Below are 128065 nucleotides of genomic sequence, written 5' to 3'. Positions count from 1 at the left end.
AGTTCCACAGGGAAATGTCAGTCTGCTCTCCAGAGCATGTGGCTGCCCCGCAGAGCCTGGAAGGATGCAGCTGGGCTTCATTACCAGCCCCACCACTGGGGCCAAGTGACCCTGCTTCCTCTAACAAGCCTTTTAACACGAACTATAAAAGATGCCTGTCCTTCTATAAGAGGAGGGAAGATAAGAATAAGTTGTTAAGGGTGGGTGGAGTAGTTTGTTTTTCCCTTTTTAAGTTGGTTTTTAAGTAAAAGGAGATTTTTCACATCTGTAGTGCTTTGGTTTTGTTTTTTAGCTCTGCCAGGGAGACTTCTTTTTTTTTGTATTGTGATACTAGAATTTCAGCCAGTTGTTTGTGAGTGATTTGTAAATGTGGCCCTATTAAATAAAATATTTTCCTCTTCTCTCCTGTCTGAAAAGTGCATGTACTTACCTGTATTAGGTCTCCTGAGCCAGCTAACCTCATGCATAAGAGGTTTAATACAAACTATGATGTCTTTTTACTTTACAAAACCAAAGAATTCTGGAAGTTGTTCTCTGAGTAAACAATTAATAAGTACTTTATATCATAAATGTGTGTTGAAAATATAATGGCAAAGCTGGTAAAAGGCTGATACAGAGGAAATAATTAATTGCTGGGTTTTGGGGGTATCAATGCTGTGTTCATACACATACTAATTCTTACAACATGTTCTGTCCACCCCTGCTATGCCTGTATTTTTAATGCTGGGTTCAGATGGTAGTTCAGACTTTTCTTATGTGGCAGTTAGGGTAGGCTCCAGGCTGTTTAAGGCTATAGGTATTAAGAGGCTTAATTTGTTTTGATATGAATAGGAACTAAACATATCTGTACATCTATTTGTATTGCTTGGTTGTTTAATTACAATGCTAGCTATGTACTTAGTGCTTGAAATAAGATAGAAAAATATGAAGTAAACTTTCTTAAAAATATAAAATTTTTCTTAGCTTTTGCTGTATCAGGCAGAGGTGTGAGCATTTTCTCTGACGTTATTACAGCCTGTAAGTATTACTGGGAAAAAAGCTCTTACTCCAGACAGCTGAAATGAAGCCTTCAGCCTTTTGAAGTCAATGAATTTCTTTATTGACAATGTCAGTCTTGTACTTCTATAAATGGTTTCAGTGCAGGCAATCTAAAAAGGCCATATTCTAGATTCAGCAGATGCTAATGCATCTTCCCACTAGAGGAAATCACTTTTGGTATGTGTGGACTAGTTTTATGTGAGGCTTTTCCAAAAGATATTAGTTCTCATCAAACTTACTCCTACTAATTTTGGTGATAGGAGGGCCCAGCCATCACTAAACATTTTTCAAAAACCTGCCCTGGGTAGTCTGGATGCCAAGTAAGTGATGGCAGATGCAGAATTTGACAGAGTGGTTTTGACAGCAGAGGTTACACGCTATTTGTGTTATGTTGCAAATGAAACCTCTCAGTTAGTAGTAGTAGTAGTATGTAGTATAACACCTGCTAGAAGTAAGCAGGCATGTGCCTAGTTGTTTCACTTTATTAAGAGAAATGTGCTTTCGTAGCAACAGGCAGCTGAAATAACTGTAAAATTCTGCTCTAATGGCTTAACTTAAATAAATGTTGACAGGATTATTAACTATTAATCTTGTAATACATACCTTCCTAAAGGACCTGAATTTTCATTTTAATGGTGTCAAAATTATTTTTCTAAGTCTAGTAAGTCTGGTAGTGAAGGGTCTGACTGACCATGTGAAATTTGGTTGTAAGAGGGGAGTACGACTGCTTCTTCATTAAATCATCAATGGGAAACACTGCTTTAGCTTGATTTTACTTCTAGAATGAGAGAGAAATGATCCTGCTTATTCTTAAAGTATGGGTTTTTTGGATGGGGGGAAAAGATCAGGGAGTCTGGGTTAGAAAATGACCTGATGTCTGGTGCTCAGTGGTTTAATTCCTAATTCATAGCCATTTTATTACCTGTGCTGTTCCACACCTAAGATTGCACACTATTTCAGGTGAAACGGAGGATATAGAACAAAAACTGAGATGAAATGTTTTGTAAAGTAAAAGATTTCAATTCTCTCTTTTTCCCCGATTTCTTTAAGTTTACAGCACACTCATTTCTACTCAACTTCCCCACCCCCTTGCCTTTTCAAGCTGCTGTTTTACAAATGTTGCATTTTCTTGTTGAGCTGCAGCAGCTGTTTCTGGCTGTGTAATTTAAACCTATATGTAGAGGAGAAGCTGGGCTTTTTCACATCATTTCCATATTAAACCTTTTCCCCAGTAGCTCCATGTTACTGAGGAGAGCCTTTCATTTGTTGTCTTTAGGTACTCTATGGATTTTAGAGTCTGTTTAGAATTTCAGTGAGTATGTGGGAGGCTATGATAGCAACTGATACAACTCAGAGATGGTTTAGTCCTCTAAATAAGTGTCTAGACTGGCTTATAAACTTGTGGTATTAATCCTGTCGGAGATGCAAGTTCTTACTTCATTTCATCTGTTCAATGGTTCCAAAGCCTACTTTGGAAGAATGCTTTGATTGCTTCTTTAAAGTCCACATAACTGGTTATAATAATCATAATGCTCAGCCTGCCTGAACAGCCACTGCTGATACCAGGGTGTGTGGGACATGCTTCCCTCCCTCTTTTTTTAAGCCATTTCTTTTAAAGAGAAATGTTTATAAGTGCAAGTTTAAGTGACCCGGTAACACTGATGGGTTTTTGGATGCAGCTTGTTATTACTTTCCAGCACAACTTGCTCTTTAGTAGTAGGTATCTGCCTGTTTAACAAAAAAGGGGCTTATCTATCTCATAATAGGCATGAGTGAATAATGAATGTATAGTTGGCATTCTGATCTTGCAGCCATTGTATATTTTGGCAAGTCCACTGATTTACAATTTGATTTTTGCCTGCTGAAAAGTATAGAGTTGAGGTACCTTTTGATGAACTGTTAGATAAACATTTATCATTCACTTCAAAAAGATACCGTCTCCTCGTCTGAAGACCTTCCTTACTGATCCTATCTACTGTGTGGAAAACTGAAAAAGAACAGGTGGAAATGTTATTACTTGAATACTTGCTGTTTATAAACACAAAATAGTGTGACTATTAAAGGATGTTACATCTCAAAGCCAGATAACTTATCATCGGGGAGGGATGATGGTGGTGGGAGGGTGTTTCCTTTCAGGCAGTTAGGAATGGTTCTTATTTTGCTCCTTGGTGGAATTAGGACTTAATTCCCCAGGACACAGGATGAGTAATTAATTATTTGAGGACACAAGGATGAAGACCCTGCTGAGTGTAGGCAGGGCTTGCACATAGGCTGTGAGCACTCTTGGTATTTTTCCTCCCACACAACCATGCACATGCCAGCTGCAATCTGGCCCCATTATTATTACTGTGTTTATTCTCCTTAATTTCCCATCACACAACTGGGAAGTTGAATGCGAAATAAACACAAATACATTTACTTCAAGTTGTTTTGCACAGCGTTATAATTAGAAGCTGGAGACAACTCTCTCCCTTTGTCGTTCAATGGTGAGGCATTGTTTGTCCTCTTGGTTTTGATTTTCCCAAGTGCCGTCTCTTCACAGCCGTTCTTTCACAGACCAAAAGTTTAGGTTTTTTTAATGTTTGACATGTTTAAAACTAATGGGCAGGTACACTAAGCTAATGCATATATTGTGCTGTTCTAGAGAACTGGTTTAGTCTGTCTTGAGAGCAGGAGCAGCTGCAGGCTGCCTGCAGATGTTGACTGGATGGGTAGTTGTTCATGAGTGGTTCCATTATGTTTCCTCAGACCCCTTTTTGAGTCATGTTGGGCAACTGCTCCTAACCTCTAATGGCTTCCTTATGTTATCTCACCCTCTCTTGTTCAAACTGTGCAGCTGGCTGCCAGGGAGGACAGCACAGTGACAATGTCTGGTGCAACACAGTTTGCAGGCAGATGATGTGTGACAGTGTATAGCCAATACAGTGGTTCCGATTCCTCTGTGATTGGTGACTCCTGCATGCTGGCTAGTTCATCTCATGCCCTCTCCAGAGAGGGTGCAGCAGACCTAAAGGACATGGAGAAAACGCAGTACAGGTTAAAGCAAGTTACAACTGGTTTTGGGTCCTGTTTAGTTATAGGATTCCTGTTGGTATTGACAAAGCCTCTTTTCTCATTGTGATTTGGAGATGTTTGATCACATTCCTCTGACTTTGCTCAAGTGGCTTTACAGCTGATTGTATAATAACTCAGTCTAGCATTTATAGCATGCTTTGCAGGAGGCTCTGCCCAGAGGTTTTGATCAGCAGTTCCTAGTTCTGATGAAGTATGGGAGAAGTAGAGGAAGACTGGAAAGTTATGAAATCCTTTTTACCAGAGCCTTATGCTGACTTTCTATCCAAGTGTGAAGGAATTGTTTCTCAGATTATCGCTGTTTCTGAGTTCAGATATTGTCCTTGCACATAGCTTGTGATGCTGTCACTTGCTCACCCTTTTTAGAGAAGGTATGGCTTAGAAGAGGTATGGCTTGACAAAGCCACTACTTATATGCTTCACATAGTAGCTAAGTATTTGTCATCATTAATTAATTAAATGAAACGCCAAAATACCTCTGTCATAAAAAGAAAAAAAAATTAAAATCTCTGACGAGAGCTTTGAGGTAGGTCTGTCCAGACCTCTTCCCTCAAAGAGCTTTTAAACTCAAACCTCAGGTTTTCTTTGAACAAAGCCTACATCAGACAAACCTCTCACAACAGAGACAAGAGAGAGAGAAAAGACAGACTAGGCATGGGGAAGGGTTTATAAACAAATCTCCTGCTGCTCACTTTGTCCTCGCTTCCAGTCTTGGTTTCAGTTAGCTCTGTGGCTTTTGGGGGTGAAGCAGACTGTGAGTTCACCCTGGTCCCTAGCGAGTTTTTTTTTTTTTTTTTTTTTTTCCATTGTCACTGGGGCTTGTTTCTAGCTTCTCCTGCTGCTCTTGGCTATCTCCTGAGCCTGAACTGTATGCTCATGCCTCCTTACTATTTGCTTTTCCCCCCTTAAGCATACCCAGTAGCTCTCAAATGAAGATACTGCGTCCTTTCCCCTGCAGAGGGGCCCACTTGGCACCATTACTCTCTTTAAGGGAAGATAATATACCAAGAGAAACAAATAAATTGGATACTGTCTGTCCTAGCCCCTAACAGAGACATTTTTCTGGAAAAAGAAGGGTATGTTGTGATAAATGTGAAATGTTCAATATAAATATTTAGCTACTGTTAACTCATCTGTTAATGTTTTCTGGCTATCTTTTCAAAGTTGTGTGCTGCTTTGTATGATTTCTCTAATATTCTTTTCCATCTCAAAACACTAAAGGCAGGTTTTTGAGTTTTCATATAATGGAGTAAATGTACAGTTTCTCACATCTCCAGTTTGTGCAAAGGTTAACTGGGAGATCTCTTTGTCTGTGTCTTGGCTGGAATTTGTGTTTTCAAGTGTAACTGCTGCTTTTTTGTCATCTAGGCTGCTTATTTCTGCTAGTTCAGCGGAGGTGTTCATAATGAAGCATGGAGGTTCAGTATTTGGTGTATTTTCTGCATGGGATGAATAATTTTGCTCACATTTGGTACTATTGTAGTAGGCCTCCTGTGTGAATGCAAGTGTAGGTGTCTGCTCAGTGTAGATGCTTAGGTCAGATTAAGAGGAAAGATCTGATGAGCAGTTCCTGAGAAATACAACAAGTCTCGTCTGCTAAAGTAATGCAGCTCCCACACTACTTTGTACAATGACTATGGTTGCTTTTATCCTACTCCAGTCTAAAACTTCCTAAGGAGTTCAGGGAAGTTGTTGCAGTGGAAGCATACCCATCTGTAAATAAACCACGAGAGTATTGAAAAGTTATACAAATCTATAACATCTAACCAGTTCCATGACAACTAGAGGAACAGCAAGATACTTCATAATATGATGACAAACAATGTTATTGAGGAGGAAGAATGTACACAAAAGAAACAATCAAACGACAATGACAAGAATAGAGGCACATTTTCATTAAATGAAAACATCTTAAACAATGACCTTTCTGAAACCACAGAAATAGCAAACATGCAGCCTTTTTAACAGCGGTTTCATACTGGAGTTTTGCACACATACCCCCTGGAAACTTAATGCAGTCCAAATGTCTATCTTTTGGACAAGGCCCGTGGGTATATGCTCTTTGATGGCTGAATGAACAAGTGGAAAGCTTGCAGGTTACTCAAACCTTCAAGAAATCCAAGTTCCCAACTATCCTTCTCTCCATTTGAATGTGAATTTTTCTCATTTGTTGTTTTCTTCATCCTTGTCATTGTTTTTATGGGAGGTAAGTGAGGGGGAGAGGGGGAACAAAATTGTTAGTAAATGATCTGTCATAAAAGGTATGCTTAGTCTATGAAAAATTACTTGTCTTTGAATTTAGTGCAAGCCAGCTCTATTTCCTAATGATGTTGGGCTGCTGTAGCACTCACCAATGTCACACTGAATTTGAAATGGTTAAATGTCTTGATTTATATGATGACAGGGTTAACAAATTTTCAAAAGCCAATTCAAGAGGATTAGAGATCAATTGCATTAACTAAGTGTAGTCTACTAAGAGTTAAAATCCCTGCAATGCACAAATGATTCACCTATGTCTATTTAATGTTTTGCTCCTAACCTTTTTCCTATCTTTTATCATAGTTCAATGTTATAAACATTCTCCAACCTTCAAAATTCCATTAGAAGTAATGGTTATGCATACTGCCTACAAGTCTGTAAAGATGCAAAACACATGAGATGAAAATAAACTACTGCCGTTCTTATTTGATGGTGTTTTATCGGAATTAAAATGTATGGTATATAACCCAGTAACTCTTACTGCAATTTGTAAACTAATTGGAAGTAAGTAATGCAGTGTCAAGAACTATTGCACAAATTATAAAATTCAGCAACTCCAAACAGAAAAAAATGGTTTCTTTCTAAGAAAGTGTGAGAAGCGAAATGGAGACTCTGCTCTGTTCTTTGCTGGGGGCTCTGTGTGAATAGATGTGTGCCTGTGCCTACATGAGGAGCAGGCTGGGAGGGTTCAAAAATCCACTGGTTAGACAGGCAGGACTGTAGCAGCAGCTGCATATTGAGTGCTCTGCATCCACTGTGCTTCCTTTTCTCCCACTTCTCTCTTAGGCTCCCTTCCTGGTGTAAGAATAACCTCACTTAGGCACAGATCAGGCAAAACTCATGTTAGTTGTGTTGTATTCTGTGACTCTGTGCAGGTTAATACTTTTCATCCACCCTAACAGAACAATGAAGCGTGTTCGGCATGCAGGTTGGCCACAGCCATTTTGCACAACAAGGGCTAACTATGGCTACTTTCTTGAGTGTAGACAGGGTTCAGCCTTTCTGTGATGAATTATTATAGTTTGGTCAGACTTTCATATAGTTTCAGAAAGGACATGTTGATGTCTTCTACCTCTTGAAAGACACTTAAATAAGATGCAGCTGCATTGTATTTTCAGTCCTTGCTGCTTTATGAGAAAAGATGACTAACTCATTTATGGCAATACTGAGCAGTAATAACTTTAAATTTATGGGGCATCCAGTGTCTACATGCTTTAGGGCGCCTGACAGGCTATAACTTAAAATGTAACTTTAAAAAAAGCAGTGCGATTTAAGACAATAGAACCGATGGAGAAACAGAAACCCTATTGTGTGATAAATAGAATAGCGTCCCACAAACAATATCAAACCCAAACTCTCTGCTGCCTGACCCAGAAGGGTGCCATTGTTTTCTCTGAAATGTCAAGAGAGGAGTACACACTTGAGCAAGGAGAAAGCATTTATACAGGCAGGCTTCACACATGGTAAAACAGAACCACTACAGCTTTATACTGATCAGAAGGATTTGTTGGTCTTCTTAACCAAGGCTGAATACTTCAGAAAGGAGGCTACATAGTGGCAGACACCTTTCAAATGTCTTTGTACAGCTATCGCTTTTCTTTGAAAAGCGTGCTTTTCAAAGTACACCTGTCCTCTTATTAATCATTAGATTAATCTAGACATATACACGTACATTTTTCTGTTGGTCTCTCTTCTCTACTAAGTTCAGATAGTTACAGAGCTCCTTCTTGGCTTTAATCTGCTCTCAAAATCAATTTCTGCCCCAAAGTGTAGGTTTAACAGGCTTGTATCAAGCTTTTGTATTGGCTTCTATTTCTGGTGAACGGTGAAAGTAGTTCCCGAGAGGGTGGCACGTGACATCCTCTCCCCCAATTATTTTGGAGTCCCCAGAAATCTCTGCTCTGTGAAGCTAAGTACATCTGTAAAGTTTAAATAGCAGGCTTCGTCTGAAAGTGAACATGTTTGAATCACTCTACCATTGCTTGTAAGGAAGAACATATTTGTTAATTCTGTCTCAATGTCAAAATATAAAAATAATGAAGGGAGTAAAGAAAAATTCTATTCTTGTCTTTAATCCTTTTAGTGCTTTCAAACTGAGTAACTTCAATAAGCGATGTTAAGCTGCACAAAATATTTGTAATAACACAACTTAATATTTGAAATAACTATTGATTTTCTTCATTTTTCTTTTACTGTTTGCTTGTTTTTCTTATGTACATGTCGTTTTACAGTTGATTCTTACAGAGCTTGGCAACAATATCCAAAAATCATTTGAGCCGGAGTTGTATACTTGATGATTGCTGCTTCTAACATTTTTCAGTCTAGTCTGACATCTTATTTAATACAGACTTGGAAGTAAGACTCCTACAGTTAAATAAATTGTACTATTAAGTATTGTGAAAAACCATCATGTGTAACTTTTCTTTCTAATAACAACAGAAGTACTATGTTTGTAGTTTTCTTATTTGATATTGTGACTGTATCTGGGAGGTGGGAGAGTGGAATTAGGCAGTCTCTAGAGTCTGGCATACAATTTCCAAAAAAATCCATTTCACAATCTTGTATCTACCTCATGGCACCCCAGTTAAATAATGTTAACAAGAAATGCAGTGCCCCAAGAAGTGCAGCAGCCAGAAGCTTGCACGTTATGGCATCAAAAAATATTTCTATTTGTCTGATGTATAGTGAAATTTTAGATAGTTGCAATCTAAAAATAAGTGTTATTTACAAATATTAATAGAGGATATGAGTGGGCACAACTTAATTTTATAGAAATTGATGCTATTCAGTGGGTGGTTGTAAATCAGAACAATTGTTATTGAAATCAGTTCTTCAGAATGTTATGACATTGTGTATTGGTGATATTTAAGAAACAAATCTCATTTTTTAAGATGATTCTTCTCTGTTTATTTGAAGCTCTGCAAAACTATAGGCTATATGGCTGGATGTGTTGCTTTAAAAACAAAACAAACCCCACAAGCGTATACAGCACATACCAACAGGTAACTTGCAGCTGACTTGACTTTGAATTCTGAACGTTTGGGACAGAGTTGCTGAGTACTCATGGTGTCAGATGGAATATAATGAGGATTAGAGTATTCAAATGGAAGCATTCAACAGAAAAAACATCTTCAAATATTCATCCTGCATGGTTTAATGAAAACCAAATTCTTGACAAATGTTGGTGGTTTGTTTTTTTTGTTGATTCGTTTGGTTTTTGTTAGGCTTAGTTCATTCTAAACACAAATCATAGACTGGTTTGTGTTGGATGGGACCTTAAAGATCATCCAGTTTCAACCCCCCTGCCATGGGCAGGGACACCTTCCACTAGACCAGGTTGCTCAAAGCCCCGTCCAACCTGGCCTTGAACACTTACTTCCAGGGAGGGGGCAGCCTCAACCTCTCTCGGCAACCTGTGCCAGTGTCTCACCACCCTCACAGGAAAGAATTTCTTCCTTATATCTAATCTAAATCTACCTTTTTCAGTTTAAAACCATTACCCCTTGTCCTATCCCTACACCACCTGATACAGAGTCCCTCCCCAGCTTTCCTGTAGCCCCCTTTAAGTACTGGAAGGCCGCTATAAGGTGCCCCTGGAGCCTTCTCTTCTCCAGGCTGGACAGCCCCAACTCTCTCAGCCTGTCCTCATAAGGGAGGTGCTCCAGCCCCTGATCATCTTCGTGGCCTCTTCTGGACCTGCTCGAGCAGGTCCATGTCCTTCTTCTGTTGGGGGCCCCAGAGCTGGACACAGCACTGCAGGTGGGATCTCACAAGAGCGGAGTAGAGGGGGAGAATCCCCTCCCTTGACCTGCTGGCCACACTTCTCTTGATGCAGCCCAGAATACAGTTGGCAATGCATATGATACCCCTGATTATGCAGGCCCTTAAGTCATATAAAGCATCTCATGACCATGGGTGTTAGGGAAGCTGGTTCTGCTGAGGCCTGTAGGTGGAAAACTGTCAGATTTGTTTCAAACTTTCATATGCACGACTGGCTTTTGGCTTCTCTTTTGGAATACAACATATATTTGGATGGAGTGAAGCAAAAGGGGTCGGGGGCACAAATTGTGTTCTCCTCCGTCCCTTCAGTTGGGGGGATGGATGAAAAAGAATCCAGGAGAACTCAACAGATGAACTTGTGGCTCCAAGACTGGTGTTACCATCAGGGCTTTGGATTTTTCAATCACGGGTTGGTATACAGGGCACCAGACCTTTTGGCATTAGATGGAATGCACCTGTCCCAGAGGGGGAAGAGGATCTTGGGGCAGGAGTTAGCTGGGCTAATTGACAGAGCTTTAAACTAGATTGGAAGGGGGAAGGGGGGAAAACATCAGCCCATCTGCAGTGCATGTATACCAATGCACACAGCATGGGTAACAAACAGGAGGAGCTTGAAACCGTGATGAAACAGGAAAATTATGATGTTGTGGCTATTACAGAAACATGGTGGGATGTCTCCCATGACTGGAGCACGCCAGTTGATGGCTACAAGCTCTTTAGAAGGGACAGACAAGGAAGGAGAGGTGGTGGGGTGGCGCTGTATGTTAGGGACTGTTATGATTGCCTTGAGCACAAGTGTAGTGAAGACAGGGTAGAGTGTCTTTGCGTTAGAATCAGGGGGAAGGCCAACAGGGCAGATGTTGTAGTAGGAGTCTACTATAGGCCACCCACCCAGGACAGAGAAGTGGAAGAAATATTCTATAGGTATTTAGGAGAAATTTCACGATTGCTTGCCCTTGTTCTTGTGGGAGACTTTAACTTCCCAGACATCTGCTGGAAATACAGCACAGCAGAGCGAGACCAGTCCCGGAGATTCCTGGAATGTGTGGGAGACAACTTCCTGATGCAGCTGGTGAGAGAACCGACCAGAGAAGGTGCCCTGCTGGATCTCCTCTTTGTGAACAGGGAAGGACTGGTGGATGATGTGGCGGTCAGAGGACAACTAGGGCACAGCGATCATGAAATAATAGAGTTCTCTATTCTTAGAGAGGCCAGGAGAGGGCTAAGCAGAACTGACATCCTGGACTTCAAAAGGGCTGACTTTGTCTTGTTTAGGCACCTGCTTGAAAGGATCCCTTGGGAGACGATCCTGAAGGGTACAGGGGTCCAGGAATGCTGGGCACTCTTTAAGAAGGAAGTGTTAATGGCTCAGGAACAGGCAGTCCCCAGGTGCTGTAAGAGAAGACGGCGATAGAGAAGACCCCCCTGGCTGAACAGGGAGCTTTGGTTGCAACTCAGGGAGAAAAGGAAAGTTTACAGCCTTTGGAAGAAGGGACTATCCACTCACAGTGATTACAAAGAGGCTGTGAGGCTATGCAGGGCAGAAATCAGGAGGTCCAAAGCCCAGCTGGAAATTACCCTGGCTTCAGCAATCAAGGATAACAAGAAATGTTTCTATAAGTATGTCAACAGCAAAAGAAAGACCAGGGAGAGTATCCATCCCCTGCTGGATGCGGGAGGAAACATGGTAACAAGTGATGAGGAGAAGGCTGAGGGGCTTAATGCCTTCTTTGCCTCAGTCTTTAATAAAAGACTAGTTGTATTGAGGGAATCCAGCCCCCTCAGCCAGAGGACAGAGACTGGGAGAACGACCTCCCCGCAATCCAGGAGACAGTCAGTGACCTACTGCATCACGTAGACACACACAAGTCTATGGGACCTGATGGGATACACCCAAGGGTGCTGAAGGAGCTGGCTGGGGTGCTCACCAAGCCGCTCTCCATCATTTACCAGCAGTCTTGGCTGACCGGGGAGGTCCCGACAGATTGGAAACTGGCCAATGTGACGCCCATCTATAAGAAGGGTCGGAAGGATGATCCAGGAAATTACAGGCCTGTCAGCTTGACTTCGATACCCGGGAAGCTGATGGAGCAGCTCATCCAGAGTACCATCACACAGCACATGCGGGACAACCAGATGATCAGGCCTAGTCAGCATGGGTTTATGAAAGGCAGGTCCTGCTTGACAAACCTGATCTCCTTCTACGACAGGGTGACCCACTTATTGGATGAGGGAAAGGCTGTGGATGTAGTTTACTTCGACTTCAGTAAGGCCTTTGACACCGTTTCCCACAGCATTCTCCTGGCGAAACTGGCTGCTCGAGGCTTGGATGATCGCACGCTTTGCTGGGTAAAAAACTGGCTGAATGGCCGGGCCCAGAGAGTTGTGGTGAATGGAGTTAAATCCAGTTGGCGGCCGGTCACGAGTGGTGTCCCCCAGGGCTCGGTTTTGGGGCCACTCCTGTTTAACATCTTTATTGATGACCTAGACGAGGGGATCGAGTGCACCCTCAGTAAGTTTGCAGATGACACCAAGTTGGGTGGGAGTGTTGATCGGCTCGAGGGTAGGGAGGCTCTGCAGAGAGACCTGGACAGGCTGGAGCAATGGGCTAAGGCCAACTGTAGGAGCTTCAATAAGGCCAAATGCCGGGTGCTGCACTTGGGCCACAATAACCTCCAGCAGCGCTACAGGCTTGGGGAGGAGTGGCTGGAGAGCTGCCAGTCAGAGAGGGACCTGGGGGTGTTGATTGACAGCCGGCTGAACATGAGCCAGCAGTGTGCCCAGGTGGCCAAGAAGGCCAATGCTATCCTGGCTTGTATCAGAAATAGCGTGGCCAGCAGGGACAGGGAGGTGATCTTACCCCTGTACTTGGCACTGGCGAGGCCGCACCTCGATTCCTGTGTTCAGTTTTGGGCCCCTCGCTACAAAAAGGACATTGAATTACTCGAGCGTGTCCAGAGAAGGGCAACGAAGCTGGTGAGGGGTCTGGAGCACATGTCGTACAAGGAGCGGCTGAGGGAACTGGGGTTGTGTAGTCTGGAGAAGAGGAGGCTGAGGGGAGACCTCATCACCCTCTACAACTACCTGAAAGGAGGTTGCAGAGAGCTGGGGATGAGTCTCTTTAACCAAGTAACAAGCAATAGGACAAGAGGGAATGGCCTCAAGTTGCACCAGGGAAGGTTTAGACTGGATATTAGGAAGTATTTCTTTACAGAATGGGTTGTTAGGCGTTGGAATGGGCTGCCCAGGGAGGTGGTGGAGTCCCCATCCCTGGAGGTGTTTAAGAGTAGGGTTGACATAGCGCTGAGGGATCTGGTGTAGTTGGAAACTGCCAATGCTACGTTAACGGTTGGACTAGATGATCTTCAAGGTCCTTGCCAACCTAGATGATTCTGTGATTCTGTGAAAAATCCACAGAAGAATTCAAGTGTCTGTCCTCTCTGTGTTAAAGCAAGATTTTCCCATTCTTTCAGAGGAATTTGTTACAGCACTAGAAGTATTTCTTGGGGAAATATGTCATCAAGTGAGAAACTGACTTAGTGGAGGACAGGCAGGTAGGAGACTGAAAACCAAGGAAAGCACTAAGGTGCATTTAGGATAGTTCTTGCCCATTCTTTAGTTAGTAGCTCTCATTTTGGTGTGTGCTCTAAGGAAATGTTCTTTGAAGAGTTAACATAACAGTTCCAAAAAGGTTTGGAGCAATATTTAATTTTTATATTTGGATTTTAAAAATCTTCACATAGTTTTTGTTTGTCAAGAAAAAAAAAAAAAATCTCTATTCTTAAAATTGACTAGAAGATAGATTCCTGGACATGTTGATGTAACTTTACCAAATCTCTTATAACCTTGCAATTTATAAATGGCACAGAATTACCAGAAATCTAACATAATTTAAAATAATAATAAAGAAAGATGATAACTACGGAACAGTATAGGAATGCATTACAGCTTAGAGTCACAGCAGAGCTCAATACAAAATAATTCCTTTTTAAAGAAGTAGTCACAGGACACAGTCCTCCTTGCGACACTGTATTGTGCATAGGATTCAAAACCCAAAAGAAACCTTCCATTTATGGGGCTGAATGTTGTATTGCCTCTTATGAGATACACCTCAAATTATGCAGTGTGCTGATTTAGCTGTTCTAAAAATAACCAAAACTGAGAAAAGTATCCAACAGACTTATAAATAGTCCTCCCAGATACTAGACCCCTGAAGTCAATGAGAATTCTCCTTGCAGTTTAAAGCTACTGCCTCCACCTCTAATGGTTTGGCCACCTGGGTTTTGGTCTAATATCTTAGGTCAAATACTATTGATAGCTGTGAATTCATAAAAGGGGGGGGGGGGGGGGTGTGGGGGTGTGGAAATCAGGGTCTGTAAATACTGGAGACATGTGCTGGTCCTTGAAACATGTGATCTCTTTGAATTCGATGTCTATAAGATAGACTGAAGTGGTGCTGATGGTGAGACCAGTGGTGCATTGAGGAGGACTCATGAAAAGAGAGTTTTAAATTCTTTGAAGGGGAGTGGGGGGGAAGTAGTTGGTGGCTAAAAGTTGAGGGTGTTTTTCCAGCAGAAAGGAATACCAGAAATGCCAAAATGAAGCAGGAATGAAGGCAAGATATGAGTGAAGAGGCTGGAAAGGGATCAGAAAGGAAAGTAGTAGGTATGCAGGCTGCAGTGCAAGAAGGTAATACTTGAACATGGGTACTGGCCGAAGGTGATTAAGGCTATGTGAGTATTGCCTCTGAGGTGGACCTGGGAATTAGGTTTAGCTCCCCAACTAAGTGATGTGGATCTCCTTGTGTTCCCATTTCCTGTAGGCTCTAAGCAAACTGTTCTCTTCTGTGACCTGGATTCCTGACCAGGGGAATTAAATTGCTCCAGCTCACAGTTCAGGAAGAAACTAACAAGGATGTAGTGTGGATAATCAGGGGGTTTAAGCCTTCCACTGGTGGTTGACACAGCTGAAGAGAATACTGAAAGGTAGAAGGTAGTGGACATTCATGCTGTTGAAAAGAGGGTAACTCAAGTGCTGTTTTTCTGAGAATGGGAGGAAGACAATGAGGCCAAAGAGCATAATAATTATGTGATAGATGAACTGCGAGCTCTCTGAGCAAAGGACAGGACAGATTTTGAAAATGTGCTTAGAGTGTCAGAATGAATTTTCCGTAGCTGGCAGTTCTGAGAAATATCTTCTGTGTGTATGTAGTTGTTCTCCGAGGGTTTAAAAATATTCTGTGTAGCAGCTTTATGATACCCTATGTAGTGGAGTGCTGAAGATTCATGGAGAAAATACAAATATCCAACACCATGTGGCAGACATGAAAGGTAAAGCACAGTAATGAGAGTTGTCATCCATCTGCTATAATAATATTAACAAACCACTCTAAGTTCATAGCACAGTAGTCAGCTGTCTTCCTGCTACAGGAAAACCCAAGACGGTGTTCCAGCTTCCATGTCCTGTTCAGGAATGGTGGAAAAATACTTCACATCATTAAAGCTCTTCCAAGGTTTTATAAAGAATTTATTGTGTGGTTGGACTGCCAAATATGATGAGTTAAATGATAGGCACAGAGCAGGTACTGAAAGGAAGCCTAATTTCTATATTTTTTCAACAAATAAAAATAGTTGCACAGAGTAGGAATCAGCTTGGTGACAAAGCTCATGTTACATGAAGATCCCTTTCAAGATTAGGGAGGAAGTAGGTAAGTTTAAGACTTATTGCTCCCAGAAGGAGCATATGATCAACTCAATGCATTGGAAATGGGGCCTGGGAAGGTATGACCTTTATGCAATGGGGCATGTATGTGAATGGTTAGGATTGAAGGAACGAGCTCACCAGGGAGAAGCTGGATCTGGAAAGTCATTTTCCATTAATAAAGGAAAAAAAGGGTGAGTTGATCCTGAAGGGGCTGACAGAAAAAACAGGGTGGGTGACATCAGTTTAGGAAATCATCCTCGAGCTGAAATAGGGTATCACTGAGCTGAAGAAGACACTTTTAGACTGCGTAAGGATGTGGCCCAGGAGTTCATTTAATACTGCATAAAGTAATTCTGTCCGTTCCTGTCACTGAAGAAAATAATGACATACATGACTTACACTAAATGTTTTAAAATAAGTATTTTGGAGTTTTGTGCTCTAATTTCTGAATTTGCAAGATTCCCCAACTTCATGTTTTTCTGGGTTCTTTTATATTGGAGCGTAACATGAGTATACCAGAGGTCACTCCATGGCAGTGTCCAATAGCAGGTGTCTAGGAGAAATTAGATGACTGGGTCAGGAGTGCACAGTGTTGCCGCTAGGTACTTGTCCAGCCTCCAAGTATTTGAGGCATGGAGAATTTCTTAGCTAGACACACCTTCTATCAGTGTAATAACCCTCAACAGGCTTTTCTTACATCAGCCTGTTGAGTAGCTCTTTGAACCTGAGCAAACTGCCAGAGCTATGAAGGCTGGAGAGTTTTCTATTTTTTCCAGTTAAAGCTGACCTACTGACACCAACCACAGGGGAGGGGTTAGAAAAAGCAATAATGTCAAATCAGAAAAGGTAGAAAGCTGGGGTCTGAGGTCCTTGTTGGGTATCAGAAAGCTGCCTCAAATTTTTTCTCTATGTAGTGTGTCTGCCTGCCATTACTTTTCATGCATCTTGCTTTAAACTCATACAATCACAAGAAACAGGACTAGAAAAAGAGTTCAGGAAATAATCTGATTATTTCCTGGATGTGCTTGTGTCACTTTATATGCTTGCCTAGCCTATTCTCAAAGACCCCCGCTGATGAAAGCCCAGTGACCTTGCTAGGCAGTCTATGCAAGTACTTTACTCATTCAGGAAGTATTTTCAGTGTCCAAATTCTGACTTGCTTCAAGCTGTTTATTCCTTCTTCTCGTGTCTATAGTGGTCACTAAAAGAAAAAAAAATTCTAGTTTTCTTTAAAGTAGTTTTAATGTATTTGAAGATTATCATTACGTATCCAGAAGACTTCAGTTCTCTGGACTAAACACTTGCATGTCTTCAATCTTTCTTCTGAGACCATATCTATTAGACTTTTTATCAATGTCTAGGGTTATCATCTGGACTTCTTTGTCTACAAAGCCTGTAGCTGCTATAGAAAGAAATAGGATATACTTGACATGATTCTTCTTAACAAAAACATGATGTAACTTTGCTGTTTCACTTTTTTCTAGAAATGTGATGCCTCAAAATTAATCCAGTTCTCTAGCTGAGGCTGAACCAATACTGCAGATGATTTTTATCTTGCAGTCTTTCATGCTGGGGTGTATAAATAAGAGTATATATTTTATTTTTCACACCAGCATAACAACTTTGACTCAAGTTCAGCTTAAGTCCCACTATTGCTTCCAGGACTTTTCCTAAAGAGTTGCTACCTATGCGATTGTATTCTCTGTCCCTTTTGCTTGTTTTGTAGCTATGAGATCTTTTCACTATTGAACTGCAACCTGTTTTATCAGATCACACCTTCAGTTTGTCAATATAAAAATGTAACTGCTACAGGGCTCAGGGCAGAGCCAGCTATCTGAAAGTGAGTTATTGCTATTCAGTATTTTTAACTACTTCCTACTAGCTCTTTAGACTTCTTTCCTATATTGCTTACGTGAAGTTGTCATGTGAGATAGATAGCAGCAAAAATCTACTACAGTCAAATTTGATTGTGCTTATTTTAGGTCCATATGATGTGGATTAGTTAAGTGGTCATTACTTAACACATCACTATGAAATCTGAATTACTACCTTAATCTGGTACTTATTACCTTAAAATTTGTCTTAAGAATGTTTTTTTAAACCCTATTTTAAAAACCTCTGAAACAATAGGAGTAAACACTTGATATGCAGTCAGCTTGGGAATGGAAATGCAAACACATGTATGTATTTTAACATTTTCAAAGAGAAAGGAGAAAATACTTAATTCTGAAATTCTGGAGCTAACTTCCAGGACTTCAAATATCTGAGAAAGAAACTTTAACAATAACTACTCTGTATGTGTAAACAAAGAAAGAGATGTAAGTTAAAAACTAATCTTACCATTTACTGCTTTCCATGACCTTGAGTATTGCAACACAAGAAGTCTGTATTGGTTTACAGAAAACCCAAAAAGCCAACTGTGCATTGATTAGAAGAGAGATTTGGTGGGGAAATAACTTTTTAGGTTAGAATGTTTACCGAGTTCAAAAAGCTCTGAAAAAATCAGTGCAGAAAAAACAACAAGCCACAAAAAAAGAAAGCAGTCCTTAAAAATAGCTCTGAAAGCAATTTTCCTTAGCAAATCAAAGTGCATTAGGGAAAGAATAACTTAAGTTTTTCAGATCACCAGAAAATACAGACAAAACACTGTTCAAACTGGAAAAAAATGAGACACTGAGTGTATGGGCCTTATTGTCATATTTATGAAAGGCACATATAATTGTTTAGGAAAATAGATTGTCTTATATCTAAGAGATTGAGTTTTTAGTTGGTAGTATAACATATGGTTTAAGTTGACTCCGTGTCAACACAATTTGTTCCAGGTACTAAGAGTCACTGTGCCTGGTGATTACCAGTAGCAAGGGTGCCAATGTCCCCAAAGCAGGGCAGACTTTAAAGACATACACAGCTCTTATGAAGCCCTACTACTTAATTCGCTGCTTCTGTTTCTAAATCTTTCATTTGAGAGTATTACACTTATATTTGTTTTCAGAAACAGTAGAAGAGTCATTGTGTCTGCCTGCACTGGCATGTTGCATGGACTACAGCAATATGGTTTCATATTTAGCTTGTCAGCATTGGATACCATAGTTGCTGCTGTTGGCTTTAAAGAAGGGGAAGATTTTTCCCATGTACCTTAGTTGGCTTCCTTGGGGAAATTTTTTTTAGGTTGAACTCTGTACAACAGAGAAGAACAAAACCCCCTGAAATCTGTACGCTATTCCTCTTCCTATCTTCCCCTCAGATTCTGTCATTAGACAAGCTGAAACCTTTGCTTCCTGAAAACGTCAATGGAAAATGAGAAAGTGCAAAGCCCCTTCTCCATCCTGGTCCAGATTCTGCAGAAGGTTTGGGAATTCATTTACAATGAAAAAAGAACAATGTTCCCATACAAAGTTAATGACCTTGTACCTAGTCACAGAAATGGGCTTGGCAAATTCCAGGGAAGTATCTGACTGAAATCTTTGCATGCCTGGCCAAAGCTAAACATTATTTGCACACTGGAAACATGCAGATATACATGGACAAAGAGGAAATAGTCTGCCAATATTGTAAGCATCCTGCAAATGAGATACAATGCAGGTAAGTCAAAGACTGTTTTTAAAGTGCTGCTCCCGATCTCACCAGGCTAAGAGGAAGTTGATAGTGTTGGAAAAGAGATACATAGATCCAGAAAAGAAGTTTTCAAAACAGTAGCTGCAAACTTGATTCATCTGCAGTGCAGAAATGTTTTGTGGACCAGTGAATGCACAACCTGGGAAGGGGGAGCCGTTATCATGAACAACAGCCTTTCTCAGATCTGTCAGCTGCCGGAATCAAATGCTGGTATTCTAATACTTAAGGATGCAAGAGTTCTTAAAAGGATAAAAAATTTCTGCCTCTCTGATTTCAGTCCAATTGCCTGAGGGGCAGGAGAAGGGAGGAAAGAAATGTCAAGTCCCTGAAAACCTTTAGGGATGATACTACACCATCTAAACAAGGGATTAGCTATGAAGAGCCATCCTTTCTTCTGGAGCACACATTTTCCTTCTAAGCTGCTGGATACTTCAGTGGCTGGCATGTTTACTTCTGGAATCTTGAAGACCATTTTTGTCTTAAATCTTTTTGTTTCTTAGAATGTGACATGTGAACTTATTAAGTATGACCCTTAATTAACTGTTCCTTGGGTGGAGGGAGTATCATACCATGCTTCTGGTATGATGTTGCAACAAGTATTGTAACTTCAGACAAGCGACTCTTGTAATTATTTTGTTTGTCACCACATGTGGATTCCTGCCATGGAATTCATTTGGGGCACAGCAGCTTCCATGACTACATAAGAGCTTTCTTCTGAAAATACCTTTCTCTTTCCAAGGAAGTTATGTAAATATTTTTTGACACCACTAGGCTTCAAATCTGAAGGCTGGTGGATGCCCTTGTGTTTCTCCTTAGCGTTCCATGTAGTTCTTAACAAGCAACTACAGAACAACATAGAAACAGTGGGTCAGTGTGTTCAGTTTCTCTGTGCCAGGCTTCAAATGAGTTATAGCTCAATGTCTGCTGTTTGAGGAGAGGTGAGATTTTTCAACTGCTATGCCAGCAAACCCTCATGTATCTGCAGTGATTGTAACCCAAGTGTGTGTTCACTGGTTCGTTTGGTAAAATTCAGAGACGACAGCTGTGTCAGCAAGAAAATTCCTTTCATTGGTGTATGCAGCATCCTCAGCTGAAGGTGATGTTGGCACTGGCATGTTTTGCAATCAATTTTGTTCATGACAAACAGGACTACAGTAGGCTATATGCACCTATGCTATGTATGTACCAAATACAAAACATAGTTGAAACTTACAGGGCTCCATGCTTGCCACGGTCTAGTGATCAAAATACATTCAGCATCATGTTATGTCTTTCATCTTTGTTCTGTCCAATTTGATTCATTTGGACCTTTCAGACCTCACCCTCCTTGCACCTGTAACTACGACAAAATAGAACAGAGCTGCAACATACATGTCTGCTTGTGGAGCAGTGGTCAGCTTTATGCTCAACAAGGCTGACTTTATTCCCCCCAGTGGCCCTTGTATGAACCAGAAAGGACAAATACCAACACCTGACAGTGCATGAAGCCCATGTATAAGACCTTATGGTCAATGGCTGATTAATTTTTAAAAAAATAAAACGCTGGTACAGGTGGCCAGGCAGTTGTGAGTATCAGTTTAATGTCACAACACCCATTACACTACAAAAAGAGAGACTGGTGTCTGTTTTGTCCAGTGCTATGGCATCTTTCCTGTTTTGCTTAAACTGAATGACATACAGGTAACTGCATTTCATGTTGGAATAATAATGGATGAAGTTTATAAATGAAAATAATTAGTCTTGTGTACTTAAAGAGCTTAAAACCAAAACATGTAAACGCATTGCAAATTATGCTGTACTATTTCTTTTATGTGAAGTTAAATGTAATCTTTAAAGGTTCAAAATGAAGCACTCCCAAGTTTTTTTTTCTTAAGAGAAAAATACTGAGGCCTTCATAAAGTGGAAAATGATTTTAAAATATTCATAGCCCTTGGAAAAGGTCAGAGACAGGGAAAATGATGCCAACATTTTAATCTGGTATATATTAAGACAGATTGCCCTCCATTTAAGAAAGTATTCTAGTCTACAAAAATATCAAGTATGTTCAATTATGCACATAGAAGCTTTGGAGTTGGATCTTAATTAAAAGAATAGTTAAATTTTGTTCTTTCTCTTAAAACTGAAGCAGTCACCCCAGGCAACTTAATTCCTCTCTGTTCAATATATTTGTTTTTGAGGCATTAAAATTATTACTTCCATAGATTTAGATACTCTTTTAATTAATTTTATTTTTTACTAAATCAACAGTCAGTGTCCAGGCTACCACCCTAGGTCTAAAACTTGTGTGTCTGATTGTTTTCATTCTTAAAGTCATTCTTCCAACCGTGTTGTTGGATTCTTTCTTCCTTTTGTTTTCCTTGTCAAAGTGAAGGCCTCATCTAATTTACTAGAGCAGTTCCTCATATATTGAATGGTATCATGCAGCTCAATATACATATTTGTGTATATACGTGTGTGTTGGCGTTTGTTTTTTTTTTTTTCTTTTTTTCCTAGATGTCTGCCTACAGACTGGAGAAATCCAACTAATCCAAAACAATGCACACACCTTTATGATGATCTGTTCGCTGTCATGTTGTAACTAAAGTCCTGGACGTTTCTTCATTCCTTACAACTGACACCAATACAAAATTTTCCTAATACTTTGGTGGAAACTAGATGCTTTTAATACTTCTACTATTTATACTTCTGTTAATGTCTCTGGAAGACTAAGAGGAAGAGGTTGTTACAGTCCAGTGGTCTAATTATTAATGCTAGCAGCACAATTTTAAGATGTCTATAAATAGAGCATTTTTTCCCTTTTTTTCCTTTTCCCTCTGCTTGCCTTACATGCCTTCCTACTTGCTTTTAACTGCATAATCACATGTAACCAAATCCCTTTTCTAACTACACTACTTCAGTTTAGAGGGCAACAGTATGTATGATGTGGGCTGAAACCTCAACTGAAATTTATCAGCTTTCCAGAAAAAGTTCAGTGTTGGATATTGCAGCTTTATGAAAAACAGTACTTGTGTAATGTCAGCAACCTGCTAAAGTGTAACTTCTTTCTCCATGTTCAAACTAGATTGTGTGCAGTACTAGAATATGATGCCCCTGCTGAGTACATTGTAAGAACATACAGGATGGTACTCTTTGGACAAAAACACCATTATGTTTGGGTTCCTTTAGGGTTGCTAAACTTCTGGCATTCCATTCCAGCTCCCTCATAAACGGTCCCCAAAACTGAAGGATTATGTGGTTTCAAGAGTGTATCTAAATATGGACTCACCCATTCCTGCAATACAAAAATAACGAAGATAAATCTGAGTGATGTTTGAGAAAACGTAGTGCTCATGGAAAGTGTTATGTAGCGTTAAAATGTGTTTGGGTATTGTTTCTGGTAAGAATACCCCTGTTCTCTTAAGCAGTCATATCTGTAAGTAGAAGAAATGTAGATTTCAGATGTAGAGGTCTCTTTTAAAAAAAAAAATTAAAAAAATTTGGATTTCTGTGACAGGTTGAAGCCAATCTGCCTCTGTCAGGCTTCACAATCAACTCCATCTTTCAAATTTGGGTCCCAGCGCTGCCTGCTCACCTCTCTCCTCTTACATCTGCCTTCAGATTACTCCACTGCAGAAACCTGAGTGAAAAGCCATCCTGTTGATGAAAGCTGATCATCGGAACGGGGCCGGGCTCCAAGGCCATGTCTGGGTGCTGAAGTGCCATTTTCTCTGGCAGCGAAGGCCAGGCTCCAGGTGAGGCCCGCGCTCCGACGCCTCTCTGCAGTGCACGCTGCTCATGCGTTAGCCTGTGGCGCCATGTTCGGAAGCCGTGGCCTGTGCCGAGGCATGTCGTTGGGGCACACACTTTGCTGGGTAAAAAACTGGCTGGATGGCCGGGCCCAAAGAGTGGTGGTGAACGGAGTTAAATCCAGTTGGTGGCTGGTCACGAGTGGTGTCCCTCAGGCTTGGTTTTGGGGCCACTCCTGTTTAACATCTTTATTGATGACCTAGACGAGGGGATCGAGTGCACCCTCAGTAAGTTTGCAGATGACACCAAGCTGGGTGGGAGTGTTGATCTGCTCGAGGGTAGGGAGGCTCTGCAGAGAGATCTGGACAGGCTGGAGCGATGGGCTAAGGCCAACTGTAGGAGCTTCAATAAGGCCAAATGCCGGGTGCTGCACTTGGGCCACAACAACCCCCAGCAGCGCTACAGGCTTGGGGAGGAGTGGCTGGAGAGCTGCCAGTCAGAGAGGGACCTGGGGGTGTTGATTGACAGCCGGCTGAACATGAGCCAGCAGTGTGCCCAGGTGGCCAAGAAGGCCAATGCTATCCTGGCTTGTATCAGAAATAGCGTGGCCAGCAGGGACAGGGAGGTGATCTTACCCCTGTACTTGGCACTGGCGAGGCCGCACCTCGATTCCTGTGTTCAGTTTTGGGCCCCTCGCTACAAAAAGGACATTGAATTACTCGAGCGTGTCCAGAGAAGGGCAACGAAGCTGGTGAAGGGTCTGGAGCACATGTCGTACGAGGAGCGGCTGAGGGAACTGGGGTTGTTTAGTCTGGAGAAGAGGAGGCTGAGGGGAGACCTCATCGCCCTCTACAACTACCTGAAAGGAGGTTGCAGAGAGCTGGGGATGAGCCTCTTTAACCAAGTAACAAGCGATAGGACAAGAGGGAATGGCCTCAAGTTGCGCCAGGGAAGGTTTAGACTAGGTATTAGGAAGCATTTCTTTCCAGAACGGGTTGTTAGGCGTTGGAATGGGCTGCCCAGGGAGGTGGTGGAGTCCCCATCCCTGGAGGTGTTTAAGAGTAGGGTTGACATAGCGCTGAGGGATATGGCGTAGTTGGGAACTGTCAATGTTGGGTTGATGGTTGGACTGGATGATCTTCATGGTCTTTTCCAACCTAGACAATTCTGTGATTCTGGGGCCAGGCCTCAGCGGCCGGCACTGTTGGAAACTCGAAGGCCTCGGATTTCCTGTCACGACACTCACGCCACCGCGACCGAACACGACCCGCACACGCAGCGGCCGGGCGCCCTTCGACGGCGCGAAGCCCCCGAGCGCGCGCGGCCGGGCTCTGCCCCCGCCCCCTGCCCCGCCGGGCGCGCGCGCCCCCTGCAGCCGCCCCGCCCCGCCCCGTCCCCGCTGCCCCGCCGCGGCGGGGGCCCCGCCGGCCGCCCTGGCTCCTCCCCTCCGCCGCCGGGGCCGGGGAAGCCCCGCAACCAGCCCCTCTTCCTGCCCCCTCCCCCGGTCTCTCTCTCTCTCTTTCTCTCTCCCGGTGGGATGGAAGTCCCCGGTAATCCTCCTCCCCGGTAGCAGGCGGCGGCCCGAGTCGATGCAAAATGCTGGGCATGTACGTGCCGGATAGGTTTGCCCTGAAGTCGTCCAAAGTGCAGGACGGGATGGGGCTCTACACGGCCCGCAGAGTCAAAAAGGTGGGTGATGGCCGGGCGAGCGGGGTAACGGCCCGGCCCGGCGGGGAGCGGCTGCCACGTATCAGAGGAGAGCGGGGCGGCTCCTCCGCCCCTCGCCGCCGGCCGGGCCGCCGCGCTCGAACTTTACCTCAGCCCCGCGCTGTCGGCGCTGCCTCCGCTTCCGTTCGCCCGGGCTCCCTCTCCTCAGGGGAGGCACCGCCCGCTGCTCCCCCCCCCCGATCAAAGGGACCCTCCCGGTGCCCGCGGTGCTGCCGCTTGAGGCGGGGAAGGGGCGCGGGGGCCGGCCGGGCCGGGCCGCCGACTACCCTGCGGGGCCGGCGGAGGGTTTTCTCTGTGCGTTTTTGTTCCCCCCGTTTGTTTTAACTTCGTTTATGTTTCTGGCACTGTGCTGGGGGCAGGGCTCCTCCGGCCGGCACGGCCTCCCTGGCTGTCGCCCGGCCTCAGGCCGCGGTGCGCCTCTGAGGTGGAGGTGCCGGCCCGTCGGTCGCAGGCTGCCGGCGCCTCCCGGCTCTTAGAGCTCGGTGGGATGGAGGGTTTACTTCATCGTTACGGGATGATAAAGCCCGGCCTGTGAAAGATGTGATACAGCTGAACTGCATGTCTCTCATACCCCAGCGAGGTCACGGCCCTTGACACCTCGTAATTGAATCAAAATCTCTCGATTATGTGAAATCCCAATTATAACTGTCCGGATGGCTTGTTAGAACAGATAAAGGCATGCCTAAATTATGAAGCCCACATTAGTGTACACTTGTATCTATCTTGTATGTTTCGCTTTCCATCTTTGTCCTGATTTTGGCTCTGAGTGGGTCGGCAGGGCTGCCTAATTTTTCAGTGGTTTCATCAACAAGGCTTAGACACCATGGGGTAGGGGTGTCTCATTTTTAAGGTGTCCCTGAGTGTTAATGGGGGGTGGAAGGGGAACAATTTTGTATCACTTGCCTTAAATATTTTACCACTGAGGTTCTGAACTTTCATTTGAAAACTTTGGGAGTTCACACAGCAAGGAAGGCTGTACACTACTAGCATATGTTAATCCCTGGCCTCTGAAATAGAGCAAGCCATAGAGTGAAGCTAATGGAAATCATCATCCACATGTCAATATCAATTCTGAATTTTGGTTTAGAGGTCAGCATCTGAACCCCCTTCCTTTGCACTGTTGTAAATTGAACCATTAGAGCTGCATGCTACGAAAATAGAGCATTTTCTTGACTGAATTACTCCATGTTGCTGTTGAACTCTACACAGGCAAAGTATATGCTGTTAGAGCTCTGCCTGCATGGCTCTGCCAGTTGTGAGCATGTCATACAGGACATCTAAGCAAAACTGAAATGTTGCAAGTATGACATGTCTCATGTGTGGAATGCAGAAGGTAAAGGCAGAGGCAGTTGTAGTAAGATCTATTTGTATTAGGAGTGTCTGGTGACAGTGTAACAGGCTTGTTTGTCCTCTGGCAGTGAATCCTTTGTGCTGGTAGCACAGACAATTGTGCTATGCAAAGCCCTGATCAGAAGTATGTATGTGACAGGCAGACTTTGCTCTTTGATAGGCTGAGGAACCAGCTCCTGAGTTGCTCTGTGGACAGTGATTGAAATGGGTGTTCCTAAAGATGGTTGGAGACTTAAGCACTGCATGTCACCACGGCTGTTCAGAAAAGGGTGGATGTGTAAATAACACAGATGATATGTTGGGTATAGCCAGGCTGTGTGTTACTCATTTCCATGGAAAGAAAAATGACATCTGAAATGCTCTCAGCATGTTCTCCTGGCCAGTAATGAGACAGCAGTACTACACTTCGTGGGTACGATACAGAGTAGCTAAGAGCTGTTAAATTCATTTCTTGGACTTTTGGTATTGGGATGAGGTGTCGAATATGACACTTAATTGTGAAGTAAGATCTGTGTTGCTGAGGAGGAAATACTGCACCATTTTATCTCATTGCCATCACACAACTGCAGTTATCTTAACTGAAAGTAACATACATTTCAGATGATCTTATAATCAGAAATTGCAGTACTAACTCTCCAAGTGCTAAGTAAACATGAAGTAGGCCTCTGAAAATTCTGCTATTAGCGAAGATTTGGTAATAATTCATTTTGAACTGCTGTTGTCTGCCATCTGCTTTTGCGCCTTCAGGCATTATGCTATGCTTTCAAGATTTTGTCTGTAATCATAAAAGGTGGAAACTTTTGTTTTGTTACTTTAACAAAAGCTGTGATTATCTTGTAATTTCTTTTCTTCAACAGCTGGCCTTTGGTTACGGCACCAGTATCACCAGGCCCTTGGTATCTCATCAGAGAGCCGCTACATTTCTCAATGTTTTGCTGTGACTGGAAGAAGATTAGTTACTGCTGCTTTCTTGAAAGCAACTGTTGAAAGTAGCTTTTTTAACATTTGAATGATGTGCCTTTCATATCTTGAATCATTTCTGTGGTTAACTTTTGACTGTGTTGTATGCCTTGCTTTTATTGATCAGAGAGGAAGTTGAAGTCTTAGTATGTTTTGGATCAATATATACTGCATATGACAGCATGTTTATTATATTAACTAGGACTAATAAATATATATATGAAGAAAATGCTCTGAAAGGCTAAATGAATAATTACACTTACCCCCATGGACCTCTGTGTTCCAAGACAACAGGTTTTGCTGTCTCTAATTTCTTTCTCTCAAATTTGAGAAGCTATAAGAAGTGCTTAGAAGTCTGAATCACCTACTGTTCATGTTACATTTATTTTACATTTAGAGCTGGACATCTTGCCTTTCGCTTTTGCTTTTGTTTTGAGCTTCTAGAAGGTCTTAAACATATTGCAGTAGAGGTTTATTGGTTTGGAGTAGCTGAGATAGGAATGATGCATGGTGTTTCTTGTTTTGAGTCAGTATGCAGTATTATGCTGTTGCTGTGCTTCATCCCAGAGGTGATGTGTACTTCAGTGATGGGTAAAATTAACACTGTAGGTGCTTTGTAAGGTATCCAGGGATCCTTTGAATTGCAGGGTGAAAATATTACTGAGGTGAGGGTTGTGGAAGCTTCCAAAGTATTTAATTAAGGAAGGAATGAATTTCTTTATGCTGTCTTAAAAAGTGTTATTCTGCTGAAGTGAGTGTGGGAGACTAGGTTTTTCAGTTTTCTTATTCATTAAGTATTCAAATAGTTTCCATGTTAAATATATGGAGTTTTTTTCTTTTTTTTTTTCCTATAGATCTAATCTAGACTATAGTCCAGTAAACTTCTTTTCATCTTGATAATTGCTGTGAGTAATGAGAGATTCTGCAGGTATAATTATGCCCTCTCTTAGAGCTCAGCAATTGTAATGAGCTGCTTTCCTTGTTGCACCAAAACTCCTTGTTGCTTTCTAAGTGAACAGGGAAAGCCAGTTCAGCCTGGCAGGAGGTGTCTGCTCCAGAAAGAGCCCACCTTATCTGTAGTGAGCTAGATAGGACCATACATTTCCTGAACAGATTTCCTCTGCCACCACCTTGACTCTTCCTCCTGCTTAATCCAAGCAAACAATGCAATCTAAGCACATTGCCTGCCATGTAATACCTGCACGGCCCCTGTTAGACAGCAGTATGTTTGCTGAGGTGGCACTCAGCATAAACTGAGAACGTTGATGGCTGCACACATGAAACTGTTAACCTATTTTCACCTTCACTGCTGATGAGGTAAAAGAAGGAAATTTCAGACTGAGTATTAAATCCCAGGATTTGTAAAGCTGGCAGGGGAGGAACTCAGGCCTCATTTGATTAGCAAAACAATGAAGAGTGGTATGGAGATCAGTGAGAAATGAAGGAGATGAAGCCCCACGGTGCTGGTTTTTGCTGTCACTGCTCATGTTTGTGTCTCAGTTACTGCTCTGGGCTCCAGTTGTTTTCTGCTGTTCTTGTCTTTTTACCTTCTGGTATGCTGTTTTTTCTAATTGTATCTTTGTTGTGCGCATTTAAAAATACTGCCTCTCTGTTCTGTTGCCTTGTTACACTGATTTTCTTTTCCTTGTTTATTACCTCTTCGGGTTTAACTTTAAATACCAGGATTTTTTTTTTTTATTTGGTTGATTGCCTCCAAGAGGAATGATCCTAGAAGTTTTCCATTCCGCTTCTTCCTCTGCACTCTACCTGTAGGCAGTCTGTAAAAACTAAGCAAGAGGGAAAATATGTAGCAGGCTGTTTCTGTGATCACATAATGTGCCTGGGGGAAGGGACATGATCGATACTTTTGATAGCCAAAATACTTGTTATTTTTAAAGACACACAAAAGTTGTTTTCATTATATAGTTCTAATCTCTAATGCTTAAAAGTATCTAGAGTTTTTCGATCTGAATACTGGCTAAAGGAACATAGCAGTCTGCATTCTGGTTTGTAGGGCTTGTCACTGCAAATAAGGGTGGGGGGGGGAGAGTTAGGACTGTGCAAGAAGAAAGTCCTATTTAAATGACTTAGCCTGCTGCTAGCGTGACGTCTGTGAAGGAAAACACCACCGATACCCAGAACTTTTAGAAGAACCTATCAATGGATGCTTTCACAGCATGTGTTATGACTAGCAGGTGGTATAACATTTTAATTTTGTTTATGAAGGCTTGAATTAATTCACAGACACGTGCATACTTCCTACATTTTTAAACGAATCTCTCTGTATGATCAAAACCTCAGTTATTCAGTGTTTTGATTTGTGGCGCTTCAGAAACTACTGTTGCAAATAATCTTGCTAATAAATCTAATGTAAACTTTGTTCTTGCCAAATACTTTACATTTTAGTTGGATGTCTGTTGCAAGGTGCTTCCTGAAAATCTCATAAGAAATGTAGGCAATTTGACTTGTAAATTTCAGCCTTATTTAAATAAAGAAAAATGCTGTTTCCAAAGAGGAAGTAAGCATGTAGAGGAAAGATATGGTTTTAAGAGATTCTCCAAGCTATGAAAAGAATGGGAATGAGCTTGAAGTTGAACCCTCAAGGATGTGCACCTTCTTGGCATATGGTAGGATGACAAAGGAAACTGTCCTTTTCCATTTGAAGCTAAAAATGATACCTCAGCTGGAGTTTGGTAATTCACTTGCCTTTTTTTTTTTTTCCACTGATTCTCTTTTATAATTATTCTTTAGGGTGAAAAATTTGGCCCCTTTGCAGGGGAGAAGCGAATGCCGCAGGAACTGGATGAGAACACAGACTGCAGGCTCATGTGGGAAGTGAGTAGTCTAGAGCGACATCATCACACCTAGCAAAAAGTGTTCTCAGAATTAAGTTTTTACTGTAACAAATACTTCTTGTTTTTTCTTAGCTTAAAGATACTGTAGTGAGATTTTGTACTTATGCTTTTAATATATGCTTTTTGGGTGGCGGGGGATTGACTTCTTTATAAAGAAATAGCAAATGATAGTTTCTGATCAATGAAGTGCGAAAAATATCAAGTCAAGCAAAACAAAAATATAACAACATTGTGAAAAATTATTGAAAAATGTGAAAATAAAAAAATAAAATAATTTGAATAGGGGAAGATGATTGTAAGTTACTGAGATACTGATTCATGCTGATCAACAGGTGTCAGCTCAGCTTCCTCCAACTGTAATATAAAACACTTCCTGCTGTGACACTTCTGTAGGGTTTGGCAATTGTGTAAGTGAAGTTTTTAAATTTTAGCAACTTTGTAACGCCATGTGTGGTTGTGAGATCTTTAGTAAAATAAAAACCTGGTGCTGTGGGCAGATGATGGCATAATGAGTTTCAGGGCTCTTGTAGGCTTTTTTTATATGTATTAGGAGCAACAGTAGCTTATACACTAGATCTTCTAATTAGGTCCTTAACCCATCCTAGTTTCTGTCATAGCTGTGTTTCCCTGTAGCAAAAATCTGTCTGAGTTTACCAGTTGAAGAGATTACACTAACTGAAAAATACCTGCAATGCCAACATTTCCAACTTGTTATAAACACCTGCTTTTTGGTGCTTCTGTTCCGTCTTTGTAATCTTTCTTTGCTGCTGTAGTTCATTGAGCAGAAGTCCTTTCCTTTTTTCCTTCCCCACCCCAGCCAAGCTGTTTCTATTGAATGCATGTTTATTCCTGGTTTACACTGAGAAGGATTCATTTCCTACTTTTTCACCTTTCTACGTTATTTTTATGTTGTGTACAAGAAAAGCTTATGTTAGACATCTGGCTTAAAGCACTATCTGTGCATTTATTACAAAATGTTTATTTGAAAAAAACCTCTAGCATTAACATTGCTGAGTGGCTTAATAAAGAGAGCATAGTATTGATACAGTCTTAGCAGAGCTATAAATAGATTCTACACACTGGAACAATGAGTGAGAGAATTCTGAAAGCCCATCTTATTAAACCCAAACTCAATATAAATACAGTGACTGGCAAAATGTTCCTAGATGAGTGTTAAGTCTGTGAATCCCTGTGTGTTTCTTCTCCCTTTTTTTTTTTCTTTAATCTAGGGGTGTGCCCAAAGTATCTTTTCCCAGAGAGATGAGGTGTGGATAATTCATTCCCCTCTCTCCTTTGGTTATGTATTCAGAGCAACTGGTTTCATCATCTTTGTTTTCAGCTGAAAACAAAACAATACAGTGTGCTTTTATTACAAATGTTTGCTAAATACAGTACACATTAAAGTGCCCTGGCTCACTTCTGTTTTCATGATGTTTCTGCAGGTTATGTTAAATCAGTAAAATACTGGAGGTTTTCAGAAGGGATGGTGGGTGGATTATAGATAGCAATGAGAAGGTTTTTAAGTTTGTTGGAAAGCCATATGATTTTTCCAGATTCCTCACTGGTGACGATTAAATGAGATTTATCTGTTTCTGTAAGACAGAAAATAGAAGGCAGATACATGTATTTACTGATGACACTAATATGACCCCATTGACAGCAAATCAGAAAATGATATTTTTATGAGCTGTGCTGAAACCATTTCATAATATCTTATTATAACCTAGTTTTGAGAGCCTTGAAAAGATTCCTGCATACCAGATTTTATGACTTCCTGAATGTTTGAACCCAAGTTGTTCGTGTTTACTGAAGTTGATCTGAGTGTGAGCTTTATAATACAATTTAAATCACCCTGAGAGTAGTCTAAAGTTGAAAATAGAGACCAGGAATGCAGAAAGTAAAAAGTTGAACAGTCCATAGATGGTTATTCCAGATACTGTGGGAGGCAGTCACAGCAACTAGCCAGGTTTGTGCATAGTCAGCTCTACCACAGATATTAAAAATAATTAATTTGAAGACTCTTGGATAAAGGCATACTAGAGCCTGACCTCACAGTCTGATGGCAGTCAAAAAAATGTGTTTTTCAGAGAGGACACCTTTAGAAAGAAGGCTAAGTAATAGAGGCTTTTTATAAGTCAAGTAAAAATTAACATTAGTGGAACACTTCTTTTCTTGGTATGTGATGCCTGGGATCTGAGCTTCAATTTTGTGGAATAGTTTTCCATGAGGAAGTTTACCACATACATTTCTAGTTGTATAGAGTCCTGGTCTGTGATGTGGTCTATTTTGATCAAGCTATTCCTTTTTCTGCAATACCAGCATTGTGAGTTCTCATCTTTAAGACATCACGTTGAGACAGAATTGTACACGTTATGCTTTCTTTTGGTCTTCAGGAAAACATGGAACCGAAAAAATTTATTGGGTCCAGTGATTTTGTTAAATAAAGTTCTGAGGATGTTAGAGTATAGCAGAATGCCATTAGAGTTTTGTTTTTATTCTTAGCATCCCACTAACACCTTGACTAAATATTGCTTCGTTGGTCTGTATTAGTACACTTGGCATAGCAATTTTAAATTACATGAGAGCAAGTGCTTTAAGGCAACAACAGAATAATTTTAGGCATTAAAGTTCACAGAAGTTTTTGCCTGTGGAGGCTCAGATGTCCCTTTGCAAAGGGAAGATATCTGTTCAGTTTATTTTCTTTATTGTCCCTAACCGAGAAAGTGGCATTCATTTCACTACTATTGGATTGTGGCAAGCATATACTTTTGGTGATGACTTTGGCAAATGTTAAAACAGGGAGGGCTGGAAAGATTTAGTCCTTCTTCAGATACTCTGATATACCATGAATAAATGTTGGTCAGGATTGGATGGCACATAATACACCGTGTAATGCTGAATGTTGCATATTTCAGGTTTGGTTTCTGTCTATCTGCCAAGATTATGTTTTCTTCATTGTTATATTAAAACCAAGAAGAACAGAAACATGCTAGAAATCAGTCTTTCAATGGAAGCTAATGTTCATGTTTATTTATATGGGAAAATGAAATGAACTGACGTTTCTACTATTTAACTCTCATCACTTTTGCAGCGACAATTGTTTTCAGTTAAATAAGCCTGCCTGAAAACTAGTGAAGGCAACAGAAAATCTGCTATTGGCTACAACCAGCTTTAGATCAGAGCTTTAATGTTTAGGACTGAGGGATGAGAAGTCAAGCTCTTTAAGCTAAGGGTGTGGGTGTGTGGTTTTTTGTTTTTTTTTTTTTTTTCCTTTGATACCTTGCCTGTAAAATGTGGTTCAGGTGTAGGAAAGCTTTTACATACAACACATTAAGTTGAATTATGTTCTGAGTTTCATGATAAAATAAATCTTAATTAGAAGAATTTTGTCTTTGCTCTTAAGATGAATGTAATACTAGAAATCTAGTTCTGAGCAACGTAGGCTTTATTTTTTCTATATGAAGACTACCTTCCCAGTCATTACTCCTCAGATAGTATTTACATCTAACATTGTTTGCTTTTAATGTTTTTGTGTGAATCTTTTGTTTAATTTTCAGAAATTATTTTGTTTTTCTCATTTCTTAGACAAATGTATCTGGATGTATTTTTACGCAAGTTGCATTTAAAATAACTTTTGCCACACAAGTCAGACACCGATGCCCTATCTCAGTTGTGAGTTTGCATCCTAGATTTTAAATTTTGTTAAATTGATGCCACTGGGATAGATAGGTGCCTAAAGTAGTTAATATTCTTACCAGTTTGTTTATTTAGCTAAGTTTCATTAATCAGCTCCTCTAAAGCTTGATTTAGTAATCTTTATTCATGTCAAGTGTATAACTTTGTATTAATTTTAGTGACTTTTAGAACCATGCACCTTAATGATCTTCTGGTTTTGGTGATAAGAATCTATTCCTGAAAGCGATGAGAATGTTAGCCTCACATCTTCAGTTATGGGATTTATTTAAGATGTTAGAAAGCAGGTGTTGATAGGCTGAGGTGCTAGCGTTCTAATCTGAGCTTGTTACAGAAGATCACACACAATTTGCATAAGGAGATTTGGGTATCCTTCCAGTGAACATGAAGTTCAACCTTGATTGTGAAAGCTCTGCGAAACATTAACAGAAGTCTAGGAATGAGCTTTCTGAACCGTTCTTTCTGATGTCAGATAACTTCATTGCACCACAAGGAGCTTCATTAACATGAAAAACCATTGCTATATATTTTGACTGAAGAAAAATGTCACACTCTGTCTATGTCCCAATACTTCTTAGTGAGTAAGCAAATCAACAGTTGCTGCCTTAAGCTTCCCTTGCAAGTGTTGTTTTAATACTTCCTACAGCGATGTTAAAATGTGAGTTTCTACTCTGCAGTGAACTCTGTGATGGCGGTCTGAAACTGAGGATGCAGAAGTATTGCATCTAGCTGTTTTATACTATAAACAATAAAAAACATGTTTTCAGCTAATCAAAAAATTGCAGCACAGAAAACAGTACTTTACATGATTCTTTGAAAGAACATGGATTTTTAGATTTATAAATGTTTAGAAAATGGTTTCCAGAAAGCAGGCAGTGTGTTTACTGCCTTCAGCAAAGATAACCATCTGCTTATTTTCAGTGAAGACTTTTTTCTTCTTCTCTTGCCAGGTGTGCATGGTAGAGTGTTTGCAATTGCACTCATGAGCATTTTGAAGCAGCATACATGACAACTTTGGATGTATTTTGAAAATCTGGAGATAATTTCATTGCAGCATGAAAGACTAGCAGATGGAGCAGTGCATGTTGTTGTGGGCATTACAAGCAGCTTGGACATCGTTTAAGCCTGTGTAGGGTTTCATATGGTAGTTTATACAATGACTAGGGTCACATTTTTTTCCAAATCCTTGTATAGTGACATGGTGATTGTTAATGTGGCATAATTCAATGGTGTCCTGATTGATCTTGAGGTAAACCCCCCCATGCGGTAACAGTGAATGTTGGGTATTTCATCTTACTGTGAAGACATTTGGCTGAATTCGTTCAGTGACACCTTTTGGATTGATTCTCAAGAAGATAATTCTTAGGCATCTCAGTTTGAGGTGCCCTTGTGTCTGTTGCATGCTTTGGATATGGGTATGCATTTTAGGTGTTTGATTGTAGTGAGTGAGCAAATATTGAGCGCATTGTAGTAAAATGGCAAGGTATTTTGCCATGGGTTATCAGGCATGAATTTGAATCAGCCTTGTTCTAGTCTTATGCCAAAGTCTGCATATACTTAAATATGAAACAAATTGCTACTTTATTATTTAGCTTGGGAAATCAAAGGTGACTGCATGTGTCTGGTCACATCACTCACTGGTAATAGAAACTCCAAGTTATCACCATTGGTTACAGAAACTACAGGAACATCTTGGTCTCAGAGGTTGAAAGGGCCTCAGCAATAAATGGGTCCTAGACCAAGATGGTCTATTCAACTATAGCAGGCAGCCTCAACTTTTGTGGATTTACCCCTTTATTTAGAGGAAATAGGGATAAGGTTCTGTTTCCTGTTTTGAAACAAAACATTATAGGATGACATCATCTACTGGTGGCTAGGCTTTTGAGGTGTATTTCTAGCTCTCTCACTGACTCTCCATGTTGATCATAGGTATATCATACAATCCCTCTAGGTCTCTGACCTATGAAGATGACTGAATCCTTTATAATTTAGCAGTGGTCTCATGTCATAAGAGTATTTTTAGTTTGGTGGCCTTAGAAAATCAATTAGAAATACTTTTGTACTTCAGATCCTGTTAAAATAGTTTTTACAATTCTGTTTGGATTAACCACTGCAGTTTAAGGATTTTAAGGACCACACCTCAAGCTAACGGGATGATTTTGCTTAGTTTGGGTAATACCAACTGTATAGAAACTGAGAAAATAAAGTTCAAGCATGGAATTATTCGTGTAGACAGATGACAGCTTCATATGTCACAATTTCTAAATACAAATATGTTCACTAGCACTGAGAAATTGACACTACTTCATCAAATTATCAGGGAACCTCAGTCCTGTAAAAATCTTTTGCCTCTTAAGTACCTTATAACTATAAAAGATTGTAACAGTTCAGATACGTGGGGGAAATGCAGTAGTTTTCTTGCAGATACATTAAGAAAATCTTCCTTTCATTTGTGTTATACAAAAGTATTTTTCATTTCCTCTCCCCAAAAGACACCCTCAGTTTTCCAACAATTTCCTGCCAGCAATAGTTGTGTTAGGCAGGTCATCCTGAAGATTCTTGGAGTGCTTGGGTGATTGGAAAGGAGTCCCTTGGGAGCAGACTGGAAGCTTTGTTGCAGAATGAATCCTGTTTAGTTCTCCCGATCTCATATGGATTAAGTGGTAAAGATATGTGTGGGAATATTTGTAAAAGAAGGTTTGCAGTATCTTTAAGTTCTTGACGAGCACATAAGCAGCTTGACACCGTTATCCCATTTTCTTCCCTTGCTGTTATAACTGGTGCAACTGCCAGGCTTGCATGGAGATACTGATGCTACACAGTACATCTCTCATTCTTTCCAGTGTCTCTGATGGAGGGGTGCAGGAGGGAAAATTCCCTGTTGCTGTGGCTAGCAGAATTGTGTGGGCCTACGGTGCAACATCTGTCTTAGTGACAGCCATCTCTGGTCCTGTCTCTGTGGATATGAATACAGGCAGACCTAGGTGTAAGTGTTTTAGCTTGTATTTGTTGATGTATCTTCTAATTAAACTGAATTTCTTGTTTGGTGATCATGCCACAAAGCAGAAGGAGGACTGAGGAATTTAGTGGACTGTTGTTGGGGGGAGCACCCTTTGGGACATATTCCAAACTTTGTTTTGATTCATTAATAATTCAATATGGATGATATATAGGTGCACTTACTTTAAACTGAAAACGTAAAGTCTATCTGTTTATTTCATTTAACTACCATGATTAGTTTGTGCTGGCTTTGAGTGTGAGAAATACATTTGCAAAGCAAGAGCTGGTCTTTTTGTTTGTTTGTTTTAAATATTGATTAAGTTTGGGATTCACTGCCATGGTGTCCAAAGCTTCGTTGTTCATTTAGGAAACTCACCTATCCATGCAACCAGTGAGAAAAGGAGTGGTAAATGTCACCAGTCTAGTTCATGTTAAGTACAGTGTTTTGATTGTTTTTCTTTATTTTTCTTCCTCACAACTGTGTATTTCATGCAGCGTTACTTCTTTGCAAGGTGAAAAAAGCAATAGAAAGTATAGTGTGTATTTAAGGGATTTATTCTTTTATCAACAGTTTCCTTATGTGTTAAATCTTTGCTTTGTGTTTGATATCTCTTTATGGATTGGCAGAGACTGAGAAAACACAACTGAGATGATAGTGTATAATTGAAGTGAATAGAAATTATTCTTATATAATTTAAGCATCAGGCAAATGAAGAAGAATAATAGATGAAAAGGTAGATAGTGTAACATATGGTTTTTATAATAGCATCTCTATTGCTTCTCTTTCCAACTCAAGTCAAGATCTGATGGAAACCTTTATGGGACCTACATGGTGGGCTTCTATGACCCATACTTTGCTAGCTAAATCACAAAGCCATTAGCTTGACTTTAATGACTCAAATATGTTAATCTTCAATGTTAACCATTCTCACTCAAAGTGAGGTTCTGCTCTTTGGATTACATATTTAGAACTGGATGATTACTACAATATAATCAAGGCAGCACTTCTGCTTGGCAGATGGCTTTTCAGGAGATGAATACACTGTTAGCATGTATTTTTGTGCAAGTTTGGCAGCTTGCTTTTATGGTTTGATTGCACTCATTCTGCCCATGTTCCTAATGAAAACAATGGTTCCAGTAATGAGCAGGCATTACTTCCCAAGGTGGTAGTCACAGAATGACAGAATGGTTGAGGTTAGAAGCACCTCTGGAGGTCATCTGGTCCAACCCCACTGCTTGAGTAAAGCCACCTAGTGCCAGCTGCCCAGGACAGCTTTTGAGTATCTTCAAGGATGGAGACTACACAACCTCTCTGGGAAACCCATTGCAGTGCTTAGTGATAGATAATATTGTTTCCAGGTGTATTTAAATATGTAGGTTTCACACTTTTCACCGTGGTTAATCTGTTTGAAAGTAAAACAACTTTTAAAGTTTGAAATATTGGTAGTTTTTCATGATGTGTCCTTCTTAAGATACCATGTCTTCCTTTTGAAAAACAGTAATAAATTTTGAAGACTATTTGCAGAACTACAGTAGGGTTTTTTTTTGTTTTAATCTGAGAACAACATGCTGTCACCAGCTATTATTGTAATGGAATACAGTTTTTTCTTTCCAATGATATCCTAAATGTTTAGGTAATTTAAGCAGTCATACTGAAGAAATATGATATTGCATCTATTGGAAACAAATATAGCAAGAATGTGAGCAATTTAAAATACAAAGTCATGAAGACAATCTAATTTTGATCTCACATAGCTGAAATCCCTAGCTCTTCGGAAATACCTGCTCTGTAGACTTCTTGTTGACAGATGAAAAAGAAAATATGTTCATTATATAAATAAATCCCATGGAACAATAGTGTGGCTGTATGACCTTTCTGCATGGCTCTCTATCTTCTGTATCAGTGGAGATTCAAGTGATCTATTACTTAAAACAAACAAAGCCATTTTTTATGCTGCAGTGGCAGCTGTATTTTTTCAGCAGTATGTCTGTATTTTGAGGGGGAAGCCCTTCACCTAAATAGTATCCTAATCTGTTTACTGAAATAATCTCCCATGCTGATAAAATTTCAGCCAAGCGTAGTTTAAGACTGACTGCTATTCATTGAGGCTACATATTTAAATTTTCTTCAGAGAGGCATATATAAAAGATGTTCAAGTGAACTGTAAAATAGGATATACAGAATGAATAACTGCAATTATGTTGGTCCTTGATCTGAAGACAGATCTCCATCCAAGTGCAACATGGATTTTGCCCTTGCTAAAGGAAAAAAAATCACAAAACAAAACCAAAAAACCAAACCCAGAGAAGACTTGAGAGGGAAGTGAGAAATACGGTTTTCAGTAAGTGTTTTATACAAAAGTTTCTGGGATATTTAGGATTGGCATGGAACAGTAAGAGTTAACAATAATGAAAGCATATCTGCTGGATTTGGAATTTGTATAAAGAACAAAAGTTGTATTTGGTGATAAAGAAGCAAAAAGAATGGAGGCAGAAGTGATAATTCAGGTTGGAAGTTGGTTGAGCAACTAGTAAGGTTACAGAAGAGGAAAGTGGCAAAGATAGTGGAAAAGTTGAATTCAGATATGGACATACTCTGTAATGGTTGCCAGTTAAGGTTGAGATGCTTCTGGAAGTGTGAAAGTAGGCAGAAATAGATGGATTTAGGAATTGGCCATAGAGGGTGAATAAGATCTGCTAGAACATAATGAGCAAGGGACAAGTGAGTCTATATCAGGTATGAAAAAAGAAAGTGAAGGGTGAGGCACTATCAAGGCAAAGATCACTGAATGGACATGGGTGATTGCAGGAATACAGAAACTCATGAACAAGAGCCTGAACTCAGTGGTGTTGGAACCAAATAGTGGTTGGAATAGCACAAGATTAGAGAATGTCCTGTCCCTTTTGTCCAAAAGAAAGTTACTGTTGGCCTTTTCTGTAGTGTCAGCAGAAGAGAAACATTGCAAAGTGATTTAAGGAGTGAGGTCGAGGACATGTATAGGATACAGAAGAAAATGGTCCATTCTTGGACAGTGTGTTTGAGAAGGCAGGTAGGACAATAAGAGCAAGTTGTGAGGAAAGGAAAAGGAATTGGAGACAGGAGACTTTGCAACTTTAATTTGAAGAAAGTTGAGAGACAGACTGAATGACAAAAGATAAGAAGGTATAAGAAGAATTGGGTAGACTGTAGGAGTAAAATGTTGACATCTGAACACATGAAGGAGGAGAACTCAGAAAGGAAAACTGGAGAAGGGATGATAGGGTTGGAATGGGAAGGGACCTCTGAGGTTACATCAGATTCTGGCAAGATCATAAAGAAAAAGAGGACTTGAAGGAAGAAAGAGGAAAGAACATGAGCACCAGTGACCATAATGTCAGATTAGGGAGACCCAGCAGTCAGTCATAATGCTTGTTTACTAAAGGAAAGGCCAAGAAAAGAGAGGGGCAGCTCAATAAATGAAGTTGACACCAGCTGCTGCATTTGAGTTGTGCCCCCCCGCCCCGGTATTCTGAGGTGAATAAATGTGCTTATAAAAAAGGTGAATATGCACCACAGCTGTGAGTACCCGTTGAATGCAAGATTCACTTGCTGAACACAAGCATGCTTTAATGTTTTATATGTTTGTGTGTGTTTGGTAAAAAATTTTAACTTTGCTTGATTTTTTTTTTTTTTGAATGTTTCAGGTTCGTGGGAGTAAAGGTGAGGTCCTTTATATCCTGGATGCAAGCAATCCGCGGCATTCTAATTGGCTGCGTTTTGTCCATGAGGCTCCATCACAGGAGCAGAAGAACCTGGCAGCCATCCAGGTAAATTTCGTGTATTCCTACCATTTGCTTCCTGCTATTGATTTACTAATTTGATCTCCTCTTTGGTCTTTATCTCTTGCAATAAAATTGCAAGATCTGAGACAAGTAGCAAACTGCTTTCCTTTTCCTACCTTTCTTTTTAGAAGTGGGCTCTTGTGCTTAAATATAATATCATAAATAAGATTGATTGGATGAAAGACCAAAGAGGTCCTTAGTTAGACTCTGATATTCTTTGCAAGGTTTGTATTAATCCACTGTGATGGAATTGCACTGAATCACTTACATGAACTATTTCTACTGGCTTAAAGTGAACAGTTTACATTAAAAAAAAATAATTTCCAGAGTAGTTAACTCACTATTGTAACAACAGTTTAATTTTCTCACGACAGCCTTATTCAGTAAGGTTAAGCTTTTGCCTGAATGTAGTTGTTTTCTTGTCGTTGTGGAAATTGAAAAAGATAAGTAGGTAACTATATACCTGGCTGAATTGGGACTAATGATGTGGAGCCCTAGTTGTGTTTCATGCCAAACTCAGCCATGGGTTTAGGTGTGTGGAAAGCAGAATCATGCATTTGCTTTATAGTTTAAAATTTAATATAAAAGTGTGAAAGGTTTGAAAGCGAGTGTGGTGCTTAAAATATTCCAGTAGGAAACAAAGAAGGATCTAATTATCTGATAGGATGATCAGGCAGTGTTTGAGGGTAAGTTAATAATAAAAGATCATTTTCTTTTCTAGTCTTGGCCGTGGATCTGAATTTATCCAGCTTATTTTTACATTTTTGTCATTTGCAGCATTCTGTGGTAATGAGTTCCACTGTTGTAATTACACATTATGTTGAAACATGCTTCTGTGTTTTTTCTAGAAACTTCTTAATTTCACTTAATTCCCTAGTCCTTGTATAACAGTGAATAGTTACTTCATGTTCATTTTTCTATGCCACCCTTGATTTTGTAGAACCCTATTATATCCTTTCCCTCTTATTTGACAGTTCTTTTCTCAAGCTGAAGAGTCTTACTCTCTTTAATCTCTCATTTTTGGAAGCATTCTGTGACTGCAGAATGCAACAAAGACAGTGATATTTTTCTAGTCACAGCTATTGTCCTTTTGGAGGTTATGAAAGAAATGAACTGTGCATTTTTTTTCCAACAGCTCATTTTACAGTAAAATAATTTTGAATCCTACATAAGTATGAATTACATAGCTGTGTTAAATTTTTTGCTCCAAATGTATACTTTCCAAAATGTTGTTTCAGGCTAACCCAAGCTATTTGCTGATGTAATACAAACTTGCAAAAAATCAGGAAAAGGAGAATTATTTATCAGCATTTCTTAACATTACTATTCTGCCTTTTCATCATGAAATGACCTTTTTTCTAGCATATGCCTACAGATCCTTGACAAAAGAATTAAAAAACATAGTTTATTTTGAGGCCAAACAAAAAAAAATTTCCTTTTCAAGAAAACAAAGTTCATTTCTGATGAAATAAAACAGTAAAAAAAATTGGTTTAAAACTACTGAGTAAAAAAAGAATGCTAGTAAAGACCTAGCATGCAGTTCTGTGAAAGATACATTACTGCTGTTAGCCCCCCTGCCTCCTCTGTTTGTACTCAGTGGCACTCAACACTAGTAATTTTGATTTCTGTGTTTTCCTTAATTTCCTTAATTCCTTAAATCTTCTACTCACCAGAGGGACTGTTTGCTTATTTGGATTTTAAGCAAGCACTGCCCAGGGAGATTGCTCCTGCCAGTTCCCCTGAAGACCTGGTATCAGTCTCCGTCTTCCTGTCCTGGTTGTGAGCTTTTCTGTGATTTCCATGCCACTGTCGTATCTCCTACCACGTCTCTTCTACCTGGCTTTTCTTCCATTATGACAGTAGTTGAATGCTACTATTAGCAGTGTACTGCATTGGGAAACCTAACTGGTTATCTGCCAGCCTTCACCTGATTTGTGCCTCCTACTTTCCAAAGCTCTAGTTTTACTGAATGTCAGCCTGCGACATTCCATCACATATTGCTGGCTGAACATGACTGCAGTTTTGCTGCAGATACTGGTTCCTTGGACCTTGTTGCTGTTCCTGTTTTAGGTCACTGGTCTGTTTCGTCACTTACTTTTACTCTGGGCCCGTACTCTAGGTTGACATCTTTGGTTCAGACCTCTTTAGGTCTTAACATCCAGTCTACAATTGAATTTTGAGTAATGGATAAGAAAGAGTGTCCACTATTCATCCATTCAGCAAAAACTCTTGTCAGCACTGATGAATGATTCCTTTATTATGCTTTTCCTGATGTCTGTGACAAGGCAGTGGTTAGTTTAGTATGACCACTGCATATGCAATTATTTCTGTTTTCCTTCTGTCTTTGTCTCTGTTATACCGAGATCTATCAAAAGATTTGTTGTCCTGCTTATAGTACCAAATATGGAAGGTCCTCAGACGTGAGGAATCCTAGGCATTAGTCAGTGATGAGCACGGCATCAGTGCATAGGCAGTGTGGTTGCAAATGGCAGTCAATGTTAGCAAATGCAAAGTAAGGTTCACAAGAGGGAGCAGTGTGAACAATTAATGTTCATTATTATTTTTTAAATAAAACGCTCAGTAAAATGACCTGAACTTATGAATAGAAGTTTTAATGGAATATTCAGTGTGTACCAGTGGGTTTTTTGGTAATGAAAATGATTATTTAGATAAGGAAATGGAAATAAACTGTTACGCTGTATTGTATAATGTTATACCTTAGAGTGTACTTAGTGCTTTTTGCATGCCTTTTTAAAGGATCATACTGGACGTAAAGGATGGTTTAAAAAGAAACATTTGGAAAAAATGCAGGGAAAAATAGAATAAACATGATCAGCATGTACAAAATGATGAAAAGTGTAGGGAAAGAAAACTTACAGAAACAGACACAAATTTACTAAATTATCTCATGGGTTTTTTTAGTATCAGCAGTAATCAACTGCCAGAGTAACGTGTATTCTATGTGAGTGATCTTGAAGCTGTGTAGATATGTATATATGTATAAATATTTAATTGCATATAGCATGAGTAGGTACTACTCATGTTGAAGAAAGCTCAGTATGCACATATTTCTTTGCAGAGTTTGATCTCACATTAGTCGACGGAGATACAAATCCCAAAGCTCTGCTATTCCTTTAGGGGGAAAAAAACAAACCAACAACACAGCCCACAAATCCTTCAGTATTTTAATTCCACAATCTTTGCCTTTAATGATAGTCAGATTTAAGGCCACTTGGTGCAATAGCACTTTGTTTTATGAAATCAGCGGGCAAAACATTGGTGGAATGTTTCCGCTAACGATACCCTTTAATTTGAATTGAGAGTTGCCTGCTTGCCACCAAGATGATAAAATGATGTTTTACAAATAGGAAGAAGTTATGAATTACATTGGTAAAGTTGTCCTAAGCCTGTTCTACAAATGCTTAAGAACTTAACATTGGCTGTGTGCTTCCCCTCTGCAATTTTCTAGGAGACTTTGTGTGAACTAACAAAAATGTGAACAGAAAATAATTATTTTCTTGTTTATACCCAGTAATGTTAATTTCCACTAATTATCTTTTCCACTAGTTTTCTTTCCAGTCTCCAAATACTCCAATAGGAGCTTTTTGGTCTATTCTGAGAACATTTCCAATCCTGATGGTGTCACTCTAGTAGTGATAGATGTTATAATCTCATATCCAAAATAATGATTGATAATCAGTTTACTGTCTGCTGCCTAGTGCTCAGTATTCAGTTTAAAGAAGTATGTCCCTGTATACAAATAAAATAAACCACATTCTGGGTTGACTGCAAAATATGATTAGTTCATCATAGCTTAATTGTACCCAATGATCATGTTTAGACTGTGCAAAATGCTTCCTGTGGTGAAAAAGCGACTTAGAGGGCATGTGATTTTTTTGTTTTTTTTAAAGTAAGTTCGGTGGTGGTTTTTTTTAAATTTGGATTTTTTTGGGATGGGGTGGTGAGGGTGTGGGTTCGTGTTTGATTTTGGGGGCTTTTTTATTTATTTTTAAATTTTTTTTTCTTCTCCCTGTAACGCTATGTATTTTGTAAAACCCTGGTTCTGGTGGGAGCTCTTGGTGGTGTTGTGGGGAGAGTTCTGGGCACCGGGTTCTGCCTCCACTCCCAGGGGGGCCTGTAGCATTTGCATCGTCTTTGGGAAAACACTGGAAATATTTTTAACAGCTGTGCGGTGAGTAATACCACTGGGTGACTGCTAGAGATGGACAGAAAGGTTGGAGGGTACCTGTGTATGGACCAATTGCTTTTCTGAGTATTTTGCACAGTTGAATTGCTGGAGGCTTCTCTACCTTACTGCAAGTAGTAATTGAATGAGTTAATCCTCTACTATATTTAAAGTGGCTTTAGAATTACAGTTTTTGCATTAGCAGAAACTGTATGAATTGTGATCTCTTTTGCCCTGGGCTATTCCTAGCTATTTACTTACAACTATGACTTCTGATATGTAGCAAAAATGCAGTGTAATTTTCATAATCAAAAGGAAATGGTTCCTATCAAAAATACCACAGTTTTGTTTTTTCAGTTTTTAGACTGGTAGAATATTATCTTTTCAATATTCCTTTATCCAGAATGGATATGTTTATCTGTTTGTCAGTTGTAATTTTATTAAACACTCTCTGCTGGAGATTACAGGACAGTTTTCAAGACTACCTGAAACTTACTGGTGGCTTGAGTGCTACAAAGGAAAGATTAATTTGTTATGCAGTGTAAGAAGGAACATGAACACAGTTGTTGGCTTCCTGCATGCTCAGAGGGGAGAACTAGAAATCTGTTTGATTCTTGAATTTTTTTGTAGGAAAAAGGAGAATTTTTTAATTCCAGGGTCATATGCATTTATCTGTTGTTGAATACATACTAGTGCTGTTCAGGTATTCTATTATTGAAGAATTCAAAATGAGAAGTTTCTGAAGAGTGAAACAAGTGTTTTTCTCCATGTGATTCCTTAAACTACACTAGTTAGGTTTTTGATTTTTGCAATGGGAACCGCAGTAATAGCAAGTAACAAAATCATTTAGACCCTTTTCAGCACTGAGGTTACTTTTTTTTTTTTTTTTTTTTTAATTTAGATGTAACTCATTTCTGATTTTAGGCACTCTTAATTCTAAGCTGGTGCACAGAGTAGTGATATTAAGGTTCAAAAAGAGCTACCATTCTTATCTCTCTGTGGATTTCTCAGGTCCTCTTTTCCCAAGTTTTCCTATCACTAAGTGCTTTTGCTTGCTGAGATACCATGTTACAAGGTAGAAATTTGGAATATGGCATTTGTTATTAGCACTACAATTTTTTCTTATATGTTTGGGAAGAAAAAAAGTGTTTTAGCATTATATGATAAATAGTAACTTTTAAAGTAAATGTAGTTGGCATCTACTTGTATTATTTAAATGGGGAGCAGGGTGGGAGAGAGGAAAGAAATCCCTGCAGGAATCAAATTCTTGTTACTTCAGGTGTGTCTGGGAACATAGGCAATTGTAAAAAAAACAGCAATAAGGAAGATGAACATGTTCAAATATGTGCAGGAAGATGTGTGCTCATGTTATCTGCCAAGACATAAGAATCTTACATTTTATCCAAAGAAGCCAGGGCCTTTAAGAGGCTGGGTAATTGGTCATCCAAAGCATCCTGGTGATTAGATCCTCCTTGTGCTTGCTAATTACTCTAGCCCTGCTAATTATGTTTGTAGCTTCAAATATTCCTGTTCACTGTGGGGAGTGATCTCATTACATTTGATATTGATGGAAGCCTTTTCATTGCATTTGGAAGTCTTTAAATCTAAGTTGCTCAGTCAAAAACATGTTAAAGAGCTCCTGGAGGTGTTGAGCAGCATCAGGTGCTTGGACTTTAACAGAGATTGCTTCGCATGTCTTATAGTGTATGGTGGTTCCTTGCTGTTGAAAGCTTGTTCAGTTGCTCAATTCAGTGGTTACTTGTGGCAGTGAAAGTCACATATGTGAACTTCTGTTTGTTTTACATGGTTGTAAGTTTTACTAAGCCAGCATTTCTTAAAACCGTGAAATGCCACTTTAGTTAAAGATAGATTTGGAGTGGAACACTAAGTCTGAACATCTGTAAACTTTGGGGAAAATTGGGATTTAGATCCAAAGTTGAAGCTAATGCTTATGGCTTTGGCTTTCTCCATTTTTGAGTTAAGAAAGGGAAAGAAATTAAAAATTGAGTTTTTTCAAAAAGCATAAAAAATGCAGGGCCACTCCTGTGATGCTTTGGAACTAGTGGAATGGGAACTGATATTACTGCTAGACTGATTAACATCCCCTGCAACAGATGCATGCTGAAAGCAGTATTCCCTAACTAGATTTGTACAAGGATGTAATGGAATAGTTGAAGAGAGCATGTATCAGAAGAGAAATGTTCTGGATGATGGGGAAGGGTGTATCCTCATCAAGTTTGTTGATGACACAAAACTTGAGAGGAGTGGCTGATAAATTAGAGGGTTGTGGTGCCGTCCAGAGGGACCCCAACAAGAAATGGGGAGAAATGGTCTGACAGGAACCTCATGCAGCTCATCAAAGGGAAGTGCAAAGTCCTTCACCCCCATGCACCTTTACATGCTGGGCCCCAAGCAGCTGGAAAGCAGCTTTGCAGAAAGGGATCTGGGGTTTTTGGTGACTAGTGCCAGGACAAGGGGCAGTGGGCACAAACTGAAACTCAGGAGGTTCCCTCTGATCATCAAGAAAAACTTTTTTTAACTGTGGGGGTGACTGACCACTGGCACACGTTCCCCACAGAGATTGTGGAGTCTCCCTCTTTAGAAATATTCAGAAGCTGTCTGGATATGTTCCTGGACAGTGTGCTCTAGGTGATCCTGCTTGAGGGGGTTAGATGAAATGACCTCCAGAGGTACCTTCATTTTGTGATTCTGAGAGAAGATATAACTGAGGTTGGGAAACCTGTATATTTCCTCTATAAAAACTATAAAAAGAAGGATATAAACATGTTACTCAAATCTAAGCAAATGGATTGGTTTTATTTGTAATTGGTGGTTTGTATTTTCCACAGAGCCTCTAAAGGAGACTTCGAAGAGTAAGTTGCAGTGTCTCAGTTCAGGATCCTATAGGTTCATTAATATCTGCTAGTACTGGAAGGGGTGCCATACTGGGCACGTACAAAGCACATGCCATTCAAATGCTGCTAACATCAACCTTCCCAATATGGGGGTGGGTGTGTGTGTGTGTGTTAGTTTTTTAATTTTCACAACAAAAGCTTTCAGTGAGAAGAATAATCAGAAGTTTCAGTGCTTCTCTGTAGAGCCACCAGAATTGTGATGTTGCTGGAATTAGTCTTATGAACTCCCACTTTAGTTTTTTGTTCTCCCCACAGAGAAACAAGAATACTTCAAGCTGGAAGATTGGAAAATGGACTAAATTGAAATGTACAGTGAAGGGTGGGAGGAATACCTTTGGGCAGGGGAAAAAAAAAAGAATTCTTCCAGCTCTCACGTGTATTGCTATTGTACACATCATTCAAATTCCTGAGGAGTTTAACTGCAAGATTTGGGTATGTGGTATCATTACTGTAGTAAAACACATTCTTCTGCAGATGGGAAACTAAAAGCAATGGCTTCTAATTTAATGCAAGATAATAACTGCAACCAAAGAATAAAGAAGAAAAAAGTCTATCATAATACAGAATATTCAGCTGGAAAAATATTTTAACCTTCACAGGGAGCTATCGTTAAAAACTACAGTATGGCATAAGAACACAGGAGAAATGTAGGAATTGCCATACTAGTTTAATTTCATGTTCTGTTTAATCTCATGTTCAAGTCTCAAAGGTTGTCTGCTTTAACTCAAAGGTTGTCTGCTTTACCATGCAATGCAGCCCAATAGGAATAGATTAGTAGGTAGAGCTGAAGCTTCTGTGTCTCCTTTGTGTGTGGTTCAGGTGTTGTACTTCAGGTTAAATATAGTCTGAGTTCCTGGGCTGAAAGCCTCCATTCCACCTGTGTGTTAAAGGTTTGTTTCACTCTTTTAAGAGAAGTCTCTCTGGGATCTGGCTGATGGGAGCTACAAACATGCTGCACACCCAGGAGGAGACTAAGTGGAACGGGATATGTGCCTTAAACAGTCAAGCATTTTCTAATGTGTAAACTAGTGTGAAAACAAGAAAAGTTTCCTTCAGTGTCTTTGTGCCATCCATTTTCCCTTCCTTGTTTGAGAGGAGCAAGGGTCTCTCAGTCCCCAGCAGCACCTCTGGAGGGCTGTCCTGCTTCACCCACTCTCCCGAAGGGGCACCTGATCTCCTCTCCCTCTTGGGAATGCATCTTGATTCTGATCATGTCTTTCCTGACACTGCATGCCATTTTTGACCTTTCCTGTGCCTGACCTTGTGGCTTTGTCTTCACCTGCCACAGCCCCCAAGAAATTGCCTCCACACATTTCCTGGATTGGGGTTTCTGCCCTCACAGATATTGGTGAGATTGGTTTTACTCTGGCAAACATGGCACCCTGGAGCTGCAGGCAAAGATCAGGAAGGGGAGTGTGCTTGTTTGGAGGTAGCAAAGGAGAACTGGCAGGACAGGTGGGCTGAAGAGCTGGCTTGCTGTGAGGAAATTGGGTGTAGAGGGAAGGCAGGTAGCATTTTAAGAGAACTGGTTGTGGTCATAGGGGGGAAACTTGAAAAGTATTAGGAAGGCTGCGTTGGAGCCAGCTGATCAAACTCTGGAGGATGGATAAGCCTTACTCTTCCTCAGGTCACACAAGACTATCTGCTTCCTCCTCCTGCTGTGTTCTCAGATTTCAGGAGTGATGATGAAAGTCTTACACTTTTGGATGAAAGTGTAATGGACTGTCAGTGCTTCTTGGCCTACATTCCCTCTCAGCCTCCCCTCTTACAAAGCACATGTGAAGGTGTGTAACTGTATGGAAGAGCCAAGAATCTGAATGGGAGCGGTGCCTGTAGTGGAGCAAAAATGGAATAACGAGAGTTGTTGGAACAAGAAAACTGTATTTGCTGGGCAGGTTAGTGTGGCTCACAGCTTAAAAGATGACACTCAAGGCAGGGGGGTGAGAGAAGCAAAGTGGAGTAGTAAACCAGGAATAGCATGAAGGGAGGTTGTGATGCCAACATGACCAGCACTTGGAGTTTCCTCCCAAGGACCACTGTGGCCTGCTGCACATGAACATTGTTAGCAAAACAACAAGCATGGCCTAAGCAGATGGGCAGGTGGAACAACTGCAGATGTGTTCTTAGAAATGGGAGGATTAAAATTATTCAAACGATTTCTTACTACTTTCACTGTGTCTGTGTCTGCATGCAAGTAAATAAATGTTTTTCATGCAGGTGCTGCTGGTGGAGGGAGAGACTTAAATTCCTTTGTGGTTTCTGGAGAACTTCCACCGGTTTCACTGAAAATGCTGCCCTGAGGAACTACTACAGTGTGGATATATCTGGATTAATTAGCACTCCGAATACCTGACTAGTAGCATTTGTTTGGCTGGAAAAGCCAAACAAATTAGCCTTGGAGGAGAAATGAGTTTGAGCTGTGTTCGGCTTTGGTGCCAGCCCAAACTAAATTTCTTTTCAATGCAAATGCAACAAAGAACACTCAATCATTGGGATTCCTTAGTACTTCTTCCACTAATCTTTTACTAACCAGAAGTACACAAATGGGAAAGAACCAGGATGTTTTTAGATGCAGAGCTATAAAATAAGCCCCAGATGCACATAAGGGAACTGCAGAGATGGTGAGGGTCCAGCAGTGTTGATAAGAGCTTGGTGGTTGGGATTCATGCACTTGATCTGGGTTAACCCAAGTAATTAGTTCTGGTTGCTGTTCTCCCAGATTTACTATGTGGTGGAAGATGTGTCACGTATGATCTAATTGATGGGTGTGTGATTTGGTTCTTTAATGAGTAAGTTTGGGACTTTATTTTTGGCTGGGATAGGTGTCTTATTTATTTTTATATGGCAAGCCAGTAATAGGTATGTGCTTTCATTTATAAAGTTCTCTTGCTTTTAGAATAAGGTTGCCCTAAACAGTGATGTATTGGAGGTTTACCCCAGTGGTTTTATCCTTTCTAAGTGGAGACATGAGTGTAGAAAGGTCTTTTACTTTTCCTCATGTTGAGAGTTTCAGTACATGATTTGTTTTGCATTTAAACTGTGGTAAATTAAAGGTCCTGCAACTTACCAGAGGCATATGGAGAACAGCAACTTCTAGATGTATGCAGAAGTTAGGGTGGCATGCTGATAGATATCTGGACTGCAGAATATATCTTGGAAAAAAAATGCATAATTTGTTTTTGTTTCCAAAGGCTGCTGTTGAGATAAGGATGGAAGAGTGGTGTGTCCTTGAAAGCAGCAGCTGTATCAAGTCTATTGAATTAAATAGGTTTCACTCTTGTGTGACAATATCTTGAGTAATATATAACAGACCTTCTAAAGGTTGAGGAATACTACATCCCTGTTGACAGTTTAAATTAATCTTAGCATATTACAAAAATTAAAAATCATTATCTTGTGCTAGGAAGCTTGTTACAAAATATATGGCTAGATGTAGTGTAAAGAAGCTTCAATTAATTTTTCTGGGTGTTAATCAGATAAGCTTTAAGATTTATGATAGAACTTGAAAGTCTTCACTGCATAAAAATGAGTCCCCTTTGACACTTTGGGTAGTACCTAAAGCAGTTGGTTCACATATGGCAAAATAAGCAGCAGCTCAGTATATCAGTTTAGGAGACAGCTGGTCTTGCTATAGATCCCCCTCCTCACCTCCCCCTTCCCCCTTCCCCCCCCCCCCCCCCCCCCCCCTTCCCCCCATGGCAGCCTTAGTAACTTTAATTAAATATTGTCAAAGACCAAAGCTGTTAGCTTATGTATCTATTTGGAAGCTTGTTTATTCATTATGGAGAAGGTTTTGGAGCTTATTCTTATGTAGTTTGTCATCTTATGCAGGATCTGGGCTGGATCTTTGGCCTTCTATGGATCTGTGTATCTACACTGATTTAAACCAGCAGAGGGTTTTGATCTAGTGGTTTAAAGTGCGTTTTACAAATGTGCCTGCTAACTTGATAGTGAATGTAACTGACCAGGGTTGAAAGCCTGTTTATGAAGAAGGCTGTGAATCTTAAAGGGAAAGAGAGAGAGACAATAACACTATGTAGACATGCTTTGAAAGCTGAGTTATAATTCATGCAGCCAACAGGGGACAGTGCTAAAGCTGTATTGGTTATTTAATTTTTGTTATTTTTCTAATACTCAAATGTTTCATTTTCAAACTCCAAAGTTCTGGTCAGGTAGAGTATGGCAGGAGAAGAGGACTTTAACACCACCTTTACCTTGGTCTAGGCTACAGTGCATATTGGAAAGGCCTCACAGCTAAGGTAGGGGAACACATTTTCAGAATACCGGAATACAAGGACACTTTATCCATGCAGCCACACTGGGAAAGAAGTCTTAGAAAGGCTGTTCTAGCATTGTGCTCCCTGGAGAATGGAGCCAGCCCTTCCATACTTGAGGGCTAATATTAGTTCAGGGTCCCATACGTGTCTCTACGTTTTACTCTTTCTGATGTAATTATTCATCGCTTCTACTTACTGTTTGAAACAGGAAGGGGAAAATATTTTCTATCTGGCTGTGGAAGATATTGAAACAGACACAGAACTTCTGATTGGGTACTTGGACAGTGACATGGAAGAAGAGGAGGAAGAAGAGGAGGAAGTAACTGTTATCCAGGAAGATGAAGACAGTGGCAACAATAAAGAAGTGCAACCAGCTGGTGAAAAAATTGCAGGTGAGTAATATGTAAAAAATAGGATAACTTGAGAGCTTAAAAGCAGTAACAAAGAAAGAGAACACTAACTGTACAGGATTGGGGAACTGGAAGCCTCCCCAGGTTTAGTCTGAGCTCTTGGTATGATTTTTATCACTTTATTTAGGTTTGAGTTGAGGTTCTTTTCTTTGCTTACTAAGAATCAGCCAGTCCTGTGAATTAGTGAGTGAATGAGTGAGCCTAGATATTATGAGAAGTTACCATTAGTTTTTGAACTAAAGATGGATTTCATTTCACCTGACATACAGTCTTATGAAAGCTAAGTTTTTGCTCTAAGAGGGGTAGCTTCCCTCTTACTTAGATGGGAAAGAAAATAAACCTTTTTATAAAACTGTTCAGCCAATCCTAAGGTAAGATGCCTAAGAAAAGGTAGGTGACCTGAGCTGTTTGGTGAATTCTCAGCATCTTTATCAAAGTAGAGACAATCTGAATAACTAATTTAGGCTAAGAGCCTAAGTTACACCCAACTTAGTACTTTGCATCCATTTTCAATAATGCTGATGGTAATCCACGCAAGATAGGCTGTCTATAATCCATTCAGAGACAATGTCTTATGTGAATTTTATGATGCCATTTTGCATAATCTGTTTCTGGCAGAGAGTCTCTCTTAATATAACCCAAATATTCCCTGAAAACTATTCCTTTACTGTTTTTTGCCTCCAATCATGCAGATCCCCTCACCTGTAAAGAGGACCATGCATGCCCAAACTGTGAATCCAGTTTTGCTAGCCAGGAGATTCTAGCTGAACATCTTCAGACTTTGCACCAAAAACCCAGTGAGGAAAAGGAATTTAAGTGCCGAAACTGTGGAAAGAAATTCCCTGTTAAACAAGCTCTACAAAGACAGTGAGTAGAAAGTGTTTTTTCAGGAGTCATTTAAATCAATTTCATTCAATCATTTATTTCTCTTGATTTAATCACAATTTAAGCTGTAATTTTTATGCTTATGTATTTGTACCCTTACCGTTTACGTTAATCTTATAATATGTTAATTTCTTGTATTTGTTGGAGACTTCAATTTGAATTGCAAAAATGTTGCTAATTTTTTACATTTTAAAATCATACACTGTAGACCAGATCAGAGCTGCTCTTTGGTAAAAAGATGTTGGTTTCCATCAATGGACTATTTAGTAGTTTAGGGTATCTAATTTTTAAGTTGTGGATGTTGTTACAGAACTAAAATGAGATTTAAAAGAAAGTAAATGGTGACCTAAAAGGACAAAAAGAAGGAAAAACAATGCTTCATGTTTGCTTAATTAAATATTTGGGTGATGGAAAAAACCCCACAAATAGAAACATGAAAGATGTGAGACTTAAGAGCACATCTTTACTGTCCTTGATAGTGTAAATAGCAGTTTTGTCATGGAAGTCATATACCTTAAAATTATACTTTTGTGCAAAAACATAACTGTTTTTGTCTTTTGTTGTTCATATATTTTTTGCATGCAATTAAATAGATACATTATTTTTATCATACATTTTTATTATACATTTAATTACAGATAGTACATTGGATGCTTAAATGATTAGAGATGGTACATTTAATCTAACTCTCTCGTATTGGAAAGAAACAGACTCATTTCACAGAATGCACTTAAGGCTGCTCTTGTAATAAATCGATCTTTCATTGAATAATGTGAACATTCCTAGAACTGGCAGCTCTATATGAGCTCTGTGTTCTTTTATGGAAGGAAATAAAATTACATTGCAGAGAAATATTTGGTGGAGGCAATTCAATATTTTATCTTGAATTTAGACGTTTCTTCTAGTTTATGGTGGAAGTTGGATTTGTGTTGTATAGCTAGTTAAGTAAATTTTTACGTCATGCAAAGTAAGGTTAATCTGTGTGAGGATACAGCAGTGTGATCTTGACTCTTGCTGTTTATGTATTTGATTTGTCCCACTAAATTCCAGGAGACTTCACACATGAAATAGATTACTCACCTGCTTAAAGATCTGTAGAGCTGTATATATGTTTTTATCTACTGCAAGACTGTGTAAATTATGGAATGTTCCCCTCATTATTATTTTTTTTAATTATTTTTTTATTTTTCTTTAGTGTACTTCAGTGCACAGAGAATATCAGCCCAGGAGACTCTTCAAGAAGTTTTCAGTGCTCTGTTTGCAATACTTCCTTCAGCTCAGAATCGAGGTTTTGTGTCTGAGTTACTGGACTGCTGTCATATCATTGCTGGCCTCCCTTTGCATGTTAGCTTTCAAGCTTGTTAGTTTCTGTGAATCCTAACAGTGAAAGAAGTCAAATGCTTTCATTCCTATTTGCTGTAAGTAATGCATGAGGTGGCCTTGGAACTCTGCAGTGCAGCATGCGTTAAGCTCAGAGTACTTGCTGTGGTCTGGTTTATGTAGATACTGCTTTATGTGTTGCTTTTTTTTTTTGGTTCTTTTTTTACTGGTTATCCCATATAGTTATGAACAGCACAAGGAGGCATGCAGAGGGGATGCCAGATTCATATGCAAGGCAGATAGCTGCGGGAAGAGGTTCAAGAGTAAGGATGCCCTGAAAAAACATAAAGAAAATGTTCACAGTGGTAAGAGTTTAATGTTTCTTCGGAAAAAAACCCTCTTAACATGTTCCTAGCCTTAAATTTGCAAATCAGAGTAAACACTGTCTTTGGTTTCTTTTTTAATGGATTCATTTGTATCAAAAAGAAAATTAAGAAGTAACTAATTGCAAGAGTAACTATTCCTCCTCCGCTAGGGAGAAATTACTGTATACCAGATGAAACGTTAGTCTACTGCAGAAAATGTAATAGGAATCTGGGGAACTTTAAACTAGGCAAATATTAGATAGGGCAAAACATTTCAGCAGTGAGGAATCAACCACTGGCACAAACTGCTACAGGAAGTGGTGAGTTCTTGATCTTCTGGTATTTTCAGGACACAATGGGATGTCTTTCTGGAAGACATGCTTCACAAACGATTAGGCTTGATGAGGGTATTGCATAAAATTCTATAGCCTCTGTTGTGCAGGAAGCCAGACCAGACAATCCACTAGGCCAGTTAGGCCCTAGTGTTTTTATATCTGTGCACTGTGAATCAATAGTTTTCAATCAAACTTCACTCGGTTTTCATGAAAGGGCAAAATGCTGCTCTCAGGTCCACAATGCAGATCTCAGTTCTGGCATTCTGCTCTCTCTGCATGTTCCCTCTCAACATCAATGGAAGAGCAGTATGTGTAGGGACAGCAGAATACCAGAGTGCAAAGAAAACAGTCTTTAGTTGATGATGACAGCACTGAGATGCTTTGTAAGATTTTCATTACATGAAATCTCTCTTCTGCCAAACTCTTACAGCGTACAGAAACCCTTCCATAACCATTCTTACAAAATATTATCTCCTTTTTTTTTTTTTTGGTATCAGTAAGATTTTTTTTTTCATCCATGAGCATTGTTGTGTTTAGGCTTAGTTTTGGTCAGTTTTGTAGTGGTATACAAATTCCACAATTCTCTTGAATGGTCACTCCAGACATGACTGAGAGCAGATGCCTGGAGGATATTTTTGCTCTGCCTGCACAATAAGCAGAGCTTTTGTTTTACCACTTGGGAGTCATAGAAATCACAACCGGTGTTAGTGCAGGAAGGAAAATAACCTACTGTAGAGGGACACTTCTAGAATTTCTTCCTGCTTTATGTTACCTGGAGGCAAGGGAAAGTAGAAGGAATTTACGTGTGTTGCTTGTTATGCAAAGCTGCGAACAGATAGGCACTATCACCTTTCTCTCCTCTGAAAAGGTCTCATTAATGTCTGTGTAAATTGAAGTACTAAGTGTATACCTGTATTTATGTGTATATCTATATATAGAATATTTATCATAAGTTTTATAACAGTGAATGCATATGTGAGATGAAGTACTTCTTTATACTACAAATTTAAGTATTGAACCAGTTGATTGACAGGGACATTTTAGTAAGAAGAGTCAACATAATATGAATTCTTTAGGACAGCAAGAGCAGGAAAGATATAAGATGCTGAGAGTCTGCAAAATTATGCTGGAAGCCATCTAATGAGTTCGTTTATGACCTATACTTCCTCTGTGTTTGACTAAGCAGTACTCCCCTCCTCTTTCATTCTGTGTCCGTTCTTTTTAGTGTTCAATGTACATTTGAACATTTTTTACATAAGCTGGGAAATACCTTGCATGGGCATGTAATTACAAACAAAGAGTTAGGTTTGTGGTGGCCTTGTCTTGTAATAAAATAGCTTTGTGGGTTACTAAAATGAATTTCAAAAGATAAATAATAGATAAACCCAATTAAATGCTCTGTCACTTTTTAAAGCAACTGTGAAAAGGGAAGGAAAATACATCTGGTAACTGACCTGTAGTTTGTTTTGAAATTTAGATTTTAGATAAGGTTTGAACTCATCATCTGCTGCTAATACAATTTCTCTGTCTTGTTCAGTTAAAGACTGTTAATGGTATATTATTTTATATGGTAGAACACTTAATGCTTTCTCAATAAAGAAAAATGGGAAATGGTGATTTTGACTTCAGTTTGGGATCTTTTTTGTCATTGCTGCACTAACTCCTGTATTGACTTCTGGAAGAAATCAACTATTCAGATGTAAAGTGAGTTGTTCTTAGTTGTGAATTGCGCTCTTCATATTGGATTGGTGATGTGTGATAACATCTATTTGAAAGATTTTTTTCTTTATTGTTCTAGTTTTCTTGATTTACATTCCATCAGTAACTGGTTTGTTGGACACCCACAGAGAACTCCTGATATAGAACACTTTGAAGATGGGATACAAATGTAAAAATCTTATGTCAGTCAAATGACCTGTGAAAAGTCACAGACTCAGTGGAAATATTTAGGTTCTTTCTTAGCACTTCCTTTTTAAAATGTTGGTGGTATTTTGTTTCTGTTTCAGGAAATTCTAGGAAGAAGCTGATGTGTTCAGTGTGCAACAAGAAATGTTCCTCAGCAACAAATCTCCAAGAGCATCGAAAGGTCAGTAAGATGAAGGCTAACCCACAGCAGGCTTTGACTTCACTAAGACGTGAGACTGTGGCGCTTAGGTCACTTGAAAGCTGCTGGTATGCAAACCTTTGGGTAATCTCTTTCATGGTTACAAAACCAATGTATTTTATTGTGAGTATTTATTTCTGTAACCACAATTAGTTAAACCAAAAATCTTCCTAAAGTTTTAATGCATCTTTTACCAAATACAAAAATGTTTGTGCTTGTATCATTTATGCATTCCACCATTAAGTCAAAGTTGCTTGCCATTCTTCAGCATTCTTAAACACTAAGCTGAATGTAGAAGTATGTTACATAATGATAGGATCCATGCAGACCATAAAATAGGTTCATGAGCCTTCAGTTTTTGTACAAAATGCAGTCAATCATTATTACTTTGTGACATACCAGTAAGCGTGTTATTTGTAGTTTAGTTATGCAGTAGTAAAAAAATTTCTTCAAAATCATATTTTTAATGTTGTCTTTTGTTTATGCACATAATCTTTTATAACCAGAACAGGAAGGGTTAACAGTTTGAAAAGCATCTATTGGAAATAAGAGGGCTCATGTAGAAATACAGATGGACTATGAATATGAGATTCTGAATCCATTATACCCAAAGGAAGTCCCTGCAAGATTAATTTGATAAATCACTAAAACCCAGGAGATTCTGTTTTTACAAAAAGCGACATTGTACTGTTTATCAGATTAACTGTAAGTCTCTAATAATGCCATGGTTATAACCTGAATCCATTGAGGATATAGATTATATCAATTAAAATATGTTGTTACAAAGGAAATGGTGGGGCCCCTCCTTTTTAATTTGTTTTTCTCCTTGCTTGTATTAATATCCCCTGCATTTCTTGTCTAATAGGGCTATACTTTCTCTAATAGGGCTATACTCAGACCAAATCGTGGTATGCCTTGCCACATGTAATGACAGTTTTTACACATCAGTTCACCTTATGTTGGCCCTGAAAATGCAAAGTATCACGGTTAGTGTGTCCATTTTATTAAAATGTTTTTGTTTCAGTAGTTGTAATTCTGTGCAGACACTATGACACACACTAACAAGCTTTTCAAGTAACATTGATGTTAGATTGGTTGAACACTTACTTATTTGAAGAATCTTCATGAAGATTTTGTGCATAAAACTTTATTTCCTCTTCTTGATTGGCGCCTCTTTTAAGCCGTCCGGAAGATAGATATTCTGGAACAGATCTATATCAGATAGTGAATGAGACTGAATGTAGGCCTCGTGCCTTCTGTTTGCTTGAATTACTTTGTTTTTGTAAGATGTAGGGCGGGATCCAAAAATTGCCAGAAATATGTAGACAGGCAGTAAAGCCAGTAAGAAAATAATAGGTGAAACAGGGAAGAAAAGAGACTTTTTTCCCCATCCATTTCCTGCCAATGTAAAGGAATAAAAGTAGAGAATAGAAAGATAAAGTATAGGAGGTAACAGAAAATAAGCCCAAACAGGAAGAGAGAAATCTGACACGCACAGAGAAAGAAGGTTAAGAGGGTCGCTATACGGAAGATTGAGATCTGTTTACTCTCTGAAGACATGGTCATTCAGATCAGTATCTTTCATGTCATCTTTGATTTAAACCCATTTTTAGCTTTGTGCGTCTTGTGGATAGCTTGTGCCAGAAATGTCTAAACATAAGCCCCTTCTTAGCCATGCACAATTAACTTTGTTGTCATCATTTTCTGTCCCTTAGTCTTACCTTCTTGTTTTCCAGACTGTTGCTTGTATAATGCTAATTTTTGGTGGCATGTCTTTTTTTTTTTTTTTTTTTTTTTTTTTAGTTTATCTCAATAAGTTCAAGGAAAAGTAGGGCTAGAAGAGACCTCAGGAGGTTTTCTAGCCCCTTCTATTTTGCAGAGGCGAGTAAGCATGTACCTAAATCATCCTGGATATGTGCTGTCTCATCTCCTGAGAAGTTCCACTAAAGAAAATTCTATCACCTTGATAGATGTCTCTGTATTCTGACTTTCAGCTTTAGTACCATCAACTTTTCTGAATGTGTTCATTAGTCCAGTGTTTGTCTTTTCTGATGTCCCACCTAAATCATCTTCTTCTTTACTGCAAATTAATTGCTCTTTGTCTTATCTAAGAGAGTGCCAGGAAAAATTCATGACTCTTGTCTTTGTAACAATTAGTATATTGCAAAGTTGTTATGAACTCTATTTGCAATTCCTAGGCTGTACAAACAACTCGGCTTTTCTTCATGCACATGTTTTTCCGAACTACTTTTTCTTTTAGTAAGCTTTTTCTTCCTGTGGATTTTCTCCTTTATACCTATATGCTTCTTGAAGTCATATGCCCAAACAAGAAGCAGTGATGCTTAGTTGAGCCCTTGGTCATGCCAAGTATAGTGGAATGACTGTCCTGAGTTTATTAATACACAGAATATGTCTATTAATGCATCTCAGAATGACAGTGTTTTCTAACAACAGCATCAATCTTGTTATTCGTATTTTGTTTGGAATTCATTAATGTTTTCTTTAGTGGTGCTGTGTAAACTGTTGGTCGTGTAACATTTATGCATTTGATTTCTTCTTCCTTAAATATTGAGTGTTTTGGAGTTTCATTCAGAGTGTGGAAATAATTTTGGATTCTGATCTTGTCTTCCTTAGTGATTACAGTCCTACCCAGAATAGTCTCATCTACATTTTTTATTTTATATTTGATTTTCAAAACTACTTACCATACAGCCCTCCTCCTGCACGATGCCTGCAAAACTTTAACAACAGTTATGATGTTGATGCACTGATACTATTGCTTTTTGTGGTGATCAGTATCTTTTCGTTTTCCATTCTGTCTATATTCACCTGTTCTCTTTTGTCTTATCCTCCAATTATAAAGTGACATCCTTCTATCTGATATTTGTAGTAGTCCATGATTTGGGCTGCTAAGCTATATGGAGGTATTAAAAAATAAAAATAAAATTCCCAGCAAACGCAACTCAGGAAGTGCTGTACAGGAGCTTACAGAAGACTGGGTAATAGAATGAAAAGGTTTGTTGTAAAATCTCCTTTCTGCAGGTTTGTGATGTCTACTGCCAAAGCAAATGAAATACCATCTGAATTATATTTTGATACTAAGTTCTGAAGTTTAAGTAAAATGCAAAATTCAGTCATTCAAAGATTATAATGAGCAAGCAAACGAGGGGAGTGTTGTCTTCATTGATGCAGATTCTTGCTAAAGGGTTCCTTTTGTACCTTTGAATGTGTCTCATGTTTTGGATATGAATTGCTCACAGGAACTTAAAAGTGAGCATATACACGTGAATAGCACAGGCTGCCAGGCCTCTCCACTGTGCCTCTACTGTTCTGTAAGTAGAAAGGGAAGAAAAATTCAAACAAATCCCAGCATTGCTGGTTTCTTTTCCCGGAATGATGCAGTTAGAATTAATAGTGTTGCAGTACTTGTAGGCAGACTGGCAGGGGTGATGTCTCTGGCTGTACAGCTGTGGGGTGAGTTTCTGACTTGTTGTAGGCAGGTGTTTTCAATGGTAAAGTAGCAAATTCTCCTGTTAAGAAAAAGATTAAGGACACCTTTGAGTGTAAAGGGAGTAAAGCTTTTTTGACTTTGGAAAAGGTCATAAAACAAATGCAGGATTGTGCTTTACTGGTAAGACTAGTTTGCGCTGTTGCCCTTCTGGACTTCTTAGCACATTTCTTATATGAATCTGTAAGATTCCATTAAGAGGCATACTGTAGCACAGTCTGCTAGAGAGAAAATGACAGAACCAAGAAGGATCCTACTTATCGTTTGTTCTAAGAGATTGAGAGTGTTTTAGTGTTTATGAAAAAGCCTTTATTCTTCTTAACTTTCTTTTTTGTAGAGCAAAATTACTTTTTCCTGCAAAATTATGGTGAAGAGAGTCACTCTTAAACATCATCTGTGATTTCTTCCCCACCTTTTTTCACCTACCAGTTCCAAGTGTCTCTGTGTTGTTTTTTTTTCTGCCCTTTTTGTTCAACACCGGGCAGTGTTTTGTTCTACTGTGCAATCTTTATTTTTCACAATCACTGTGAAGGCCATAGAAGGGTAGAGGAAACCAAATTTTGGACACCACTTTAAAATTGTTAATAACATGTAATCATTTCAATTGGATGCAATATTGTCATATCCTTGCTCTCTCAAAGCACTGCCTTCCAACAGAGTCTCATCCAGTTCTTGGAGCGGTAGATTGAAATTCAAATTAGTTTTTGGAAAAGCTGGTCATGGATTACTTGTATCTTCAAAGTTTCAGCTCAGTTTCACCCCCGAAACTCTTTTGAATGATTTTTTGTTTTTCAGTAGACGTCATGAAAATTTTAAGATCATCAGTCCTGTAAGTGAAAAAGTATATTTATCTGAGCATATATTAGTCTTGTTCAGATGCTTGCTGTTTTGTATGGCACTTAGCAAGTTGTTATCTGAAGGTGTAGCTCTTCAAATGCATATGAAATAATTCGAAGTATGTTCTGACTTTAATGTAACAGAGGTTTATGTTGATAGCTGTTACAGCCCCCTAAGGAGACTAATTTTGTTATATGAATAAATCATTGCATGAGCACTTGTCTGCGGTATTGCAGCCTGTATACTCATAAAGCATGTTACTTGACAAGTTTTCTTAAAGTGAAAATCCCTTTGAATATAATTATTCATAAAAATATTTGCTATATTTTATTACTGTTGTTTCACCATATAATTGTGCACTTTTCTATAGAACTGATTAGAGTGCCAGCTATAGAATATATGCTTGATAGCTACAGCTATTTAATGCACATGAACACAAGTCTGATTCTTTTCTAAAGAATTGATTTAAAGAGTATCAGCTATAGAATATGTATTTGATAGCCGTAGCTTTTTAATGCACATGCACAGAAGCATCTATTTTGATGCAAATGTGTTCAACGAGACTGTTTATTAAACAGTGCTCATATGTTGAAATCACATTTGTATAGTGTTAAAGCACAGTCTGGGTTCTGATGTATTAAATATTATGTTTAAGAATACCTTACAAGTTAGTTAAATAATTGTGTCGGAGGAGATTCTAATAGCAGTTGGTTGTAGAATTATGGAAACATCAGTCAACAATCTAAGTAAAAGTTTAGATCTTTTGGGAAAGGGTAGAGTAGTAGATTCTGTGTGCATATAAGAGAAATTAAACTGAAATGCAGCTGGGTAAACAGAGTATTTAGAATGTATGATCTTCATTTGAGCTTATCACCTGACTCTGTCTGAACTTTTCAGTAAGCATCACTTACACACCAAAGTGTTCAAGTTTGCAGAGATTGTAGGAAATGGCATAGCTGCTTTTTAGTTTATTAAAACATTTCATTTGCTCTAAAGTTAGTTTGTGAGTAGCAGCATAAAAACAGGGTGAGGCAAAATACTTACAGAACATCTCTTTTTTTTTGTTGTTGTTTAAGTGGAAGTCTTAGTTGAACTTCTATATTGTGCTGTCTGCAAATGTTTTTTATATTGTGTTGAACCTTTGATATTTGTTATTTTTAGCTGCTAGATTCTCCTGCAGAAAACCTTTAAAGTTCTCCAGAAAAGCTTTATCAAATGTTATCTCTTGCCTGGAAGTTTTGTTGTCTAAGGCTGCAGTTCCAAAAAGCTGAAATGTATGCTCAGTTGCAGTTCAACTAGGTTGAGGGGAGACTGCTGATGGCAAATATAATACAGAGTGGAAGGTGAATGGTAATCTTGACAGGTGGAGAACTATGTATGTGTTGTAATTTTGGAGAACAATAAATAACACAGGATTTTTTTTTTAATTGACTATCAGAAATTGTAGCTCTTAACTGCCTCTTCTATTTTTCCAGCATTTAGTCTTTGATGACATTATGTGCTGCGATGTTGAAAATCCTGCTAATGCTTACTGCTTTTACAGTTTAAGAGACACTGCTGCCCCTCTGCTGTCTGGTCTTTAAAAGCCTTTAAGAGAAACAATCCTGAAAGACTTTGATAGTACTTGTTTTTTAAAATTCTTACAGCAGTTATGAAGTAGTTACTCTGTTATTTTTAATAATATTTATTATTATTTATTAATATTTAAAAATAATTGTGTTATTTTTACTTCTGTCTTATTGACTAGAAGGAAATGTTCTGAAAAGGTATTCTGCATCTTTTTTTTCAATGCTTTCATAACAATGATATTTTAAATAGGTCTGATACTGGAAATTTGCATAACCTGTGTTTCTTAATATAGTTTTAGTGATAATTTTTTTGTTTGCAATTATGAATATTTATTTTGTGTGAGGTATTGTTGTTCACGAAGGGAGTAGCAAGGGGGAAATCACAGAATATTCATGGGTATTACTATAGCTACTGGCTAAGAAATAGTTACGGTGTGTTAGAGAATTTCTGTATATGCAAGATGTGTGATCTTGTTTGAGACACATGTTTAATTATCATTAAACACTCATTTTGCAGGTCCATGAGATCTTTGAGTGTCAGGAATGTGACAAGAAATTTATTTCGGCTAACCAACTAAAACGCCATATGATAACTCATTCAGGTAATGTACAAAAATAACACAAACCTGTGTATATGTATTTAAGGTATATTGAGTTTTACCTCAGTTAGTTTCTTACGGAAGTCTCAATGAATTCTGTGTTGTCCTGAGCTGTTCAAGCAAATCTCAGGTTCCAAGGAAACCATCCGATCTATCCTTTCTAAGCCTTTCAAAAATCCAAGTGTAATGCTGTAGCTGTCTTCTTGCTGCTGCTTTGTCAAGCTATTTTTTCATACTAGCTGGGGTAGATGATGTCAGTTAGCTGGGATGGGGCAAAAGATTGCTACTTGGCTTGTAGAGGAGGTGAAGAACTGGCACTTGAAATTTCATGTTGAAGAGAAGAGGATGGGAGCTGAGGTATGCTGACATTCAGAGATCTGTGATAAAAAGGGAAACCTTCATTTATATATATATATGTATATTAGTGGACTCATGCACATAGTTTCCAGTCAGAGGAGAGCAGCTCATACTCCACACTGTTTCATAGACCACACACAAATGTCTCATTGTGCCTGTCGTCTGCCAGAACAGGTCGCTGTGAGCAGGGTGTGGCCTGTCCATAGGTTTGGCAGTATGACACAAATTGGCTGTGCCAGAATTTCTGATCACTGCAAACTAGCGTTTCTGTGTCTTTCACCAGTGATTAGAAACATCAACCAACATGATGGAAACACAAACATTGTTCTGTCAAATACATTAGCATTTAAAAAATGCAGGTTTTTACAGCTGCACAGGCTTGTAATTGAACTATTTTCTTGGTATCAGTCCACACCAAAAGCTCATTTCTTGTAACATAATCTATATCTTAGAGGCTCCTAGCTTTCTTTTTACACTTTTGGATGAGCATTAATGTAGTTAAGTTGCAGTCACCAGTTGAAGCATAAAGGCTTTTTGCATAGAAACTTTTGGTTTTGGAAGCTAATATGTATATTGTTAATTAAGTTTTAAAACATTTAAACTGTCATGCCCTCTTTCACATTTGTAATCTGGAAACAGAGTTTTCCTCTTTGAAGTCATTCTCTTTTGATTTAAGCTAATTAATCAGAATTTAGTTTTAGCAATGATTATTGCAAAGAATGTGCCAATTTCTTGAGATACACCATGGCTCATCTTTTGTGAAGTGACTTAACTGTCTAACATAAAGGGCATTAGATGTCTTTCTAATTGGTTTAATCTTAATTGGGTTGACTTAATTGCAAAAATCTCTGAGGAGATGACTGTCTCTGCCTTTCATCTTCTCCCCCTGTATAAACAGGAGATTAAATGTCCCCCACTCATTTTCTGCAGAAAAACGCCCCTACACCTGCGAGGTTTGCAATAAGTCCTTCAAACGACTTGATCAAGTGACTGCACACAAAATAATACACAGTGAAGATAAACCTTATAAATGCAAGCTTTGTGGAAAGGGATTTGCCCACAGAAATGTTTACAAGAATCACAAGAAGGTAAAGCACTCTGCTGTTGTTGTTTACAGGTCTGCCAGCCTCAGATTTGCAGATTTTTTTTTTTCTTTTAAGTGGTTCATCATTAAGCTCTGGCATGCTTATAAACATGGGATTAAAGTATTGGAGAATGTATTTTTTAGTGTTCTTTGTTATATTCAAAATCTCAAAATACTAAATGAAATCTAGTTAAAAAATAAAAGTGAAATAAGCAGAAGGAAATCACAGTTGCTTGGTTAAAAGCATCAAATAAGTCCCCATTTTGACTTTTCTGATTTTTATTTTTTTTTTAATGTTAGGTTATCAAGTTAAAAATGCAACTGATCTAAAATGTCTTCAATTTTTTTTGTTTTTAAGAAATACCATATTTGAATAAAACTAAGTATAGTCCTGTTGCAGTCATTGATGGACTTAGTAGCAGATGCTTTCAAACTGTACTGGATTTGCACTGGGTAGCGCTCACACATTAAAACAACATTAGAAGAAACATTACCTGAAAAATAGGCTTATGAAGGGATGCTCTACTTCTGTTGATTTAAGCTCAAATCTGTTTGGCCTAATTTCTGTAATGCCTGTCATTATTTTTAACCTGGGGTTACATTTTTAGTGGCAAGGCTACATCCATGACTGCTGTTTCAGAATTACAAGAGTCTAAAAAAGAAAGAAAAAAAACCCCACCCTGTCTGGTTTTGTGACCAGTATTTGGAACTCTTTGCTCTTTTTTCTTTTCTTTTTTTTTTTTTTAAATTTAAATTTTTAAAATACTACTCCTTTCTTTCCCCCTTTTGATGAAACTGATATACCCATACTTAGAAGTCTTTCGCAGTTTGGCTCATGTTATATGCCATCTGGGAATTTGGCACAGGATCTTTGCACCATCTCTTGCACTTTCAGCCATAAATCATGTAAGAGTAATAATAATGCCTTTCGCAGGATGAAATGGTGATGACTTTCTAAAACAGAAAACATTCAGAAGCCTGCTGAAGGACAAGATTAGCTCCCATATATGCTGTGATTGTATCTTATGTTTTAGACTGTATTAAGAAAATGGGGCAGAATCTCACAAATTAGATATATTCTAAGGAAAATGTATAAAATGCTATCTGGAAAGGTACTTCTATATCTTAAGTGAATACTTTTTACATGTTTCTTAATTTGCAGTTGATGACTGGTAGGGAGTTTGGGCTGAAAACAGCCTTCAGAATTAAGTATAAATGAGTAAACACTTTGACCCAATTGTGTGTTTAAAGCAGCAGCACCACTAGCATAAGCAAGGATTAGAGGCTCCACTTAATGGGAAAAATATTAAAATTTAGACAGATTTAGTGAGTTCCTAATTTTGACAGAATTCCTTAAAGCATGTTGGAATACTTATTTCCTGAACCTGTTTGCACATAGTATTGGCTGTAAATCAACCCTGTCCTATAATGAAAGAAATTTATTCCTGTGTTTACATAAAGTTTACCCAAACAGCTGTGAATATTCACCCATCCCCATATAGGTCTCTAATTTCACTTGCTAAATGAAGAGATGAGCATGAGAGACAAGAGACTGACATATGTGTCCTGAATTGCTTTTTTAGACATGCCTCTCTTCATTGAGTAAACAAGGAGAGGGTAGTAGATAATGGAGGGGAGTACGGGTGTGTATACACAAAACCAGTTGTAAGGAGTAAGTCAAGCATGGTGGTTTGGAACGCCAAAGTAGTTGTGCCATGATTTTGGGAGGGCAGTTCAAACCATGACACAGGGAAAGGGGATGATAGTTCTTTTGCTTGTTCACAGGAATGTCAATCCACTGACTGTGGAAATGTAAACCTTTATTGTGTATCATACTTCTGTGTATTTCTTCAGCTCAGGTTTTTAATGATTCTTTAGGTGTGTATTCCTTTAAGACGTCCTCCTAGGTTTTGTTTTCTTTTGGAGGAAGAAAATTTGGACTCTGAATAATTTCACAGTGATTTTGAGTTCCAGGTTACTGTGTTAGTAGTGGGGAGCTTAGAAACCTGCAGTAGGAATGATGGGTATGGTAGTTAAAAACACTTAAATCAACAACATTTAACATAAAACACGCTTTAAAGTTTGATAGCAACACGCTTGAAAAAAACTGTTTGGGTTTTACAGCAGAGCTACATAGTTTTTGTTTATAATGAGAAACAGGATACATAAACATTTTGTACCTTTGAATTCTTGTTTTGTGTTTTAGATGGAAACTTGTTGCTGTTGTTCCTGTTATTCCTTTATGGGGGTTTTTTAATCTGATTTTGTGTTGGAAGTATCAGAATAAAAATGGCTCCCACAATATATGCTTTTAATCATCTTTCAAATGTGAGTGAATGTTGGGTCATTTCAAAGGTGCAGAAGGAGATCAGTTCCTCACATTTCACGGGATTTTGTTGGGGGATAGACAGTGGAGTTGCTGAGAGTGTATCTGCTCTGTTCTGTGGAGCATCGTACTGTGAACCCTAGCAGCGCTCATTACACCCTTACAGCTACAGATCTGAGAGGCAGGAACTGTTAGTATTCCTGTGGTACCCCTCTGATGTGCTGCTTCTGCATACAAGTACTACTACACTGCTCTGTGTAGGTGCATGTGCAAGCTTGCTTTGTCACTTGCTTGGAGATGTCAGCGCTGCAAAGTGTTATGTGATGTGGAACTAGCTCAGATGTCTTTTGAAAAAGCTCAGACTCTGTGACTAAGTGATCATATGAAGAATATGGTTCCATTTTTGTGACAAGGGGAGAGAGTAGTATCTGAAATTCAGTCAGAGTTACTGTTGGATTGTGCTACAGACAAAAGTTGTCACCGTTCATCCAGGTTAGGTTGGATGAAGGTGCATGTTCTGTGCCATATAATGCAGATTACTTCCATACAGGAGAAAGCAAAGTTTTTGTTCCATCTGCTCCTTTGTTGCTATGCATAAACGATGAGTTCAGAGAATAAAATATGAGGATATGACAGTGAGCAGAAATAGGTCAGCAGACGTAGGATTTTAAAGGGTTTATGGTTAATCCACGGTTATTTGGTCCTGGGGAGCATAATGAATGGAAACAACTGTATTCCCTCAGTTTCTCTATAGGGAATAAGTAGCCTTGGGCTGGTTTAAGCCTCCACAAATGCTACGGTAGGAAAGGCTGACATGAAATATTCCACAAGAGCCCATCCTCAGTTGCTTTGATTGTATGGCTGTCTGCTGCTCTGACTGAATGGAAACCATCTCTGATCTGGAACCTATCAGTAGGACAAAAAAAAAGGACAGTATTAGAACTAATACGCTTGTCTGAGGGGGTATCTCTCCTCATTAAGATTTGCATGGCTTTTTGTAATAGACCTAGCTTGTTTCTTGGCCATTCACAAAAGGGGCAGATGATCTGTGTACCCTTGCATGTGGGTAGGCCGAGTTAGGTGTTTTTCTTTGTAGTGAAGATGTGCAGATGAATACTTGTATCAAAAGACTAGGAGAACTGTCAAGGAGATGCTAAGAAGTAATTCTGTACAAATCACTGTGCTCTTCAGTACTATCACTCAAGTGGTGAGTGTTCTAAACCAGGGCATTTTTAAAATAAAGAACATGAATTTTGCGCTCGTGAAAGGTGCCAGATTGACAGCTCTAGAGACTGAACCCTTCTATTTATCCACAGAACAGGTACAGCACAGACAGCAGCACTGCGAGCTTCCCCACAGTGTCTCATCAATATGTCTCAACCCTGTTCTGGAGGAACCACCTGTTGAGGTGAGAAGGTAGTTCAGTCTCTTCATGTCCTGTCAATCCTTGGCCTGACTGCTGAGTCTGCCAAGCAGGGTGTCAACTAATGCAAACTGTGATGTAAACCTGTAGAAGCTGGACTGAAACATTCAGCAGATTTTATGTAACGGATGATAATACTGCACACATCTCCAGTTGCTGGTTTGCTGTAAATGACATAGGCTAAGATCAAGGATTTGTCTTTGAATCCAAGGCCTCTGCATACTGCTGCAAGTACTCTAATGTTTTGGTACTGTTGTGTATGTAAGAGGACATTTGTGTTAAAATCCATCTAGGTTCAAGGCCTTCAGTCTACATCTAAATAATTATGCTGACTCCCCACAGTCTTTTTTTTCTGTAGTTTAGGGGATAGCTATAAATGTCGCATGGTATTATGAATAGCAGAAATGGATTAAATAAATACGTACTATGCTCATATTTACCCTTAGTATACAAAATTAACTCATTTACCTAATTTTGTGCGTATTAGAAAAAACTTACTGTCCTTTTCCTCTTGGCCCTGCAACTTCTACTTAAGGTCCTTGTGAGCTAATACAATGTTTAGACACTGATGCTTTAAAAACTTGCTTTCCTTTGCAAAAATAGTGGGAAATTGGGTAGACAGTAAATTGTACGGATTAATTTACTCTCTACAGTGGGACAGCACTTAATAATACTAGGAAACAGGGAAAGTGCTTTGCAATTTACAAAAGTAGAACGAAGCTGAATGTTTCCCAGGCTGCAGAAAAGACATTTGCTTCAGCAACTCTGCAGTTTGAGAGATTCATCTAAGCTTAGCCGTTTATTTTATTTATGGCTTAGAGGCTGTTTCTCAGTTATGATGAATTTTTCTACAGTAAACAAAAATCTCGGTACGAATGCTTCTATGAATTTTTTTTTTTTAATTCAATAAGCTGAAACAAGGATATGTAAGACTAGTCTCATGATGTGAAAAATTTTCTTTGCCAAATTTTTGATACTATCTTGAGATAATCAGACCAGTTTTACCTTCAAACTTAACTGAGATAAAGGGTTTTGTGTACATGTGTTAATTTTAAGTCATTTATTCATATTAGTAAGTGCTTAAGGCCAGTGTTAGTACTAATGAAGCAATGCAACTGAGCTTATCCTTTTTTTTTCCTGGTTATTCAATATTTTTGTTTCTGTTTACATGCACACTCCATGTAACACTTCTGAGAGCTGAGAAGGTACATTTATTTGGTAGTGCTATGCTGACTTTCAGAATTCTGGATAATGGCGGAATGATTGTTTTAATTCTTCATCTCCTGATGTTTCAAATTGCTATGATATCCCCTCCTGAATCCAGTCTAGAAAATTAGCTATAATTACTGTAATGACAGCTAATTGATTTCCCTGAACCTTTCCTCTGACATGTTGTCTTTCATCTGCAGACGCATTCTGAAGAGAGACCATTCCAGTGTGAGGAATGCAAAGCTTTGTTCCGAACCCCATTCTCTCTACAAAGACATCTGTTAATCCATAACAGTAAGTGCTAAATCAGAGAGGAAAAAGAACTTCCTCATTTCTCACATTTGACTGAGAAAAACAGACATATGGCACCTTGCTCCAATATGCAACTTGCTGTATTAAATTAGTATTAAGATACAACTCTAATCCCAGGGAGTTAGAAGATTCAGAGCCAAATTCAAACCTTGTCTTTAAATGCACTTAAATGCAAATCCAAATATGCTGTAAAAAATCTAACAATGATTTGAGGCCTGATGACAAGAGATTTATTTCTGCATTAAGTGTGATAGTGTCACCTTCATTTTAAGAAAGGAAAAATGGAAGCAGAGATGACTTGGTAGCTTACTCAGCTTTCGTAGGTAATCCATTTTAGAGCTTGAAACTGAGATTCTCTCTCCTGTGCCAGCCCAGGCTAATGTTTCCTGTCTCTGGCACAGAATTAGCAGCCCAGAGAAATCCTGTGGCCTTTTCCCCCCATGAGTAACTTGTTCTTGGCATTCTGTACTGGTTTTTAACTGACTGTGTAAAGATCTATTTTTGGTGGAATTTTCTCTGTCTTTAATATTTACAAAGCCCTAGACTACCGTTCAACCCTGTGAATGTCAGCAATTTAGATTTTAGAAAATATTCATGATCTAAAATCCTTGTAGCTTAGAAGACAGTATTTTGATTTGGGGAATATTTAAGTCAGTATAATTAAGAAAACCACAAACCTTTTATTCCTGTTTTATTCCTGTATAACAGTGTTTCTGTTAGATGAATTATTAGACTGATGTGTTTAGTTTGTTCTTTTACAGTTGTCTTTCAAAGTTTCTGCAATTTCATAAAGCACTGAGTTTTGTAAAATATTTTTCTAATGTTAAAAATGATGGGGGGAAAAAGTTAAAAACCTAATGTAATGTGTGTACTAATGAGCCAAGCATTTGCAGAATATCCAAAAGCAGTAATTCACAGTAGGCAGATTTGTAGGCCTTGCTAAAGGTCTCTCTAAAAACATATACTTTGACTTTTCTTAGGAGGATGGGAGCTCAGGAAACTTGAGATGTTCGAGTTAGGATTGTGATTTGTGGAAGGTTTAGCTGTTCCTGATCCATCACTATTTAAGCAGATCTTAAGTGTACCAAACTGTGAACTGCAGTGGCAAAGACATTGTTTAGTCAGTCTTCCTTGGTGCGAAAGGAGACATGTCTTACTGAAGGACAGAGTAGGTGTTTGAGGGTGGTAACTTCTGCTGTCTTAGCTAAAACTGTCTCCAAAACGAGTCAAAGCCTTAAATTGATAATATTTTGGTGTTTTTATTAATCACAGGGAATATTTTTAAACATTTTTTTTTCTTTCTTTGGAAAAAAACCCCCAACAACTGACCAACTTAACAAGGAGGCCTTTTAATACAGCAGAATATAAGCAAAGCTTTTACAGTCATACTGCATTTCTCTTGTCTGTAGAGTCCTATAAAAGAAGTGTTGACAGTCCAATAGCAAAGTGAAAGTTGTTACTAGGATGAACTGAAGAATAAACAGTTTTCAGTTCAAGGCTGTGTTTAAAACAAGGGACTCTGCTGTTGTCAGAGAAGAGTTTGTGTTTCCCATGAAGAAATGTAGAACTCTTCCCCTCATGACCTAACTCTGAGACCGACAAGTTGTGCTGCCATGATAATGAGTTTCTCATATTTGAAATAACTCAGAATTACAGGCATTGTCCTGCTATAGCTGGATGATAGTCCCTCTCATAGCACTGAGAAAAAACCTGTTCTATAAAGAAAGGAGATAAATAAACCAGAATCTCTAGATGTATTTGTCTGGCTTTACTGTTTTGTCCTGTAGGAAAGAAAAAATAGCTTGTGAAGCTTGAAACTTCTAGGAAAAATTGAAGTTCAGCCTACATCATATATTTCTTTTAAATTCAATATCCCTTTGTTGTTTTAGAATCAGGCACTGTGCAGAATGATGTAGAATGACTTAAATTTTATTTTACAAACTTAATTTACTGGAAAAAAATCCATAAACTCACTTTTCAGGTGTTCCTGCCTTGAAATTAGAAAAGGCATTATGGATATAACTTTCAAAATTCAAGGTGAAATATGTCTAACAAATAAACAAAAAAAATCCTAACTTTTTTTTTTCTTCTGGGTTATAGCTGTGTAAATGTAACTTGTTTTCTGAGAGTCAGACAAACTTTTCTTAGGTATGCTGCTGATAATACTTTTAGTAACTGTTCTCATTATGTCATTGGCAATGCTGGAGCTAATCTTTTATTCTCAGCTCTAGTGTTTAGAAAGCTAGCGTATGCTAGCTAATACTAGCTCATGAGGCTGTAAGAGAGCTGGCTAACAAGAATGAGTAGCCCTGAGCATTTTCACTGGAATCATTCAGTTGTCTGGGATTGCATGTATGAACAGGGTTGCGTTTGTTGAGGACATCATCCTTTTAATGTATTTTCTTTCCAGAGTAAAAATCTACATGTTTGTTAATAGGAGAAATACTAATAAGCTCCTTCTACATGGATCAGCAGAAGCAGGCACTGAAGATTGCTCATTTCAAGTAAAGCACAAGTAGCCCTGATTTTCATTGTCTTGTTTTGTCATAAGGAGAGTGCATCAGTGGAGTAGATAAAGCCAGCACCAGAAGGACACTTACATTATGCTGTGTATTTCTGAGGGAAAGTACTCTAGGATATATTACGTCAGTGCTCTGTTGCCATCTTTGGAGGCATTTATGGATATTGATATTGTAGTTTCACGTCAAGTACACTGAAAATGTTTTCCCCCTTCAGTGGTTTCAAGAGCTGAAGTCAATCATATACTTTCTTGTTTATGGCCATTCTCTAGAGTGCCTAGGCCTGAAGAGAATCTATGTATATCTTTTGCTATTTTATTTTGTAACAAACTTCTTGATCTAGCACAGTGCAAACCTGCTGACTGAAAATATAAAATGAAAATTCTTTCTTTATTTCTTATACATTAATATTAGAAATTTATTTGGTAACTTTAATATTACTCTTATCTGCCAAAGGCAGTGCAAAGAGTTTGTGTTTTGGCAGTGATAGTTCTTAAGCAACAGATGTGTTTTTACATTTACCATATGAAATCTGTTTGTTCTTTATCACAACAATGAGGTATCATGAAATAGGTTGCACAGCTCTGTTTTTTCCTGCAATATTCTACAAGAGTATTTCCAGAGCTGCTCAGGGAGTTTTAGTACTCGTATCTTGGTGCAAGTGATCTAGACTTTTACTTATGCTGTTGAGGAACCTTCTGAGATGCCTTCTATAGTTGTGTATTAATGGTATTTTTTTCATTAAGTTTTTGTGTGTCTTTGTCTATTGCTTAAAAAAAAAGGACAAGACATAAAGACTGTTCAGTGAGCCAACTGTGAGTAGAGACAGTGTTCTGATGGCTTTTCTGTAATGAGATAGAGGGTTTCTGCTAAATAAGGAAACTGAGGAGAAACACTGATTATTTACCTTCATCCAGGATAACATTTGAAAAAATGCCCAATTCTAGGCTTCCCATTACTTTGCATGTTGAAAAGTTTTGCTAAACTGAAGCCAGAACTTGGCTAAATACATACTTGGCATTGCAAGTATATATAGTGGAAGAATATTATAATGTGTACACACAGAGGAGATACGGTTGAACAATATGTTCAGAAATTCCCTGACTTTGGAAATTTTTTTATTTGAAAACTGGTTGATCTCTTACTACCTTATTATTTTTTGTTGTTGTTTGAAAGCCATTTATCTCCAAATAGAAGTGCAGTACTGAAAATGATAGGGATGATTGCAAACAAAACTTTAAGATAAAAAGGACAAATCCTCCTGAAACTCAACAAATGTTGAATCATGTCTTAAACCATAAGGATATCATGTAAATTTATGGAAATCATACAAATATTTCTTTCTTCAGAAGACATGGCAATTTGTTCATTGCTTCATTTTTTTTTTCCAATTTATTTTTAGACTCGAAGCTAAGTTATTAAGAGATGGAAAGAAACAAATGACCACAGAAAAAAAATCCATGAAGCCTAGAACTTCTTATAACAAGTAATTTTAAAAAGAAATTACTTGAATGTTTTTTGCTTTGTTGAAGCAGGAGAAAATTTCACGTTACTTTAGTAAAAATAGTAATGACTTCACTTTGTTAGCAGGGTAGTCTCATGTTCCCAAGATGAGGGCTGAAGAAATTCACTGAACAGTTAGAAGCATTATCAGTGTTAAACCTCCACATAACAGCACATTAAATTGCACCCCTGTTGACCTTGAAAAATTTTCTGAATAGCTACACTGAAAGTATTTTAGGATAATACAACTTACATTCTAATACCTTTTAGGATATTCTTTGTGTATCATCCAAGACAACAACACTTTTGTATCCAAACCAACAGAAAATGAGAGGATTTGGGGGGTGGGGGGGGAGGGATGTGAGTGAAGGTTATGGGTGATTTATGAGGGACAGAAACAGGCTATCTAGGCTTTGAGATGTCTGTGGGTACTTGAGGCACCACTGTATTGATAAGTTTCACTTACATGTATTACATGTATAATACGTAATAAAGAGAAAAAGTTTTTTGTCACTTCAACATGTAGCATTGTATGGGCTTCAACATGTAGCTTTGTATGGGTATCAGCGCGCTGATATCGATTTCCATTCATATTGGCCTTTGCATTGGGACCAAGGCTGGGATGATTTCATCCTTTAGTGAGCTATAACAAGGAAATAAGTGTACCTGTACATATGGATCATTGCTGCTGGTAGAAGTAGTTTGTGCTCATACAACTCTGTATCTTACTCATGTGAAACAGGAGGCTGCAGATCAGACCTCCATCCTGAAAAATAAGAGGATAGTCCTTAGATAATGGTGATCTTTGTGATGTAACTGCTTGGAATATGGACACCTGATTTCCAGTTTAGACTGTGAATCTCTGAATGAATGCCATGTTTCAGATGTTTATTGTACTTTTAATGAAGAAGTTAAAAAATAGAAGAAAATATTGTCTTCTGCATTCACAGTAGTGATAAAGAGAAGGTTCATTGTAATGATTTCTCTGAAGAATCACGTCTTTTTTTTTTTTTTTTTCTCTCAAAAGATGTATGCAGATTTTCAGAATACAATGTCTCTTCCCCTCTCTTAGGTAATTCATTGATTTTTAAAACTATTAGCAATATTAACCTGGCTTCTGCCATAACCTTCAACGGCATCACCACAGTTTGAATAGTAATACTGTTATAACACTTAAAAGTTATTTCATCTTTGTCATATGAGTTTGCCTCTATTGAGGTGAATGAGATAGGTTACTCAAAGCAAGTATTTCTTGTTTTGAGAATTCTTTTAAACTCAGGATAACGTCTCTTACCATTTAAGTTTCAAAAGATGAAGCCTATTACATCTTTTTTGCTTGTTACCATAAAGAGAGTCTGTTAGTGCAGGTCCTGGTAAAACCTGTGCTCCGTTTCCCTGGAAGTCATTTCCACTGGTTGCCGTTTCACCTTTGGCTATAGAGTTTAATCTCACATTTCTGGCTATGTTGTTGTCATGACTACTTTCTTAATTTCCCAGTGACATTTTTACCTGATGTGATGTTCTTTTTCTTCCTGTTCTCAGGACCCAGCTTTTCATTTGTCTTTGCTGCTTTTATTAATTTTTCTGAAACAGTAAGCATTAGTGCATTTCCACAAAAATCTGGTATCTTTAAACCTTGTTTTTCTCTTTATAAGGTGAGAGGACCTTCAAGTGTGATCACTGTGATGCTACTTTCAAAAGAAAGGACACATTAAATGTTCATATTCAAGTTGTACATGATGGACATAAGAAATACAAGTGTGATCTCTGTGACAAAGCTTTTGTGACACCCTCAGTCCTGAAAAGTCATAAAAAAGTGAGTAGAACCAGTTCTATCGTATTTATTCCTACTGTGTCCTTAAGGTTGTGACTAAACATAAAATCCCCAGATGCTTCTGTATTTCTGGCTTTTCAGTAGAAAACTGTGATGGTGCTTAACATCCTAAAATGCTTATTGCAATAGTGGTGTGCAGAATCTGCAGCAGGTGCATTTATATAGATCCAGCATCAGGCAGGATGGGACTTGCTGCATTGTTCTTGCCATACTCTATTCCACTGATCTCTGCAACGGAATTGGGGTAAACTTTAGAAGAAAGCTTGCCCACTAGTTTGGCCTGAGGTAAGATTTATGTTACATGGAAGAAATGTGAAGAAAATAACTATATCAAGAACAAATCAGCTGAGGAAGGTCAGCTGAGGTGTTGTCACCAAATGCAGATTGTGAGAGTTTGTTGAAAAACAGCATGCGTATATTGTTTGCCAGATAGTGTGCACTTTATATATGCATGTAAAATTGTAATAGCAAAATTGGTTACTTGGTACAATATTTTCAGCACATGTTTATGGTGAATACTGTGCATTACAACACAAATCTTTATTTAAAATTGAGGAAAAAATGTAAGGGAGTCTTTCAATGTCTTGCCAACCCTACCATGTCTAACATATGTGGAAACTAGTACATGTCTTTGGAGACTAAACCAAGTTATTAGGAGATAGCAGACTCTTGAATTCTCTAATGTACTGGACAGCACTGCCTCCTTAATGTGTGCTTGATTTTTAACATGTTTACAGATTGCAAAAAGTAATGGAACCAACTAGGAACAAAGTCTTTGTGGTTTCTTTTGTGGTCTTTTAAAGGTCTTGATCTTCCATTAAATGTATGTTAATGCATTTTCTGTCTGTCTGCCTTCAGTCTGTTTCAAATGCTGCTTGTCTGATATTTAATATGCATTAAGTTACTTAGTAATTATAGTTGCTGGAAAGTAAAGTTTCCTGTAATTGAGTGACATAGCTGTGTAACCAAGACATATTTCTCACAGATACACTTAGTGGAAGATTTTCACCTGTACTTTAGAAGAACTAGAATGACATGGGGTTGCCTTGTTTGTAGACTTCAGTACCTGTACTGTAAGATGATTGAGATTCAAACAATCTGGTTCGTCAGTTGTTCAGTGTGTGAAATCCGTTGAGTTTTGCTGTAATAGAGAGAGACCTTTGTATTATAGGATATTCTTCCTCTTTTCTCTTGTATTACTTTTAGAATAAGGAGTATTAAAGCACATTTGTTTTTCAAGCCTGAATATGTTGGTCTAAGGAACTCAAAAATAAAGGGTATACAAAATAAGCTTGCAATTTGTTTCTGATTATGTCTTGGGGAGCAAGACTTTAGGAAGGCATAGTATCTTTCATTAGACAAACTGATTTGTTTGAAAAAAGCAGACTGCTTTTCAGACGCACAATCCTTTTCATCCTTATCTACTTGTTTTAATCACTTGAGTAACAGACCTAGCCTATAATACTGATACACTGATTTAAGATTAACTTTTTGTGAAGGATCTTGCCAAAATGGATTATAAGATCCAAAAATATTACCTGGAATCACTGAAGAGCTATGCATAAATTTTTAAACTTTTCCTTAGATTCCTTTCTAAAAAATTCATTATAACTTACTATTTCACTTTAAAAATGGCCATATACATATATGTATTTGTATTTTAATGGAAAGTGGCTAGCGTTTATTGTTTATCCCTCTTCTTTCTTTGACATTCCATCTTAATTGTAATTGCTGTTGCTTTGTGCTGCTGTCAGACTAGGACTAGCTGTGTGTTTGTGAGCCTTGTAATGTATTGCTCCCAGAAATATTTTTTTTTTTCCCTTCCCCCCCCCATTTGGAACAAATTAATAGCTGCCTGCCTGGTATCCCCCAATGTTGCTGTTAGAGATATAAGTGATTTCTGACTAACTATATCCTAATCAAGAGGGATTTAACATTCATATCCCTAATGCCAGGGAATGAAAACTATGCAAGACCATCCAGAATTGAAATGATATCTCATTTACTCTTCCTTCAGCTGCAACATAATATGTACTGTGTGGGGTAAGGTGTTTATGATGTAATGAAGAATTTTATGTCACTTCAATGTCTTTCATAAGAATTAATTTCCCTATCTTCAGAGTCATGTGCAAAGCTTGAAACCCAGGTAGTCAGCTGTACATATAATTTAATGTGTTACCTTTCCTATCCCATTTAAATTAACACTTATAAATGAAGTAATCCACAATTCTCTACTAAAAGAGCAGTCACAGTTATAAGGAAAAATTATTCAAGAGGCTGATAAATCTTCAGTTCAGAATTGGGTGTTGAAAGTACAGTGTGAAAAATTATGAGAACTTGTGTATGTAACTTACTGTAGCTTACTTCAAGATGGTCTTGCTGTTGACCACACAGTTTGGATGGGAGAGTTTGTGATTATTTTTTTTTTCCATTTTGAAATAACTCTTATATTAGCAAGGTGCTCTAGCCTTAAAACCTTGGTTTCAGAAGACAAGCTCAGTGTATGATTTAGTGTTAGTGACAATTGGAATGTACTTCTCGTGATCAATTCTCTAAATGCAATCTGATTCTAGCATATGTTAGAAACTAGACAGGATCCAGTATGCGATTTGTGTTGACTGAAATCACTGAAAACTTGCACTTTGAGGGTTTCTTGTCTGTCATACTTCAGATGAACTGATGGCTGTATTTCATTCATATGAGAGCATCAGTCAGAAATCATACGCACAAATCTCCATAGAGACCTTTTAAAGCTCCAGTTCAAGTTTACAACAGGAAAAGTTATACTAGGTTAGGTAAACTATTTTCAATACATTTCATAATGTAATAAAATTCTGTAAAATTACAAGCTTTTAAAAATAGATCCATTTATGAACACTAGTTTTATTAGGTAACCAAATTATTGTTTGCTGGTTTAGAAACCACTATCACAGATGTCAAACTGAAAAATAGGTGTCTTATTCTTGCAATCATGAAAATACACAAAGGTGAATTGGGCATTTTTAATAGTAACTATTTAGGAAATAGTACACTTAGGAACTGAACAGCCAGTATATTTTGCCATTAATGATGAGATTTGTTTAGAAATTCTAGAAGAAAATTGAAAGAACACCTATAGCTAGTTCCTTAGAATCTGCCTGATGTGATGGTATAAAATATGTAAGGGAGATAATAGTGGTCAATGTCAATACAGTTAAAATATTCCATATTTCACTTCTTTTAAAGCTATGCTGAAGCTTTTATTCTTGTCTTTCCCCACCCCATGTAGACTCACACTGGAGAAAAAGAGAAGATTTGCCCATATTGTGGACAGAAGTTTGCAAGCAATGGAACACTGAGAGTTCATATTCGAAGCCATACAGGTACAGCGTTGTTTATTGTAATGAACAGAGAAGACTTTCTAAATATATAACAAGGTATCTGAAGTATGTCTATCTACGAACAGAAATGCACATTTTCAGGTAGGCCCAACACAGCATCTTTTTCAGCCATTTTACCTGCTTAATGTGTAAACCCACATTCTATTCTCAACTGTAATTATGTGTGAATGTGTCTATATATAAGAATATTTATATATATATACGAGTTCCTCTCTGTGGCTGCTAAGGTGTTTCGAAACTCTGATTTTATATTAGTGTAGCTTCTGACCTTATCACAACTTGCATATTACCCAAATTAGAATATTCTACCTTGCGTATGCTGTAACTCAAAATTTGTTTTCCGTTGCAACATCTGACTCATTCTGCTGGTCTCCTGATAGTCCTGGGTCCGAGTTATGCAACTTATTCTATATTGCCACCCAAATTGCAATACTGTTTCCCTGTCATGTTGTTATGTATGTGCTTCTGTAAACACGCTGAAAATAAATTAGTCACGTTGTCATGTTGATAGGTTTCATTTTGTGAGCTTCATTCAAATAAGTGGCAGGCTACTGAAAGGGGTTTCTGTGTGATAATTTGTTTCCAAGATAAAATGGTATAGATTTGCCTTTGGCAGTCAAAGCATCAGTTAACAAATAGCCTACCTATGACATTCCATTCACTTTGCGTAAGCAAATTTGGTTTGCAGAGAGATGACAGAGTTGGTGTTTTTAATCATTTGGCTTTATACTATGTTTGGAAAAGTCTTAATCGCTTCAGTCCATCAAGACCACCTCTTAAGACTACGGGTTTTACTGGGTTTTGATATTTTTGGATTTGACTGCTATACACACCAGGAAATTTTTATCCTGGTCCTGCAGTCAGGATAAAAGGCTAAAATTGACTTTTATCTTTATCTTTTATTCTTTACTAAACTCCATGTTTGAAATCTTTATCACTCATAGCAGCTGTATAAAAACATACACATATAAGCCTCTGTATAGACATTCTGCTTGGGTGGTTCACATATACTGTATAATCAGAGACACAAAAGACACTGAAGGTCAAAGCTGGCAAGACCCAGAATCGCAGTGCAGCAGTTCTGTCCAGTCCTCCTCTTTATTCTTGTTCTTTCTTCAACAACTCCACCTTATCAACCCCTTTCAAAGTCCTTCCTGTGCAATCTCACCTGCTCTGTCTTTCTCTTAAGTCTTCTGTCCTGTAAGCTGTGGGATTGTCTTTTTTTGACTTCCTGAAGATGCAGAGAAGAGGAAGAAAAAAACCCGGCACTCATAGAGCATGTGGTACGAGGATTTAGAAAACCCTTGGGGACTGTGCCTTTTGGAAGGACCATCCACTTACCCACCTGGGCTGTACTTTAATTAATCAGGTAGACAGGAGCGAAAGGAAGCAATTCAGTAGTATTGTTAGTTAGTCACTCAGCACATCAGTCCAGGCTTCTAGGAATATGACTGCCTCGGTTTCTAATCTATCTTAACTTTTTTAATTGAGTTATCTTGCTGTTTTAGTCATGGATATTTCTTTACCTTCACCTTGCCATCCCATGAGGAACTACATTACCCTTTAATTTAATGATATTTTGACGTACTAAACTTTCATGAAAATTAGGACTCTTACAGATTCCTCTCCCCCCACTTAAAGGAATATCAAAATGTTACTCTAATTCTTCATTAAAATCTCTGGATTCACATTCCAATGTTTTTTGCAGGCAAGTCTGATTTATTGCCTTTACTAGTGTGGTGCTTTTGTTTTTTTCTTACTTCACAGTCTTTTTCCTTAAACCTTAGGTATGTTTTCTGTGTACTGTCGATGTTACACATCAGATTGCACGAGTAGAAAGGCCCTAGTTTTTCAGGTTGGTAGTGCAGATAGCTCCTGGGAAATGCTTTATAGCTGTCTGAGTGAAAATGCTTTTCACACATGTGCTGCTACCAGTTACATTTAATGTTTCAGGCTCTCTCAAGCAGGCTTTTCTAAATTTAGGAGTTAGGCTAAGGTGAGTTTCATGAAACCACACACCAGAGACCTTTAACCTTGACTATAGAGCCTTGCAAATTTTGTAGCCACTATTATACGAGAAACAGTAAACGATGACATTTTGAAGTTACTTAAGATAGAAAGGCACTGAAGATTTCCAGTATATTTGTAAATTAAATACGGGAGAAACTACCTTGCCAGGAGATGATACAGGTTGGAGTTACAGGAATATGCAGTGTGAAAACAACTTATGAAAAAAGAACACTGCAGAAGGAAGGATATTTTCAAGGCCTCTTTCTTTACCTAAAAAGCTAGAAGCACTCATTTTAAAGAGAGTTACTAATTCAGGAAAAATGCCTTGCTGAATTAATTTGTAATGGCCTGTGATAAATAAACCCTGGTCCTTTTCCTTTTCCAGTCTGCTACTGTGATGTCAGTCACATTTTTGGTGGAGAATTTTGTGATTCACATCCTTTACTGGGAATGAACTGAAATATGTTCTCATGGTTGTTTTTGATGTCATTCTATTACGATTCCTGATTATTTCTTGATTATCCTGATGAAATGTGGGGAAAAAGAAAGGGGGTGAAGATAGGGGGGAGTTGCCACTGAGTTGTGACTTGTAGTTTAAAAAAAATAATCTGTAAGTAGTATGGCAAGATGCCTTATGTGAGGTTTAGTGAGAAAATGCCAGTTAGATTCATGTTGTACTTCTGGAGAGGTGGTTTTGACTTGTGCTGTACATGAAGATGTCAGTCAACTTGTTTATGATCACAATGCATGCAGACTAATCACAAGAGGAAATTGTTGTCCAGTGTTCAGTGTGTGTGAGGAAACATAGGTTTCTGAGGAATAGCTTGCATCATTTCCAAAGAAAGTAAGGGTAGTTGGTGAAGGGAGTCAGTGTTATCTGCAAACAGTACAAAAAAAGTTGAGTACTCATTTAATGGCTTTTAGTAGTAAAGTTCACTGCATTGTGAAAATCCATGACAACTTTTAAGGGATTTTCTGAGCGGTAAGAAATTTTCAGTTCATCAAACAGTGGAGCCACAAACTTAATTTATTCAGTGATGGATGTTTGGTTTCTAAATTTTTCAGTGTTATATCCTTCATGCTCCTGATATCTATAAAATTCTGTGGTTTTGAATTAATTCAAAACTGTGCCCTCCTTTTTTTTTTTTTTGTGGTCAGACTTCAAAGTATGGCTCTTCATTCTGAGCTAGAAGTGAAACAACCAGCCACTGTCCGTTTTCAAGAGATGATTCATCTTTGTGAATAAGTCTTCAGCTGCGACTAAGCTTTTGGTGCAACTAAGCAGTACATCATAAGTGTAAATATTGCGAAGACCTTCATGTCTTAGTGATTAGGTCCTGGTGCAGACGTTTATGTAATCCCATTCTCTGTGCATGTGGTCAGCTAGACTTTGTTTTATTAGCTACTTTGTATAAGAGGCTTTGTTCTGTATTTACAGAATAAAGCCAGGCAGAGTTCTTTCAAAGAGAGTTGTGTATCAATTTTTATCCTTTTTTATTTATAAAGCTCTTTGTTATAAATGTTGAGGTTCTTGTGTACCCTCCTGGTTTGCTTTAGAATTGTAATTTTGATATGTTTAATAATTCATATACAAAAAGAGAAGCTCAATGGGTTTTCAGCTTTTATTTAATATGCAGCATGTGTTCTTAAATATTGTTACTCACAGATGTATGCATGCTTCCTCGATAAGCAATTTTCTTCCTTCTTTTATCTTAGAGTAAGACTCTGTAAATGAGCCCTAACAGTACTTGGCCTTTTGCAGAAACTGAGCTGGTTTGGGGTGAGTGAACATGTCTGCATGTGCATGTGTAGAGAGACGGGGTTGATGTTTGCATCTGAACCTAGCATATTGCTCTGTAATTTATCATCTGGGCTTCCAGCCTTGGCATGACAGAGACAGCGCTCTGTAGGTCAGCTGAAACACTATAGTGCATTCTCCCTCTGCTCTATCCTGTTGGTTTATGACTTCTTAGGGTCAGAGGGAGCTGGGGTTAATTCAGCAAAAGAATCCTCTGACTGTGATATAAATTCCTTGGCTTGTTCATAAATTGTAAAAGTAATTCTATGGTCTGCTCCTTGGGCTTGAAAACTGCGGGCCAGGAGGTTAATTACTTCCCTAAAGTTTCAAGCAGCTTTTAGTGTTAACAGTTACTGGCTGCAGTTTGTGCAGCTTTGCAGTTGCCTTATACATAGGTATTTAAATATGTTAATTGCTGTCTCGTTTGTGTGTGTATGTATTTGTGTGTGCATTTGTGTGTGCCTATGTTTTTTATATATATATATATAAACACACACATGCATTTTATCTGGCTGATATTTATACTGTTGCTTTCCTAATTGCTTGTATTGTAATCCCTTCCATTTTGGGGATGTAGCGCATCAAATTGTGGAATAATGAAAGTTGTTGTGAGGTAGTTTATATTTGCAGGGTAATTTATTCCTGAGTTAAGAGAATTGAGTGTTTTAACTGTAATTCTGTCCCTTCTGTGCTGTCTTTTACCTGCTTTGTTATGTAGGAACTGGTGAGGGACAACTGATGACATACATGGTTTCCAGAAAATGCTTACATATGCAAATATAGGTTAAAACGTAACCTTATTTTGCTCTTTACATCACATTTAGTCAAAGTCCTGATAAAAAGCCAGTAAGATATCTATGACTTTACATCTGTCTTAAATGTTTTCTGAAAAGATTATTGTTTCTATTCCATACCATTTAAAAGCCTGATATGGCATTCTTACATGTTATATTCTCTGGTATGTGGTAAAAGCAGCTCTATTTTGTAAGCATGAGTTGAGAAGGTTCTTTGTAAATTTGCTTCCATACACATGAATCAAAGATAATACCACGAGATTACATTAAAACAGCAAAAAGCATTCAGACCATGGACTTCCATATCCTTTGTGTCAACACAATTAAGCTTACCTTTTCAATTTCCATTTGCATAATTAAAGGCTGTTTCATAAGCTCATGAAAACTTTTCATCATACTTGTCCCATATAACTAGGTGCTGGTTGCCTTCTTGAGATGTCTCTCATCCTCTTTGAGAGCCTGATGTTATGGTCCTAACTTTGCCATTGTAGTCACATTTCTACAATTTGATTAACTAGGCATTTGAGCATATTTAAAATCATATTTAAGGTCCAACTGTATAAAAATCTAGGTGCAGATTTTGTACTTTCATGTAAAAACAAAAAAAGAATTAGTTGTGGAGTTATAATGAAAATCTTAACAGTAGTTTAATCATCTATGAACATAAAAGACTTCAAAGTAGTTGAAGTAATGAGTTGAAGTACAGTATAACTCTTGTTTTTTACTGTGTAAAATATGTCTCCAAAGTCTTAATAGCGAAACAGGCAACTGTTTGTTTATGTACATAAGAAATAATGTACAGCCAGGATCCTCGTTCTAGCAAATCTTCTGGCAAATTACCTTACAAGTATTTTATATTTTTTTACATTAAAAAAAAAAAGTTAAATGGAAATCTTGAAGGAACTTCCTCTCATATCACAATGAAGTATGTGAAAAAATGTATCTGTATCTAGTCAGTGAACAGCTTGCAAATGTCTACAGTTAGGTTGTTTCTATTCAATAACTTATAAATAATCTCTCTTTTATCTACTGAGTTTAAAAAGGAGCTTGTGGAAGGCCTCAAAGGTAAGGATTCTGCATTTCTAAACCTTTCAGTTTATACATCATTGTCCTATTTATCTCCAGACAACAGTTAAATCTTTAAAAGTACCTGTAAAGTTTCATGGAGCTGTCAGCTTCTTGTTGTCTGCTTCCGTGAATGAAGAAATGTTCTTATAAGGGATAGATTATGAGAATGCTAGTGACATCTTTAGATCAAATGAATTACTGATTGATTAATGCATATACTTTAAAAGATTTGGTTGACCATTGGGTTCACTGAAGTCATAGATGTTAATGCTCCATTCATAGGGAAACCAAATTGCTTAATTCCACTGATAGATGCAAAGAATGAAACTGTTTTATTCTTTAAAGTAAGTCTGTCAGGGGGGTTTGTTGTGACTGAAGTCTTAATACCACTGTAGAACTGATGAGAGTCTCTGTAAGTAAGTAATAGTGGTAGTTAGTTCATGCTTTACTGTGCAGATTCAGATAGCTGTCTTACTTTCTAGGGTCCTTTACTAGTCTTTATAATTCATTTAGTTACAAACAGCTAAAATGTCAAATATATCATGGTAATTTTTATGGACCAGATAGGACAAATATTTTGACTATTGGTCTTAGCTAGAGGTAATCTGAAATCTCTGAATAAACCAAAAACTTTACAGAAAACAAACCTCAGCTGGGAAAATACTGCTTCCGTGCCTCAGAGAATAAGACATGGCTAAGTACTTACAAGAAAGAGTATTAGTAGCAAAAACATGGTTAAAACAATCTGGTTTTCTCTTATTTTGAAAAGAACAGCATTGGAGTTTTTTTATTATTAAATATGTGGCCATTTTTAGTGAATGGAAAATGCAGTTGGTTGACTTATATAAAAGCAATTCTAGTTCTCCCTTGTGCCTGGAAAATACACAAGTATCGGAGCATTCACAGATACACAGGCTTGGTGTTGTTAATCATCATGAAGGAAAAAAAAAGCAGAAATATTTAATCTCTTGTCTTCAGAGTCTGCCAAGTTTGAATGTTGGTTAAAATGAAGAATGCATAAGAAATGTCTCTAATTGACCCATACCTGAGTACTGTTTTTCCATTTCTCTCAAACAGCAGGACTGTTCTCAGAGCAGTCAAAGAGCTATCCTTTTCTTTATCTGGCTGACAGTGAATGTAGAATTACATGTATATTTGGTGTTTCTGGGTCTTGTCTCAGCTGACATCCACAAGTATTTTATCTTTCAAATCATGAAGTTGTTTGGTTCTTGGCACGAGAAAGCTACTCTTGTGTGGGTACTTCTGTATCTTCTAAAGTGCTAAATTTTGAGCGTTTAATGGTTGAAAATCAGGCAGGCCAGAATTTTTTGCAGGCCACAATACTATTTTTATTGTCTAGTCCAGATTAAGACTAGTCCAGGTGTTGTAAAGAGAGCAGCTAGCTGCTGCAGTTGGCCAAGTTTCTTGATCACTCTCCTGTTATTTTCCCTTCCTAGAATCCCTGATCAAAATTAGAAAAAATACTCAAGAGACCTAGGGTATTAAATGCTTTTGAAAATGCTACTTGGTATCTAGAAAACTGCCACCTGTATACAAGAGAAAATTTATTATTTTGAAGAAATGTTTGTCTTCTCAAGGAGTGAGAATGCTGTACAACACCAAGGTGGTGAAATTTACTGAGTATTTTCTTAAAGTATGAATATTTAATCTTTGGTTTTGTGGCATTTTCTAATTTAAATTCTGTTGAAATCACTTGGTTCCATGAGTTCCTATTTAACTTAATTTTAATTCTGAATGAAGTTCTTTCCATGTGGGAGAAATTCAGTTCTGTGTATCGTAGGTTTCTTTGTATCTGTGTGTATACATATTTGTATAGTGTATTGACTGAATTCTGTACAGTTACGGACACAAACTTCTTTTTTAATTTGATGGGAACACCATATACAGAGCAACAGCAGCTGAGGATAAATGTGTAAAGCTGTCAAGTGCTCTGTATGAGCAGATAATGTTCTAAAGCATATGTCACAGATTATAATTTTGTTATATCCGTTAACCTTTTGCCCATCCTTACTTGCTGTTGAATACTGTCATCACCCCAGATTATCTCTGTCTAAAAATGCCTTCTTGCAATTCCCATTCTGGGCTGCCCTGTTGATCATCTGGTATGGAGTGTTGCATGTGTGATCCAGATGGCCCCCTTGCCTCCAAATTCTTCCCCAGGTGAACTGCCTTCTTTCCACCACAGTTGGGCGATGATGGAGTCTCCCTTCTTCCCCTCTCCCCTACCCCAGTCTTAAATTAGGCCTTTAAAAAGGATCATACTTTATTATAACTGTTCTGAAAATTGACATTTTGAAATAATAAACTCATATATATATTTTTTAAAAATAAATAAACTTCTAATCCGTATATTAAGTAGTTTAATACCTGAAACAGAGCTGTGTTTAGAATACGGTAAATGGTCTCTGGAAAATTCTAAGGGACCACATAGCCATAATTATTTGTTAATTTTTTAAAGAAAACTGAACAAAACAATTCCTTTTAAGTTACAGACACTGCACGTGATCTGATGTTCAGTGCAGTCTGTCATAAGTCTTTTTCTGATGTTTGTCAATGTTGACCTAGGCCAGTGGTGCTGAATACCCCCTGACCAAGCACAGACATACTAAAAAGTATGAAAAGCCCCTTGATAACTTCACTGCGTAATTCAAATTCTTAATTTTTAAATACAGCAGTTTAGTTCCAATAAAGACAAAAAGCCAGGGAATTCGTACATGAAGGCTAACGTACATACCTGAGAATTGTATACAAGTGACCAAGCAAGATGCATGAGAATGGGGACAGTAAATATGACTCCAAATTTAACAGAATGAAATAGAAGTAATGGCTGTATACGGTTTGAAAGAGCTCTGTGAGACTGCTTCCAAGACTGAAAGTAGTTCATCAAATGCATACTTCAGCATGCTGTTGAGCATCTTCTCTGTACCTCTGTTTCTTTTTTGGTTTGCTGATCTCTTCAGACACTTTTGTTACAGTCGCTTCAGAGTAGGACTATTTCTCTGTTCTGTGTTTCAGTTGCCTCATTTGATGAGAATATATTTGTCACCTGTAAAGTACATACTTGATCAATCTTACTTGAGATCGTTGTTTCAAAGTAATCACTAACATTGGTGTTTATATCAGGTTTCTGCCTGATTTTGTAATTAGCTTTTTTTGTGTCTAAACTGACTACAGCGAATGCAAAATACAGTGTGAAAATAGCAACGCATATGACTAATTTTAATTATTGTGTCTCAAAGTCCTTATTATATGTCTAGCTGTAGCTGCTGAAATCTTGAAGAACTAATGTGTATTTGGTTTTGTTTCTTAATTCTTTTGCTCCCAGAGGTATGTGAGTTTGGGAAATCTTGGGTGCTAAACTCACTCTAAATACTGCCTTACAGCACCTTTGATTGCAGATGTCTCATAGGAAACTGTCCATCCTGAGTTGAACTGGAATGGAAGAATCCGGTGTTTAACTTTTTATGCTACATTAAGGTCCAGTAGGTATTGTGATCTCAAGCTAGAATGTACACACTTGAGGAAGAAAAAGAAAAAATCAGTTCTATCATGACATGTTTGCAGACCGAAATCCCATATGGTTTTCAATCATGGAATTGTTTTTTGTAATCCTTGTATTAGGGTTAAATTTATTTTTATTATGTTAAAAGCTTTGGTTTTGTTCATACAAAATCTGGAAGTAGAATGTCTAGACTTTGAATTATATTAAATCCACTGTAATTTATCCAAGGATTATTTATTTGGGGTTATTTGTACAGAAGTGCCATTAATGTGTTGAGCAGTTTGTTCTTGGACAGCAGGGACATGACAGTCAGCTGTAACTTGAGGGTAAACACAGCATTTGTTAAGTCTGTCTTGCTTGAATGTTTTGCTATTTTAATGATAGCAATTGTTCTTAGTTATTATTGCATTCACACCATCACTTCTGGGCATGTTGACTGGACAAGCTGTCAAATTAAGATATATTAAATATGCCTACTGAATTTTGATACTGTGCTAAAGTAGAAAGCCTGGTGAAATGTTTTAGTGAAAAGTGCAGATCATAGTCTAAGTTGTGGTTTAATGGCAGAGCTGCAAACAATAACATAGAAGGCCACACGTTTCTTCGGATATTTTTCAAATGTGAAGTGTTAGGATTAAGGCTTGGTAGTGTATTTGGAATTTAAAAGGTTTTCCCCCCACATTATACATATTTTTTTACACAAATTAAATTTAAAAGTACCAACCAACCGCCTTCACTTTGTGAAATAATACCTTTGAAAACTTATTCTACGATTGACTGCAATGAAAAGGCTTTATAATAAAAAACCAGTGCAATGATTTACTTTAGTATGATGCCCCTGGTAAGGATTGATCATTGCCTCCAAACATAAAGATATTTCTATATTTAATACATATTTATATTTAAAAATATTTATATAAAAATGCAGAGTGCACATGGCGTAATTGTTAATTGACATCAACAACTTTACCTAAGGTGACTTCCTGCTCGTTATCACACCTTGACACCGTATCTCATATGCATGCTTCTAGTAGCAAATCCAAGAAGAAAATGTAGTTTGTCATAGGGGAAATAGCTTGCTTTCTTTTTGATGCTTAGTAACTCCTTTTTGTGAGGAGAAGAGAAATAGGGATGCATGACTTGCAACACCATTTCATTTGCTTGTCTCAATCATTCTTACTTTTAATCTCCTCATAACGGATCCTTTCCTTTCCTGATCAGAGAAGTTTTACATCTGGAAATCTCCAAGTATTTATTGTGTGTGAGTTGATCTGAAGTTAAACACTCCAATGCTTATAATTGATTTTTGGTGGTCTTTGCATGATTGCAGATGAGCGTGAAAACACTGATGGATAATGTCACCCTCCCAGGACTTTTTATCACATCACACTTGCTCTCCAGTTTTTCTTAGTGGCAATTCTAAACTTTGTTGAAGCACAAAACCCTCTCATTTGTGGACAATTGCACTTCAGCAAACCTTCATGTGTAGGAGGAATATATTTAGCATTCATTATTTCAAATCTGTTTTTTTTCTGTTGTCATCTTATGCCATTTGCATCTCACAGTATTAGAGAAAGGATCCACTGCTCCTGTTTATTTTACAGGACATAAAGTGGGATAGACTGTGTAAGACTTCTCTTGAGGAACACCTCCTTCCCCAGTAGTCTCATTGACAAATCTGTTACTGGGATCATCCTTACGAGCAACTGACTGGTAGCATGAATAATGTTTGCCTAGTTTAGTTCCGAAGCAAGGAGAGAAGTTAACCAGAGATAGAGAAGTTAATAAATAGGATTGTAATAATCTTGCCAAAATCTGCTGTCCATAAATTCAAACATCTAATCTGAATTAGTTGCCTAGCCTCCTGATACAGTAAAAAGAGAAGAAGATGCATTGACCGAGGGCAGTTCATTCAATTCTCAGACAGGCAACAAAGTTAGTCCCTTTCCAGAGAGCAATTCATCCTAACTTTCTTTTATTCTTAATTTCACTGGGATTCAAAACATCTAGTTAAAAATAGACACTATATTTTCACATGGCTGATGTCAAATAAGGGGAATCTTACTCCTGCTCACAGACCAAATAATTTTAAAATACAAGTTATTTTTTTATTAAAACCAATTATAAATATCCATATATTTCTTGCACAGTGGCACAAACTCATCTTTGGACTGGTTACAGTGAGAGTAAGAAATTTATTCTAAGCAACTTGGCTGTTGCAAGCAGAGATTTGTTTTAAGTGGCCCACTGTTAATTTTGTAAAATCCTAAAACTTTTTGAGGTAGAAGACAGGTTACACGTTTAAAAGATGTGTATGCACAGGGGAAGCAGTTGCTTGTGTAAATGCAAGAGTGCTTGTATATATTTTGGGCATCCAGGCTACAAAGTTTAGGTGCAAGCAAATAAAAAAGAACAACAGTAAAATTACTTGGAGTCATCTTTTAAGTTGTTTTACTGACTATTATTAATGACGTAAGTGCATGAGAAGTTGTTTATATAAATTAGAAAAATAGGATGTAATCAAACAATGTCAAGTCAGAACTCACAGTCTGTGTTACATAGTAAACTTGATTTTTGGAACCGTGGAGTTTTTTCAAAATTTACTGTACGTAACAGCTGCTCGAAACCAGACTTTTTCAGGTGTAACATGTTGATATGAAGTCATACTGTTGCCCTCTACTGGCATCAGCTGAAAGCTCTTAAGGCCTTACTCGTCGAGTACCGTGGTTTCCATGGTTAATTTCTGAAAGACACTGTTAATGCATTTCAGACAAATTCAAAACCATCCTTTGAAAGCAAAAGTCCTTCTCTTCAAAGAGACTCGGGGATGGGGGAGAGAGGGAGGAGGGGTACAATTCCTACCTGTCAACGCTCATCTGCTTACAAACTGCTGAAAGCTTTAACTTCTACATTCAAAAGCCCTAAAACATAAAAATGTCTGCTAAATTAATTAAATATTTGAGTACTGACAACTGTTGGTGTGTTTGAATTTTGGAGGCATGGATTAAAGACATCAAGGGTTAAGAGAGAGTATCATATTTCAAACTGCTCAATGAAAACACAGCTATAACATAGTAATTATCATCATCCTAAAAACAAAAAGCCAAATTCACACAATTGTGCTTTCTGAGAGATGGAAGAATACAAGAGAGAAAAAAATTTGTATTTCACAGGTATTTTGCTACACATTTTTTTTGCTGCTGTCATTAACAGAGTTATCTAAACAGTAATAAAAGACAGAAAAGAACAGAATATCTACTCAATAGGGGGTTTTTTGATCCCTTTTTATAAATCATCTAATCTCAGCTGCCCTCAAATCTCTACATAACCTGTGACTATATGGAGATTTCATGTGTACAGCAGTGTCTATCAGTTGATCAGCCGTACTGTATTCACAACTGGTCCTTCTGAAGAGCTGTTTCCCTAACCTGTCTCCATCACATACTTTTTGTGATCTTTTGGCATCTTGTTCCCAAGAAGGAAAACATCCAGTATCTTCCCTCTGAACAATCATGGAGGAACACCTCATGTGAAGAAAAGATGAGAAGAGGGATGAGGCTTCCTTTCTCCACGTCAAGAGTAATATCACTGTTATTGGGGACCGCGGAGCTTTAAATGCTTACCTCTGTTACTGCCACTCTCTTATACTCTGATCTTTGGCATATCAGTGAAATATGTCTGATTTTTTTTTTTTTTAAACTGTAATATGTAGTTATTTTTACTTACCTATTTTCCAGGATTGAGTATGAGTGCTAATAAGTGTTTGACACTTGGACTATGTTAAATCTCTCTATACATTCAAAGATTCTTTCATGAGCAGAAAGCTGTGCATTGACGTAGAATAGGCTTTGCCTAACTTGTATTTTCAAATAAAAGTTTGTTACATCTTCAGCTTTATGACTGTGTAGAAACAATTCTATTTTGTTAATAGAAAAATATTTATTGTATCTTAATTTGTTGAACTATGTTTTTGCACTAGAAACAACCTGATATTTGCTCTTAAAGTGTTATGTACAGAAAGAGGAGACAATCCAGTCAGATTCCAAGTGCATTGCCTGAAGAGTTAAAAATTAAAATGCCCTTGGGGAATTATAAAGCTTTATCACTTCTTCCAAATTATGGAGCTAGTTTAGAAAGTCTTCACTCTTTAAATCTGAATAGCTCAGTATCCACGTTACACTAATGTGAGTTTGGGAAAATTGATGCTAAATGACACCAGTTTAATGGAGCATTAAACTAAATACCTTCAAGATATGGAATGCTGCAAGGGAGATGCTAAGATCCTTCTGCTTCCATTTCAATCATAAATGGCAATACAAAAATTGCAGAAACTTGATTAACTAGCTTCTAAGAGTTAGGTCACATACAGCATTAAAAAAAAGAGTAGATTATATATTTCATTGGGATTCTGACACCCAGAGGATTCTAAAAACGACCAGATGTGAAGTAGAAATACTTGAGAGCAGTTAATGCTTTACCATAAAAGCAGCCATGTGTAAGTCACTGTAGAATGTGGTTTGGGCAGGGGCAGTAGGTGTTTTCTTTTTTCTTTTTTCTTCTTTTTTTTTTTTTTCCCCCAAGGCTCTCTGTGTGATATATTGCTAGAACAAAACCAAGCAGCAAAGAGTAATATTTCAATCTAGCCCTGTGTCCTGCTCAGGTGGACCTTTGTTTGTAATTTTCGTAATGCTTAGATCTATTTCTGTCTTAATTGAGTATGAAGAGAAGGCCAGGAAAAGAAAGTACTTCTGTTTGACAGATAATTCTGCTGCAATGCCTTCATGTATTGAGGCCATATTTATGAATTCTAATGCTTTTCTTGTTTTCAGGTGAGCGTCCTTACCAGTGTCCTTACTGTGACAAAGCTTTCAGCAAGAATGATGGATTGAAGATGCATATTCGCACACACACAAGGGTAAGTCCCCCACCAAGGGTAAGTGTAGCTTAGTTTTTATGGTTTCTTGAGGGATTGTCTATGAATTGTGTGTGGCGAAAAGTAAATAATTACTGTTTGTTTAGGTTAGGCTGTACCAACCAAGATATTTTATACTTATCAAAACAAGAGGCAAAGATTTAAGTCATTAACTGTTAAATTCTAAGTATGACTCCCTTATTGACCTTCTATTTTTTTCTGTGTTTGATTTCTTATATGTTGAAATAATAGCAATGCTAACTTCTTCCTTTAACCTGTGGTTATTTATAGTTATAAATTAAAGTTTGTGATTGTTTACTGAGTAAACAGTTCTGTAAAGGCATCACTGTTCTTGAAGCTTCAATATCCATTGCTTTGATTCTTACTGTCTCCTTAAAATCTGGTCACTGTGAGCTTTTGTAGAGATTGTACTTTACTAACTGATGACAAATATTAAGCTGTAAAATAACTTTATTTAGTTTAACTGAAGGCAAAATAAAAGGCAAATTGCAGATGTCTCCAAGATTATTTTTGAACCTTGAGTCTCAGTTAGCACAAAGGTTCCCTATTTTATGGAAAAGTCTTGTCATGTATGTATATTTACTAGAGGACAGAGGTTAGTTCTTGGCCCCACTCAGGCAGCAAAGAGATGGAGAGCTGTCTTCAAACAGCCAGATGTGGATTCCCTTAGTAACGGGAGATGTCTAGGTGAAGTTAAGCTGGTCTGGCATTCCACATACTACCTGCCTCTAGCCTCTCCATACACCATAAGAAAACAAACAAAAATTGAGAAGTAAACTGTAGCTTTTACTAGTAATCCCGTGGGAACTGTTACTGCTTACAGAAGTCAAGGCAGCCTTGAGGCCAAACTGAGAAAGTTCTTTGTCTATTAGGAAATAGGGAGGGTGATGGTTAAGTTAGTAGTCCCCCATATGCAAATCTGTGCACAGAATAGCTTTCTAAATAAGTAAAGGTAAGATCAAAACTGTTTCATACCATTCTACCTAGGAGCTCCTAGATAAAGTTTTAGCTTGTGTACCCCAAACTTTCTTTTAGAAGTTATCACTAGTTTGTGCAATACTTCCTGGTGGTTCACTGGGAGCAGGTTAGTCCCATGTTATGCGTTGTTTCTCCTTCTTTCCAGCTGTTAAATCACTTTAAGAAGTGCTATAAAATCTTTTCTGTTGATACTGTCCCATATTATTGGTTTTGCACCAGGAGAAATTTCATTACCATATATGTTCTACGTGGCTGTGAGTGGGAGGAGCGGTAAACAAGACCAGCTCTGAAATAGTGCCAATTTTAATTTTTTCCTGGTTTGTCATACAGTTTGAAGAAAAACAACAAACCCCCCAGCCTCTGTAGAAAAAAAATAGAGGGAAAAAAAGACTAAGAATAGGCCTTTAGAGCCTGTAATGATTTACCTCTGTTGACTATAGTGATTTACACCAAGTGATAATTTCTTCCAAAATGCATGCTCATAAGCAAGGTTAGAGAACTTTACAAACGTTATCTTCATTGCTTAAAAGCTGTAAATTAACTGATAGAAGTATTTACAGTAGGGTTGCATATCCTACAGTCTTAGAAAATGTAGTACTTCAGTAGAGGCAAGCTGTGCATTTTTTCTTGATAATTGTATATTTTTCTGATAGTTGTATACATCAGTCCTTATTACCCACACAGTGCAGGTATTAAAGCACTCAGATATATTATGTTAACAATTTAAAAGAAAAAAAAGTAGTTTTGAAGTAGAGATTTGTAATTGCACTGAATGGAAAACTTAAAATTGCTCTTTAGCTGAGTGCTTTCTTGGGATATTTCTTGCTCTTAGCTAGGCTCTGAAACATAATTATGCACCTTAGTAGAAAATTTGCTATTTTATTGTTGTTTGGCTGCTTGCTACTACCTCTTCTGTGTAACTTGTTGCTTACATATATTCCCATCCTTCATCATATTTTGCCTCTCTTATATACAAGCAAAAAAAAAAAAAAATCTTTGAAATTTGCAGGCTGGCTCCAAAATGCTTCTGTAAGATTGGACTGAAATACAAACTGAGGACTTTACATTAATGTTGAAGCAGGGTGAAAAAGAAAATAATTTAAACACTGCTTATGAATGACAGAAGAACAATTCAACCAATGTTTGTTACTTAGGAAAGGGAAGAGTTAGGAAAATAGATTTTGTGGAGCGAAGATTTCTTTTTAATATAGGTACACATAATTAAACAGACTTTGTATTGCACTAGGAACATAATTGCACTAAGAATATAATAAAATTTGATTGAAAATGTCTCAGAAAATGTTCTGCTGTATCATGTAGTCAAACAATCATCCTTACAGAGAGAAAGAACTCAGTTCACACCAAATGTGATACAAGTATTTTTATATACTTGAGATGTCATGATCATCTAGATCTTAATAGGTCATATTTCATTTTTTTGTGTGAGTGTGCTAAACAGACTACTGGAAATCTTTATAGTCATACTAGAGGATTAAAATACGCAGGCACAACAGGATTTTTTTTTTTTTTTAGACCTTGGTTTGGGGTTTTGATTCTTTTTGCTGTCATGCTGTTTATATGCTACTCTATTCTGAAGCTTCACCATGAAGTTCATTCTTACATGGATGACATTCTGTATTCATTTATCCCCAAATAAATAACTTTTACTTTGAGATAATAAGAATCAATATTGAAAACATCAACATTACTGGCTCATTTTGAAAACTGAATTCTGTTACTATATCCTTGCTTCTCTCAACTTTCCCTCTTCCTCATACTTCAACACCTTATTTGATATCTAAATAGAACTGAATAGCTAAATATTTCAATGTCTTAGGAGGAAAAAAAAGTTGACCAGAAGTATTACTAAAACCAATAGAATAGAAATCGAAGCTTATTATGAACTTTCACAGATTTTAAAGTCAGAAGTGGTTATGCTGAGTCTGTTCTGCTGAACATTATCCATGCACTTCTGTAGGATAATGTTGTTTAATTGTTCAGGTGAGTAAATATTAGTACAAGTATAGGGGAATAAATATGTATTTTAGGTGGTGTGATTCAGACCTAAGTGAAAGAGAACAGAGTGATGAAAGGAGTTTGGGTATCTGGAAAGAATAAGAAGGAAGAGGGAGAGAGGAAATACTGAAGGGTAAATTGGAGAGGCTATTATTTACAAGAGCACTTGTGTGCTTAGCGAGAACACGAAGATTTATTCGATGTTTGTAGTAGGTTGATGCTTGTCAGGAATGTAGTGGTTGACATTCAGGATCTCATTAAGAGACGTTGAAAAATGTAAATAATTGATCCTTGTGTGCTTGGCATTGTTTATGCATGATTTTTAACTTAGTAGCGTGTTGAGAGGGAAAAAAATTATCTAGAAAATTATTATCCAGGAAACAAACAAAAATCTCCTTTTAGGAGAGAAAACAGCTGTTGAGTATGTAGGTTATATAATAGTTTTGTAATATCAAGATCACCTGCCTTGAGGTTTCTCTGAACACAGGGATGCTAGCAAAGCTGAAATTGGCGCACTGAGATGCAGAATTATTGCCATGTAATTTATGAACAGGCAGGTCTGTGGTTACTGCCTGAGGTGTTCTTCCCTTTCCTCTTTCCTACCATTTCATTCTCAAGCAGGTACATGCTACTTGCTGGAGAAAATGGTGGGAATTCTCCAGTAGCCTTGCTCATTTAGTCAGATTCTCTCTTTACTCTGTTTTGTAGAGGTGATTAAGTGTTATGGATATTGTTCACTTTACGAGGTTGATAGCCTAACATATTTGTATGTAGTACTGATAGTTGGATTTCCAGCTTTGAGCATTTCAGATCTTTAACCAAGAACAATATAAGCTGAACTGAAAATTCATGAGTGTCTTTTTTTGAAGTGAATGCTGGCAGTCACATTGCAGCATGTCTCTGGCGCTCAGTGTAGTTGTGGTATAATTCTTCATGTTGCAGTAGTAGGTGTGTAAAGGGAAACAGTTGGTGCTGAGGACCTGATGTTCATTTGTATGTGTTTCAAGGATTTTACTGCAGATCATGTATATTCTGGTCCTATGGACTAAATGCACAATAGCACTCCCTGGAATGCATTAAAGCTTCTGGTTTAATTTTTTCCAGAAGGAATCCAGGTCATGCAGTCCAAAACATTTTGGAAGTGTGGACCAAAGCACAACAATGGGGGACATCTGGGAAGTGTGCTTCAAAAGCATACACCTGCTCTAAATATAAACACTAAAAGAGATGTAATTTAACTGTACTATGTAAGAACTTTTCTAGTGAAGAAAGATTATACCTGTGAAGAAATTTCTTGAAACTCCTCAGCATGATAGTAATTCACTATAGCTTGTTCTGTGATCCTAGGCCATTTAAACAAAGACAAAACTGAAGATTAGGAAATAAAAACATGTAGTGTGTTTGCCAATGTTTATTTTTGTCAGTTCTAAGAACAAGAAAAGCCAGGAAGTCACACTTGAAATTTCTTTCTTCAGGCATCCGATATGTTGACTTTTCAAAAGATTGTAAGGATGTTGGCTATTCCTTTTTTTACCCTTTCCTACACATACATTTTATTTTTAAATTTATTCTTCCATGCAAAATAATTATTCAAAGAATAAATAATAAGATGTATAAATCCAGAAGGTATTTTTGTATCAGCTAAGCCTAGCATTGTGGAAATAAACATAATCATAGCACCCTTCCTCAAAGGCCGTTCTTGTAAATATTTTGAAAAAAGAGTCTGGTCATTTGACCAGAAAAACTGTGAAGTAGCTTAAAAGTAATAGTATGACACTTGACAAGGAAAATGTCATTGTAGAGATTAAATCTAGATATATTTTACCAGTGGGATTAAATGCCAAACCTGATCCTGTGGATCAGGAAAGGCTGCTGGAAAAATCATTGTAGAAAGTTGATTAAGGTCTGGCAGCTGCTAAACTGAGTACAACCTGGGTGGCCACAGGTGTCAGCTCAAATTCTGGAGTAAACAGAGAAGGTGAGCCAAAACCCCTACTGACAATGTAAGGAGAAGAAAATACCAACCACTTAATATTAAAATGTCACCGGAGTACTGATTTGTTTCTATGAAAGTAGATGTGTTTAGTTTATGGTTGGTTGGTTGGTTTATTGGTTTGGTTTTTTTCTTAAGAAGCAGAAATATAACAGCCTAAGAAAACATAAATGAAGAACTCATTGAAGTTCTTGATGAAATGAATTTACAGACCATATCAGCTTTTAGGAAATACATGTATACTTCCAACCTTCACAGGGCAGTAAACTTTAGCTCTTTCCTAAGGCTTTATTCAGTGCCTGACATAATATTACATAGTTTGAGCTTTAAACTTGTAGAGAAATTATTGTATATTACTGCAATATAATTGTTAATGTTTGGAAATCATTGATAGGTGCCCAGAGTTATTGTCATGTGGAATTGATGTTTTCATTACTTCTGAAAATGGCAGTTTTATTACAGTTCATTTCAGTTAAATACATGGCAGTGATGGAAAACAGAAAGAGTAGAAGCCATTTGTAAATGCTTTTTCATCACTTGGTTTGAATATTTCACATTTATACTTTGAAGGTATAACAGATACATGTAAATTTTATAGCTTGTTTAAAAATCTCATTTCTGGTGCTTGGAAGGCTGGTAACTGTGATGCTCAAATTGTACATTTCTGTGGTAATAGTTAAAAATTAGCGACATTACAGTGTATTAGTAGGTACATTTCTTTGTTTCATGCAAAAGTGCCTACTGTTTAAAAATGCATTAAGTATGTTTTAAAAAGCACCTAATATTTAGAGGTTATACTGTAAGAAATAGAGCAAATTAAGTGATAAACATATTTTTATAACTCTGCAACTAACTTTATTTGTCCACACTTGAAATGCTTGGCCAGTGTGTATATTTTTATATATATTTATGCATACACACACACATATATATATGTTGCATGGAACTGGTCAATAGGTTGCAGTTGATGTTATGTAGCTTCTGGACACTTAAGCTATCAGTACTCACAGAACTATTTGGGAAGCTTTGTCTCCTATTCTTTCTTGTTTATTTGAAGCTGGGCAGCTTGGATACTGCTAGTGGTGTAGCCTCAAAATTGCAAGGATTGGTGTCATCTAGTGGCCTTACTATCGGATGTGTTTTGAAGTCAAGTCTTGGATTCCTTAATCTCATAGTTAATTTGTTAGTGGTGGCTGAGAGTATTAGTCTGAAGCTTTTATGAATATGTCTGCATGGGCTGCAGTCACATAAGTGACTTCAGTGTAAAGATATCCTTAGAACCTAAGGACTCAAGGCCTGACACACTACGTGTGAGAGTTAGCCAACCTTGAGTTGAGTTTTCTTTATGAATTTCATGAGAATAGGTGTAAATCATTTTAAGTATGGAAGCTAGTCAATCTCCTGTTGAGGTTTTCCCTTCAAGACAGTGTTACAGCTTGCTGTTGGGACAGTACAAGAAGAAAACTGTGCTCATCCAGGTCCTGAGTTAAATAGGCTTTCCAAGGCACTCATTTGGAACATTACACAACCCCCTTTATTTTTTTTTTAACACAGAAGAATATTAAAGTAAAATAATAATTTAAATAAGTAATGCAAGAACAATATTGACAATTGTGACATAATTTCACTTGTTCTGTATTTCCCAGGAAATATTTGGGCTTAGAAAGTTTTAAAAAAGGTCATCTGTTCTAGAAACACCATACTATGCTATTGCCAAAAAAAAAGTTACATGTACTAAATATAGTATGCACATGACAGTGTGTAATGAAATAGTATGAGGTGTTGATTGAATTTTGAAATTTTTTCAATATTAGATTTTCTCTATGTTTCCCTACTGGTGAGACATGAGTGAGTTCCCAAAACATCTGTCTGAGGATGATGACTTTGCCAGTGCTGTGGTTTCCTTGCCTGTGGAATCTGTGTTTGTATACAGAATATAGAAGGTTTGACTCCCACTGCACCTATATTTTCACACTCTTTTTTTTTTTGTGTGTGTAATGTTGACTGATGATCGTCTTTTCCTTGTAGAGTGAAAATGTATTTTTTTGTATTGATACTGTTCTTTTTCCAAGAGCAGATCAACATCTATTGAATTTTCATCATGGCTGATTAAATAAACCCTCCTTCACTACATCTTAGGGCAGAAAGTACTTCAGTGGTTCAAAAAAACCAAAGAAACAAAAACTTTACAGATTATAGGTAGCAAATAGGCAAAGCTATGGTGGAAAATGGGAAGTTAATGGTATAGTAAAGTCCAACTAATTGCATATACTAAAGCTTCTGAGGAAATACACCTTTTTTCTTCTGGCAGGCATTTCAGTGAAGGTGCATGTTTTTATTTTCATTACAAATTTTATTGCAAGAATTTTAGATTTGTTTTGTTTTTTTTTTTATTTCCAAAACCACCAAAACTGAATTGAGAACTTTTCTAACAAGAACATCAGTCATTTCTAATAAAAGTGAGTTTTTTGTTTAAATTTGACAAAATCCTTTCACATTTGTTTCAACAGGAAAGTTTCTGTACCTGCTCTAATTATTGGAAATATTTTTTTAAAGGATTTTACTTCTCAACTGCAGAAATATGTACTTGCTGTGTTACTGTTTATTGAGTTTTAATCATTATAAGATTCAAAACCCTACTACTTCTGTAGATCTGTAAATTCTCATCAGTATGTCTTCCTGTGTCAACATTAGTAATTTAATAGAAGTCTGATAGTTTAAGTAGACCTCTGTCTGTGGGTGAGCACTTCCAATTACTAAGAGAGCATCTTGTTAGTTCTTGCACAATTTTCGCATTTAAATACAAAACTGGACCCCATTAACTCACACCATCTGTGATCTTAAGTGAGTTAGCCTCTCTTCTCAACAGGGGATGTGTTGCTAGCAGAAACTATCACTGATGTTCTTTTCCTGACATGAATCAACTTAGTCTTTTTTTCAGGCTGAAATGTAATTAAATGTCAGCTACAGAAGCCACCCTTGTTTCAGTAGGCACTTTACTGTCTTTCTTACTGCACTATACCTCAATTCTCAGTCCTTTGATTAAGATGAAAGCTGGTCTTTTAATACATTGCATGTCACCACTTCATTGATAGTGAAACTACCCATCACTCTTCTTAAATGTAGGAAAAACCTGTGCATTGACACTGGAATTTGTTGAGGCTCAAAGGTCTATTACCACAACTGCTGTCTAACAGGTTTTCTTGTAAAGAACAACTCACTTGGCCTGGCCCTCAGCATGGTGTGACACTATCTGTGGGGAGTTTCTAGACCAAGCAGAAATATATGTCCAGTTCTCCAGGACTTCTGTTACTCATTCATCACTGTTCTGCCTAACTTTTGGTAGAAGTTTGCTGCCAGCGAGGCTGCAAGGTAGGTTGCAGGTTGCTTATGGTTATGCATCATGAACCCTGTGTTAGGCTGCCTCTGGTTGGACTCTTTCCAGGACCCTGAGATAATGCTTTTCAGGGTGTTGTAGCCCTGAAACTTCAGTTCACATTGCGGCAGGGTTTTTGACAGGATGATACCTGTTCTGGTCACCATCTTTGATACGTGCTGTGTACAACTGGCTAAAGAGCCCCTGAGTATGGTTTGAGAGGCACATCAACATTAATAATTAGTAATAATTGAAACAAAGTGTTACTGCTATTAAGAAAAGGTTTAAAACACACAAAGCAAAGGGTTTATGTGAAATACACAGGTGTCTTAAACTTAGCATCATTCCTTCAATGCGTAAGTTGCCTGCTAGATAATGCTTCCTGAAGGTTGTATTTGTAAGCAGCAGATAACACTGCTGTCTTTTCTGCATTTTCAGGTTGGCAAAGCTATAGGATTTCCAGGATTCTGTTTGAGAGGTCAGCTCTTGGTAGCTGCAAGCCTGACTAGTATATTTTAATGATGTCTGGCTGGTCATGATTGTTCATTCTAGGCCACATTTATCCATTCTTGCTGATTTTTTCAAAACAGTTTTTTTTACTAACCCTGTGTCCAAGTGATAATGCACATACGTGTAGCAGCAAATGATATTTATGATATTTTTGAATTCTCCACATAAGGTTTGAAAGCAGATAGTGTTACTGTATCTACATCTCATGTGTAGGCATTATAAGACTTTCTCTTTGGGAGCAAAAGAAAGGTCATAGTTGTAGAATAATGAAAGCAATTAAAAAGAAGAAAAAAGATTCGGTGAACTAAAGGATGATCTATGTATTTGGAAATGTTTTGCTGTCGAAAATATAAGCTGATATTTTTCTTTAGCTCTGTGGTTTTTGTTGTGAGTATAAATCTCACCAAGTAAAGTTCCATTTCCCACTATTTCCCAAGGAGTTTACATAGAGACCTTTTCAGGCTTATTTGGGTTTTACCAAGAATCCTCATGTATGTATTGAGCATTACTGTTCATTTTTCAAAAATACATCATGTTTGTCTCCAGATTTGTCTGTTATACAGATCTCAATTTTGTATGTCTCCAGAGATGAAAAAAATTTTTTTTTTTTTTGGTCCTGTATCATCACCATTATTTGTGTCTGGCAATTTTCACAGTCATGTCACAAGTGTAAATGTTTACAAGTAATATAAGATCTGGTATGCTTTTGTTTGTTTCTCTGAACTTCTCTGAATGTTCAGTTTTCAGCATGTAGAAAACGCAGATCCAGCAAGTTGATAGTCATATGAAACTTAACGTGGTCAGTATGTCTTACGCCGAGATGCTAATAATTCTAATGTGTGCTTAGATGTATGAACATGGTCTGCAAGCAGAAATGTGCAATATGTGAAATTCTGAAGTAAATCAGAAGTAAATCTGCTGAATTCAGTAGGATATTAAAAAACTGAGCAAGAGAGAGACTAGATCTTAGATAGCTCTGGGATTTTTAGTATACCCTGTATGTCAGTTAAAACCTAAACGTCAGGAAAGATTATTGAGTAACACTTCTGTAGTCAACAAGTTCACTTTCTGAGTAGTATACATCTGCTATCACTGTAGTAAATTAATTTAACCAAAAAAGTGAAGAATAAGGTCTCCTGAGTGTGGGTTCAGCCCAGTTTTAACTTGCTCCTGCCATCTTTGAAAGAGTTACTGGAACTGTTCTTAACTCTCATTTATCGAACGTTGAACTATGATATATTTGCATATAGTAGTGTCTAGATTGTGTTTTTCTTGCTATTGCACTCATGTAATAGTTCTAAATTCAGATTAAAAAAGTTATTTGAAGATACTCCTACCAGAGTCACCCATGTTTTACCTGTGTAATCAATTTTACCGGGTTTACAGAAACAACCACATGCACTAGTGTTAAGCTAATATACATGATGTATTTATATTTCTTAAGGCAGATACAGTCAACTACAGCAGCAGTTAGCAGTTCAAATATTCTTCATTTAAGTATTTCCATCTGCCATGGTTGCAGGATACTTTGTACACATGTTCTATCAATCTGTTAAAGGTGGCGTCAAATGGCCTGGAGAATTTGTTGTGTTATGATGTCTTTCTAATGCAAAGCACAATTTGCATAGAATCCAAGGTAGTCATTTATGATTCAGCTATCCACAGACAGATGAAGTGTGTATTGCAGGCACTGTTTTATTTGTCATAGTTGTTAAAACGTTGAATTCCTCTCAGTTTAAACATAGTGAAGTGAAAATCATCAGAGACACAAGCTTCTAAGTTAGCATACCAGTCTTACAGTGGAGCACCTTCCAGAATACCAAGTCCCATTTCGGCTCTCCTTGGCCTTTCTTTGTTTAAGGGCAGGAAGGTTATAAATCCTGATCTACATATTTCTATTTATAGCTGGTATACTTAAAACTGTAGTATTAAATCACTGCAGTATCAGCTACATCCTGTCTCTCTCACTCTCCCTGCTCCCTTCCTCATTTATATCATCAATAAAAGAAAACACATGTAATCCTTTGGCTTTGCTGCCACCATAGTCATGACCTGGCAGATGCTTTTTGAACAGAGGGTAGATTTATAGTACCAGCAGTTGCTAACTCCTCTGAAGTCAGACTTACATGATCTTCCCAATGACCTTCTGTTTTGTTGACAGTTAGCAGGTTTTTCCCTTTGCTTGATGTTTTGCATTTGTCCAGCTTTCTTCTAATCTCATCGTTGGTCCCTGTTGTCTTTTGTGGTGGCATTAACTTTCTTTCAGACTTATTGCAGTGGGTTTATCTTTTTTTTTTTTTCTGTTCACGTTTGGAGCAGTGGTGGTTATGCCAAGCCAACATCATCTTTTCCGTGTTACAAATATTGCCTTCTCCAAGTATTGTGCAATGGAAATTTGATATGAGGGGAAGAAAGGGGAAAGAGGAAAAAAAAAAAAAAAAGCACAGAATGTTTTGTTTTGAAGAAATTAGTCTCTGAGAATGATGTCGTCTTCAAAATCAGCAAAAAAGTCTTTTTGTCTGGAGAGAAACTTAGGGCCAAGTTTTGCTCTGGACAACACTACTGATTTTACTGAAATGGACACAGATGTGAATGAAGGGCAGCTTAGCTTAGGGGAGAAGGGGGCTGGTGTGAATCGGAATGGTGTCTGCTGAAGTCACTGGAACATACAGATGTAAGGAATCTAAAATTAGATCAAAGACATCTTTGGATGTGTTTCATGAACTACATATGTGAATCTGAATACAAATGCCAAGGGGATGGTTAGATACACCCTTTTTTGTCATAGAGAATAATATAAATAGCCAAACATAGCCATGGGGAAGATGTTACAGCCCAGTTTGTGACTCTAGCTTCCCAGAGTTTATAATGGCTCTTTCTCCAAAATGGAATCCTGAAGTCCATTTAACTCTGAAATGTATTAATACAATCATAATCAAGTTAACTCTTCAGATACCTGAAGAACAAGATGATAAAAAGGGAGCAAGTACACCTGATACATTTAAACTAATGAATGTTTTCATGGGTGTTTAAGGTGTACACATCATATACTTTACTTTGCACTTTCTGTGGAACAACCTACACAGAGAAAGGCTGTTTTCAGAGAACTCACAGAAGATGTGATTTATGTTAACTACAATGCAAAATCAATTAAGGGGGTGTTGCAGAAACCTGATTTTCATATGGCTTATTTGTACATTTCCTTAAAAATTACAGACCTGCTCCATGAAGTCTTTAGTCAGTCTAGCAAAATTCCCTGTGATGAAGTTTTTGGTCTGGATGATGATTTTTTTTTTTTAAGATAAGCTCAGATCTTTTTTAGGTAACTTGTTATGTTTTCTCTATGCCAAAGAATCATGGACATTACAAAACTAAGATAATGATGAAAAAACACAAATATGATAAACGTGTGAGGAGACTCTTGCACAGAGAAGCTCATTAGCGGCTTCCCTTTAGGCCAGTTCGATTATGTGCAGTTGGGCACCATGTACTCAACCTGTGTCAGTAGAAAGATTTGTCTTGCATCATACTGAAATGTACTTACTTATCTCATGGTTTACTTTGTCTGAAATTGAAATTGCTGGAGATATGCTCTTCCCTATGTACAGAGCTTATGACCTGGTTTTGGTGAGGATTCCTGCCACTTCAGGGTGAGATGTTTCTGTCTGACACTGCCTTTTCTAGGAAACCTCATGGGAGTGTAGTCCAAAGTAAAGAACCCAATCTTCACCTCCACCACGGAAATCTCTGGACCTGTGAAGAGCTGCCCTAAAGAGAGAGCTTGGGATGTATGCACAACAACACTGATTTATAGTCCATTGTTATGTGTACAGTTTATGCTGAGTACCTGGCAGTATTCAGCAATATATGGAGACCTGATTGTCCCCTACATACTGAGAATAGGAATTCAATAACCAGAGAATTTCTTCACTTTGTAGCTTCAACACCTAAGCTGAGTTGTTCCTTCTCACTTATCCATGAATCACACATTATCTCCCAAAAGACCATTAAGATTACTGCCTATTATTTGTTAATTCAGACTTAGCATTTTTATTGCCTATTGATTTTCAGTCTTTGTTTTCAGTTTAATTTAGTAAAAAATGTTTACTTTGTTGCCTAAAATATGCGTCTTTAGAATGTAAGCAATACAGAATTAGGGACAACACAAAAAAAAGTAGAATGAGGGTGAAAGAAGTAGAATTGTTTGATTCAAAAATAAAAGTGCCTCTAGAGCATCAAAATTTTAATGAGGCAATGTGCGTTGCCGTAATATTAACTTTTGCATTTAATTGATCTATTTAAATGTTATTTTCCATGCAATTTTTTTCTAATAAAATAAAGGAGTAAAGTATTTTATTTCTAATAAAACAATGGAATAAAGGAGGAATTACACCTTATATAAGTTTCTATATTAAGGAAGAGCTTCAGAGAATAAAATCTTTATATAAGTGGTTTTCCATACATATCTCTAATTATTTATTTGAGGTCAGTGAGCTTGCAACTTTTAGAACATCATGTGTTACAGTAGCTGCTAACCAATAGTTCTAATAAAAATACAGATGGGTTGGTTGTCATCTGCACTTCTTCTGAGATTCTGCAATGAATATGTGATTAACCTTCTGTCACCACTTCTCAGTTTTTTCTCTACCACAAGCTTGCCTTGTACCCCCACTTCCTCTCCTCACCTCTTTCCTTACTTGGAAACCTGCTAACAAACCTGAGGTTTTTATAGACACCTTACTTGTCTTTATGCTTTAAGCTTTTGTGGAGGATAAAGGAAAGTACATTGGAATTTTATGTTTCTGTACCTTTCACATTACAAAAAACAGACTCCCAAAATGGCTGGGTTTGAAAGACTGGAACAGATAATTAATTCATAAGTGGGTGTTGAAGTGGAAACTGTCAGGCCACAGCTTTCCCAGCTTTCACTTAATCATTTGAAAGTCATTTTCTGTTGTTTTCACTGACTCTAATCCCTTAGAGAGAATATAAAACTTGCACCATCCAGCATGGAATTCCACTCCTTTAATGACTTGGGCTCTGTGTTGACTCACTTTCACTCACTTTCACTCACTGTTGTCATTTCATACAGGAAAAGCCGTACCAATGTTCAGAGTGTAACAAGGCTTTCAGTCAAAAGCGAGGCCTAGATGAGCACATGAGAACCCACACCGGAGAGAAGCCGTTTCAGTGTGATGTGAGTTGATCTATCCCTTTGTCTTCTTGACTTCAGTGCAGCAGCAGGACTTAATTGCGGTGTGACTGTGCCCTTGCACCTACTGGCTGTGGCATAAAGTTACACTTCATATGGTCTTTGATTGCCTAACTAATGAACGACTAGTCAGAGAATTTTATGTACCCTCTTCAGTTGCCAAGAGCATTGCACACCCTTTTATTTTACGGTTTTGGATCCCTTAAGGGTTATTTTCACTATTATTAATGCAATTTGGATGTTGCAAGTTACAAATTCATGCTGGTTGTGTTCCCATATAAATTGTATGACAGGTTAATACAAGGAAAAGTATTTAATACAAGGGAAAGTATTTAATTCATTACATGGAACCTGAATGCTTCTGATGTTGCTGAATGACACAAATACGAATTCAAAATTTCCAATTTCTGTTTAGTGAAATTTGGTCTGATATTTTCAACATCTGCTCGTAGGTTGTTTTGGTTTTTTTATTGTTCATTGAAGAAATCGCAGATGCTGTGTATGCTTGCAGCACTGAAATGCAGCATATCGTATTACAGTTCATAGGTCACTGTCAAGTACCTTTCATTCAGCATACCCCATCCTGTATAAAACTTATCTCACAGCTTTGAGAAGGTAGGTGGGGAGGCTGAATGTGCAGAAACTGTTGGAAAATAATGCCTTTTTCAGAGTTACCAAATGCCAGAGTTTTAAGTTGTTGTTCGAGGATTTAGAGAAGGGCGTCAGACTAGGGTATAGGATTAGTATAGGTGCTTTGTTTTGTGATACTGGCTCTTAATGAACTTAGTCACAAGGACACTGGTAGCTTTCTGTTATACCCTGGACGGCTCGGTCTGAACAGTTGTAAATTCATTCACAAATTTCTGAAATTAGATGCAAAATTAGAATAACCACTTGGCTAAAGTTGCAAGGGTCTGTTTAATAAATAATCTGGTGACATTTCATTGAGAGTAAAATGTATTAATTTAATAAAAATTTCAGCTACACTATTTTGCTGATGTCTACAGGTCAGGAGATTTGCTGTATTCTTTTGGGATAATCTCAGCCTGGCTCTAGATAGCACCTTGAGGATTTCTATAATTCTAAATCATTGTCAGTAACTTTTTCAGCTTTCAAATTGCTATACTGTTTATCAGCTGTTGGCTAGCTTGCAGTGTAAATGCAGTTTTTCCCACACTGTGGATCCAAGTTTGGCTGGTCTTGGATTCACAGTGTGCTTTTTGAGACCAGTTTGGGGTGGTGGTTATATTTTATTCTTTTTTCTTTCTTTAACTGAAAATAGGAGCTGTATGAAAACATACTTTCCTGCTTCCATTATTCCTTCAGTTTTCCTCATTAATTAGATAGGACTGTAGTTTCCCAAATCATAGGTTTTCTAGAAACAGCTGTAATCTGTGTCTAACCCTAGTCCTTCTCTGAGAATTTTTAGGTACCTTAATTTGCTGGAGATTGCTTTTATACTTTAAATCACTGCCATTGCCGTGGTTTAAACCCTGCGGGCAGCCAAGCACCACACAGCCGCTCAGTCACCCTCCTGGCCAGGGGTAGAGAACTGGGGGGCCATTTCCCAAAAATTGTTCTTCAGCAGTAGTTTTTTGGCAGCTGCACATTGCAGAGATTGCTGACTCTTTTGGGGTTTGGACACAAACAGCAGTTGCCTCTACTGTTCATTCGTACACTCCTCAGTTGCCCAGGTGCCTGCCATGGTCTTCTGCACACTTGGACAGTGTTAAAAGTTTTGTTTTCAATAGTTACTCCTTATTTCATCTGGACTCCGCTTCTATGAATGCTGGGGACATAGTAAATGTCACCTAGAGCAGACCATTCCTCCAGAGCTGTCTTGCATATTGCATGTTACCAGATGTTTCAGTAGAAGTTACAGGAAAACCAGTAGTGGACAGTTACAGGAAAATGTACCTATGGGAGACATTTATTGTTGGGTCCCCAACACTAAAGATTGCTTTTTACACTCAAATATTCTCTCCTACAGTTTTTTTTTATGTGGCTAAATATAGCTGTAGATGTTCTCATTATTTTTTGTATAATGTCTTGAGTGGTAATTTAAGGCAACAACTTCCACAAATTCTTAAATGTGGAGAGAGATTCTGGGGAGGGGAGAGTATGTCAGGTTACTGCAATGTAATGCAGTGTCTTTTAGTTCTTTCATTAACAGAAGAGGTTAATAGCTGTTCCATTAATTGCTTTCTGTACATGGACCATGTTCCTTCTTAGTGAACTTATCTGAAGTTGTTTCTCTTTCCAACACCTTGTATGATGACTTCCCATGTTAATAATAATTTTTGTTACTATTTTCTGGACTTTTTTTTTTCCCCATTTCCATTCATGTTTTAAGGGGTGAAGGCATACTACTGGCATACCCTTACTCATAAAGTAATTGGAAAAGACTGTAAGTCCAGTGCCCAGACCTACTAAGAATCCTTTAAAGGTGAAAAACAAGCTGTGTTTTCAATGATTAGCATATTAATAAATGTAATCATACATGAAGCCACACTGAAAGACAAAAGTCTTAAGAGGATTGAGGAGTTTGGTCTTGTTTCCTACCTGGCATTAGAAGCAGTCATAGAAACTGCTTCGCTCTTTCTTCTAAATAACATACTAACATTTGCTGTCAGAGTTTTCTTTCTTTCTTAGTACCGTTAGCATTTACAAACAGGAATTACCTTCAGTGCCAAGGAACTGAAGAAAGAAAACTTTTGGCTATTAAAAAAAAAAGTGTATTTCATGGGCTCAAGAACAGACTTCACTTGACAACACACCTCTCCCCACCCAATATAAACTCTTACATACCAATTTTTTTAGACTGTATCTTTGCTTTAAATAGAATTTTCTTCCAGAATCAGAAATAGAAGCCATGTCTTCCTCTTACTCCCCTCTCTCTCGGGCATATGGAACAGACATTACAGTACAAGATTGTGCTATATGTAAAAGTAATCTTTGTACCCTGTTTGTTGGAGGTGCTACAGTTTATTTATGTGTCTTATCAGTCAACAAAAGCATTTCCAGAACTTAATGATTTGGAGCCCCCACATCCCACTGATAGTAGTGAAAATTGAATATTCCCATTTTAAGGTGAAAATTCTAATATATATCACATAGAAAAGTGAAAATAACTGGAATATGGAAATACAAAATGTGTTTTTCACTAGTATATTAGATTTCTGTCCTTGGAAGACCAAGCTGTTTTTTACTGGAAGGCCAATTGGACTTCAGTTGCCTCAGAGACAGCAGATTATTCTTTGGGGGCAGAAAGGTCAGATACTGCCTGTCCTGGTTTCTTTCCAGTACAGTATTTCCCTCCAGTCTGTCTTTAGTTGACCCTACACTTACTTTCAAATGTCAGTCTTTTCCATCCTCCCTACTTGATCAAAACTTTGATCATTTTCAAGAGACTGATTAGAGTTCAAGTGCACATTAACAAGCATGGTTGTAAATCTATGAAATGTCAGTCCTGCTTGTTGAAATACGAAGCAAACTTAAAAAAAACCCCAAAACTTTTATACAAGCATAGCACAAGATGTATCATATCTTTAATGATCCTGTGCGTTCCATGCTGTTGTGAAGGGGTAGCAGGACACATTATACTAGTTATATGAGCATTATAAATGAAAAAATGTACTTTAAGACTGTGTTATAAACTATTTACTTTACAAATGTAAGATACACAGAACACATATGTATCTTGTATGTGCGTATATCCTTGATCAGCTTCCTGGACTCCGAGAAACTTGTTTACAACTATATGATACTTTTAACATGTTGAGATGTGTGAGCAAGCATGATGGTTATGATTAGATAAATGTTACAAGTTCGTTTTGTGTGTTCTGTGGAGGAGGTATAGAAAAGGGTATTTGGCAAAAGCAATATTAAAACCTGACCAGCGGATGCTTTAAGTGAGGTTCACTGTTGCATAACAAAAGGGTGACTGTTGCTTGGGTCTGAAAGGGGTAATTATACATTGAGGAAAAAAAGTTAGAGAGTTACAGTTGCTGTATAAAAGTCCTTGGTATTACGTCATGTCATAAATTCAAAAATGTTCCATTGCAACAGCACATACAGTGTACAGTGTTCTTGTCTGGGGAAAAATTATTTTGGGTACAAAACTTGCCTCTGGCAGTTGCCCTTTTTATGGTCATTGTATGGTTTTGCCTTAATTGGCATAAAATACATATACTGCAGGTCAAGATTATCTACTTGGATTGTCAGCTCTATTTGTCTGTCTTGCTTTCAGAAGGAGTCAGTAATCATTCAGCATTTTCATTACTAGTTTGATACCAATATGAATTTAAAACTTCATTTTCCTAAAGAGGGATTGTGCTGGGTTCTCTGTTTCCTCTGCATGGAAGACATTTTTTGTCTGGAATGAACCTGGAATTCTAAGACTGCAAGCCTATGGATGTTCATTCTTATTTAGTTATATGACTTTCGCCTGTTTCATTTGTCAAATCAGGAGCATGCTTTCTGTTGTTTTTTTTTTTTTTTTTTTCCCCTGGGAAAATCATGCATACAGTATGTACGTGGATGGAAGATTAATGTGACGATATAATTACGATTTCAATTGACTTGATGTCTTGCCTTAACTTTTCATTCTAACTTGTCTTGGCTGAACTTATTCTTAACCTTTCATTTTGACTTCAGTACAGGAACTTTTATAAGAAGTTATGTAGCATGGCAGAGTCCCTCATCTCTCTATCCATTTATTCAAATGGCAGAATGAACTGGACTGCTTGGAGTACAGTAGAGGAAGGGAAGTAGCACAGCAGATAATATAGCGAAGGAATAGGAATTGCACCTTCATTTGCAAGATGTCTTCTGTTTCCTTGGCCAGGCAGAGGAAGACTGGAACAGTGAGGTTTCTTCTGTAATAATTATTAAACTTTCTTGCAGTCTTGTAACTGAGCAATTTGAACTGATTTTTTAGGAACCTGCAGATGTCATTCTGGAATTTAGGAAGGAAATGCTTCAGTTGAGGTTGAATTGCCAGAGGCTTGTGGTGTTTTGTCATAATTCTTGCTGCATCCCGGAGAGAAGAATAGGTTTAAAAGAAAAAACAACCCACAGTGTAACTGGGACACCTCAGCATGTTGATATTTTGAAGATTGGATTTTTTCTCGTTTTTTTTTTTTTTTTTTTCTTATTTTTCTTGTTTCTTTTTTCTCGTTTCTTTTTTCTCGTTTCTTTTTTCTCGTTTCTTTTTTCTCGTTTCTTTTTTCTCGTTTCTTTTTTTTTTTTTTTTTTCCCCAGTGTCTGTAGTACCACTGGTAATGTACAACATTGAAAGATACCAGACAGAGTAATAATCTTTAAGGTACTCTCTGAAGGAGTTATTTTTCCAAAGACCAGCTCATTTGTTAAGTATTGCAGGTATGTGTGGCTGTGGCCTCAGTGATGTAACATAAGGAGCTTTATAAATGCTTGAAAGACTTCTTTTGTCTTGTCTTCACTGCCTTAGGTTTGTGATCTGTCCTTCAGCCTGAAGAAAATGCTGATCCGACACAAGCTGACTCACAACCCCAATCGACCAATGGCAGAATGCCAGCTTTGCCACAAAAAGTTTACAAGAAATGACTACCTCAAAGTGCACATGGAAAATGTCCACGGTGAAACTGACGGCTAATTACAGCCTGTATGAGAAGAATGGATCTCACGTTCTAAAGTGCTCCATTTGTACGTGTACAAACTCCAGACTTCTCACCTGACTAGTAAGCATAGTCAGGAGAAACAACTGTAATGTGTTCACATGTTATTTTTCCCACTTTTTTTTAAGTATACTAGTAGGATAAAAACCAAAGACAGACATTCACCTGAAGTAAAACATAGCTTGAAAATAAAAAGTTGAAGATAAAAATAACTGTGGGAAAATTTTATCCTTATTTTTAAAAAAAAGAAAGGCAAAAAAGAAGCTTTAAGCAAACTTCACCTTCTCAGTTACATCCTTAGAAACTTAGATATTGGTGGCCGTTACCTGGAAATCCTGGACATTTGGAACTCAACCCTTGGCCGTCTGCAACTTTATTTCTGTATCTAAGTTTTAAGACTCCATTAAAATTCTTTGATTTGAAACCATGCAGGATTTGTCATTCTGACTGACTGCTGATTGTATCCAAGCATATTTTATTCAGATCTTAATTCTGCATTTTGTTGTTACATGATTTTGTCTCATTTTATTTGCAGCTTTCTCATTACTAGATGAAACTCACTAACTTGAATTGGTTCTTGAGATGCCAAATGTACAGAAACTGTGGAAATCTATCATGTTAAGTATTTCCATATGAGCATTGAGGAGGATGTATTTCTTCTGATTATGTGAAACAAGACTGAAGTGCAAACTTTAAGCAATTTAGTTTAAGTAGTATATTCATACTCATCATTGTGGCTGGCAAGGCAAGTGGAAAGACATCTTAGCAGAGTGACGTCTTGGGCAGCTACAGTTGCCTGGTTAACGTGTATTTGATTTCCTGGTGAGCAGCTGGTTGCCAGAGCATTTCTTCCTGCTCAGTGAGATGCCTCAGATTTCTTCATCCCACTTAACTACCTTTGTTTTCTTAATTCTGTTAATGAGCACTGGGAAAAATACTGCTTTACAATGAAGTAACAATGAAATTCTTCACTTTATCAAATTGAGTTGTTTACTGCAGTAAAATTCTTGAAGAGAATTCCCACAGCCCGCAGCTAGATAACCAAGAAATTTTTATCCTCAAGGACAGTAAAAATGTAACTTCAGAGGTTGATTGCAAGTGAAATTCCTGAGTTATCAGCAGTTAATATTAAGTCTCTGTCATTAGTAAACTGTTCATATTCATTTTGGACCTGTCAATGTTTTGTAAAATGAACTTGCATTGGGACATCTTGCTTCTAGATTTCATGGGAAAATAATTCAGCTTTTTTCTGAACTGTAGCGGGGACAATTATGCTGAAATGAATAGCATAATTCTTTATCTCACAGGAGACTAGTCAAATCTGTTTATCATGTGATAGATCTTCTGAGTAGAAGGGCAGAAAAGAAATAGCAATAATAGTATTGCTAGCGATGGAAATAACTAGCAGTAGAAGATGTTGATATATTTAGTGATTAACAGTTCCTTCCTTCTCTACTAATAGTTTGGATCCCATTCTTCTGCATGGACATCTGTATGTTACATGTTCAGTTTTGAAATCCAGCACTGGATCCCAATAGTAATCTTTTCTAAAGCCATTACTTGTCTTCAGAAAATAAGCAGAGATACTTTGTGTTTTTCTCAGAAGCTGAAGAAGGCATGCCACTAATAGGGGTAGTTATAATTACAGGCTCTATATCAGAGGGTCTTAGTTTTTTCTAGGAAGCCTCCTGTTTTGTTATGAGACTGTCTTCAACCTCCTTTCTTCTCTTTTGGAAGCCTATAATGCTCCATGACAACAAGCTAACAAGTTTACAGGTGTCCTTCCCATTTAAAAGGAGGTTGTACACTCAAGTTTACAGGTTCCCTTTCTTAACAAAACCAGGTCACTTAACTGCTAACAATTCTAACAAAGTTGTGCAGGGACAAGCAGGAACTGTCGCTGTTTTCAGCATTATAGAAAACTTCGAAGTGATGTCTTCCTGTTTATTTCAAAGGTCTGTGACTCAAGGTACATATGACTAGTTAGGCTTGAATGAACCACCTGCAAGGTTTCTGCGGGGGGTAACCTTTAGCTATATCGGCAGATTTGATGTTGGAATCCAGTGTCCCACAGGCTGATCTGAATTGAAAAATGAATAAAGTGTAGTAAAGCAGCTGACATATGGTCCGGACCATCATGTAATTGTATGAAATAGGCCACAGCAGTTACAGTGCTGTAAATTCATGGGAAGAGGGTCCTGGAGAAGACCTGCATATGAAGAACCTAATTTCGTAGAATGTTATGTATCAGTTCAGCATGGAACAAGTGACTTTGGTGTAACCCTGGTGTGTGACAGAAAAGCATGTTACTTACTACATGTATGTGTTATGTTGTAACCTCTATGGTGTTATGTAATAATGTTAATGCTCTTTCTAATTTTAATTAAATACAGAACTTATTTTCCTATCCTTTTAGTAGTTTTTGCACTATTAATTCTGAAGGCAAACTGCATGGTTGATGTTTCATGAGTTATACTTGTTCAGTAACACTTGAATATTTTATTGCATTCAGTTTGTCTGTTGAGATGCATATACTTAATTGTTTCTACATCATTTAGGATTCCTGCAGATTTTGAAGAAGTCTAATTATGAATGTTTCTCTTGTTTCTGACAACCACCTATGTGTAAAAGCATACTAAGTCTTCATGCCCTTTTTGTTTCCTGAGACGTAGGTGAAACTTGGCCTTTGGCAGTTCCATACAAATCATTTTTTCATATAAATCAAATATATTGTATGTGTGTAAGACAAATATAGTAGAAGTAGGCATTATAAAGTTGAGTAAAGAATACTTCCTCTCCTTATTCGGAGAGCTTTTGTTAGAGACTTTATCAGACTAGTATATTTCTAGTCCAGAGAACTTAAATTATATTAATTTTTATAATAACTGTAGCAATAAGTTAAAGTGTTCAGGCAGCAAAATCAATCAGTGTCATATACTGAGATGCCTGATGGTGTTTAATGTTCTTAGTTATCTGCAAGGAGAGTTAGGTTGGTAACTTTTTTTGATGTGTCTGGGGTGGGACAGCATTGCAGAGGTGACTTTATTTTTTTGTTTGTTTGCCTTTCTGACATCAATAAAAATCAAGAATTTAGTCATAGAAAAATTGAGATTCCAATTTTTTATATTTTTCCTTCTTATGTTTGGTCAATGCAGACTAAGTCACATAGAACAGCAGAAGAAAAAACCCATAAAACCAAAAAAAAATTTCAAAAATGAAGATTTTTCTAAGAAGTGTCTGAGGGACAATGCTATTAAAACACAAAGAAGAAAATCCTTTTTTGAGGGGAAAAAAAAAAGGATAATATATTTTACATATTTTGCGTAGGGTTTTTGCCAGAGATCTTGGCTGCAAAGTTGTGTTACATGTTTAGGATTTAATAACTGTATTTGAGAAGAACAGCTAGTTGTGGAAAGTCAGTACATGAAGAGGAGAATGTACTTTTTTGGTTTTAATTATTGCTGGATAAATTACAACATACATATGAAGATTAATCATGCTGTATGTTATCAATAGCAGCAGCTAACTAGCTGAAGCTTTGATCTTGTTAATGGCTTCAATAAAATGAAGGATAGACAGGATCAATGTGCGAGTGAAAGACCTTTGTGGGAAACACGAGAAGTTGGTGTGGGAGGTTGAAGCCCGACTCCAGGTGGTGACTTTTCGGTCGTGTCCTCCAGGAACTTTCCTTGTGAGCAAAGTGGCTGCAGATCTGCTTGGACTCCTACAGAGCCAGCACCTGGCTCGGCAGCTGCACGTGTTTCCATGGCAAGGACTGACCTGTTCTTTCCATGAGGTGCTTGAATTTCTCTCAGATTACTGAATTCATGGTGGTGAACTGTGTAATTGAGTTTATATGCAGTGCAGACTTACCATTATGCATTATATTTCTATTTGGTCATAGCTTTCTTGAATAAATCCAATCCAACAAACACAAAACCAAGGAAAAAACAAACCAACAAACCCTTTTCCTTTGGGTAAAAATTTCCATTGACAGTCTCCCGCTTGGTATTACCTTTGGAAAAGATAGAGAACGTTCCCTTCAGCTGATTTTGAGAAATGAGAAATTGAAACGTGTTGATTTAAAGGTAATGGTTAATTTTTTAGTATGTGTGTGTTTCTGTGTTTGTTTTGCTTTACTGTCTACTATGGCAAACTGACAAAATTCATCATTAGTTAAAATACTGACTTTTCCATGGTAAGTTTTGCCATGCAGGGTAACATGAAAAGCTAGAGATATTCCTGAAATAACGTATAGTCACTGCAATTTTAGAAGGCCATGATTATTTTTTTTTTTGCCCCTACATTGTATAATTTTCTGCAGTAATAACATTCAATCTGTTCTCTTTATTTTTCCGTTACAGTTGATCCCTCTTGGAGAGAACTCCATCTCTGATGTTAGAAACAGCAATCTGGCTAGTTCCTTTTGCTTTCCATTCTGATCAGATGTATGGCCAAAAGCTGATGCAAATCATTAATATGATAACATTAGCAAGATAATTCTGTTTTGTCTGTATGGTTGTGAAGAATTTGATGCATCCTTTGGTTTACACTAGCAAGTTCTAATTAGAAATCAGACAAAGGAGGAAATCATGTAAGTTAACTTGTGTGCCAGGCATTTTATGTCGTTGTATTTGAATGTACAGACATAACGTAGTCAAAGCAATTTCTATGTTCTGTGAATTAATTTGTGATGTTGTTACAAGAATAAGTTTCTGGTCTGTGTTTTAATGGCAACCTTTAATGCTCTGCGTTTGAGTTGGTATGTACCAATATCATTATTCTTCAAAGACCTCTGACTATAGCTTATATTAATTTTTCAGTTTAAAAGACATAGCATAATAATCCCACTAAAGCATCAGTTTTAGAGGTGGAGGAGCTTAGTATGCTGTTGTCAGTGCAGTTTTAAGTTCAGTTACATAAATACTCATTGCACAAGAATATAGGGATTCCCTTCACAGTGAGATTTGGAATCTGCCTGTTTTGTTTATTTTAGGCTAGTGCTAGCTCAAAATATGATAACACTTACAGCTGTAAATCTTTATTCTTGAACACATTTGAATTCTGACAGCTTATTTTTGTTTCTTGTACGTACTGTGGCACATCAAGAAGATGGAGTAGTTGAAGGATGTGCAGTGACAGCTGAAGAGTTGTCACTGATAAACAGTTTCCTTGACCTGGAAAATTATTCTTTGAACATTTCAATTTGGAACTGCCAGTCTTAATATTATTTAATAGACTAAAAAAAATAAATTACAACTTTTTTTCTCCCATCCCCATTCCCTTGTAAGCAGGTTCTGGATCTGTAATATCTGGTGAACAAGGGCAGAGAGTATACTGGCAAACTGAGTGTTTGCAAAGCATTTGCTACTATGCTGTGTCATTCTCACTGAGCCCTATTCGTTATGTTCAAGTAGCATGCATCTTTGAGTTTGCTAACCTCAGCTGCCTCTTGTGTTACAACAGGAATGTGATCAGAGGCTGTACATGACATATAAACTGTCATCACCCTCCAGTGATGAAAGAAACCGGGGGAAACGGCTACCCATGTCATAAGTGGAGGAGAGACTTGATGGTCCTTTTGTCTCCGTGGACTCCAGCTGAGGTAGGCAAGTAAATATTCTTGGATCTCCATCACTGCACGTGTCCTGGGCCTGATCACCTCAGAAAAACCTAGGCAGTAAGATGGAGAAATGAAAGCAAAGCTACTTAGTGTTTCACTTACTGACAGAAATGTACACAGTAATATGTTTTGATGCCTGCCTTGAAAGTGGTGGCAAGTGCTTTGTAGGTTAAACAAAAACAAAACCCCTTTGATTTGAATGTGCAGCAGGAGTGGGCAAGAGGTGTGTTATTGGGAAGTACATTCATTTTAAAGTGGAATTTTCACGATTGTTGGAATTTTGGTTATCGCAGTCATTCTGCACTAACCATGTAATGATCAGTTGTAACCAGCGTCAAGTGAGTCCTGATAGGGTTCTCACTGCTCTCAGTGTGTCCTGAGTGGAATAGGATTTCAATAAGTTACTTAAGCAGTGTGTCTTAGAAATGTTCGTGAGATGCATTGTACATACAAACTGAAACTGTTTAATTCAAGTAAATAATTTAGATGCCTGCCACCTTTCTACTGTGTACAACTGAAATCTAAGATGGGGTGTTTTTGAAGGAAGAGAATGAAACCTTCTGGTGTTAGTCTGTAAGACTGTGAGGTCCTTCCAGCAACTGACCTGAAGAAAACCTGGAGTTAGGCATTATTCTTCAATTTAAGAAAGAGAAAAGCAGTAAGAGTTGCCACCTGGGTTTTTAAAACGGTGTGATCTCACAGGCATTTCACAGACAGGTATGTATGCATATGCATAAATCGTTATATAGGTCAGATATATAAAAGTATAGCCTGAAAAGGTGAGATCAGAGTTTTGTAGAGCTCTGAAGCCTGATTCTGTGTGTGCTCCTGGAAATCAGTGGAATTTAAGTAAATTTTGGAATTTGGATGCATTCTTAAGGTTTTTCTTAACAGGATGTTCTGGTAAACAGGAATTGAAACCTTTATCTTTAAAAATAAAACAAATCATGATTAGCTGAGAAGACATTTTAATAGAACCATGGCTTCTCAGACCTTTTTGCTCTCTGGAACAATCATGAAGCCCAGGATAGATGGTGTCTGAGGAACTCTGAAGCATGCAGGTATTCTGTTCCAGGATCTGCTTGTTGACTGTCTGCCACTTGGATGCTGATTTCCTCTTCCTCTCTCATCACTGTTTTCTTCCTGATTACAGAATCACAGAATCATCAAGGTTGGAAAAGACCTTGAAGATCATCTAGTCCAACCATTAATCTAACACTGATCATTCCCAACTACACCATATCCCTACGCGCTATGTCAGTGCGACTCTTAAACACCTCCAGGCCCTGGGCAGCTTAGCCTCTGAGCTCAAATTTTCTCTCTTCTGCTTACACAGCCAGTTGCACTTGCCTTTGCTTGGTTATTGTACTGAATGTAGTAGTAATAATAAGAACATTGATTGATAATTGCTGGCAGAGTAGTAGGACCTGATGGGGAAACCAGTATTTGAGACTGTGAATGTGGCTACGAATGACCAGAAAATGACCCAGTTTTAATTAGAAATTTATTTTGTTTAAAAAAAAAATTAGAACAACAATCAGACAAAACTGTAGCCTTTCATTAATATGTCATGTTGGTTCTATGTAAGATTAATTTCCCATGAGACATACACATCTGCACCACAAGTGAATACATGGTTAGCTATGGTGTTTCAGCTGTTGAGCAATACCGTTAACTTAAACAGCTATATTTCAAATATCATTGATCATGTGTTCGTACCCTATAGCTGTAAAATCCCTGAAGTAATGAAAGGGTCTCTCAGCATGTTTGTACAGCAGCTAGCAACAGGTGGATCTAGCATGCAGTAAACTGAATAACTGGTTCACAGTTTTCTTGTTCCATTTGTTGCATTGACGAGAGGTTGTTTTAATTCCTGTATTTCTTTGAAAAGGGCATGCAGCAAAAAGGAGCCATTAATAAAAGATTGTAAGCCCTTAAATCCACAAGTTTATTTCCAGTTTAACAGCTGTTCAAACAAAACTGGGAGGAATTGCTACAATAGGTAATGTTGCTGCTGCATTAGACACCTTCACAGCAGCATTATCCAGGTTAAGTCTTTGATACTAATATTGTAGTTATTTTCTGTGTCATGCCTCAGACTTTAAAATATTCTTTAACAAACTTTGTCTGCCAAATACAAGGTAGATCATAAATCCTTTTCCCAAGTCAAGAAGCAGCAAAATTGTTTCACAAAATTTTATCTTTTTTATAAATGTTTTAAAACATGAAAGTCCATTTGTCTGGTATGTGCTGACTTTTTAAACATTAGGTCATTTACACTGTGATAAAACTCAGAAGGATTCATCTCTACGTTATCTTCTGCATCTGTATGCAATTTGTTCAGTTTCATAGTAGGCAGACCAGGGATTGAATCTACTGAGATGAAATAATAAAAGCCCTTTGGGCACAGAAGAAAAAAATTTATGATTATAGATCTCACTTTTGCTTTGTTTTATTCCTTTATCACTTAAAACTAAATGATTTAAAACTTCAAATAATAGAATTAAGGTTGAAAATATCTATTTAATCAAATTCAATCTAGAAAATGCAAGAGGAGGATGAATTATTAAATTAAAACTGCGCTAATCTTTACAAAAAGACAAGATGCCCATTTTTTGTGTTTTTTTGTATTGGAGCTTGCTGTTTTTAACAAGGGCTACGTGGTGCCTTTTCTTCTGGTTTTAAGCACAGATTTTAGTTTATAACTAAATCTTATCAGATGACGCTGTCAGCTTATGCAGAGGACATTTTCTACTGTTTCGATTTTACAGAAAGAAAAGGTTGTTGAATTACTCAGTTATTCTGGACAAAGGGTGCCAAGGCCTGAACTTTCATATCCTTTCTTGCAATTAGTTCTGTTAAATTTCTTCCTATACTTTTGTTTTCTAAACTCACTCTGTGTGTCTGAGAGAAAATCCTGCAGTTGTTTATAGTGATCTGGCCTAAGTGTCTTTCTCAAATGAGTGCAGTGAAAACTTTCATCTGCCTTGAGGGTAGCTATTGGTAAGCAAGGTAGATGAGGTTATCCCTTTCTAAACTATCTCCTCACCCGGGTCCAAAATATTTGTGTAGGATGACAGGGCTAGGCTTTAGTTCTTCAATGCAGAAAAAGACCATAAGATCAGCAAGCCCTCTGGTAGAGCTACAAATGAGGCCAGCTGTACTGATCTGCAAACCAAAGCTTCTGTAGATTCTTCTGCTTGCTCCTTCACAGTGCAGCAAGGATGTCTGGAAGCAGTGATTTCTTCTCCTTGCTTTGATACTTTTCATCAGCTTAGCGATTATAGTAAGATAAGTAAGGTTTGAATGTGGCCTCAGAATTCAAATGAGAATTGGAGTGGAAAAAAGCCATGAAAATAGTGTTTTGGACTTAGTTTTTGTTTTCCTGATTCTAAAAAATCAGTCTGTAGAAAGCAGGCCTTCCATGACACCACAAAACTGAGTGTCACTCAGCTAATCGCTAGAGAGATGTCAAAGGGGCTGCCTGTTGGTTAAAAGTTAGCAGTTCTCAGTCAGTAGGAAAAACTACCATGATTAGTATGCAAGTTTAATGGTTTGGGTTTTTTTAAACTTAAAGAATTGACAGCCCATCTAATGGTTTGGGTTTTTTTAAACTTAAAGAATTGACAGCACATCAGAAGGAAAATTTAAAAATGTTGGTTTTCCGTGGTTATAAATTAGTGCATTTGCGTTGTACCAGAATGGTACCTTTCTGCTGTGTGTTTCAGGGACAAGACAAATTATCTACCATTTCAGCTGAGGTTGTCCAATTTATTTATTTTTTAAATCATCAAGTCTTATGAAGAATCATCCTACACAGATTTCAGCCTACTAGCTACCAGCCATGTGATTGCTCACTGTGGATGATGAACAGGGTTCTATTTTCTGAGTCATATTATATAAGGACTTTATTATATATATTGGTATATCTTTTAGGATTAGCTCATGATTTGATTTCTTTTTAAAAGACTAACGGTGGAAAACAGTATTTTCCCATTCAATCATGTCCCATTTATCAATATTAAAATGCGATCAGTAAGCAGAAATACAACTCTTAGCCAGTAAAACACCAGTTTCCAGTTAAATGTTACAAGGCAAGATTTTTCCATTAATAAGAAATTAATAGTCAGATTGTGGAATCCTTAGTCGTGATTGTTAATTTTTACTCCTGAGCATAGTGCTGATCATTTTATCAGGTTATTAGTAAGGTGAATAAATATATTAAACCTAAGAAAGCTTAATGGGTGTGTGTTTTCTAGCAGACTTGTTTCGTAATTGCTGGTAACTTCCCTTGTGAATATACAGCCCAGTCAGTAGTCAGTTCTGTAATTGCAAGTTTCCTGTGATTAATTGTGCTGTTTCCTAAATTAAAGTCCAACAAGGTCTGCTCAGGATATGGGCTACTGTCATGTCCACAGGGATGTTGCTCATTTTAGCTATAGTTCATCTCTTTTATCAATAGAGGATAAATACTTAAATGTTTTGCTTCAAAAGACATTTTCAGAAAGATAAAAACAACTTACAAGGCACTTATCTAAAAGAATTTAGAGCTACATATTTGCTGTGCACTCAAAATGGCTGTGGAATTTGCCTTTGCTTTTTCTAAAAGCAGATCCTGGCTGGATAAAGTGACTGTTTTTACCATCTTTTTCTGCTCAGTATCCCTCATGCCATATTTTGAGAAGACCCAGACATAAAGAACAACATTTTCTAGAAACCAATCAAAATAGATCACAGATACATCCTTGGGTCTGTGTTTCAGATTCACCTTACATGAATCTGAAGTTGCTGTAGACTTTGGCAATATATAGCCTGAGAAAACTGAAAATGTTTTCTTGTTCTCATCTTGTACTTCCTTAATTTTGCTTTGGGAAGTTGATTTATACTTCTGTAAGAAAAAGAAATTACTATAGTCAATACATATGCAAGTGTATGTTTATGGAGTTCACTGTTTACAATAGGCACAGCAATATATTTAAGTTTAAAAGTTTACATATGTATGCATGCATGCACAGACACAGATCAAAATGTGTACACAGTAGGAAAGAGATGTTATGAATATGACTTAAGTTTTACATAATGACTGAACAAGACAAATCAGGCCCACCTTTTTTACTGGAAGGGATGAAAACCTGCTCTGTGTATTAGGCTGAGAACAGTCCATCTCTGCCTTGCAACTGTGAGGAAGAACTGACAGTAGCAAGGTGACCTTTCATTGATGAAGTTCATTGTACAACCTGATAATGAAAGACAGGATATGGCTTCCATGTCCACAAACTAACAGAAGCATCCCTGTGTATGAATAGACTTCTCCAAAGTGTGAGTTACACATCTACTTCAGATTGACCACTGGCTTGGATTCCCAAAATAGCTACATTGGAGCCCTTACTCTAATGGAGAAGAGTGAAAACTGAAAACAAATTTTGCATCTTCCAGATAATGATAACATTAGTGGAGAGGCTGCAGTGGGCAGGTTTCTCTCATGTCTATTTGTGTCCTTACTTGGGCACCACAGAGAAAAGAATTTAGCCTAGAGAATCCCTAATCAGGTAGGTGCTTACCTGCTTTGAAATGAGGTGTCTAATCATTCTTCTGACTTTATACTGATTACATGAGCCAACTTCCCTCTTGCACTTTGTTTTCATATACTTCCCATGTGGTTTACAAGATGGATCTTGGCATCTAATTCAGGACTGTAGGTTCTGCTGGTTGAAAGAATGTCTGGGAGTAAGTCTATTTATAGCTGTAGCCCCAAGTACTTGAACGTCTTTTGAAGATTAGTTTTAGGCTTCCAAGCCAGTTAGGACAATTTTGTCCTGTCCTGTCCTGTCAGCAAACACCATGAGATACTGTATGTAATTCCAGTTGCAGCTCTGTTTGAGTTGGGCTAGCTGTTGTACAAACTGATCATATCACTGCCAAGCTGAGGATGCAGGCTTCCTCTGTGTGTTTTTAAAAGTCATTATGTCATTGGCACCGATTAATGACTTTCCAGCTGAAATCAGTGAACAAATATGAATGATTACATTGTGGTTATTTTGATTATCTGTGGAACCAAAGCAGGCCAGTTTCAGAGCAAATGAAGGATTGCTCAAACCTGGATAATAGAATTCATATTTTCCCCATATGGCAAGGTTATATGTTTAAGTAAATGCAATCAGAAATCTAAATGCAATTATGAATCTAATTTCCCCTGCCAGCTGATAAAATTCTCCTTAAAAAAACAAAGCAAACCACATGTATTCCAGAACACCGGTGTCTTCAGCTTCTTTTTATCTGCTGCCTGTGTGTCTTTTTTACATTCGTCAGTTTATCTGTGCCTCTGCCCTCTTGTGGATTTTAAATGTATTAAATACTGTAGATTTATATTATCCAGGTTTTAAGACTACATGTCATTGTAATGATCTTATGACTAATTTGCATTATCTAGAAAAAAAAATGAGAGTACGTGTTCTATGATTCTGCTGGATTTCTTCTGAGTGCATTGTTTGACTAAAAGAATTGTTCTACCTACCCTGTGGTTTGGGGAGTTCTTTTGTTCTGCTTTTAAACCATATTTGTCAAACTGGCATAGCTGCCAGATCTTTTACATGTTGTTCTCATTTCTCATCCCCCTACTGTCACACAATTGCTCTTCAAACTTGACTGTCTCAGGAAACCATGAATTGAAAGATAATGACAAGGCATATGAAATACCACTGATTTATGCAAAGCTTAGGGAACTTTTTCTAAGGTCATAAGTTGAACAGATCAGAGCCTTCTACAGTATAACACTTTGCCAATACTACCTATAATTTCTATCTAAAATATTGCTGTGTGTGCAGAAGTAGTAAATTGCTTCAAAGCTGGAGGCCAGGGATCACTCCCTGTGCTGAATACATCCAGGAGGATTAGTGTATGTAAGCCTGCAAGGTAGAAAATAGTAAATAAAGCATAAAATGGAAATCCAGGCCCAGATATTCAAAACATTATGTATACATTCTGTGGTTTTCAGAGTAATTCAAATTATCTGTCACTTTCATTGTGTTTCTGTTTTTTTAAGTCAATGCAGTTTTGAATTTTGATACAGAACTAAGAGAAAGATGAATGTTATGTTCATAGTGTGCAGCTGAGAACAGAAGAACTCAGCTAATGCGTAAAATGACCTATCAGGCAATATCATTGTGGCAGTGTAATGGTCAATGCAAAATAATTTAGATAGCCTCTCAGCTTATATCTTGTAAAATGTAACAGTCAGAGGACAAGAAAGAAGAAATAAATACCATGGGGTCAGAGTTGGGAATTAAAAAATAAGCGTGGAAAGTGAATTTTTGGATAGAAATTTGAAATAAGTTGCTGGTTTACTTGAAGGAGGAGGTATTCTAGGACCTGAGAGCATTCTGAAGGAGCAGTCTGAAGGGCTTTGTAACAAAATAGAGGTAAAGACGAAAGCCCTGCCTGATCCTGCTTTTTTCCCCTTCAGTTTTCTACCCCTGCTGCTGTCAGCAGCTCAGTGAGCACAGCAGCCAATGATACTAGGAAGCTGTTTCTGGCAAGAGCTTGCACTGTTTTATTGGAATCCTGTTCTTTTCTGGATGCACACAAACTGGCCTACTGGAAAAATTCAACATATTTCTGCTACAGGCCATGAAAATTCGGGCAAAAAGCCATAGCAGAAATGTCCGTAAGCCGTGGTGAGGTGTGAGTGGGTGGCCACGGAGGCTGCTTTGTTTGCATCTTGTGTGTGGGGAGCGGCATGTGGCACTTGTCAGGCCCAGGCTCACACTGTCCAAGGTGCTGATGGCACCTGAGACGCGGGCAGCCGCAGGGCCGCAGAAGTGGGGACCTGCCTTCTGGGCCCAGTAAACCCCCAGATAAAGGAGAGATCTCTGAGCCAGGCATTGTTCTGTTCTGCACAACAGCACGGGATGTGACTGTCAGAGCCTATCTTACCGACAGTGTCGATATTGTGACAACCTCTGTGCAGTTATAGAATACAGCCATCACAAAAGCCTGGCTATCTGCATTTTGGTCTGAATGTCCCCATTATCTTAACCTTATTCCTCTCTGCTTACATTTGCATCATTTGCATGATGTTGCAGAATAATTTTTCTGTTTATTTTTCGAAAAGTAGCAAAAATATCCCAAGCTCATGAAAATTCATTTCTTGTTGGTAACTAAGCTTTTATCATGCAGTGTTGCTGCTTCATGTAGACCTGGTTTCTAATCTCTGTAATTTCTTAGGTCAAATCCTGCTTTTGTTGTTTGTTCTTTGGCACTTTGGTGAAGGTGGAGGTAGTAGCTTCCTGTTATGAGTAGTGAAACAACAGATAGAAACTGAGAGACAAAAAGACGTTGAAATAAGCTTATGCTATTTCTTTAAGCTTATGCTATTTCTTTGGCACAGGTCACATAGACCACAACTCCTGGACCCAGAAGATGCCGTTAAAATGCTGTGACATGTACAGAAATGGAAGTAAAATTTCATTAGTTGTATTTGACATTTTTTGTGTTTGACATAACAGACCATTTAAATCTCTTGAAACTGTAAACTCAGTTTTGACTGGGAAAGCTGGTGGTCCTCTTTTCTGTGCTTTTGTTTCTTTTCTACTTAGCACCAGAATTCTGAGGTGAAGAAGCACAAAGCGTATCAGAAGGCTCTGTTTCTAGGAACGTACTTGAAGGTTGAGGGGAGATCTGTTATCAGGAGGAATTATCCCAACTAATAATGGAGCAGT

The 128065-nt window shown here is 37.8% G+C and overlaps 1 protein-coding gene across 1 annotated transcript; it reads left to right on the top strand.

Annotated features, from left to right (window-relative positions):
• The first annotated feature begins 24680 nt into the window (after positions 1–24680).
• Positions 24681–114154, top strand: PRDM5 (PR/SET domain 5). Its single transcript, XM_074867234.1, has 17 exons — positions 24681–24882; positions 29983–30066; positions 40464–40586; positions 52188–52371; positions 53082–53256; positions 54470–54562; positions 54838–54959; positions 57301–57380; positions 63829–63913; positions 65198–65355; positions 68999–69085; positions 70510–70603; positions 76299–76459; positions 79746–79839; positions 93880–93965; positions 107949–108053; positions 113539–114154. The coding sequence occupies exons 1-17, from the start codon at positions 24790–24792 to the stop codon at positions 113701–113703; spliced, it is 1989 nt and encodes a 662-aa protein (XP_074723335.1). The 5' UTR covers positions 24681–24789; the 3' UTR covers positions 113704–114154.
• The last annotated feature ends 13911 nt before the right edge of the window (positions 114155–128065 follow it).

Source organism: Strix uralensis, chromosome 4 (genome assembly GCF_047716275.1).
Source record: "Strix uralensis isolate ZFMK-TIS-50842 chromosome 4, bStrUra1, whole genome shotgun sequence".
Lineage (NCBI taxonomy): Eukaryota > Metazoa > Chordata > Aves > Strigiformes > Strigidae > Strix > Strix uralensis.
Note: the sequence above shows the minus strand (reverse complement) of the source record. Positions and strands in the feature narration are given on the sequence as shown.

Coding starts and splice junctions, on each gene's coding strand:
- PRDM5 (XM_074867234.1), top strand. CDS start 24,790: ATGCTGGGCATGTACGTGCCGGATAGGTTTGCCCTGAAGTCGTCCAAA. Junction 24,883..29,982: donor CGGCCCGCAGAGTCAAAAAG/GTGGGTGATGGC, acceptor ATTATTCTTTAG/GGTGAAAAATTTGGCCCCTT. Junction 54,563..54,837: donor TCCTTCAGCTCAGAATCGAG/GTTTTGTGTCTG, acceptor TATCCCATATAG/TTATGAACAGCACAAGGAGG.